This window comes from Diorhabda carinulata, chromosome 4, assembly GCF_026250575.1.
Source record: "Diorhabda carinulata isolate Delta chromosome 4, icDioCari1.1, whole genome shotgun sequence".
Lineage (NCBI taxonomy): Eukaryota > Metazoa > Arthropoda > Insecta > Coleoptera > Chrysomelidae > Diorhabda > Diorhabda carinulata.
In genome coordinates, this window is record NC_079463.1 from 14,292,132 (window position 1) to 14,436,310 (window position 144,179).

At 32.5% G+C, this 144,179-nt stretch overlaps 1 protein-coding gene across 3 annotated transcripts; it reads left to right on the forward strand.

Annotated features, from left to right (window-relative positions):
- The first annotated feature begins 61,107 nt into the window (after positions 1-61,107).
- Positions 61,108-95,386, forward strand: LOC130892823 (synaptic vesicle glycoprotein 2B-like). Of its 3 annotated transcripts, none has more exons than XM_057798477.1 (11): positions 61,108-61,378; positions 65,703-65,906; positions 68,799-68,961; positions 72,948-73,126; positions 79,104-79,288; positions 83,585-83,742; positions 87,229-87,376; positions 92,826-92,940; positions 94,852-95,011; positions 95,102-95,229; positions 95,285-95,386. In XM_057798477.1, the coding sequence occupies exons 1-11, from the start codon at positions 61,360-61,362 to the stop codon at positions 95,338-95,340; spliced, it is 1,515 nt and encodes a 504-aa protein (XP_057654460.1). In that variant the 5' UTR covers positions 61,108-61,359; the 3' UTR covers positions 95,341-95,386. The 3 variants fall into 3 exon arrangements, with proteins under 3 accessions (XP_057654460.1, XP_057654459.1, XP_057654461.1); XM_057798478.1 differs by having other exon boundaries at positions 61,126-61,378; positions 94,876-95,011; XM_057798476.1 differs by having other exon boundaries at positions 95,102-95,386.
- Positions 95,387-144,179: the final 48,793 nt, after the last annotated feature.

Below are 144,179 nucleotides of genomic sequence, written 5' to 3' on the forward strand. Positions count from 1 at the left end.
GTTGTGGGAGCCATCAATAATAAATAGCATCAATCACCGTCCACTTAACATTCAATTATCACCAACAATAATAATAACTGTACATAGATTTGGGCAACTCACGAATGGAATGTGTCTGCCATAAGCTGTTAAAAAAACGAGATCTGTTTTAGATAGAAATAAAAAATATATATACGAATTTGTACCGGATGTAGGCCTAGAAGATCGATATCGACAAGACAAGGTATATCTTCTTGATGTATGTTCCTAAGTAAAATTAAGAAAAAAATTGTTACACACCACATATCTCGATCAAAAAATATGTACGTTGTTCCATAAAGTTATCAGAGAAATTTCAATATAGTTATGAAAATATTTTTTGATTCGTAGTTACACTGAGTATAATTTAACAATATTTAATCCAGCTCTTTTAATATATATTACATCAATTCGTAAAAATGATTATAATTTTTGATGTAAAATGAAATTTTATTTCAAAAAAAAAATATGATACAACGTACCGTCTATCTTATTTTTGTGGTTATATGTTGAGCAGCCGAAAAGGCTTGTTCTGACTCCACACTTGTTGGAAGTATTCATAAACAAGCTTTAGATGCACCCCCCTAATTTCATGCTCATAAAGAAATTGTTATTCTGTTTATATTCTATTTCTAAAGTTTTGTTTTGATTCTTTGGGTTTGGAACATCCGTCATTGAAGTATTAATAGCAGAGACAGTTGTAACTGGTGTATCTTTATCTTCACTGTCTGGTTCATTACTCTTAACTCCTAGGCGTTTTATTGGAGGAACCAATTTTGTATAATAGAACCTTTCTTAAGTTTAGTACATAAGTCTGTATCCGTTTCGATTTCGTTTTGTGAAGCGTTGTATAAATATTGCAAAAAATTAAGATATGCTTCTTCACCTTTGCATTATTCTATATCTAAAGGCATTCATCAATTCATTACTTATTTCACTTTTTTGTGCAACATAAATTTAAACGTCGAGTCTACAAAAAGAAATTAGAACCTCTTCTGCATAGTGCTTCGACTGCTAATTTTATTGGTGAGAATGCATCAAAGATTTCAAAAATTGATAGAAACTCCTCATCGGAAAGGACTATGTTTCATTTTAAATCTATTGATGCTTTTTGGGCACAACATATCCAACATAATAAGTAAACTATTCCATCGTGTTATGATACACTATTGCAAATTCAATTCTTTTCCAAATTGTAATTTTACATATTTTTGAAAATATTAATCATTTCTTGTTGAAGACCTTCTAAAAATTTTTGTTATCAGCGGGTATAAATTAGCATAATTCAAATTTATTTCAATGTCTCTTCCATTCTTCTATCGTGGGCGTACCAGTATCTTTTTCTTTGGCTCCCCCATCTTGTACCCATGTCTTGTACCCCATAATGTTCCCTGATGTCAGTGTTCCTGATTCGATCTACTCTTCTTTTTCCCACTTTAGTCCTGAGCGTCCTTCACTGGGTCATGATAACCCGGTATTTAAATTGTGAGACTTGTTAGATGATTTTGTCCTGAACTACCAGCTTACATCGTACGGGCTCTTTAGCAAAGGTCATGTTTATCGCTTGACTGATCTGGCAGAATTTGTCTCTGTAGGTCGTCCTGCATTTCCGCGAAAATAGCTGCATCGTCGGTGTAGAATCCCATGCTGATTATTTTATTCTGTCCCATTCGGTATCCCATATTTAGTGATGATACTTCCTCTATAATTCTGTCCATTAAGAAAGAACAGAGTAGGGCTGAGGCTGTCACCCTGCCTGATGCCTTCTGGTGTTGGTATCTCTTCCGTATAAGTGTTTCCTGCCTTTACTTTGGTCATGTTGTTCGTATTGAGACTGCGGAAATGTATTAAGTTCGATCGATTTTTCTTTCATTTGTTTAATAATGAATATGGCGTTCTGAAGCGTTATGCCCCTGTAGTTGTTTGAGTGCGTTTTCTGTCCTTTCTCAAATATAGGATTAGTTATACTTTTGTGCTATTCCGTAGGTATTTCAGATGTCTCGAAACCAGCATATTTTATAAGTTCGGTTGGGGTGAGGTCTGTTCCGGGGGTTTTTCAGTTTTTCAGTTTTTTTTATTTTTACCATCACCTTCGTTAAGTGATATTTGATGATTTGCTGCGTAGTTTTCTATGCTTATGGCTATGTTATAAAGTTTCCTGAAGTATTTTTCCCATACGTCTTTGGTGACTCCTTTCGTTTGCACAAATTCGTTTGTTGGCTTTTTCCTGTTCTTGAGCATCTTCCATCTTATAAATGTTACCCAGTAATCTCGTTTTATGGCTTTGATTCTATTTCTCTTTTCTGTATATTTGGAGTGATTCTCTAGTGTTGGTAAGCTCCTGTAGATAGTGATTCAATTGGTTCAATTTCAGCATCAACAGTGACTAAATTGGAGTTGTTAAGTTGAGATCAAACTGTTGTGATTTTATTTTCAAAATCTCCAAAAATTTTTCCCTAGGCACTTTTCCATGTAAACGGGCTAGTCCAATGTTCCATATGTATCCTCCAGTAGAATGTACGTTTATGTTATCTATCTATCTATCTCCGATTGCGAACCTATGTCCATTCGTCGCTAAATCGGTTGCTTTTCGATTTTATTGTTGCAGCTGATTTTGGTAGATCATTATATCCTCTTGTATGTGGCTTTTTTCTTATACCTTCCTTCTTTTGATTTTGAAAATAATAATTTAATGTTTTGGTAGCTTTTGACTAGAATAAGACACATCGTTTTCATTATCTGCTGCTACGTCGCTTTTAATTTTTAAATTTATTTTATGTCGAGTTTTCAAGTGAGTGTGAAAGCTACTTGTGGATTCTCCCTTAAATTTGATTTCTTTTGTACATATCTTACATTTTGCTACTTGCCCTTGATTAGCAACTAAATTAGAATGCCAAACATTTCTTGTGTTCTTGAAATATATTGGATTCCGAATTCATACTTTTGCTCCTAAAATAATTATTTTAATTCATTAATAATTTTCAAAAAGTAAATATCTAAATTATTATGGAACCACAAAATAAATTTATTAAAAGGAAATTTATTTATATGCAGCATATTTGATAGTGATGATGTTTATGTATATAATATTTATTGGATATTGTATATGAATTTACAATCAAAATTAACACTAATATCGTTCATCAGTGCACGAAGATATTTTTGAAAACAAAACGTAAGTGCAAAATGTTGCACAAGTTTCACACTCAGTTTATGTCTACGTACTTAGAAAACATTCCGCACTTAACTAACACCTTTAGCTACAGCGAACGGGATCTCATTTGATTCGAAGTAAATGGGGGATTCCCCGAATCAAGCTTCCGTATAACGTGTATCAACTAGCGCTAATGATCCAATACCAAAATTACCGGTATTAATACCGGCGAAAATTTGGACGGTATCCCAAATTTCGGTATACCGGTATTGCATTCCTACTTGGGAAGTGAGATTCAGAACCTCCAAAAAAATAGCCTCCTTTGAGAGGAGTCTACGTATTTTAGAAGCAGAACAAAGATGTAGATGTAGAGTATTGTATAAAATATCTTCCTAAGTCATAGGTGCAGAGTGGCTGAAAAGCCAAAACTATTTCTATTTTCCTCTTCTCGTGCTGTCTTCTCATTGAATGTAGGCCACCACGTTTTTAAATGCGTCTCTGTTCCTCGCAACATAAAAGAACTATCCGACGCTGAGATTCGTCCATTCTCTTATGTTACTGTGCCGATGCCTTTCTTTCCCTCTACTCTGCCCTGCATTATGTTCTGCAGTATTAGGTATTTGTCGTTGCATAAGATGTGTCCTATGTAAGATGTTTTTCGTATCTTAATAATTGTCAACAGCTTTCTTTTGCGATTAATGCGTCTTAGTACTTCATCGTTGATGATTCTGTCAGTATCTTCAGGATACGTCTATAGAGCGACATCTCAAATACTTCAAGATTTTTGATCATTTGAGTTTCCAAGGTCAAGGTTTCTACTTTGTATAGCAGTACTGACGACACATAATATTTCATGAATCCTATTCTGACGTGGAGGTTTAGATTTCTGTTTGCGAACATTGAGGAGTACTTGACAAATGACTTTTGAACCATTTCAATTCTGATCTTGATTTCTTCGTCTGGATTTGAGCGACTGAACCAAGATACTTGTATTTTTGCACCTATTCTATTCGTTTTCGATTCAGTGTGAGAATAGGGTTGATATTAATATTTTGGTTTTTTCTTATAACCATGAATTTAGTTTTTTCAATATTTATAGTGAGTCCTACATTTTCACATTCTCGGTTGATTCTCTCTAATAGGATTTGAAGATATTCTCCACTCTCAGTAAGTATAGCAATAAAATCGGCGAATCTTAAGTTGTTTGAATGTTCCTCCGATGTTTACCCCCTCATGTTTCTCCTGCAGCACTTTCTGAAATACAAACTGAGAATATACATTGAATAGTTGTCGAGAAAGATTGATTGTGATAAATATTTTTGATTAATCGTACATCGCTTGGATCTAAGTTAGTAGTTGTTTAATTCTCTATTAGTTTATTGTGTTGGACTTTATCATAGGCGTTCTGGAAATCAAGTTATTCTTCAATTTTTCGATACATTCTCTGCTCGATTATTTTCAAGAGTACTTGTCCTTTTTAAGCAATGGAATGAATACTGATTTAAGCCAGTCTTTTGGAATTTCCCCTGTTTCACAGATTTTGTTGAACAATTTTGTAAAATGGGTCAAGTCCTATCGTCCAAAGCCTTCAAGCATTCTACTGGAATGTTCACAGGTCCGGCTGCTTTTCTGATAAAATAAATATTCACCAGTACACGTTTAATATTCTTTTGAGTTTCATAATGCAAAGTATAACTTTTTGTGACAAATGAACACTTAGGTAATACAAATAAAGCAAGTAATGAGTATCTCCATTAATACAAAAGATCAAAATTATTTTTATAAATATTGTCACTATGGTTATCTTGAAGATTCGTAATCTTTTAACTTATTCAACTGTTTTCAATTTGACCATTAATGAACATTCCACTTATTTCTGAGGAAAAACTAGCCCCAATATAGTTCCATTTGTTAACATGAACTGATTTCTGTCAATTATAAAGAAGACTTCAAGAGGGAGAGGTTCGTTCGGTTAATTTTAGCTGCGCCGAGGAAATTTAGAAGGGAATTTAACATTGGGTTGAGCCCTAATATAGGATTGAGCTCTAAACAGGTCTTGAATTGTGGTAGATTATAGAGTGATGTGTACTACTTTACTGGAAAAAAAAATAAACTAGAACGAGGAGCTAGAAAAAAGAATAAAAAAATTGGATACAAAAAAAAACGGTTCATCCTAGATAGTGTAGATATATTTTTTGTTTTTCCGGTATTGTTTGTTTTTATAGGTGTTTTGTGTTTTTCTGTTATTTTTTTTTGTTCATTATATCATAGGTAATCTGGGTTGATGGGCGGTTACAGTTGCCGCTGCATTGTTTCCTATCGTCGGCCATTTAACTGGTGAACTGATAACAGGAAAACCGCATAAAACCTGCAATCCCGATGACGAAGATCTCAATAGTTTCTGTGAAATATAGAGTTCTATGTTATAAATTTCAATGCAACTATGAATAATTTCATCGATTTAATTGTAGGTAATCCATTGATTCATATAATAGATGTATCTCAATAAGAATTGTCTCATTAATAACCAATAATGTGAATAATTTAAATTAACCGGAGGATCCCGTGTAAACTATGCATTTCTGCGAACATCTCTCATCTGGTCTTGGACGACTTAAACAACTATTTACTGTATTTTCCTAAAAATTTTACGTCTTGATTGTTTCTTATTTTCAGCTTGTCACCAACCGTCATACACTCTGCGAGATAAAAGTGTCCAAAAATCTTCAGTAGAATAGACCTAATGTAAATTAGGGGGGTTATCTTGTTTTGGTACGGAAGGTATGTTATTCAGACCTAGCCAATTTCAAGTTATATTTGCATAATGATAAGACGCTAGGTCCGGCAAAAACAATATATCATCTCCAATGTGATGTTGACATACAAAACCCAGTAATTAAGCTGTTAATATACCTAACACCTCCTCCCTTACTCCAACCTCGTAAGGTCAAGATATCTCTCTTGTAGAGATCGCACTGTTACATATTATCCATATGAAACCCCTCATTTCTAAAAATGTATTCGCCCTAGTTGACGACAACATCTTAGTATCCTTGCTAATTGGCTTGGTGTAGATCTAGGCCAATTTCTTCTTCCGTTATTTTTGATCATTTCTTACTAATTTTTGCTATACGTTACTCTGAAGTATGGTATTCACGTGTTACTTTCCTTAGGGAAATCCCGACTCTGTATTTTGCTCTTCTTACCAGTCTTTATGAACTTTCTTGGGTTTTCTACTAATTGGAAGATTCGGACATGTTCTTACTTCTTCACATTTGGCTATTGCACGGTAGATGCTTCCACGTGGAATATTTTGGTTTAAAAAAATGCATTGAGGAGATCTGTCGTTTCTCAAAAAGTATTCAGTAACTTTGGCAAACGCCATGCAAGCTTCTTCTTCATTTGAGGTGGAAATGAATGCTGGATCTGTAATTAATTCTTTGACATCGAGTCCAATTAATACACACACCTTCATTTTAGCTTCCGTTGAAAAAGGTAATTTTTGTTGTAAAATCACTTCATTCTTTGTCCATGGCTTTAACAAAATGTTTGATTAGTTCTAATTTGGCGTACAAATGTGATAATATTATCTTTTCGAGGTTACCTAAAGGTTCATTTTTCAAATTTTTTCAGAAACGTAAACAGTTCTTGGCAGCCATATTACTCTTACATGATAATCATTTTTCTCTCGACTGTTCCACTCACTAGCTTGTAGCCCCAAAATCTTTCAAATCTTCACAGATTATCCATTAGTATTTGTTGTATTCTAACACTAATTTTATGGTTACCTATGTGTCTAAGCTAAAAGTAGTGATTGAAATTAATTTCTCTTATGAAGCAGTACAACCTCTAGACTTAACTTTAAGGAATCAATGAGTCTCCATTCATCTGATCTATGTACATGACACAGTTATAATATCAAGTCTTCAATGCCATTACAGTACACAAGTTGTTCTTCCATTGTTTCAGTCTTGAACATAACAATTCATCTTTTTTCTTTAAGCAATTCGAAACATCTTATGGTTGAGGACTGTCGGGAGCTGTAAATTCTCTTTTAATTTCTTCGTATTAAGAACAGCTTGAACATAGGAACTTCTTTCGATGAGGGATTAGTTTTGTTACAAAAGTGACCTCCGCGTATTTCTCTAAAAGCCTTTAATACAGTTTGAGCGAAAACAGTCTGTTATGTGATTGGTAGATGTGTGCCATATCACTGTTTACCAAAATACATTGCTGAATAATGTCCATTCAACCAACCGGTCAAATTTCTGTGACGTGAGATGCAGCAGATATGTGATACCCAATATTTATCTTGGTTGCGAATATGCATATCGTATTTAAAAAGTGTAATAGCCTTTTTTGGCTTTTAGATGTATGATCATCATAAATATAACAAAATAAGTCGGGAGAATTAACACATTCGTTTGACATTTTACTCGATTCAGCTTTCAACTAACATCCAAAAGTGACATCGCGAAAATAATTGATAATAACTCTTAGATTTGATGAAAAAAAAATGGTTCGAGTAACTTTGAGTATTATTCAATACAAACCATACTATTATGGTAATTACAATAATGAAACTAATACTTGACTAATTCCATTGGTAAAACAAAAAGCGGTGGTTAAACTGAAATCCCTGTTTAAACGTATCGTCACGTCGTTACGAACCCGTTCAAACCGATATACAGCTAAATATTTTACTTTAAAATCGTAAATATATTCGAACAATACTATTTACATTTCAGACTTAAATATCACGTTCAGTTTACTGTCGACAACAATGGAATTTCTCTTGGTGGTCGGTCTTCACGTGTTCTTGCATCTGCAAATACTACTACAATGTCGAAGTTGTACTTTTTCTTATCTTCGTTTGTATCGATATCACCGATGACCCGCCGAGGTCAATTCTCATACACACTACGTTATAATATGTTCAATATTATGTACCTCATAGTTGGATCCAAAAATCCGCTTCAATAATGATAATTGAACTTAATTGTTTATTATTTTCGAGAAGAAAGTGGATTTATTATCATATCGACACTAAAAAGTGATATGTGGTATCCATCGTATTCTGAATAAACTGGTTCTCTGGAATGACACCAGGGTGCTTTTTTCAGATATATTGTTGCAAAAACTCAAAAAATCCCTAAATGTCTGGGCCCTTAGTATTATATTACTATATAATTTGTTGTCGACATCTCAGTTCATTCGAGAAGTTCAATCAAATCTTGTTGTCGATTATAAAACGTCTTCTATCTACAAAGCCTACTACGGCTTTCCATAGCCGGGATGGTTATCTTATCTTTAATATATACAGGGTGATTGATTATTGTGATAAAGTTCAGTACCTCCTTTTTTGAGATATGGCTTGAACATTTTAAAATTATCTACAATCTTACAAGGTCTTCCAGAATACAGTGCCATAACAAAACTAATTTCTTTTAAATGCAACACCCTACAAGTTCAATACCCTGTACAAAGTAAGAAACATTGGAGAATGGAGATCTGTCGCTCTCAAATCATTCGAATAGTAGTAAACGTTCTAGGAAATCATTTATATCGTCAATATTCATTGATACAAGGTGAATCAAAATAATAAAACATTTTCTGGTTTTTTTTTTCAAACAAATCACCCTGTATTTTATGTGAGATTCGAAAAGTACTACATACTTCTTCTCTATCTAATTATCAGCTCTTGTGATAATTTGATATGATGAACTTTAGCGTCAAGCTAAACAAAAATAGAATAATGAAACATGAATGGTGTTAGTTGTCTTTTATAACAGAATCCCGTAAAATATACAGTTTGTTTCCAGAATCCCTAGCAACAGCTTCAATTTCAACACTTTCCATTGCCTTTTATCGAGCTCTCTTCAATAAAAAAATCACAGTTTTGTGTATTTTGTTTAACTGCATTTTACCAATCTTATTTCTGACTGTATGCAAAATGGAAAATCTGTAAAAAAATATTATTCTTTGTTCTTTTAAGCCCGTAGTTGCAATTTGGCACATTATTCATGAATTTCTATAGGTTAGTAGTATGTTATAGTATTGCTTCGACCATGGACGGGTTTTCCTCAGAATTGAATGCTCTACAAAAGTGTCCATTGCGGCTAAACCGTAACTGACGAGGTAGTACAGGTCTCTAAACTTGATTTTTCCATGAAAGTCGCGTTTTTCGCATTTATCTCGTGAATGATGAGAGCTACAAAAAAGTATATGAAAAACAAACTTAGGAAACTCAATTTTCTACAAAAAAGTCCACAGCACCAATTCGCCTAAATAAATATGTCCGGAAATATTCAATGATAAAGTTTTTGTAATTTCAAATTATTATTGAAAATCATGTCACATTACTTACATTTCTTATTATACATGAAGAGGCTCCAAAAATGCTAAAAGCAGAGATAATGAAATCACTTAAACTCAGTAAAAACGGAAAAGCAACGGGTCCGAATGAAATCTACATAGAAATGATGAAACTAATAGAAGAAGAAAATTTGTTGCCACTGTTCCAGTTACTACAGGAAGTTCTGCAACAGGTAATATCAAGAAATCAAAAGCCAAGAAATGTGATGAGTTCAGACTGATAAGCTTGATGAGCAAAGTGCATAAAATCCTACTAAAAATTATAGAAGCCAGAATCTACCATAAATGTGAGGCTGATCAAAGAGATACCCAAATTGGATTTCTCGAAGTTCTAGCAACATGGGAAGCACTAGCCAGCTTATTAATACTCATCCAGAAATGTCGAGACATGAGGAAAAATGTCTGTGTATGTTTCATAGAGTACGAGAAAGCCTTCGATCGAATTAATTATACCAACCTTCTAATATTACTACAGAAACAAGAGTTAGAGAAACAAAACATCGAATTTATTAGAAATCTCAATTGGAACCAAGAAGTAGCGATTAGATAAGGACAAGAGACCGGGTGTGTAGAGAAGGGGGTAGGACAAGGTTATGTTTTGTCGCGGATGGCATGAAAATTAACGGCATTGACATTAAACAACATACATTATGGACACGGCATGAAAATTAATGTAACAAAAACAAAAGTAATGGCCATAACAAGACGTCCAAACCCACAACTGAACATAAACATCTTTGACACCGCAATAAAGAAATTTAAATATCTTGGCAGCTGCATAACGACAAATGTAGACCCTGACGTCGAAGTAATATCACGTATAGAACAAGCTAGAGCCATATTCCTGTAGGTGAAAAATCTATTATGTAAGGCAACCTTGAACTTAAACTTTAAGATACAGTTTTGTAAAAGCGTACGTGCACTCAGTTATCTTGTTTGGAGCAGAAACATGGACATTAAAAGTGGATGCCATGAACAGACTCGAGGTATTTGAAATGTGTATTTTCCGCAGACTACTGAAAATATCATGGACTCAACATATACCTAACGATCAAGTGCTTAGATGTATGGGAAAAGAAAGAGAGTTACTTGCAACAATAAAGAGAAGAAAAGCCGCATCATCTAGGCCACATATACCGTAACAACAAGTATGATATACTGAAATTAATAATAGAAGAAAAAATCGAAGGAAAACGTGGACCTGGTCTCAGACAACATTCATGGTTAAAAAACATAGGCGAATGGACTGGTATGAACACATCATCTTTAAGTCGTACTATTCAGGACCAAACCTTTATTAAAAGGAGATGGCACCTGAAGAAGAATTATCCATCACTACTTCCCCAACCAATTATTTTTTTAAGGAACGGAAAAAAATATATCGGAAATGTATTAGTATCTCTTCAAATAAGAGATGACAGAAAGCGGGAACTTTATTATGAAAAAAGTCCAGTTCTATCTAACCTATCTATGCAAACTTTTGCAGTCTTTTTGAAGAGAGCTCCTATCTACCAATATAAGAGTTATAATTTCGAAGCAACCCAATGAGTAACGGATATGCTAGAGGGAGCTATTTTTTTATTTTTTTAAATCTACCTATCCTTAAAAAAATTTGAATGGAAACATGCAGTTTTAATTAAGGAAAATCAAAGTGGACCAAATTAGCAACAGAATAGCGAAAACCGCATGTCGATATCTTTTTCGTATTACGAGATATCCTAAGAAATGTGTAAATTTTAACCATTTTCCTTTAAACATAAATTAGTCCGGGTTGACTGAACGGATTTTAACATTTTTTTGACTCATCAAAATTGTCTTTCCTAGTTTTATTAATTAGTTCCAATTATTATGTCAATATTACTTATGCTGTCACTGGGAAACTGTGTTATGGAAGTTAAAATGGAAATATATAAAAACAAGTAGTGGGCTTTGAAAAAAACAAAACATTGCGATTTGTGTGCATGAAATTCGATATAAAATTTACTTAAAAGTTATATCTAAGATGATTCTTAAAAACGAAGAAGCATTTGATATGCAATGCAACTGTTGTGGCTAGGGTATATGCCATACAATATCCCCAAAGACGTCATCCTGGTAGTAAAGTTTTTCGTCGACTCATACACCGTTTAAAAACGGCAGGAAATGTAAATCTTCCTGTATTTAGAAGACGCGGCAGAGGTCATATAGGAAAAAACACAATAAATCTTTTGGAATATGTGCAATTTAACCCGCATTTAAGTATTAGAGCAATAAGTAGAGACTAGGAAATAAGCAGAGCCACCGTTCAACGTATTTTGACAGGACACAGGTAAATTATGATGTAAAAGACATGTTTCTTAAACAAAATATACCCGCATAAGATTATTCTTCCTTATTCATCTTTGAATCCGTTTTCTCATTTTGATTTTCTTCTGTATATTGAAATTTCATATTATTTGTATCTTTATTAAGTTATTTTTATGTTTGTTTTACAGTTTTTAGTAGTGCTACATGTTACTCTTCTACCGAAACTATGGTGTCATTACTTGTTCATTTTATTTTTGTGTAGCTTGATGCTAGAGTTCATTATATCAAAATATCGAAAGAACTAATAATTTTATAAAAAATAAGTATGTTGGTAGTACTTTTGGAAACTTACATAAAATGATTGGTTTGAAAAAACCGAGAAAATACTGTTTCAGTATTATGATTCACCCTGTTTCCGATTGAATGGATATTAACGAAATAAATGATTTCACAGAATTTATACGAGTTTTCGAATGATTTGACCGCAACAGATCTCCATTCTTGAATTTCTTTTACCTTATACAGGATATTAAATTTGTTACGATTTTTATGGAAAGTTGGTTACACCTTACTAAATTCCCTATAGAACATATTACAACTCTGTATTATTGTAATGGGGAAGTCAAGCTGATTGCAAATATGTATTGAAATATAGGGTGTCGCATTTCAAAAAAAAGAGATATGGCATCTCTTTATGGAAGACCTTGTAAGATTGTACATAATTTTAAAATGTTCAAGCCATATCTCAAACAAAGGACACAACTTTATCACGATAATCAATCACCCTGTATATATTAAAGATAAGAACTTGCACATATCTATGGAAATCCGGGATGGTTACTAACCCCAACTGAGTTCCAAGTTGATGGAATAGATTTTGATGTGATTGTGGTGCTTGATTGCAGCCAAACTCCAACATGGCGGCTGTAGAATAACGAATATAAAGAATAGTCTCATCAAAAATTCCCAACTTCTCCAACGAACTGGGAGATCGAAAACAATTAATTTCTTCAGAACTTGAGTAAAATAAGAAAACAGAAGTGAATCACCATAAGTAAACAACGAAATATGGAAAATAATGAAAAGATAAACGGAACATGCCAAATGGAATGTTACAATATGTGATGTTAAAAATTTTACTAATGTTATGGAAGATTTTTTCAATGTAAAATTGTTTTTAAAAAAGTCAAAATATGTAAATTGGCGTTATTGTTATAAGAGAGACAATACAAGAGTTATTTTTATTCAATCTAACATATTCTCAATCAAATATTTGCAATAATGTAGGCATAAAATAATTGAGTTTTACATAAATTCGTGATCAAAGTAATAACCCCTTGAAATATTTCTGTTGTTAAGCTAATCCTCCGTACTATATAATGTTCAGTTCGGGGTCAACTTTTCCAATTAACACTAACGGAAAGACATGATTGATTTGTAAACTCAACAGGCGTCTTACTGAAGACTTTCAATTTGTTATTCGTTTTGTGTATAAAGAACCAGGCGGGAGCAACCCCAAGACTTATTTTCTTTTCTTGACGGGCTTCAGTATACTTGAAAAGTTGTAGGTTGTGTGAGGATTATCTTGTTAGCGATCGACTCTTCTACCAACTTCAGGGAAAAATTAAAAACCTCGTACAAATTGAATTGATCTATAGTAATGATATTCGTAGAATCTTTTCAAATCGAAAAATGGAATGCTGAATATATGAAGATTTCTTAATTCTAATGAGAACTTTATAACAGCCAATCAAACGTTACATCGTATTTCCTCAAACATCATTTATTTCATACTAGATACGCTTATTGCGTGGTATATGTGGATTATATTCGATTATTTTGACGTATTTTATGATGCGAAACAAACTAAAATATCTTTTTATGTACAACATTTACAATTTCCGGTGGTTCACCAGTACAAAATAACATTAAAATGGTGCCTCAACAAAACGTCGATGTAATAAACGCGCTTAAGTTTATTTTAAGGCACAAAAATTTTTTACCTGAGTTATTAATTAACATTTTATGGTGTAGAAAATTATAATTTTATGCATGAAATATTTGAATTTTCAAGTTGTCAAGGATTAATACTGAGGTATCTATAGCTATCCAATTATTGGAATATCAGTGACCAATTTTCTTATGGATTTGAAAAAGTAACGTACCGACAATTCTCGGATCTATGGATATATAGTTCGATAGAGCAAGACAAAATTCTGTAATTGGTCAAGTGTATTTTGAAAAAAGAATAAAATCTGGAATAATCAAACATGAAGGCGCCCCAGGAATCAGTCCTCGAACTAATTTTATAGAAAGTTCTATATGATGGCGTCCTTAGATTCAATTCGAAGGAATCACATGTATATGCTAATGACTTGATATTTCTGGTAGAAGGGATGTTGACGGAAGACAATAAAATCAGTGTGGAAAGAATTGTAGAGTGGCAGATTTAGAACTAGCAACATTTAAAACAGAGCTTCTAATAATATAGGGAACTAAAAAACATTGTTCTAAGCTGCAAAACTGGTTGAACACCTTGATAGCAGTACACAGGGAAGTTGTGCTTACAATAGCGTTGATATGTAATAAGTATTTGAGGAAGCAGACGAAATGATAGTAGGATACCTACCAATTGATCTGATGGCAGCTAAAAGACGTTTTTTATAATAAAACATATTTTGATCCCTAGATAAAATGAAGTAAATCCAGTGTATGATCAATCTTATTTTTATTTACAATAAATATGTTACTAATGCTACTACTTTTTTCTATTGTGCGAATCTTACTTCGATAGCAGGCGATGTTACCCCTATCCGCACAACATGCTTCATTTGCACGCGCCTATAAAATCAGTAATACGCGTTTCTTAACGTCTCTTTTCTAATAATTGACGTTAATGGTGAACAATTTGAATATTCAATTTTATATTACTGTTAGAATTATACTTGTATTGAATTTTTCAATAGAATGGAAAGTTTTATGATATATAAAATGCTGAGAAAATGTTATCAATTGATATTCAATAAAAAATACGATTACTTAAAAAAATTTCAGATTCATAACCGAAGATTATATTTATTGTTGCCTTGAAATAGTTTTTTATGTAAATAATCATTTTGCATTTATTGTTGAATTTTGATTTTTTTTTCAAACAAAATTTTATGGACAATGAGTTAATTGTAGGTAACCGATACCTGTTTCTCGTTAATTAGTTGTTAATTTCTATAAAGTTATTAACAGCTGATATCAAAATGCCACGTAATTATAAGCGTATGACTGATAGTCAAAGTGAGGAATCAATGCGTAAGGCTATAGAAGCAGTTAACAGTAATAAAAAGGGTTGCAAAGGGTCTAGGATGTTGGAAAGCTACTTTTACACCCAAGGTGGAAAAAAAATAGTTGTACATTTGAAATTATTTGAATCTCGTTTGTTTGGACTGACACGAACGTCTGTTCAAGAATTTTAGCTTCTAAGTTGGCTGAAAAAAACGATTTTGCTCACAAATTTAACCCATAAAAACGAAAAGCTGGACAAGAATGGTTAGAAGAATTTGTAAGAAGAAATAACGCAAACCAGAAGCTACTTCAGTTGCTCGTGCTCAGGCTTTTAATCGACCTCAAGTCAAAAAGTTTTTAGAGATTTACGGACATCTGCTGGAATCTCAGAAAATCGGGCCACACAGAATTTATAATACTGACGATCAAGCCTGTCTACTGTAAAAAAACTCCAAAAGATATTGGCTACTCCTGGAGGGAAGCAATTTGGCTTAATAACTAGAGCAGAACATGTAACTAACACCAATGTTGTTTTTTGTGTTATTGCTATTGGTACCGTTGTTCCGCCGATGATGCTCAACCATCAGGATGGATGACAACGGATTAACTTTTGAAATGGCTCAAACACTTCCAAAGTTTTGTTATATCATCTATTGACGATAAAGTTATATTGATTGTTGACGGACATGTAAGCCACAAAGGGGTTGAAATTTTAGAATATGCGAAACAAAACGGCATTATTATCGGCATCGTCCCCAGCCTTTGGATGTCTTGCGCGGAAGTTTCTAAACGAACCAAGCGGGTCATTTGCGAGTTTTGCTTTTAATTTTATAACTTTTGCCGTGTATGTCATTTAGTCCGTATGTGGTATGCCATTTTTTCCATAGCATATGGACAAAATGGATTTCGTTGATCTCTGTTAAATTTAAAATTATTATTTTTCCTAGTTTGTTTATCACTTAAGTATCTATTATAATTCAAAGATATGAAACCTAAGGTTAATTTTGTGCAATATGAATGCGCTCTGATTTACCATTAAAGAGTTATGACCCAAAACCAAAAATATATGTCATTTTGTACGTGCTTACCTTACTATAAAATATAGAGAAATCAGAAGAATAATTGTTTTCCTCAACATATAATAAGCTACGAATACAGAGCGTTTATTCCCCTATTAATTTCTCAAAAACGTATCCATACATCTTAAATAATGTTAAAAACCTTATACCAAAAGCTTAAAAAATATGAGCACTTCGAATTCGTGCATAATAGGCGACTGCGCATATTCCCCGCTCAAAAGCTTTGTCACTAGCGATTCCAACAGGTCATTTCCGGTTGAGTGGCGGTCACATGAACGGGGCTGTCAGTATTAGTTCTTTATGAGTAATGGCGTTGATCGAAAAGATGACCGAACTGATGTTTGAAATTTCACCATAAGTGAATTATCTATGGAATTTCCGGAACTTTATAGATGCAGCAAAATTGTCCAACGAGATCCACAAAATTCAAACCAGCCTTCCAACAGCAATTTCAATGGGACATTTTTAAACACCCACCATACAGTCCCAACCTACAACCAGTTATTTTCATCTTTTCCCTGAGCTGAAGCAGTAGATTGGAGAGTGGTGCTTTAAAACTTATGTGGGGCTCAAAGAAACCGTCACAAAACACTTTCAATCATTGGTGGTTACATTTTATGGAGAGGATATCGCAAAGTTTGTTCATAGATATGACATATGCCTTAATCATCCAGATGACTATGTAGAGAAGTAAGCTGCATTGTATTTTCTGTTTTATTAAACTGACGTTAAAAGTGACATTTTTAATTCATGCTGACCTGATTAAAAATTGAATTTTATAACAAAACATGCGTATAAATACTTTTAACACTAATTAAAAAAAGATTTTCAACACTAATGTTGAAAGTAATAATTTTATAAAAAACTAGTTTTTTTGAATTAGCCATTTCTTCATTCACAGTGAAATATGTATAAAAAAGTTTATTTGTGAAAGTTTCTAAGTACTAAGTTTTTGATAATATTACCAATCTTCTCTTATTTGTCTATAGCAATATTGAGAATGCAATTGCTTATGCAGACTCTTTGGGAAAATAACGGATTTCTTATGACATCTTGACATATATTGTTGCTACTTGTAGATGGTACTATTTCCGAAGGGTGTTTATCGCTATGATGTAACAGTATACTCATCGAGCGGATTGGAAACTAGAAGAATGCTGTCAGAAATTTTATTCTCATTTCCAATGTAGTCCTCAATGTTTCCTTTAGCGACAATTGAGGACCTCCATCCTCCGCCTCGTTTGATCGTCGTCAGACTCGCTCCTGAATTCGCAAATAAAGACGATGAGGATCTTTGAAAGCATTGACCAGTGAAGAGCTTCTGATAGGATAATTTCAAATACATAGCAATCGTACCAAACGTGATTATTCCAACAACTCTACACAAAATTGTCGATGAGAAGTGCTAGAAGAGAGTAATGCAGCATTACGTTGGACATTGGACGTTGATTTTCGATCCGGAATTTTTCTATTTCATTTAATTTGAAACTGTATAGCTCTTCACGGCGACATGCATCAAATAGACTAACAATGCCGCTCTGTTCGCTGCCTGTTCGATATACAACGGCAGAGTCGGCTTAGGTTATTTTTTGTTTTCTTTGTTATAAGAGTTTTATGAAAAAGTATGTATGATACTGGTTAAAAGTGATTTTATTTTTTTATCATCTCTTCTCACAAAATATAATCTTACTTTTAAAACTTGTAACCTAAATAACTATTTTGTATATTCACTCAACCTTTCGTAACAGTCCATGTGATGTTGAGAAAACAACAACCTTCGTATCTCTTGAAATAACTCATTTACTGAAATGAACTCTAAGATTTTTACATCCTGTATGTAATATTACGATTTAGAATCTATTAGTTCGATAATCCTATCTATGTTATTTTTTTCCAATAGATTCTCAATATGTCCTGGACTTTTATTAATTGCATATGTTTGTTAATAAAATATGAGTGACGTTCTTTTCACAGCCACTAGGAAATCCCACATTGATCAATATCAATCTAATCACATAATTTCAACTCCTTGTTATTCATAAGCTGTAAATATTCCGGATGGCATCTTTAGATCTGGAATGTTTTATGTCTTCGGTTAATATTTAACAGTAATTACTTCATATATGTACAAGTATCTTTGGCCGTTTTCACAGTTCCAATCTAAATTCAATCTTAGGCAACAATTCTCTGCTATTCGCAGCAGATTCAAAGTTCGATTTCTTACGATAAGTAACAATATGTATGCAAATTGCAGAGGTATTTATTACCATTTTATGGTCAACTGTGATTGGTACCAACAACTTATATTTCATGTGTAATGGGACACTGAGTTGTATATGATTGTGTGGGTGGATGTTTGTAGTACCTCAGATGGCGATCGTACGTTATAGGGAATAGGGAATAGAATACATCAATTTGATTCATTTACAAGGGTTGCTTGGAAAGTTTCCTCTAGTTTGAACATGTCATCACTTATCAATATAAGTTGGAAAATATATTAGCGCATGCGTTGAGAGATTCTCTCTAGAATTTCAGCCATTTTAGACGTTTAATTTTTTTGAAAATCGTATAAGTTAGACGTTATGATGTTTTTTCTGAGAACGGAAAAATATTAGTATCTAGCTGTCATAAAATATATCATTTTGAAAGGCAATCTTCTTCTTCAAATACCATACACATTATTATCTGAAGGCACCCCTCTTGCCACACCAGTCTCTTATATTCCGTAGCCAGGCATGTTGTTCACCCCCTTGTCCTTTCCTTCCGTCGATGTTTCCCGTCAGTATGAGCTTGAGAGTTGAATATCTCGCTCCTCGCAAGTTCCCCAAATAAGATACTTTATGTTCTCTCTGCAGACCTGCTCTCCTCAGTACTTCATTCCTCATATGCTCGGACCATGAGATCCGTAAAAGTCTGCGTAACAGCCATATTTCCATTCCTTCTATTCTATTTAAGGACCTCACTTTCAGGGACCACGTCTCTATAACATACAAAAGGATTGGCAAAATATAACATTTTATCACCCTCAATCTAAGGCTTAGGGGGACTTCTCGGCAGGATAGGAACTTATTAAACTTCATAAAAGCTGTTTTTGTAATTGATATCCGCGTTTTCACTTCCTCGTAGCAATCCCATCTTTCATTTAATATACATCCAAGGTATTTAAATTTATTGACTCTATGTTATTTCCATTGACAAGTAATTGAGCTTCGCCGTATTTTTGTCTGCTTACGACCATTAGTTTGATTTTATACGCGTTTATAGTTTTATTGAAAGGCAATACACCTACGAAAATACACACTGGCACCATAATTTACAACCGTATATTTTCGGCAGCTAAATTCAAATTTGGAAGACAAGCGGTCGAGAGTGTCTAAAGTGCGACAAATAAATACATCATGGAAAAAGTTCGCCAAAGTTGAAGATTATTATGAAAATAAAATGTCTCGTTTCTACGTAAACAATTTTACGGACAATTCTTGGATGATAATTTGTTCAGTATTTTATGTTTGTTGCTGTTAGGTGATATAATGATTTTTTGATTTGAATATGAGCAGAAGTTTTGACGTGTTGGTCTATTTAGAAATTTTTATCGTATGAGTATGAGTATGAGAGTTGCTACTTTAGCGTTGTCATACGAGTACGATTTGAATTGTTTTCATATACTTGGAACGTTTATCCTGGTCAAAAAATGGAATTTAATCGCGAACATTTTCATGCGACGCTTTTCTATGACTTGGACGTGGATTAAACTAACACCAGTATGCCGATAAACTTCGATTTTTGGTGATGAAGCACTATCTCGAGACACCGGTTTTTTTTGTTTTCCGAATTCGTTCGCTACATGATGAGCTTGTTGAATGTTTTCAAAAATCGGATGTTGTGCTAGAAAACATCGATGATGTGCGTAAAATGATTCTGCAAAAACGTTAGTGACATACAAAAAAAATCAGATCGATTGACGCCGGGAAATGGTTGAAAAATTCAATCGTGATGCTTCAAAAGACGTCTATAAAATCGGGATAGGCCAAGAATCATGGATTTTCAAAGACGAGCCAAATCAAAAAAAAAGTTATTTGTGCAGGAAGCACTTCGAATCAAATGTTCGCTTGCTTTTGTGGAATAACTGGACAATCGGCACCGTTCCATTAGATTAGATTCCATTAAATTAGAGAAAAAGATGAATTCTGAATAGCACCTCAGCATTTGTTTTTCAGAAGTCAGACTCATGAGACGAAGAAGATACTGATCCAAATCATTTGAGAAGCCGGCAACTCCAAGCAGAAAGATAGCTTATATATAGTAGCGTATTTTATTTAGTATCGAAGACGATATAGAGGAATATCCAAAAGATAATTTGCTTGAAATTTTGAGCGAAACAAAATAAATTTAGATCCGATAATAATCAATCTAGTAGTAAACACGTTCAACCTGTTAAAAAAGGCTGAGGTAACGTTTCAAAGAGAGAAAGGTGACTTAAAAACGACGATTCCAAAAACCTCAATACCATTCAATGGTACCTCCTTCAATATTGAGCATATTGAGCTATTTATGAGCCAGTCACTTATCGAATACCTCGTTAAATATACTATTGCGTACGCAAATCAAAAAAATATTCTCGGATCTGAACTCTCAAGCAGAGAGATGTATGTGTTTATTAGAATTCTTTTGGTTAGTGGTTATGTTCCCTTTCCAAGCAAGAGAATGTTTTGGGAAGGAACTGAAGATGTGCATAATGCATAATTACGGGGACGAAATGGCTAAACCAATTATTGATGTTTTAAGTAAGAAATCTTACAATATACACCTTTACAGCCCAACTTATCCATGTACTCGTATGTATGTTTGTATGTATTTGGAGCCAAAGGATCTATCCATTGATAAATCGATGACTCCCTATTATGAAAAACATGACTGCAAGCAATTCATACGTGGTAAGCCCATGCGATTTGGCTATAATGGTTGGGTTATCAGTACTATGCCTACTAACGTTATTGCCATAGAAGTTGCCAATAGAACTAGGCTAGATCTTGGAGAATCAGTAGTGCTAACTTTGCTGATGTTTTACAAAAAGAATACAATGGTTTACTTTTTCCATTTTATTTTGATGACTTCTTCACTTCAGCAAAACTAATACATTAACTTACTGACATAAATATCGGAGTCAATGGATAAAAACATATCCAATTACAGGATTGCCATGAGAGACAAAAAATGGTACAAGCCAATATTGCATTGGATGATCTACTTATGCGTAGCTAATGCCAGTCAATTGGCACTCGCTTATGAATACGACAAAGACAATCTTCATTTTAGGAGAGAAATTTCGCAGTACCTTTTAAAAAATTTGGAACTAAGTCAAAAATGCCTGGACCCAAGAGAGCTTCTATGTATTATACCTCTTCAAAAGGGCGACACCTAATACTTTGTCAACAAACAAGACGAATATGTAAAAATGAAACAACTAAAGCATGCGAGAGTTGTCAAGTTCCTCTACATCACAAGTGTTTTGATGAATTCCATACCAGTGAATAATAACATAGAAATTTTAATAATGCATTTCTTTTATTTTGTTGGATAAAAAAATATATTAGACTTTTTCTATTAATTTTCCAAAATGCCCAAAGGGTCACTAACGACCCACTCTCAAAATCAAAAACTATAAGTCTATAAAATTTTAATTTCCTTACTTATGGCATATTTTAGTTCACCTCTAACAAAAAACACTTATATTAATCATCGCAGAAAGAGTTCATGATTCTGAACATTAATGGGTTAATACCTCACAATATATAATATAGTCTAGTTAGTATAGGGGATTGACCTCGGAATATCGACATACCCAGTATATTATTGTAATATGTAGTATATATTATTGTAGAGAATTCAATTTTCTACAACTATTGTATTTGATATTTTTTATACCTCGAACTGTTTTCAAGAGAGGGCGTAGAGCGTGCGTTTAGAGAAATATCTGAGGTCAATTGGTAGTCCCGATCTAGAACTCGTAACATTAAGGTTATAATTTATTGCTAAATATATAATTATTATTATTTATTACCTTTTAGATTTGATCCAATCTTTTCTAAAATTTATCAATTCGGTAACACTCATAATCTTTTTAGATAATTGAAAAATTACATTTAAGTGCATTGTAATTATATTCTTTTTTACACTAATTGTACTCGAAGTAGAAAATAATTAAGTACGTCTTATTTAGAGTCCGTAAACTCTTAAATTCTTTCATAACTTGAACAATTATACTTAGGAATCGGACTCCTATTATATGCACTAAGTCGAATAAGTCTGTACAGTTATCAAATATCCCACCAACGAGTGGAGCAGCTCAATCGCATTAATTATCAAATTCAAACTTGTCTAGAGCATGATTTGGAACCCCAGGAATTAAGTTTGACAATGCGTAACAAACTCCTCGAACCTATCATCATGACTATTTTACCACCTGCACTAGATGAATTACTCGATACAAAATTCTGTAACTGCAAAAGCCTCAAGATGTAGATGCAGGGAAGCGGGGTTCCAATGCTCTTTAGTTTGCGACCAGTGTAATGGAGCTTGTCTCAATGCTGTACCATATCAGACCGATATTAATGATAATAGAACCTTTGACTTAGAAATCATGAATGTATTGGAGACAAACGTCGTTGAAGACGGTAATAAAGAGGAACTTGAAATTCTGCAGCAGACGGACGATGACGACGATGATGAAGAAGAAAAAGAAGAAAATTGAAATTAGAACTAGTTGTCGAATTGTAGCAAGTCATTAATATGAATTATATTAGACCTAAAAAAAATTTAGTCGTAAGTCTTTTCCTTAACAATTTCCTAATTACATGGCCACGTAAGTGTTATTAAATAAATTGACACTTAATTAAAAATAGATAATTTACCAAGAAGAAATGTTAATGAAAAATGATAACTCATTGACCGCGCGCTTTACGCCCTCTATCTCTTCAACTTCTCACTTCTTGGAGTTAATCATATGTTTCTGTTGATAAATTGTCTTGATTTTCAATTCTCTTTGAATTAGAATATTGTTTTTAAAACCTAAATAAATATTAATGTTTCGGCATTCATCAAAATATGATTTGATATTGACAATTTACATAATTATATTAATCAATAGATAACATACAAAAAAATACGAAAATAAAAATTTGTTTTAATTACAATAAATAAATTTTTATTTCATTAGTTACCATATCTCAAAAATAAGTAAATATCAATTGAAATATTAATAGTAGCATCGAAATTTTTAAAATATATTTTACTTAAATCGGTCTTTTTTAAAAGTGAAAGCTTTCTTACATACAAAAAAGGGAATTTTCAAAAATGATTCCCGAGATTATGCTTCTCCTTTCCAGAAATCACATTATTTTGTCACTTACAATGAACATTCACCTACAGCTTTCGAAATCATAGAAAAAAATTTCATTCTCGAAATTGTTGTTATTGCCTGCGAAATTCATTGTATTAAATACAAATATATTATGTTAATCAAGTTAGTGTGTAGGTATAAATAGAATATTTGATAATAACGAAATCCATGAAATCTGCATTTTATATCGGGACATGCTAATTTTCATGCACGACTGTGTTGGAATATCTGGGCATGTCTCTTTAATATACGATCTCATAAAAGTTGCCTTACTGGAATATTCTAAATTAACAAAGATTTTATGTATACCACGGTAACGTTCGACACTAATGAGCACCTGGTATTGTTTATTGAAAGTTGAAGATAAAGAAACACAACCCTTTTTCAACAGAAAATCACAGGTCTTATACAATTTATTTAAAAATATTTGATGGTAGAATGGAAGGTACATTCATTGGTTTTTCATATGTTCGGATTTAAAACGAACTGAAATTAGTATTTTCTATCAGTTCATTCTACAGCCTAATTTCGAACGAACGCTAGTACTTATAGTCTATTTTCGCTGTAGTTGATTGTCAATCCCTATACTTTGTACAAGGTTCGAAGAATATAAGCCCTGCAAAGGATTTTAAGTGATGAATTGATTACTTTCATGATTGCTGCATAAAACATTAGATACCCCACAAATCCTGCTTTGGTAAATGAAACTAACAGATACGAGGGTTGCTTTTTAAGTTTTGATATACGACAACACTGATATGAATATGTCAAATCTGACATTGCTATCATAAAGTTTGACATTTTTTATGGCAAACGTAGTTAGAAGTGTTGTCATACGAGTGCTACAGATACTTGAAACATTCATATTTGTTAGATGAAATTAAAACCCGAACATTTTCGTGCTATGATTTTCTATGACGGATTAATCTAACAGCAGTGTGCCGATCAACTCGCTTCGACTTTTGGTGACTAAGCACTGTGTTGAGTCACCGTGTTTCGTTGGTTTCCCGAATAAATCGTGGCGACACTTCGCTACAAGGTAAATTTATCTAAAATCGGATGTTGTGTCAGAAAACATATGATATGTGACATAACATGAGATTGAGGCATATTTGGGCATTAGTTCAACTTGTATACGTTTATTATTGCATAAATATATCTGAATAAAACAACTCACCACACCTGGAGAGAACCTTTTTTAGACTTTTTTCTTCCTTCTTTGAATCCTATTTGATCGTTCGTTTTTTCAACCTAAATCACTTCAATCAGAAACAAATAACCACAACCCCAGTCCTGCAGGGAAGCGAGTCCTATAACAGGGCCAATCCCAATGAACCTTTTTTCCTATCAAAAATTTCCTCGTCTCACTGAAAATATACCCAACGAATCTCTTTTTCTTTCTCTCAGTATCTAATTTCGAACTCTGTCAAATTAAAATCTTTTAACGAAATATGCGAAATATTGAGAAAATATCAACATTTTCAGGCCATTTCTTTCTAATACATAAAACTGCTTATTTCTAAATTCAAATAATTATCTTCAGTTTCCAATAAGAAATAGATATAGAATCCACAAGTGTGACATGGCATCGTTGTAATACACGAAAATCGGAAGAGGAACGTCATTACTTTCATAGAAAAAATACTAATGCCCTTTCTTGATCATACAAAGCGAGTTATATAAGTTGGAAGTTATGAAACAAATTTTGAAATTTCAAAGGGGGTACTCTTATTCTTTGAAAATAGAAAACCAAATTGTTTCGAACTCTGCTCAACTTCATATTTTTTATACTAAGAATTGATGTGCTGAATAAATTACATCGTTGTCAAGTTTAATTCGGAATTTATCACACTTACACTAACACTTTTCCCGCTTCCCTTAATCGGTAAATATCACACGTTTGTAAAGGTCCAACATGTCTACCATCCCTACACATAGTTTCGAAAATTTGAAATTCCAACAAAAGGGCTATTGCAATCAAGTCTTAATCTGCTATTTTCTACGTATTCAATGTTATTATTATACTCTAATAGGGTTTCCGCACACCACCTCAGCCTATTTGCTGCAAATTTCGGTATTCTCCCGTGCTTCATAAGAAAGTATTAAGGTTTTTGATTTGTTATGGATTGAAATTTTCTCAATTATAGGTACTGATAAACTGAAAACTGAAATTATTGCTAGTATCTCTTTTTTGATCTGATACTCTCCGTCTCCGTCTTCGACTGCATAAGGTGGCTAGCTCAGTTCCTATGCCTGGTGGTAAAGCATCCACAGACAATCTAAGTTCCAAATCAAGATAGGAGAGCGATAATAAAACTTATTTCTTCAAAATCTTGTTCTTGCCTTGAGCCCATTCTCGTTTGACGTTTTACTTTAGGTCAACGTTGACCTGCTTTACTGCTTCCAGTATACCATGCTTTTTATCAATTGTTAATAAGAAATAATATTTCTGTGGAGCAGTGTTGGCTCCATTTATTTTAGAATAAGTTTTATCGAAAGCTTTGGATGAATCGAATAACTGCATTGAATTGAATTGCTTTCTTTCGTTTCCTTGTTTGTTTCTGGATAATTTTTACTGATAACTAACACTTTGATTGATAATAAATATTCTACACATTCCATATTTGTTTATATGTGACATATATATGTATATATATATATATATATATATATATATATATATATATATATATTTATCAGTGAAATGTCTCTATATCTCACTTTATGAACGTCATATTTGATGGAGATTCATATATAAAATGAAAAATTTTAACAATATAATGAATGTCTAAATGAAATCGACATGAACTAAGGTTTCCAAATTAATAAATATTTATTTGGTGATATGAAAACGAAATCAATTTATGTTAATTATGTTCCTAGTTTAACAGAGTTTTTGTACCGTCTCGTATCGTTTACGATCAGGTAAAGCGATATCTCTCTAAAAGGTTCCCAAAAAAATTAAATGAACAAAATGGACGAAGCTGTATATATAGAAAAACACATTAGATGTTCATCTAAACGATTTATCTTACTAAGATTTAAAACAATTTTGATAAGTGGAATTTTAAACTAACAAGTCTGGCAGCTTATCAGATTGTTATAGCTGTGGAGACAGCTATTTTTAATATTCTGGTTTTAAGCAAGAACCACTCGAAGTTCCTTTTTCTAAAAAACCAGTTGATTCACTAAGATTTGAAGGTGAATAGAGAGTTATTTAAATTAATATCAAGTAAACTCGAATCTGAGTGCTAAAATACTGATTTTGATTGTCTGATTAAAAAAACACAGATTATCTGATATAGAAATTGTCAGGTTTGGTTTCAATATTACAAAAGCAAAAAATCTTATGATCATAGATAAATGTAGAAAAAACTTTGAAAGTTTTTTTCGTACTTAGTCATTCATTATGTTGTCATCATGAAATTCAAAGTTGATCTCATCTTGGTGATTTGTCTTTAACTGATCAAAATGAGTATGTAATGTAGTATAAGTAATTTGAGGGACATTCTGCAGCCCATTAACGCGAAATTTTCAAGCATTATAGAAATGAGCTTTTCATATGATGCAGTCCTACTTTGAGTCTGTACCAGGATTATTTTATATACCAGGAAACAACCTTCACAGATTGTTTTATTAGGTCTAATTATATGAGTAGCCTTCGTCTTTCTTCACCAGGTGATCTTGTTCGCAACGAACTGTGCATATAAGAATAGCGAATTTTACTGCCTGGAAAATGAAAGATTCTGATACCATTGGAATAACAAACGAGATTTCTGGGACATATACTCCTGCCCCTACTTGTGCAATTTCGAGCCTTCAGTGATCTCTATGTCTGTTTATTGATATCGACTTGTTATTTTGATTTTATAATTTTTAATACAGCATAGATTTGAAACTCGGCATCCATGATCATACCTTCCTTCATATTGCTAGATACCTATACTTCATTCGGAAAGAGTGTAGAGTAATAAATCAATCCCTCACTTAAGAACAATTTATTATTTTATTGTATTAAACCTTAGCAAATGAATCCAACATTTATTTTCTAAGAAATTTATTGCATCAAGTTCAAATTTCCAACTATGTTTACTTATCAGCCAAAACAATTCCTTTGGGGTATTTTAAGAAAGGAATGATGTTGACAGGTAAATATTTCACCGCCTTCATAGTATATACCCATACCAGACAGGTTAATTTGAAAACGATTTGTAAAAAAAATGATAATTAGGTACATTTTGCAAGAGGGTAATAAAAGATTGAAATATGAGGTATACTTAAATGGTTATTGACAAGTTTCAGTTTAAGAAAAAGTCCTATAAAAGAAAATTCCCAAAATACAACTGCATTTCTAGCACAGTGTTTGTCACAGAAACTTTTACAAAACTTTAGTGAATATTCAATATGTCGACATTTGAAAACTATACTCCAATTCATAAAGCCATGGCTTTAAATGTATATGGTGCATTAAAATATCAGTACCCTTCAGTGAGTGTGGTTGATCAAACAAGTATGTGTTCGAAGATGACAGGTCTAGGAAAATCAACGGTCTGCAAACTTCAAGGAAAGGAAAACAAATGGATGCTTAAGTGGCCCAAAGTCTCGGTCAGGAAGGCCAAAGGTTTACATCGATGAAGATTACAAATATGCAATCCGCAGGAAAGTCCACTCATTTTACTTTAAAAAGAAAATTTCTACCAGGCGTCCTTTTTGGGAGACGGATAGCCACCAATCAGCAAAAATTAGCTTTGGCAGATTCTACATGAACTAAGTTTTTGTTGGGAAAACAACGTAGAAATTCATATTCCATATTTAAAATATTTCGAAGAAATCGTGTGTTGGAGACGGACGATTAAGAAACTCCGGGAGGAAGGAAAAACTGTATTTTATTTGGAGGAGACTTGGGGCACACTGTAGTAGAAATATGGCAAGATAAGATGGTTAACAATTTCGGACAAGCTTTCTTGGAGGCACTATCAACAGGATTAAGTAACACATATTGGCAATTACAGTGGTTTTGTTGATGGTGGCCTACTGTTATTTGAATTAAAAAGACCGGTGACTATCACGAGGATATGAATGCAAATGTGTTCGAGAAATACTCTATAAAAACGCTAGATCTTATTCCAGCCGGTCTGTAGTAACGCCAGTTACCACTAGAGACAAGTGGAAAGTCTACCTACGACGTCATGGAGAAACCAAGACATTATTAACTGGTTAATAAAAAAAATATTACATTCAATAGAGGCTCAATTGTCAAAATAAATGAAAATCCCCACAAGAAATATAATATTGATGAAGTGGCAAGAACTCGCCAAATTACTATTATTCGTCTTCCTCCCTATCACTGTGAACTTAATCCGATCGAATTGATACGGGCCTAAGTTGAAGGCGAAGTAGCTAGGAAAAACGCAACATTTAAATTAAAGGACGTTAGAATATTACTAAAGAAAGCTGTTGAAAACTGGCAAAAATGCATTCAGCATGTTATCAAAGAGGAAGAAATATGTGGGAATTAGACAACATTATTGATCAAACTGTTCCAGTTCTTCGGAATAAAATACATATATTGCAAATATGTATATCCTTTAAATATGTTACAGGAAATATTTGTAGACTGTTGTATATAATATAGTAATGTGTAGAATATAAGTATGTAAGATGGTAAGGATCCTCTTACTTTCGAGGAGATTCAGAGGTTGGTGTGCTAGTATTAAATAACTCAATTCACCAACTTGCTTTTTAAAAAAAAATTTATTTAGTAAACTGGGAATTTAATAATTCAAAGTTACAAATAGTTACACTAATCTGACTAAAGTACTAGACGAATATCAAATTAAATGAAGTCAGAATTTAGAGTTATAATTGGTTACACCAATCTGACTGGCACACTAGACGAATATCAGTTTAATGAACAAAATATTAGTTTCACAGATTTCTTTATATATTAGTTCTTATCTTATACCATAATAATTATAAAATCATCATCATCATCATTATCATCGTATAGTTCAGTTTCGGTTTCTCTTCTTCTTCTGCAGTAGTTCCCATGAGGTTGATTGCCAACTGTCCCGTCATTGTTTTGGTGGTCGTCCAACAGTCATTCTTCCGTGTGGGATGCCGTCAGTTTCGCATTTTTCCCTTTCTTTGTCTGTCATTCAATGTGTAACCCGTTATAGTTCTTAGCGTTTTCATTTCTGTTGTTCTTAGTATCTTCTTTGTTACCGACGTTTCTGCTCTTGTTTCTGCCCCGTATGTCATAATTGGTCGCTCACATGTTTTTGTAGATTCTGGATATGCTTCTTATACAGAGGTGTTTATATATCCAAATTGCTTGCTTAAGATGTCCCGATACTGTATCTGCTTTGTTCACTTGTCTCCTCACTTCATCTTCCAGGAATCCTGTCCTTGTTATTTTGCATCCTAAGTATTCGAAATACATGATTTGGTCTATAGTAGTGTTGTCTATTGTTAACTTGCAGCGCAGAGGTTCCTTAGCTATGGTCATGCATTTTGTCTTGCTTGTTGAAATTTCCATATTTAAATTTTCTGCGTGTTTGCTAAAGGCGTGTAACATTCTTTGTAGGTCGTCTTCTGATTCTGCAATGAGTACGGCATACCATAAGATGTTAATTTTGTAGGTTCCCATGCGGTATTGTAGTCCCAAGTTTTTACCAGTTGGTCCATAACAGTATTAAATAGTAGAGGATGGCCAACGTTGTTCCGAAATGCTGTGTTAGGGTGTGGTTTGTTTGTATTTGCGTTGTTGTATTAGTGATCAGATCTTTTATAAGTCTCATTTATTTTTTGGGTACCTCTTTGTTTTCCAATATCTTAATTACATCCTTCAGTTGTACTCTGTCGAAGGAATTATAAAATTAGATAAATATATTTATGGTTCATTATTGTCACATTAATAATAATTAACTGAAGACGATACTTCAATGGGGTTGAAGTGGAAACTATAAAACTTACAGACAGACTAAACATATTCAAAATTTATAGCAAGATGAGTTAAATAGGTTAGAGTTCATAATAATAAATAAGTAATTGATGATGATGGACCGCTGTGAAGAGGGTTGTTTTGGATTATTTAACTATAGTGTTAAAATAGAGAGAGAAATAGAGATATCCTTCAATTTTGGAAAGAAAAGGATGGCCATTCGGATTATCTAGGTAACTGCTTTCAATTTAGTACGGTCAATTATGAGGAAAATATATCTCTGTCCAGTTACTTCTTTATCATTGGCATATTTGAATATTCCAAATTCTTTTGGACGTAAAGTACCGTATTAATAATTTCAGGGTTTTGCATTTATGATGAGCATTTATTACTCTACGCTCTTTCCAAATAGAGTATAGTTAGTTTGCCGGGCTTAATGTTACGTTCCTTATATGCCTTCATTGTCCAATTCATTGCTCACTCCCTCACAAATTAATAATGTAAAATTGTTAAAAAATGTATACAATAATAAAATGTTGGATGCATTTGAAATTGCTAAATCTGAGAAAAACTTAAATAGAGACAAAGGGCCAATTCTATAGGGCCCACTCGATAGTTTAGTAGTTAAGAAATAAATGTTTCCGCCAAGGAAATTTCGCCGTTGGAATTAATTTTCGTGGGAGGAGGTTTATTGGTGGGAAAATTTAGTATAAAACAGGTAAGATTTTAGTTTACCTTTAGTCTCTGAGGACGATAACTTGGTTATCGAAACTCGCGTCAAATAGAAATTCCAAGTTAGTTAATAGGATAGTTTCGTGTCGCACCTGTTATTGCAAGGTAAGTTGCCCTTTGCAGCTTATCTAGAGTTATTTTCCCACTTTTGGCTTTTGTTCTTGACCACAATATGAAAACTGCAGAGCTTATGATAGGTCGCACAACGGACTTTTACATTTAGTTTATCATTTTGAATCTCAAGCCCCATATTGCTCTAGCTCTAGACAAGAAAAATAAATTTACCCCACAATAGGAGCAAAACCAATTATTGGGACAACCTACAGACTGGCATAAACTTTCTTGGGAAAAACTATAACAGTGAAGATCTGCTGAATGTATCAACCTAAGTAATAACAATCTACTAATACTAACAGGAGCCCTATCGAGGAAATATCGCAAACACCTGAAGACGCTGGACTTAACAGGTAATGCGGCGTGTAGATTTTGTTGCACAGAGGACGAAGCCTCTATCCACATGTGTAAAACACTACCGAACTCCAGAGCACGACACTTGGAAGCGTTGAAAAAAAAAAGACGTAGATCTCTGGCAACTACAGCTATCCCTCATTTTGTATTGTTTAAGATAAGTGGGATTAGCATATCAACTATAAACACTGGGTAATTTCTGCTCATTCCATATAAGAAAATTATTTTCTAAAATCTAAAATACCAAACATCCTTTTATTCTTTTATATTATATAAACAAAGTTCTTCTAGAAAAAGAAATTTGAAAAAGCTTAGTGTGTGTGTATATATGTTGAATTGATGTCTGAACTGTTCAACTAAGAAGGGCATTGGGTGTTATCTTGAGTAGTTTCAAAGAATTTTACTTTATAACTTTCCCTATCTCTGTAATAAAATATTGGACTGTGCCTTAAGTTCTTCAACGGTGAATTCCATCTCTTGAAAATCTACTTTTGTTTATTCAATTTACAACTATTATCATTTGTTCTTATTCAACAGATATTCCAGACACAATTCATATTCACAACAACATACAAATACGTTACATATTAACTACTTTTATGCATAACAATACACAATTTCACAAAATCTCTCGATTACAACGCTGACCTCACGGCCACAGAGTGAGGTAATTTAACCCCCGTGAAATAAGCCCACCCCGCTACCCTTATTCAAATTTGGAAAAAATTTGTGGTAAAACAAATTTTGATAGACGATTAGGTTAAGTGAAAGTTTCAGGTGCCTATTTTTTGGACCAAAGCTCAAAAATGTCGACATTATTGAACTTTAAAATAACTATGGCCAACTTTTTAGCGATACCATTGAATTCCAGAGTCGAAACAACGACTTCGATGTATATTTCTTCAGGGAGACTATTTTTGAAGAGAGAACTTGGTTTTTGAGAAAAAATAGAAGATTTAATAAATGTCTCATTAATTTTTTATACACCTTATATAATATAATATAATATAATATGTTCTGTATCCATATAAAAACTAAGTAATTTGAAAAATGTTTAGCGTCAAACAAAGACATTCTTTGGTTGTGAACAACGTCCAAATTTAAAATAAACCAGTTCATTCATGTGTAATTAAGACTTTGGTATAATATTTACAGAGATTGTTTTTGTTGTGGTGTTAACTTGTTTGATACTTGTAGTGTCTCTTTCAACCGGATTTATTTATGCTACGATATAAGACATATAAAAAAACGCCTAGTCATTATTAACAAAAGATAATGTCATTATTAAAGCATAAATGACAACGTCTTCTAACGAGATCATTTTTAAAAATCCTTTTGAAAGAAAATATTATTATACGATGATGATGAATGATGACATAAATAAATTATTCTTGAAAAAATGAAAACAATTGTTAGCCATTTTGAAAAGTAGAAAATAGTTATTAATTAGATTGATAGACTGACGATAAATTTAATTCCACTGTTCTAGAATAGTCGGTGAGACTTCAATATGCAACCATTCATTGTAGAAATAAAAAGGGGCGAAGTCATGAAAAAGTGTTTCTGCAGTTGTAATTGGACAAAAAAGGTATTGAAACCAGAAAATTATATAAATAATATATAATTTGAAAATTAAATTGTTTGAGATAACTTTGAGAGTTTGATACGACACGAGCCTAATTTGACCTAATCTAATCTAACTTGAACTAACTAACCAACTTATTTTCAGAGAGGCTTAGGAAATCTGCTATCAGACTCCCTCGTAAGATGTTCGAGTAGCAAAGGGTGTGAGAGCGTCGGCCGACTGACACTTTTCCCCTCGTTATAACGCTTATCCTATCTTGAACCTCTCTCGTATTACTTCAGATGGGGACTATTCGTTGCTTTTTTGTCCATTGATGTTGATCTGCAGTTTCTTGTTTCTTTTCGGTTCCATAATCTTTTTTATCACTTTGTCTATTGCTTCCCATTTTTTCATATCTCCAATCACCTGTGTTATGATATTTTCCTCTGTAGGTCTGATATTGATCCTTGGTCTCTCTCTCTTTTTTTCAATTTGAACAGTAAAAGATTGAATGTTGTGCAATATCCACTTCTCATCATCATCATTCGTTTTAGCAAGTTTTTATGTAAAAGATCGATAGCTGCCATGGCATGTGAGGAATTGGGTGATATAAAAATCAACGTTTCCATGACTAACCTCACTTAACGTAACCTAACCCAACCTAACCGAATTTTTTTTTCTTTTTAGATTTGAACGCAAAACCGCAGGTTATGTAAGATCAAGCACCTTTATAAATTTGGCTATAAATGTCCAGAGTACATTATAATTGTCAAAAAATCACATTGGCATAGCTTAACCCCCAACTGCTTTCGCATTTTTATATTCTAAACCATCAGTTATTGGTATTCTACGGAAGTCTAGCCAAATAGTCCAACCACTGAATCAATTCCTAAAAATTTGGTTATAGTTTCTATTTCAAAGTCTACAGGGGTTGCTTTTTCGCTTGGGGTGGATCTCACCCCTTTTCGATGTTAAGCAAGTTATCATCAAAAATGAGTAAGAAAATAAATAAACTGACTAATTCTAAGCTAATTTTGTTTTTTTCCTAAAAGTCAATATTTATTCGCTAGTGAAATTGTCGACATTCAAGCAAAAAACTACGAGTCAGACGTTTTTGTGAAAATATGCATTGAATTGAAAAATCTTCAGAAAGCAAAATCATAGCTTATGACAAAACAAAAAAAATCGTGATTTACGATATGAATTTTTCAATAGTGTCTACATTTCAGACTTGCAACGGCACGTACTAAAATTTAAAATATAGCTTAATAATGTTGTTTATTTAGATATATTAGAAGGACTGTGTAATACTCATGGTAACAAATTTGTGTATTCACATAATAAAAGCAAAAATTATTGCTGGTGAAAAATCCGGCGAAGCCGTCCAAGCTTCTGGTCAAATCAGGATTGCCCAAGTCGATTTGCTCCTTTCTTTGCTGATTCAAGGTTTGTTTAGCAATATTCCAAAGATGGACGAATATGGGCCTTGTAGAGGATCCGAAGCTATTGCGGAGAATAAAGCTATTCAGTCTTAAAGTTTTGTGATATAGCTAATTCAGCCAAGTGACTATGGAGGGATATATTGCTTCAAACCTTATACTCAACAAGCGAAAGGACGACCGAATCTTGAACTGCAATGCGAGCCGCATATGTAAAAATAACAGTTTGATTCTTTCCTACATTGAAAGTTATTAGTTTGTTCCACCCTACTACACAGTGCTTCTAAGATCAGTATTGATGGTGGTTACCTGTTGCTGCCTGCAGATTTTGGTGCTAACCGAGTTTATTTAGGCAGTGCTATACCAGTGTGCTATAAATCGGGTTTCCAGTTCTGTTGAGTATATTGAAGATCTAGGTGATCCCTGCAGAACTCCGGAAATGACTTCAAACCTTTCTGAGAAAGCTATTAAGCCAGTCGATAAGTGAGGATAACAAACCGTACGATTTTGATTTATTTAAAAGTTTGGCATGTCAAACTTAGTCAAAAGCCTTCGATATGTCTAGTGCGTTGCTCTGGATTTCCCATATTTCTCTATAACTTCAGCCCATACGTTGGTGACATGTAAGGGGATCCCCGATTTATTTATATTTAAGGAAGCCGTGTTAATGGTGGCTGATGATGTTAGTAGGTTAAAGATATCTCAAGATTTGCTTGTTTACGACTTTCTCCATGTCATTAGCAACGATTGGGACTATAGCAATCGGACGGTAGTTGATAGGAATATTTTTTTGCTTAGGGGACTTTTTAGTTTAGCTGTGCATTTCTTCAATGTGATATTCCATGTGGTTCAGTGGATTCTTTGATGTCCAAGCTTAGAAGTTTGCAACATTTTGGTGTCGAATTTGTATTTCTGTCATCAAGATGCCAACTCTAGTTAAACTGGGTGGTAGTTTTCCTCACGAATCAAGAGTTGGCGTTGAAGAAAACATGCAACCTAACAAACAAGTCCGCATTGCCCGTCACTGTGATTGATCCGTCTTTTTCAACCAAAGGTGGAATTTTTTACTTAAAAAAGCCTTTATTATAAGCTCATATACAAAGTGCGCAATTCTTCATGACTTACACCTTGAATAAGTTTGAATTATGTATTTTTTCTGAAATTCGACATGTTAGTTATTTAAATATACCTAGAACATAATTTTGATTTGAATTTATCTTGGATATTATGGTTCATCGTATATTTGACTCTTCTCTTACTTATAAATATAATAAAATATAAATTATGGTTGAGTTCATACTTAAGTGGAAAGGCAATGGAAGAATGTAAAATTCATATTAATTGAAAGCTAGCATGTACGTTAGAGTGAGTTGAAGTATCATAACGTCTAAACTACAAATCGATTACTGCATGACAAACTCATTATTGCTCATATAACATAGTTTACTTCATAAAAAATATTATTGCCTGTTGTTAACTGACTGAATATATAATTGCATCGCATTGATTTTTTTCTTAATGGAATTAATATACCGTATCACGGATGTTTATTGTTAATCTCAATTAGGTGCGAAATAATAATATTGTACCAATACTGATTTCTGAGATTTTTATTTGATTTTAATTTAATCGCCATTTTGTTCGATTTGCTCCACTTCAGAAGCTCATTATATTTACTGTGGCGTATCTACGGAACATTTAAAATTCAACTAAATGTTAATAGTTGTCACGATTACAATGAAATTCTCATTATTTGAACAACAAAATTATTCGGTTTACTGTTAGATTAATTGTGGGGCTCGTACGCAATACTCGTCCCCGATGCCAAGCTTGTGGAAAGTGGCAATAAATAAATAAAATATTTTCAAAATTTTCAACTAACGTTTGTCTAGAGCAAGCGGTAAAGTAAAATGTTCCTTCGGTATTTTAAGTAACAAGTGAATTTATGTTTTTTTGATCTTTCGTGGTTCGTTAATGCAGTTTTATTTTTTTTATCGTATTGATAACCTTTTAGTCAATTTTCTAGATACTGAAATGTCTGCCCTATGTAGACATCGTCACAATTAGTACAAGGCACTTAATATACAATATCACTTCTTTTGTTTTTTGGTGTCTTATATTTTAATTCAGTGAAATATTCAGTTAATATATTGTGTCCTTTAGGACTTATACTAATATCATATTTATTAGAATATTTCACCGAGCCAAGGATTTATCTGAGGAAAACGCAGTAGCAATCATAAAAGCATGTTGCGCGTAACACAATTCTGTTCGTATAAGAGATGGCTTCAAATTTGAGGATACTTTAACAATAACAGGTTTATCTGATAATCAAAAGAACCAACAAGATAACCGTGGACATAAGTCTGCTTACAAATATAGAGATGCTTTCGCCGACCATTTTAGTAGCCCTGCAGGAGCTGTTTCATGGCAGTACAACAAAATATAATTATATGTATATACTTTTATATTGTACTAATAGATGATACTGCTGATAAATGAATATATATATATATATATATATATATATATATATATATATATATATATATATAGAATGTGTTGTTAAAATACAACCCTAGCGAATAGACTAATAAAATACAATGTTTTTCTTTTTTAACGCGCTTTTTTCAATTGGCTGTTTTTGTAATCTTCTGATGATGAATCCCACAGACATGTTTTTTTACTATTGCGTCAATAAAAAATTCAACGTCCAGATTTTCCATGGTACCTCTACACACATCAACACAACACTGGAAACTGACTGTTCAAAATGACAACGACAAACGATAAAAAACGAGCTGCATAAAAGCACCAATTGAAATCGATGTACTTTTGAAACGCCTATCGCGACGCGTTTTGTAATTCCACGCGACAAAATTTCAGTACGCCGCGACACAGGCGGGGTGCGGCGGCCGGCTGATTTAAGTCGATGTATAAAACCGTACTTTTAACAACGTGCGACAATAAACGCGTGCATAAAAGAGGCCTACAAGTTTTGTGTCAAATATTAGAATAATTAGCATGTATTATTTTGCCAAAAAAACGAGGAATTTCTTCAATTTTACTAATAAAAAAAATGAGTGCTACATCGCAAAAACGTCACTTGAAATACGCTAAAGCAATCGCAAGGTTTATAAGTCTCTTCTTCCATATTGTGGCATATTTAGAAGATCTTATACCAAGCCAACACGTAACAATTCAATAACTGTTCAAAGTTGTAGAACATACCAATGAAGCATTTTCCCTAAACATTGGCTAGGCTTTTGACAAAGTCTGGTATAATGCCTATTATGTGAACTAAAATCTTGAAATCCTATATTAAACATACACCCAATAAATTTTGGCAAGACTGTTAACAGTCGAAGATCGGGTTCATGGAAAAATTTATTCATTGGTTTATATAAACCAATAGGAAAGGGGCAGAGACTGATAATAGTACACATAGACAGCTCAAACTGTTTTTTTAGAGGTGGTTTAAAGCCTTTTGAATCTACTCTAATATTATTCTCTTTTTTCGTATTATATTTTCTAAATTATGGTTTAGGTTTACGATCCTGAGTTTCGCTTTATTCAGTTTAGAGTGTGGAATTTTTTAAACAGTGAAGCCATTTCTTTTCATTAATAGATCTCCGTCATCTTCTAAACCAGATTTATTCCTCTTATGTCAAATAGGTACTAGATATATAAAGTGGCGGAAATTTTTATTGTTATCCAAGCTTAATGAGGATACAATATTCCTGCTTAATCGGTTGAATAAATCAGCTTCGAAAGTGGGCTCCAAATCCTACCCAAACATGGGTATACTAAACGTTTTAACCAAGTTAACACTATTATACTCACCTATAGTTATTGAAGATGTACAAATAATTGGTACTTACAGTTTTTGTCCTAGTGAAAATGCGATATTTTTGACGCATTCTTTGATCATAAATTTTTTGTTCTTTTCATCTTCATAATCAAGAATTCAAGAATCTAACAGCAAATATTTAGAATTGGATATAGGTTAACTGCTATCCAACATATTCTCCATTATCAATACACTTTGTCATACGTTTGAACAAATTGTCGAAGCATATCATCCATTCCGATTAAGGTACCTACAAACAACTACTGTACGGCATATGAAGTTTTTTTTTTAAACCTATGTGTGAGAGCTCGAGTTGTCGTGGTAGAGAATGACTCGTCTTCTGCGATTGGTTTCCCTGACCTAATGGAACGGTGGCGACATATCCATGAAAAATCTGGCGACCATTTGCTTCGAAGTAGATTCAACTTCAACCCCATTAAGGTATCGTCTTCAATTATTTATTATTTGATTATTATTAATGTGATTATAATGAACCACTAATATATTTATCTAATTTTATTCTTATTATTGTATAAGAAAAGAACTAATATATAAAGAAGCCTGTAAAATTAATACTGGATTTATTCAATTTGATATTTGTCTAGTACGCCAGTCAGATCAGTTTGCTAAATAAATTGTTTTTAAAAAACAATTTGGTGCTTTGAGTTATTTAATTATATTGTAAGATGAAACATTGAGATCCTTTTCAAATGAGGTGTTATACGATATCCAATAGTATTTTCTCACTAGATCGGTACATCATAGCTGATTACGTGATTATTGCCGAATGTAATCTAAGACATACTACGTGATTTTCACAAAAATGATTCCGTTTCTTGAATATCCATTACATTCTTCACATCAACCGTTCACTGTATAATCCGCAGGAACTTGTTTGTCAGTAATAACAGAGAATACCGTGGACTTGAAGTCTGAATAATAAGAAGCAATAAATTTTTATTATTATCTCATTTTACTTTTTTCGTTAACGTTTAAAATATCCTCACGACGTATATATCCAATATGTATAGCTAGTATTTGCGTGTGACTTATGGCCAAATGTTCGGTACTTTACAGACTCTTCATCTAGCGTACTGGCACTGGCAGGAATTAAAAATGAACATGGGTGCAGTACCGACGTACCACTGTACCATCGATTTATTAGATTAAGTGCGGAATGAATCTTAGCGTAATAGTCATGTTCGAGTAAGGAAACGACAACAATTTCTGATATATACAAATTGCCTACAAAACTGAGAGTGGATTTCTGGTGAGAGAAGATTATGTTGTGATGACATTCAATTGATAAAATATACAGAGTGAGTCATGAGGACCTTTACATACTTCGCCATATGTAGATCTCCTAAGGGAGGATATCATGAGGCTACTAAAAAATGCCAATTCATCTTCTTTATTAATTTATAGGGTGAATTGTGAAATTGACAATTTTAATTGGCTATAATGTTTACACAGATTATTTGATTTTTGAATTTTTTCATGATGTAGTAGTACACTACTATCAAGCATTCGACTGGTATTATCTAAACCAAGAAATTACAATACTGTATAATATATTTTTCAATGTAATAAGTGATTTTCAAACTAAATAAATGAATAATGAAAACTACATATGCGACAAATTTGTCGCATTTTGATTAATTTTTTCTACGCTCATCTGTGTAAACGTCAAAAATCGCACTGTCAACATTCCTTGTAATTGACATTTAACTATAACATGCACATAATGAGATCTCAGAACACGTACGTTTCGAGAAGAAAGCTTAAACTTCTTGGTTTAATTAAATTACAATCAAAGTTTTATTTACGTAAGACTTTATTTGGTCTATTTACACAAATTCTGTCAATTAAAAAACATAAAAACTTTTAGCATTTGCGAGATATATTGAGTATTGAAAGATTGATGCCACTAAACGTAGGCAGCAAACTATGCAATTTCTTTAAAAATAGGACATGTTTTTTTAAGTAGCATGCTATAAACATAAATGTCATGTCGTTTATATTATCAATTTATTGAACAAAATATGATTGTATCCAAAAATTTTCTCAACTTTATCTAAGAATATGTCTGATAGTAGTGGAAGTGATGAAATTATGAGAACTCCACCGGAGATTTTAGAAAAAGCTGAAGCTGCTACACATAATTTGTTACCGCTAAAATTCAGGTACGAAATTACCTATCAAAAATTTATGGATTGGCGACACAAGCATAACGTTAAATCCTTTTTGTAGAATGTTTTACTTGCGTATTTTAAAGAAATATCAAAAACTATGAAGCCATCCTCTCTATGAGCCATTTATTCGATGCTAGGAACTACACTAAACATTAATAATAACATTAACATAGCAAATTATCCAAAACTAATCGCACTACTGCAGCGCTAATCGGATGGTTTAAAAGTGAAAAATCGAAAGGCCTTTCTACAGAACAAATTAATAAGTTTCTTAAAGATGCCCCAGACGATATACATTTGTTGTCAAAGGTAAACAATTAAAATGTTATATAATTATCATTACATAAAAATGATTTTTTGTTTTTTGTTTTCAGGTTATCCCATTATTGATTGAGCGGGGCTGGCCGTAAACAAAAACTAGAAATATATATAAATGAACGCATTCAGGACAAAGGAAAATCATTGATAATTGATACTCCAGATTCTAAAACTAAAACGAGACGTTCATTTGTAGTACCAAAAAGATTTTATATCATATTTCAAAAATACATGAATTTGCGTGCTGCTGAAATGGAATTTCTGGATATTTCTTAATTATAGAAATGGGCAATGCATAAAACAGGTTGTGGGGATAAACACAATCGGTTATATATCACGTAAAATTTTTAGTTTATGCAGGAAGTGATTTGACATCATTAAAACCACTTGGTGACTGGCAATCTTCTACAGTAGCGGAAGGCTGTGTGAATCAATCTCTTAAAAATAAAAATGACAACGCATTGCAAATATCGGAAGCAATTATCAATCTTCGTCTTCTGATGTACCCAGCAGTACTACAATTATAAATAACCGTTCATCACCATTAAATAATAAGGCACAATCGGTTTACAATAATTGTTCTATTGTTATTAACAACTATTATAATGAGTTTAAATAATTGCGATGTATTTAATGGAAAAAATGAATGAGCTTAGAAAAAGCATAGTATCTTACACGAATTGTAAGCCCATTACGCGGTTTCGTGCCTAAAATTTCTCACTTTGTGCGTAATGCGTTACTTACAACTCTTGTTACGAAATATACTATTTAGTGAACGGTCAAATCTTATCAGACATAGAACAATTGTAATGATGATGAAGTATCAAACAAAAATGTTTAATTTACACAAATGTTATAAATTTTGAGTATTTCAAATGAAACGAGTACTTATAACATAATCAAATATGTATGTATGTATTGAATTATTGATGAATTGAATCACACTTTGGCAAATACAGGAATGAATGTGAAATAGCCACGCTCGGCAACGCGCGTTACTAGATGATGGTAGTAGGGATTAGTACGGTCCCTCAAGCAGGCATACTCTATTGTCAGTTCTATTGTATCTGTTAAATAGTGAAGAGCACTACCTTCATTATTTACCGTACTAATTTGCCAAACTGTACATCTTTACTATCACTTTGTATTATCTCTAAAGCAAAATCATTAGTTTCGAGTTTTTAGACAAAAATCAAATTGAAGCGTACCTCATGACTCACCCTATATACTCTCGATCAGAGTTATTAAATATTGAAATTAGATTCCATTATACAAGGTATTCCAAAGAAAGTTGAATTGGCCTCTACGAAACGTAACTCAAAAGGGGTTTGATCCGTAGAAAAATTTCGAAACACTATATGTATTCAAGATAAGTGCGATTTATTCTTTCATATTCCTTTTATTTCATACACTTCCTTTTTATAGATAATACTCACTCATCTACGTTCGAATCTTCTTCATAGGAGGAAAGCATTCTAATTTCGTGTACTTTGTGTTAAAATCATATTGTATGCACATAAACCAATTCGCGGTTATTCAAAAATGGGGAGGACCACCCGCTCTTTCTATAGAAGCAACGTTCAGTATTGATATTCCTCTTGTTACTTTTACTATGACTCCTAAATCGAAGGTTGATTGTAAACTATAGACCAGTTTGTTTTAAGTCCAGCAATCATGATTATCATTATCATCAGCATTCGATGGTTATGGAATAATATCATTAATTATAAGAGAACCCGTACTGCTACGTATAATTGAGTATGTGGATAATTACAGCGTCGTCTCAAAATCAATCAATACCAATGTCGTCAAAGGGATACAAAAAAGTATCAAGGCACAGTAAAAAAATCAATCATCTTGTTTGATGTTCGCGCTTAACTCTCCTCAGACTCAAACACTTCACTTATACTATATCTCAAATAAAAGGGCTTGATTTTTGAGTATTCTTTAGACCAAAACGAACATTCAACCTCAATTAAAACTCGAAATATGCAGCAAAAATCTCAGAAAAATTTAAATGTGAAGTGGAATGTCCGCGCTCAACTCTCCTCGTACTAAACAAATTCACTTATATCTCAAATGATCTACTTAGAGTTCTTAGTTCAAAACGAACAACTTACTTCGATTAACTTAAGATACGGAAAAAGAGTTTAAGTATAACTTAAGGAGGGTATAAGTTGAGTGGTTCCAAATTCTTGATGACAAATGTAAGCATAAATATGTTAATAAGTTTTCTTAATATATAGATAATATACAGTTCGATAGAGACCGACCGGTCAATACGTCATCAATTCACCTTCTCCTTATTCTTCCTTTTTTTTCCGTAAATGGTCTAACGTCTGTTCCTTCTTCGATATCTTTCCTTATTCTGGCTCTAGATTGTTCATCTCTTTCGTGGTCGACCTCTACTTTATTTGTGACAAGTATTCTAACAGTGGTAAGTATCCAAGTGTCAAAATCTTATGAATTTTAGACCGCTAGGTCAAAAAACAATTGCTATCAGACGGCAGTACCGCCATCTACATTTTCTTTTTTAAACTAAGTCTATATATCGGTTTAATACAGTTATAGTTACATTGGCGAGATGGATGCGAAAGTAGAGTTTAACAGCCTCACGTTAATAAAAAATAATTTTAATATGAAAAATCACCAGTACAAGTATAACTACTTCTTACAAATACAAATCAGAATCGGAAGATAAACTGTCGCAACCAACGTATTATTAACTGCCTTTTTCCAGTTTTCTGGCTTCACTTATTTGCAGCGTCCAAAAATAACTGTTTAACATCACCCATTCCAAAAGAATTATTTATTCTTCTTCTTCCTTGATCTGTGCCGGTTGCAGTTGAATCGGGTTTAGTTCGCAATGATGTGGTGGATATCTAACCACCGTCATTCCACTATTTTCTGCAATTTCATCAAATAAATAGTTTTTGAATTTATTTTTATGAAGGGAACACAAAGAATACATTTATGTTTTCTCAGAGCCGAGATGAAACTCAATATTGTTTGAATTGAGGTGATTCTGTAAATTTTTTTCAACCACTTGGTTATGGACAAGTGAGTAATCGTTCACATTATCAATTGCTATTATAAAGTTCGAACCTCTCTTTGAAAATATCAGCATTTTTTTCTCTGGAACGAGTAGATTCAAAAGTCAATAAATCATCTCTAACTAAACCGTTTGATATACCGATGTAGGATACTATTTTCCCTGTACGTGGAATTAAACTAGTGGATTATGTTATTTACGTAACTAGTTATGAAAAGAGCAATATTGTTCAACAAGATTAATATTTGCCAAAACGAGCGTCAGTGTCATAACGTGTTTATGTACAACGTTCGCGCTTTTATAACGTTTGATAGAATCTTCAAATACAATGAAAATATCAATGTGGTATTAAATGGTGCTAGAAGTATTGTTACTATGGAAGTAGGTCTTTTCAAAATAAGTTAAATTGAGTAATTACTCCAAATGTCTTCAGATAGCGAATCAGATGTTCCATTTGAAGTAAGCATACTGCAGAAAAATTAGGAAATAGATATTCCCTACCTAAAAATTGAAAAATATGGAAAAAATAAAAAAAAAGTACCACTTGCTTATTTTGAAAAATTAAAGACATTAAAGGCGTTGATTTTGTCGACTATATATTCATTGTTGGGATCTGAACTCACCGTGCGCAAAAATGTACAATATGCTTTTGGCTCGACCGAAGAGCCGATTAGCAGGATACCATGCAAAAAAAATCGGAGATTTTGACGGAGGGGAATGTAGAAAGATTTATAAAAGATACTGAAGACGATATCTATTTACAAAAGTACGATTTAATTTACGATATGTTAATAATTTACTAGGATGTATTGATATCTAGTTAGCCTAGACCAGTTCCAAACATAAACAAAATATTGCGTTACCATAGCAACGAATAATAACTTATTAGAAGTGTAAGTGTAAAGTTTGACGTCAAAAAAGTAAACCAGAGTTACGCAATAAATTAAAAGAAAAAAGATGTCCACCGAAATTGTGAAAATCGAAAAATTGGAGTATCGAGTCATCATCAAGTACCTGTATTTAAAAGAGTCAAGAGATTTAGGAAGATATGCTTAATACCATTGGTGATCAATGTCCTTCGTATGTGATCGTGAAAAATTGGACTACAAGCTTCAAAATAGGTAAATTTTCCCTTTTCCACTATACGAGAAAAAATTAAAGAGAAAGACGTGAAAAGCTATCCAAAGGTGTTTTGTTTTTGCAGAACAACGCCCTTGCACACAAATCTCATGTTGCCATGCAAAAATTCGTGATTTAGGGTTTGAATTACTAGAACACGTCCTTATTGACTATCATCCGTCCGACCGTCCGACTATCATCTCTTTCCTCAAGTGAAAAAAAGTTCAAAAGGTCGTAAGTTTTCTTCCAACGAGGACGTAATAAAAGCTGTGGAGGTTTGGTTTGCAACATTTTTTTTGAAATATCTAGAGACGTTGCAGGTTCGCTGTAATAAATGTATCCAATTAAGAGGAGAATATGTTTAGTAATAAAATATTTTGACATTGGAATTTTGTTTGGTTCTATAGTAGGTTAATAATTTTCCAATATATCCTCGTAGTATTAAATAAATTTGTTCCCTAGGTTGCAATAATGAAAGGGGTTGCGGGAACCTGCAGGAATACTGAACTGATGTTCCTACAAGAGGGAGACATATTTGATGATGGCATCTTTTTTAAAATCACAACACCAGAAAAATTTTAATTTGTTGACACTGCCTGAAATATTGCTAGTGTCAATACTATTGATCTCAAAAAGTATAGAAATATTAGACCTCTTGCTGTAAAGCACAACATATTTTTTGCGCGATATTACAATGGAAAATGTGGCATGCAGTCCGTGAATACAAATACCATTGGAAAATTACCAGCAAAGACTGCTCAGTAACTGGTTTTACCTAATGTTAAAGGATACTCAAGATATTATTTCATATGCTCGTCAGCGTCTTTTCTGGCAGACTCAGGAGCAGACATTCTAAAAAACAACTCAGAGGATAGATATCCATTCTGGGCCAAGCCCTTGGCATATACTTGTATTAGTCAAGAAGTTCAAGAGAATATTTATCTAAAAAATGAACCTATTTCAAATAACTGTGTCTTCAGTAATGTGGTTTTCAATGTTTATATATCTTAAAATACTATTGAAACAAAATAATAAGTTAATTGTCAGTATACATAATGAAATAATTGTCAGTAATTAATAAATTATTCTTTGAAACTTATACAGTTAAGTAAAATTTTTCCATAACTACTTTTCATAATTAATATATGACGATTATGAAAAATTTGACGTTTCGTAATGTCAAGGAGTGACTTTTGATAGCGGAATTAAATAAATTATATAAAAAAAGCCTGTTGTTCGACTTGTAACAGTTTTATCTTGCCAATATGGAATACTTTTTCAGGCGAAAGCCTATTACTTTTAAAAGCTTCCATAGTGTATTTCACCTCAGTCCAGACCAACAAAAGCTTGTATTAGCTCAGATACATTCCTGACAAATTTAGGAAATATTCAGATTATTCTGTGATAAAATTTGAAAGTTTTGGAATAGTAAGTAGGTTTTATTTCTCTCTCGAACATTAAAATAGACTATAGTAACAGAGACTTGAACATGAAAACGGTTGATAGTCATTAAGAGTTTGCAGGGAGCTAAGAACTGTTACTAACTTACTTTATCAACATGAACGTGATCCAAGACCATATGGATTTGACTATCATATTCAAAAGTACCAAACCCTTTGACTAAGTAAATTAATTAGAAAGAAAGCGGAACCAAGTGCAGCTGGTTCACGAGTTTGAATTGTTATAATTATTCTTAGAGACTAACTTGTTGTTAGAAAATATGTTAAATTAATGGATACTATACAAAACTTGTCTGTTCACTTATATCCTTTAGAAAGGTAAAATCTTTTAGAAGTAACTATCGAAAAATAATCATCGATTACGAGTGTTACTCCTTATAGTGTTGTTCTAAATAACCATTTAATAATTTTATTTTTTTATTATTAATTTATAAATATTTTTTCTAAATGTATCTGTGTCATTGTTATTTCTGTCAGATAGTCGTTGAGAATTATAAGATAAAAATTGAAATTCAAACATAAAAATACCGTTAAAAAATTGTAAATCAGAAAACTCAAAAACTGGCTCAAGTAATACCGATTCCGGTTGAAATTTATTACGTTAGCAGTTTTTCGGACAAGAAACAAAAACGATAACGTCTGCCGCTACCAAATCACAGCTGAGATGATTCGGTTGAGCAAAAACTTAGCAAAGCCACTTAGTGTCAGATATAAAACATCGAGGAGAGTAAAAACATTACAGATTTCAAAAATTATAACGCTCAGTGCGCGCGAAGTTCATTGTACTCGAATGAACACGGATGAAAGCAACGGGAATATCATTCAGAATCTTTTGTTTCTAATTTTCAGCATTGTGGAATAAAAATATATAGTAATAATTACTAAAGTATTAAATTGGTTTGTATATAATTGTTTATTCTTGTTAATTATTTCTAATCTGATTAATATGGGTCTATGCCTTTTCAATTTCTAAATTTAATTGTATGAATTAAAATAAATGAAACGTAGCTCGTGAAAGTTATGATCGAATACGGGTTAAACGGAAATTAAATACGGAAACAGGAAGCAAGCTGCAACCCTCCAATTTCCTCTTTAGCTTTCATCCTAACCCGAATATAATTTAAAAACCTAGTTTTTTATTCATTTTTATCGTGCTCGGCTACTATGGCCCCTTCCACAGGTGCGATTACAATTACAATAGGTAATATTATATACATATATACATTAACGCATTACCAATATACAATTGTTCTATATTTTATGGTAAAGTTTCTCTAAGGAATGTGTACGGAAGGAAGTACGAAAGAGATTTGCCCCGAGTCATTTGCTGGGATGTTTTTTATTGGTGGAGTAGTTGATCTATGGTATAAATTTTTAGCGGTAGTCATAAATAGAAGGTAGACAAGGCTGAAAGGTTTATATGGTTCAGAGACAGCATGGGAAAGAAGAAATTGCTGTCGTCAAATTAAAAATGTAAATTAACGATAGAGTACCATTAACAGAGACTTTGAAAAATCCGATAGTTATGCAAATTCTGGAGTAAATGAAATATGTGACTGTAGATATTGAGTGATGTTAGTTTATTTAAAAAAGCACCAACAATATCGAATGCTGCTGCAATGACTTCTTGTTTTTTGTTTAGTGTCGCACATAGATGGGATTATAGAACAACTAGATTTTCTTGGGGTGATCTGGTTCGTCGAAATCCGGATTACTTTTTTGATTAAATTATATTTTTCAAGAAACCAGAGAAGACGTGGATTTGCCACTTTTGCAATAATTTGCAGATGGTACAAGTGAGTGATATAGGGTGGAATGATTTGGGAGAAGTTGCAGCTAGGTCTGGCTTTTTAATAGGAATTATCGTAGATGTCAGGTTTTGGTTGATGTTCCATATTAAATTGTATAATTCTAAAAGCTTTTAAAAAATTACTAAGGGATATCATCAGGTCCAAAGGCAGTATTTTTGCAGATTGATAGAGCTGAGGAGAGTTCTAGTTCAAAATAGGAGAAAGAGCCAGTCAAGAGATGTAATATCTTGCAATTTTGTCAAAAGGTGTGAACAGCGAGAATCATTACAGGCAAGAGAGGTTAGGTAGGCTTTATTTTTGAGCTTGTTCTTTATACATAATACATACTTCTCCATATGTAAAGCTCCTCAGGGAGGATATCATGTGGCTACTAAGATGTGTCAACTTCTCTTCTCTATCAATTTATAGGGTGATTTGGGAAATAGTGTTTATTCATTTGATTTTTTTTTCAGGATTTAGAGACGTAGAGAATGAAGAAAGAGAGCAAACAACTAACGCCTTAAGAATAGCAGCATGTTTGAACGAAACCATATGGAGAAATAAACATATTGAAATAGTAGCCAAATTCAGAATATACAAGGCCACGGTAAGACCCATAATGACCTTCACCGCAGAGACACGGCCAGAAATGGCGAAAACGAAAAGAATGATGGAAACAGCAGAGATGAAAGTGCTACGCAGGATAGCCGGAAAAACCCTACTGGACAGGGAAAGAAGTGAGAACATCAAAAGATTGTGCAATATAGATGACTTCAACGAATGGGTTCTATCAATAAAGAAAGAATGGAGCAGGATGGGAGGCAAGGATGTTAAAGATGAAGCAGGTGACTAGACCTAATACACGGAAGAAGAAGGAGATAAACCACAAATAATATCCAATATGATTTTTGTATTGTAACACTTTCGTATTAATCCTTTATCTATTATGCAATTATAATATTTTTTTCACTGTCCAACCAGATCTGTCGAGCCAAGTTAAACTAGAATAAAAAAAATCTTTTATATTATCTCTTATTAGTACTGGTTTTGAAATTGCACTGTTTCTTAGTGTATTTCTACAGCTATTCAATAAAATTTTTAAAAGAAAAGTTGGAAATTCATTACAAACAACTCCAAACAGTTGTCTGGCATTTGAAGAAATGGCATTTATGGTAGTTCCCATCAACTCGAAACATTATAGAATAGATCTATATCTTATGGAATTCTAAATCGGTTTTAACTGAATTGGAGACCATTTTAGAATTTCATGGGTCTTCTATACGACGCAGCCAGTTAATTAATAATCCCTATCTGTCAAGAGTCAAACATGATACAAGGCAATTGAATTAATATGTCTTTCATTGGATACATTTAGTTTCAAATTCTTTTTAGTTTATTCTTATTCAAGTAATATGAATGCGTGGAGTGAAATAGAAACAAAATGAACACAAGTTATACAAACAACTTCTGTAACGGAAAAGATCTTATTATCATATATTTATTCAATTCACTTGCAAATTCTGTGACTGTAAGTTTGGCTTTGTTAAATATGCAGCGGTTTTCGATGAGAACAGTTATTATTCCTCTTTATTAGAATCCAATTTGACAATATCAATAAAATAAACAATTTACGTTCTCATTTTTTTCTGCTTGAATAGAATGGAAGTCACGCTGGGTCTTATAAATCATTTATTGCTCACTTAAAAGATTGACATATTTGTTTCAAAGCAGATCTAATACTTCTCTTCAATTACACACTTCTCCTAGAGAGTATTCATCTAAAAATGTTATTTTTTGAGCGAATCTTTAAACTACAAAAGAGAGCTGTTAGATATTTACTCGGACAAAACAGCAGGGCTCACTGCAGGAACCTCTTTAAAAAATCAAAAATTCTAACTCTTCCTCCGTTATCCGTTTGTTTTATTCGTAAGCACCCTTCACCAATTTCAGAAAGATCGTTGCACGGCTATCTACTTAGGAAATCAGAGAACGACTTTTACCTACCTACTCCACGTTTACAATTAGTTAAGCGCTCAATATTTTACCTCGCAAAAAAATGTACAATCACTTGCCAATTGAAATTAAATCGATATCCTCTTTTCCCGCATTCCGCAATAGTTTGAGGGCATATTAACTGGAAAGTGCCTTCTAGTCTGGAAACGACTTCTTTCCTGATAATAATATTTAATTCCGGACATGCCACATACTGGTTTAATTTTTACTATTATATACTAATTATCAACTAATAATATGACCAATAATTATGTTACTCATTGTAGTTTTATTTTGTATATTGAAATTTTATTGTATTAGTATATATATTTAGTTATTTTTATGTTAGTTTCTAATTTTGACAAGCTTTTGTCCACAAATTGTAACAATTTTTTGAGAATAATGCATTTCTCTTCCTCTCTCTATTTTCTGTGAGAAGGGAAAACCTATCAAAGATACCACGCTCTAGAAAGGCTGATCGGTATTGTAAAATTTTACAATTTTATTAAAAAACATCCTTTGTTCCGTACGAATATACGGGAATAATTGGATCGGACTATGTTAGCATTACAGTTCATGTGGCGTCTATCATCTGCTCTTTTTTCAGTGATCCCTCTCTTAAATTTTGTTATTCAGAATAATTCAGTATAATCTCTAGTCTTGCCCATGGTTGTTTTGGTGGTGGTTCTATGATTCTTCCACAGTTTGCATTCGAAAGCAAAGTAATAATTGGACATTAATATCTTGTATAGGATCATCGACGTTTGGGGTAAGCCCAGTTTTGATGTTCATTGTCCGGGAATTTCTCCATCTACTCTTGACGCAGTTCTTTAATATGTCTTTCCAAACATACTTTATTTGACTTTGAGGTTGCATAGTTTCTCCCTTAAATTACTAGGATGTCTATAAGTGGAGAACTATCTACAACAAATGTAGCTACTTCCGACACTTGGTACTTCCGCAATATTAACTCAATAGGTTTATTTCCTCAAAGTATCTCCTCATACTTCCGCTCCATTGACAAGGATTACGAGAAATACTTTCAAAAGAACTGATATTCTCTTTCGAGGTTAAAAGGCCCATCGTGTTAGTCAAGATTCCAGATAGATTTTCTATTTTCTAGCTTCAGTGCATAAATTTCCAAGGTGAATTAGAAAGGTCAGAACCCTCTGTACGCTATCCACAGCTAAGGTGGTTGCGATGTTCTATAAGTGTGTACCTATCACCCATCTGGTACTTTGCATATTACAAAACTATTCAAATACCGCCTTTTCTGATAGACAAATTGGTTGTGAAGTCAATTTAATTGGATACTACGCTGTCTAGAATTTAACTCGCTTATATCGGTTAAAGGAACAAATGAAGATCTAGCTTGAAAAAAACTTATATATAAATTTTTCTCATTTAGGAAAGAATTTCCGACAGTATAAAAAGTTCTTACCACGGTTCAAGATTATAAGGATTACCCTGAACTTAGTCAAAGCACACTATGGAATCTTTTAAAAGAATTAGGTTTTTGCTAGAAAAACCATTCCAGAAAGTCTAGCTTGATACAAAAAAGTAATATTGTAGTATGGAGTAGAAATTACCTGAGGACTATAAAAAAGAAGAAATATATTTTATTAAGAGGAAAGATGGATTAATGAGGAACTTACACAAAATAAATTTAATACAAGTCGAAGAATGGCAGTGATGACAGACCAAAACATCCTAGCATAAGCCTACCCACTGAAAACTTATCCGGCTCTCCCATTATCCTATTATAAGTGAGGTAGAACACTTCATAAAAGTATCAAAGGTGGGTAAAGCTACTGGAGCAGATGACATTCCCACCGAGGCTTTAAAGCTGTTCGAAGACGATAACATTGACATGTTAGTAAACCTTTTCAACGATATCTATAGCACAGGTCACATTCCAAACGATTGGCTCTACTCAACTTTTATAATAACTCCTAAGATATCAAAAGCGGTAGAATTCAAAGATCATCGACTGATTAGTTTAATGCTCAAGCTATTCCTCCGTATCCTCCACAGAAGGGTGTTCCGAAAGTTATAAGATCTAAGTGGAGAGACCCAGTTTGGTTTCAAAAGTGGTATGGGTACACGCTAAGCAGTTTTCTGCCTAAATTCCTAAATACCCTCGTTTATAACTGCATTGACCAACGAAAAAAAAAAGCAAGCAAGACAAGCATGACACTATGATCAACAAAGTTTTAAGATGGGTACGCCATGGGTGTATTTTGTCTCCTATGCTGTTCAACCTCTATGTAGAGAATGTCTTTGCTGAGGTTCTTGAGTACTCTGATTATGGCCTTAAAGTTAATGGATACCCGCTGAATAATATTCGCTATGCAGACGATACGGCAATACTCACAGACAACATAATCGAGATACAATTATTACTGGATAAAATGAATAATATTGGGAAATCATATGGCTTGAAAATAAATGCAACAAAAACCAGGTGCATGGCAATAAGTGGATATGCAAATGCCCTACTGCATATAGATAACACGCCTATCGAGCAAGTGAAGACGTTTAAATATCTGGGGATAACTATAAAAGAGAAATGGGCCCCTCAGCAGGAAATTGAATGCCGCATTGAACACACTAGACAGGCATTCATTAAATTTAAACCGATGTTGTGTAACCGTACTCCCTCCTTTGACCTTTGGTATAGAATGGTCAAATGTTATGTGTGGTCAATTTTACTGTACATTTACATGGACATTAAAGATACCGTCCATCAATAAACTAGAAGCCTTCGAAATGTGGAACCTTTGAAGAATGTTGCGTATACCATGAACAGATAGAGTGAGAAACGAGGAACAAATGTCATGGCTTAGCTATATAAAACACTGGACTGGCATAAATAACACCGATGAGCTGTGTCTTGCCGCTCTAAATAGATGTCTGACTATAAGATAATCGCCAACGCACTGTAGGTGCAAGGCAGTAGGAGAAGAAGATGAAGAATGGCTTTTTCAATTAATTTTTATACTGGTTCACTTCCATCAACAGGAAAGGGGCGCAGACTGATAATAGTACGCATCGGCACTTCAAACAGTTTTGTTAAAGGTAGTTTATTGGCGTTTAAGTCTGCCTGGACATAATGCTGATATTTTTTCGATTAAATGTATTTATCATAATTATTGTACTAACTTAAAGGGTTTAATACTGTTAGGTCTTCTGGTCATGTTTGTGTTGTCTAGGAGCTGGATTGCTTACACGTTCACATGATGAAGCAACCGTTGTTCACGGCTACAATTTGGTTGTGATTTGGTTAACAGTCACTATTTCGGCAGTACCAGGGCGCATCGATGATGTTCCATGGTCTTATTATAGAATTCTTGAATAATTTCAATGTCACAATCCCAGAGTTGTATGCTATAACTCGAAATAGATCACAATATTAGCTTTTGTTATACGTGGTTAACCGGAATTTTGTCCTAGTAGCCAAAATGAGTTATGTAAATGTGCGGAGCTTGAAAACTGGAAAAAGGCAGTTAATCGTACAATTAAAGAAGAAGTGAAAGAGAAGAAGAGAAAAAGTGCAAGTTTAACCATATACTGATGAAATGATCGATCCACTCAAGTGAATATTGTTTTCAATATATATGGCTTTACATATACTAGTGAGTTTTTTAAATTAAAATTATTTTTTAAGAAATTCAGGTTGTTTAAAAATCAAAGTTTAAGCGTTTGTACCTATATAACCAGTATCACATAATGTTCTTCATACCATGTGAAGAAATGGAACATTTTATTAAAAAATGCACTTTTTCATATTCAGCTTTTTGGAAATTATACTGAAAGTATAACTTGAGAAAATATTCTAACTGTCCACTAAGAGAAGTGAAACGCCTATGAATTACTCTCTTATTCATAAAAGTAGACTATAATACTCGCTATTTGCTTAATTTAAGAAGAGGGTCTATTTCAAGTTAATAAAAGGTAAATAGAGTGTTAAAATGCTCACATGTGAGCTCGGACACGCCAATAATAGGCGTTATAGAAGTTATACAAGAACGAAGTTTTTTGTTAAACATATAAAATTCGATACTTTCCAAAGAGGAGCTATCGGAGAACTCTTCCAATCAATCCATATATTTCCGTCTAGTTTATTTTTCGTAGTACATAAATATTTGATATTCATTTGCATGTAATTTTTTTCTGTCTTAGAGTTCTTCTCGACATTTTCCTTTCTATTATTCTCAGTTTTTCTTCATCTTTCTCTGTTTAACTCATTACTTCAGCTGCATAAGTTATTGCTGTTCTCATTATTGTCTTACTGAGATTTCTATCGTTCAATTTCTGATATTTCCAGTACACTGCTCTCACATATCTTTATACTTCTCTTGTTTTTTCCGTTAACCAATTACTGCAAGGTATTTTATTGTACTTTAATTTCTGTCTTATTTGCTATATTCTATCTTGTACTCAACTATATTTTGTTTTGATTTGTCTTCATATTCATTTGCCCAGTTGATAATATTAAGTAATTGTTTCCAGTACCAGGTTTGATAAGTACTGTTGACAATTGTCTTACTCAACTTTCTAGGTTGAGTACTCCTTTTATTTGTTCTTATTACCGCTGTTGATTTTGCAATAATCATTTTAGTCATATCAATTAATTTTCCTGGAATTTGATTTTTCCCCATTTCTTTTACCGTGGATGCTGTCGAAAGTAACAGGCGCTCATATCATTATCTCCAGATGATAATGTGTGAATATACCATTTGTTAATCGCTATCCACCCACCTTTCTATGGTATTATTGTAACATATTATAAATTCAACGTGAGGTTATGAATTCATTCATTAACATATTATAAAAAATTTGTGTGATTTCATCCACAATTATTTCCACCAAAACAAAATAATATATTGATGGACATAAATGATCTTTAAGCCTTGAGCAATATTGTAAGTATAAATGATTAGATAATATTAATTAACCATATCTCACTGACGTAAGAATGTTATTTAAATATGGTGCCTTATTTTATTTAACAATGTTAAATAGAATGTATTGTCTAAATTAATTAAATGTATATTATGGTTATATAAACAAATATAATATAATGTTATTCTTATACATATAATGGCTTCTCTATATCTTTCAATTCGTTGAATAGCTACGTCATAGAGTGATTGTTTGATAAATGAAGATAATATCCTTGGATTTTATTCACAGACTGACAATTGCAATGGTTCTATAAATGAGTTTGTTAATTTTAGTAACATTATGTGTTAATCAATTCATTGTGGATGGTATGAATCACTTTTTTGTGATAATAGAAACTTCTCAGTAAATAGAAATTTTTTAAATACGAGAGAGATTCAGAAAATGAGGAACATTTTGGGATGAAAGGAAAACTAAATACAAAAAAAATCTATGTGTTGAAAATAACACATTTCTCTTTAGCACAGATGTTCTTTGCTGATGTAGAAATATATCATTTTTTCACGTGTCGTATACTTGTACTTTTGCTACAGATGAGCTGTTGTGTTGTCTTGTGTGCAAAACGAGTTCAGAATTAAAATGAATGAATAATTTTTGAAATTAATTTTCTGGTCAGTCCAGACCAAGTTAGTTCTGGTTTTGGTCTTGCGTATGTGATCTTGGACTTGATATACCAGTGTAATAAGGGATCTTGGACTTTATTTTGGTCTTATGGCCTTGCAAGTTCACAATTTTTTGACCACCCCATAGTTCATTGATTGAATTTTAAGATGACACATCGTAACAAATTTCTCTTTTATATTGTCAAGCGAAGGTCGTTAAGGTGTCTTGCAAACCAAAAATAATAAACAAATTAAAACATATCGGTTGAACCGATTGTGGTCTTACATCCATGTGTAATCTCGACTGTAAATCACAGCGGAGGCTCTGTGATGGTTTGTGGAGGCTTTCAGCATGATAACCAAGCATTCCTTGAAGCTGTGTAAAGAGTATTTCAAAAAATTGGAAAAAAAGAATGTGTTGAAAGTAATGATTTAGCCCTACCTCAATCCGATTAAGTTGTGTGGAAAATTGGACAGGGAAATCATACAGCAGTTTCCTACTTCAACTTCACATCTTTGGAATATTTTGAAAAACGAATGGAACCAAATAGCCAATAATTATTTTTCGAAATTGTTACAGAAAATATCCGAATTGTGCTCCGAAATAATAAAATAGAAAGGGGGTTATATCGATGAATCAAAATTGAAATACGAGGATGCTCCCAGAAATACCTGACCTGATCTAGAGATGGTGGTAGTTGCTTGAAGTCTATAAGAAAGTATACAATCTATAATAATATACAGCATATGTTTCAAGTTTGAAGACGTCACGTTGCTGGCAGACATCAATAGTGAATGTTTTCAGTGAATTTCTAAACATGGAATAAATTGCTAATCGTTTTGTGATACAATACTTTGTTCGACCAAATGGGGTGACGAAATGTTGATAAAAATTCACAAAGCGGTACTGGACAAAACAATGAACTGAAAACGGGGAACAGGCTCTAAAGAAGGCGAAGACCGTTCCATCTGCAGGCAAGGACATGGCGTCGGTTTTTTGGATTACACGAGGGATGATTTGACTATCTTGAAAAAGAAAAAACTATTAACGGCGAGTATTATAAGAACTTATTATGATGTTTGAGCGAAGAAATCAAGCAAAAACGATCGCATATGGCTAAGAAAAATGTGTTATTGCAATGGCCAAAATTAATAATTTGAAGTTTAAATTGCTCACATCTAGTTTTTTCAACAACGGTAAACGTAGCTTCACAAATAGAAATGTAGATTAGCGAACAGATAACAGAAAATAAAATTCGTGAATTAACAATTTGAACCGTTTCCTCAAAAGATAAACCTTTTCGCAGCATGCCAAATTGTGGTGGTTTTTTTATCACTCACTCCATCACTATTAAGCAGAATTATAAATGAAAATACAAGAATTTATTCTTCTGGAACCGAGGTTTGGTTTATTTGCAAAAACAGTGATATCAATTATAATAGCGGGCTACCTAGCGCTTTGGGTATCTAAGCGGTGTGCGATGGTTTTAAAATAAACATGATTCTATGAGTACCAAAAATATGCTAATTTGAGTAGAGCGAAGCTGAACGTATTAATCTATCTGAGTATAGAGAACCAAAGTGGCGAATAATTGAGGATTAAAGGTGAGAGCTTCCAAATGGGAGCGCTTGGCCTAATTAATCCAAATAAATTTGTCTACATCAGTCTTGCGATTCATTTGTTCAAAATAGTATAGCAAAACGCAACTAACAGCTAGACGTTATGTTAATTATCTATGGTTAAGGATAATCGAAAATTTCATAATCTCAAGAATTTTGAAGTTGACCGATGGATTTGTTAGTTTCTAGTTTCTATTACCTTATCGTGCCGATATTATGATTATCAATGGCTCCGATCAAAACACTTAATTATTCGGATATGCTTGGCTTCTCAGAACGCTGGGTTGGGTACGTAGTAATTATGCTTCAAAACTTAAACTAATCAAAACTATTCGGAACGCGTTAGGTACTAGGTAAATTGTTGAACAACGTAATTTATGTGACGATACTCGAATAAAAATGCGAAACTGAAGAAGTTCTCGTTCCGAGGATTTCGATGATCCCAGACGTTTGAGTTTAAACAACTTCAATTCCAGATATGATTTGCTTTCACCATTACTATGAAAAAATCTAATCTTTTAAAATTTGTGGTCTGAATCTAGAAAATCGATATTTTCCCCATTATTAATTATATATAATATATTATTGATAGTATATATATATATATATATATATATATATATATATATATATATATATATATATATATATATATTACTTCTAAGGCGAAACAAAGGTTACCTCCTCCACGGTGCAAGGGAATGCATTTAAATGTGTTTTACAGTTTATTTGGACCGTCCTGGGTCCTTGAAATACTTTACAATTGGTCCATCTAATTTTTTTCCTTTATTTTCAACTTGTAAAACAAAAACTTAAATTTTCCCTTTTTTGCTTTTTTCAGCTTAATTCAAAAAATAATTTGATCAAATTTTCATTTTTTGCTACCTCCACATTTCCTCTATATATTTTTGGTAAATCTTGTTTTTAAAAGTATAAAAATAACAAGTAAAAAAAGCGTAGCTTGTATTATAAAATATTGGTAAATATGAAAACAACAAAAAATTGTTGTTACAACCACATTTATCTATGTTTTTCCACAAAACACTAACTTCAATGATGAGCTTCTCTAAACCACAAAGTAATCATTTCTTTAACTTTGGATCTTACAATAATTTTTTCACCTTGTTAGTTGGGTCTTCTTTCTTCACCAGGCAATGGTTTTTTTTTGTTTTGGCGTCAATTGATCAGCCACACTCGTGGTTTCTTGCTACACTAACACCTTCGCTACACTGATTTGGTAATTTTTTATTGTTATTTTATGAAGAATATGGAATTTACCATTGGTGTATGGTATATGGTATAACAGCTCAATAGCAATTTCTCTATACCACTTCAATGTCGTTCAAGTGTTCTAGCTTGCCATTTGACTAGACAGATCTATAGATGTTATAGCCGACCACGGTTTGAGGCATGCTTTGTAGCATGCCTCAAAGCATAAGCATGCTTTGTAGAAAGCATCAACACGTCGCGCTTATCTTCAGTTTCAGCATTATTAATAGTTAAGTGAATATGACCTCAACCAAAAGCATTATTTTTGATCTCATATAATACATCGTAAATTTTTGTACCCTTTTCCACACTGCACAAAAGAATAAAATAAAAAGATTTTTTTCGAATAAGGAGTCCAAAAATCATATTTTTTGTATGTGATCTATAGGAAGGGCATAAAGAAAGCTTTAGCTGAACTGTTCCTCGGGCCTCCCGTACAAAAAAAACTTTTTATTTCAAATACATTTTTTCTCCACATTTCATATCGAGAGTAAAAGCACACAAAAATTTTTTGAGCCAACGGAAAAGCTTATTTTTGGTTTTGGTTGGGGTTCAACGTATTAACTATTTTTTTTTCTCTTACTTTGTGATGACCTAAATACCTACATTTCTATTCTTTCAAGAATTTTTTGTGCAAAGAACCCAGGCCAGGATGGTGCTCCCATTCATAAATTTTTAAAAAACGTTAAATAAAATTCCTCTATTGTTCGATTCAGAATGTAGAGCAATATTTGAACGTATGAAAATTGTGAAAAAACGCAAGACCATAAGAATTTTGAAATCAAACTTTATTACTGAAATGATAGAGATCCAACTTAACTGTTAGCTAGTATTGAAATATACTGAGAGAATTTGTTAGACCTGCAATTGAATAATATATATAGGGTTTTGATAAAGTTATGCCCAAAATTCATAAAAGGTTTGTAAAAATGTGAAAGCCCCTCAAACAGTTCATTTTATTCTACGTTTTTTGTAGTACATCCAAAAGTCATATTCTACGTTTATTTTTTATTATATTTTATATATAATATATTACGTTTATATTTTATTTTTTGAATTGTGAAAAAAAATTTTAGACAAAAGAAGAGAAAAATACAGCCCAGTAAAACCAAAACTATACCACACAGGAATTGTTCAAACCTTGTTTTTCTAATGTCCCCAAAACAAATTCGTGGGAGATAACATGAGGTCGCAAATTGGTTATTGAGAAACCTTTGTACATCAAATGCATAATGTGGTGGGGCACCAATTGTTGGAACCAAATTAGGTTCGGATTCACAGTTATACGAATAAGTTTCACAAATGGTTCAGCTGTTGAATTCCTCAAAAGAAATAACAACCAATAAATCTTCCCCTGACAATTCTGGTTCAACCGTACATTTTTTGAGGGCGCTGAGTGTGTTTGATCTGAATCTATAGGGGTTTATCTGGGCCAAATAGCGACCATTTTGTCCATTCGCTGTACCATTTGAATATCACCTCGTCCAAATATACCACACTAATAAGAAAACTCGAATTTTCAACATAATGCTTCATGGATATTTCCTGAAACTCCAGCTTATTTGAATCATCTCATGACAGTTCATGATCAAGACGAAATTTGTATGGGTACAGATTTTCTTTCATTATAACTTCAAGCAATTCTTCATCAACTACTCCAAAAGACTGACTAACATTTTATAGGCAACTTATGTTGTAGTTCCTTGAAATGTTTAGACACTTATTACTGATCTTTGAAAGTTAGGAAATATGAAACAGGAAAATGTGTAGTTAACTAAGGCACATATTTCTTCATGACCTCGAAGTACTCCGTCCTAACCTAGCATGATTAGAATTTCTATCCTCCTTTTTAAGCATCATATTGACAATAAGTTGTTTTATTAAAACAATTGAAAAAAATTTATAAAAACAATAACAGTTTTCAGAATTTTCTGTTTTTTTTGTCACGTGTTTTTCAATTTCTTTTCTCGAAAATAAACCTTGTACGTTTGAAAAATTTTGTGCACCACTCTATTCTGTATAAAAATAATGGATCGTTCATTCTCCAAACATATTAATTCAACCGTTAGCTCAGCTCTGACGAAAACATTTATTGAGCTGTCCTCGTACAAGCTGTAGCTTGATTTATAAAATACATCGTAGTACACGATAATTTTATAGAGACTGGAAGGTTTTTAACATATTTTAATACCAACGTGTTGTAATTGTGCTTCTGTAAACATTAGAACGCTTAGTTAATTTAAATTTAACAGTTCATTTCAATGAATTGCCGTTACATAAACGATTAGGTTAATTTATTTTAATATTAAGCAGAAAAAAATAAAATTCCCCAGATGATATGAAAAATAATTGAGTTTAAATTATTGTGAACGTAGATAGAGTTGGTTATTATATAATATGGAGCTCCAAAGAAAAGGTAAGTAGCACATGTTTTCTCACTCACATTTATTCATATTATCTTAATTCAACACTTGGTAGCAACTCCATATTTTTAATTTATCATCGAGTTATCATGTTTATACATTAACAAACAGAATGATTCACAGGTATAGTCAGTTTTTATTTTCATGAAACAAACTTTAACAATATCTGATTCTTCTATTCCGCTTCCGCAAATATATCGTATATTGTTCATTCTGAGAAAGGGTTTATTTTTTATATACAAAGCTTCTTCCACTTGCTTAAGTAGATTGTGTTTTTTATTTCCTTCTAGCGCTGTATCAACTTCCTACATCCATGTCTTCATCAGCTTTCCTTTACTTTTCCAGTAATCAAAATGTATGAGAAGATTTTACATTGTGGCAAATACATTCATTTGATATTTTGAACTAAGCTGAAAACAGCTACGTTTGAATTGAGTTACCCTGTATTTTACGGTCTCAAGTTATGGTGCAGAATCTTCGATAGGTCTAACGCCTGTCCCATCTTCGATTATCACATGATCTCTTTCGTGGTCGACCTCTACTCCGTGTTCCAATTGGGGATCTGTTATTTTTACCAATCTATTGGACTCATAATTGTCTGATGTTTTCGCTTTTTCCTCGGTCTAATAGTGCTTTTCACGAAATCCGTCTAAGAATTTTAATTTCTCCAACGTTTTGTTTCGTTGACACTTATCCTCTTACCTCGTCATATGACGTATTTGATTCTCTCTTCACATTATTTGATTTTCTAGCTCTAATTAGCATAAAATGAGCTTTTTTGATCTTATCATGCATATGGTTTTTTCATTCGAGATAGTCATATTACACTGTTTTCCTATCAGATTGAAGGTAATTAATAATCTTTGAAGATCATCTTGATTGTCGGCACTTATGGCGTCATCGGCATAGCGCAGGATTTTGATCACCCATTCCGTAACCTTGGCCTAAAAAAATGTTGAACACAAACTAAGAGGCCAAGATGGCTGAGCTTTTAGTGAGAATTTTCTAAAATACAAAATAATTCTCAATTTGATCAATATGTGCTGACATCTTCGAATTGAGTTCGGAAACATTTCAGAAGAGCCTCGTATATATTCTACGTTCATTCATCTACCACTAACGCCGGATATGAACAAAGATAACCCCTCAAAAACAACCTTACAGAAGAAACTCTTCATGCCATTTTAAACAAAAGCATATCTCACATTAGATATTCGTCATATAACCAAAATATTAAGCAAACGATTTCTATCTCCCGTTTTTGTGTCAAACAACACATTCCTTGGAGAATTATGACTATACAAGCCAAAACAAAGTATTAATAAGTCAAAGAGTCCTTCCAGATAAGTCAATGGTCGCATTCAACTTTCGAAACCGTTGAGCAGCTGTTATAATACTTTTGTGGAATCATTCGGTCGCGCATACGTTACAAACTCAGCACGTTCTGCAGCGGAAGCCATGTTTGGAGCAAGTACAATTTATGCTAGGTAGTAGTAGCGGAGGTGAAACATAAAAATAATGAACAAAAACTGAAACTGAGCGAGACATTTAACAAATGTGTTCTGCTATGAAACAGTTAAGTTGTAGCCTTTCTTATGAAAAGAATGATCGAACTTGTTATGTTGTTATGAGGTAGAGGGAAATGTTAATATTTTTTATATATTCGTACCACTTCATAATGTAACACTTGTTAAGTAAAATAAAAGTAATTTCGTTTGAATCAACTAAATACAACAAAACGCAACCAAAATAGCGTTTAAGTTCCAAATCCTCCTGACGAAAACTAAGAATGGACAGAAAACAAAAATGGCTGCTGCGTTTTCGACATCAGTTTCTTCTCCTCAAACTTGATGGACATTAAATATTAGTGAGTTTGGCATCATATTAACCTTGATTTGCTGATCCTAGTCGAAACATATTATATCTTCACCTAGTGCTGCTATTTTTCGGCATATTTTTCCATACTATTTACCTAAATATTTATGTAATCATACTTGAACTTACGAGAGTTTCTTCTGTAGCTTATTCTGCATTTACCTATTTCATTTCAGCATTGGTCGCCTGAATATTGAATATTCTACATTAAAACCAATACACTATTACATGCGTTTGAACCAATTGTTCAAGCGTTTTTTTCATTCCGAAGAATGATTCGTCATCTGTGATTTGTTTTTCTGATTCTTTCAAACACTTCTGGCAAACAAATGCTGCTGTATCATTCTGACTTGACCATTCTCGTTACTCTAATGGATCGGTGGCAATATATCCAGTTATTCCGACCAAACAGGCGACCATTTGTTTCGAAATGCTTCGTGCGCGAACAACTTTTGTTGGATTTGGCTTGTCTCTAAAGATCCATACAGTCGATAGTTTTTCAGTTTTGGGTTCATATGCATAGATCCATCATTCGTCATCTGTCATGATCTTATTGGCGTCTTTTGAAGTACTACGAGTGAATTTTTTTAACAATTATATGCATCAACCGACGCGAGCACCTGTCAAGGTATGCAACATCAATCGCTAACAAATATTTTTGACAGTCAAATGTCTGTACAATATTGATTGTATGATGATCACATTACGATTTTGGACAACAACCGAACTTCACGGAATTCATTCTGTAGCGGAGTGAGACCACGAGTGGATTCCAACAACCTGCGAAGCACGTTGACTTGCTTTGGTGCTTCATCGCCAAAAGTCGAAGCAAGCTAATAGGCGCACTGCTGTTCGTTTAATCCACGTCTTAAGTCATAGAAAATCATCGGCCAAAAATGTTGACGATTTATTTCCTTTTTTGACCAAGATAAATGTTTCAAGTATGTGTAAACAAATCAAATTGCACTTGTATGATAACACTTGAGCTGAGCATTAAAAATGTATTTGTAAATTCTGATGGCAAATTTGACATATTCACATCAATGTTGCCATTTTTAAACCAAAGTAGCAAGCCTCGTAGGAAACATAGTCAATATGAGCCAAATTATCGTAAATGTCAAGTTTATATTGGTACACTTTTTCTTCTTCATTTTTTACTTTGATCATTGAAATACGTAGCTCCCATAATGACTTACATCTTCTTTTATGTGAAGGCCGATTCGTTTACTGTTACGTCGTACATATATTCTAACAAACGTTATTACTAAGAAAACGTTAATTTTACGTACAGGAATATGAATAGGACAAATCCAAAGGGAGACTAATTATTGCCGTATTTTACATTCCTATCAATTCTATAGAATTTTATATGGGTTATTATTCCACGTTAATATAGCATTTTTAGTCATTTTTAAGATATCCAAGAATTTTCATATTATGATTGCGGTTTCGATCGCTTAATTTTAAAATGAATATCCTATCATTAATGTTGTAAGCGAATATTTCTTGGGCATGTAATAATGTACTTTTATAGCAAATAACGCTTGTTCACATATAACAGTAATAATTAAAGGGGAAAAATAAAGCTATTTTCAGAGAAAAATCAAAGAATATAGTATGACGTAGCCAACACAACGGATGTTTCTATAGATTGTTTTAGAAATTTCTATGAAAAAATCAAAATCCGGTTTGTCCTATTCCATCATTCCACTTTCTTATGTAGTCGGCATACACCGCTATGTAAATCAGACTCATTTGTATCTTATGTGTGTTTCCTTCAATTCATTGCTAAATTGATTGGATTTCCTCCATGATTCATAAGAATTATACCGAGTTTTAAAAGCTTCCTTGTTGCACTCCTCTGGCAATTACAAAACTAATTGTCATCTTCCAGCTAACTCATACTACAGTCCATGTTTTCATATATTCCCAACCATGTTTATCAATTGTTAACTATTTTATCTATTTTCTATTATTTTCCATATTTCTTGTGTTTATACTCCTCAAGGCTTTCTTCAAATATTTAAATCATCTATTGTACATATTCTTGTTCTATCTTCGATTACTTTGAAGTATCTATATGGTCCAAGTGTGTCATTTAATAAATTGTCTTTCTCTTGTCTTACTATATCATCAATTCTACGTTCATATAACTTGTTAAAATCTATAATTTTTGCAATAGGTTGGAAGGATGCGTGCCATTATTGTTATTTTTCACTCCTCTGGACTCCATTCCATATTCAATTTGAATTCCACATCCTTACTTTCTAAGTAATCTAGTATTTACTTCTTCATTTTAGTTATTTTCAGTATTTTCTATCGCTTTAATAACTTCGTTTATTTTTATTTCTGCTACTGGTTCTACTGAAGCAGAACAAGAAATATTTCGTTTATTTGCTGATTATCCTCAGTTCATCTTATTATTTTACTATTTTATTTCAGGTAAACCTGGAACTACTTTTGAGGATAGTATCACAGCTACCGAGTTCGGTAAATATAATTTTGTATTGATACTTATGATAGCAGGTCCTTGTATAGCACAGATGTTGAATACTGTCGATCTCTCGTATGTACTACCAATTGCGGAATGTGATTTGGGGCTAACATTAGAAGACAAAGGAATACTAAATGTTGTAACTTTTGCCGGTGAGTTAAAATATGTTAATCTATTGTAATTTTTGTCTATAGCGTAAGGTGCATAGAATATTGTAATTCAAACATCACAGGGAACTTGCTGGAGGCAGCCGTCATATAATTTTGTAATTGAGAAAAAGTGGAGCTGGTACAGGATTCGGCAGTGTGTCCACTCTGGAAACACACTAGTCTGTAGGTAGAAATAAATATACGGTAGTGAGTGTTTTCGTGGGTAATTAGGAGTGAGGCTTTTATAAAGTTGTCGTTATCCTGAATAACGTAAGTAATTGTGCGGAAACTCATAACATGGGCATATTCATTCCCATGAGCATCACATGCTACAAATAGAATCTTCTATAGCTTTGATGTAATCATATAGAACGGTATTTGGAATGGAATGCATGACAATTGCTTGCTCACATTTTGGAAATTTAAAGGCAGGGGGCTTTGTTAGAGTTGCATCAACATACGATTTTGTGTTATGGAGTGGGTTTTGTTGTGATAAGGATGTTGGAGTTTGGTTGTTTATAGTAGTCATTTTTGTGCGTAGTTCTGGATGCCAAGACTACAATGCTGAAAGTGTGGGAAGGATCAGGAGTCCTGAAGACTCTGCGAATTATATTGTAGGAAAGGAAGTTACCTGATGTGTTGCTACGGCACTGCAGGGTTTCTTATTTCTGCTGGTGTGTAATTTCAACTCACATATAAATTTTTAATGGTCACATACAGTTATTTACACGTAGATAACATTAATTACCCAGATAGACAAAATGCGTGGGCACTCGTTGGCTACCTGACTAGGAATCCTGAATTTACTTGTTATCAGAAAATTTATATTCTGTTCATTACTTTCTGACTGACCTTATAGATAAGTATCCTCCTTTTCCCGTTTTAAGAATCCAGAATCTGGGACAAAAATACAATGTATCCTTCGTCGGAATTTTTCTTTGAGGTTATTTAAATAACAAAAAATTGAAAGGTCCGTTGGATTATTATTTTAATTGAGTGAATAAGAAAAGCCTGTACACAATAATTTTGAATAGGTTTGGTAATAAAGAAGCATTTAGTTCCAACACTTGCTGAAAGAAACTGATTCCATTGGTAAAAGATCTTGAATTTGTTGCAAGTTATAAATTCTTCCAGATCTTCCTCAAGTTTTAACTTTAGGCCGCTGGCGACTATATCCAATATTTCAGTCACTTTCCAAATATAGAAAAATATAGAACACTTTTTATAGCAAAGTAACATTTTTTTGCTGTCAAAGTATCGTGTCGTGATAATCATGCATTGAATTAATCTCACTAGGTTGTAATTTTTCAGTAATAAATAGATTTTGCAATAAAATAGTAAAATAAAATTTTACAATAAATAGAAGATTAGTTTCAATCCTACAACCATAACGTAGAATAACTGGAACAAGAACCGTAACATGGGGTCACTGGTGACTAATTACCAAGTATCAAGTCACTTTTCTCAAGAGGATAAAAATAAAGTAACCATTTCAAATAGGCTTTTAAATTCAGTTAAACTTTTATATAAAGATGAACGATGAGATACAAATATTCATGAACAACAATATAAGAAACAAATTTTTCTAAATAAAAAGTCAATTTTTGGATAAAAACTTAAAATTAAGCTTCATTAAGCTGTACAAAAAATGTTGAATCGATGCTCTGAACACATATTTCTTGAACGAAATCGTGGGCAAAAGTTACAACGGGTTTCAGGGTTGTTGTGGTAGAGCATTTTCTGAATATCCAGGCTAGTCACGAAGATATTGCTGCAATTGCTTGGGAAAACGTTGAGATTTTCTGCTCGTCTCTCCATTTGACTCTACCAAATCATCAGCTAATTTTTTTAAGAAGTTTGTTCGAGTATCATCATTGTGCGATGTTTGAAATCCACGCAGTACAAAAAAAATGATACCATCAGCTTCTAGCATATCGTAGAAAATTCAACTGTTCCTGTATACAAATTAATAATAGACAATGATATAAAAGTAATAGTGTTTTGTTGATAAATTATTTTTTTTCAATTGAAATTTGTTTTAAAAGCATATAATATTGACGTTTCGACCTACTTTAGACGAAATTTTAATTGAAACGAGAGATTTAAGAAGTGAGAAATTGAAGATATTTATTGTATACATGTTAGATGAAGAACATAAAATGATATCAGTGCAAGCTTATTCTTTTGAAACTGAATAAACTGAATTAAGTAATGTGAGTTGCCTCCTTGACCTGTAATCATATTACGATAACGCCCTGACATATTTTCGATCAAGTCCTCCAAGTAATTTTTACCCAAATTTTCCCAATTATTCATTAATGCCTCTTGCAATTGTTGAAGGTTTCCTGGTATCAAATCTATGGTTCGCACATTTCTCCCAATTTTGTCTTACGAATACTCAATAAGGTTTAAGTCCAAGCTACGCGCAGGTAAGTCTAAAGCTACAATATTTAAGTCTTCAAGTTATTTGTTATCTTCCCTTCTATAAGTGATATATCCATGGCATCAGAACCATCAGCTTTCTCACTGTTTGCTATTTCAATGTAATTTGATCAGGCACTAAATTTTTGTCTTCATCTTCGCTATCCTCTCCACCCAAAGTCTATTTTTACTATGTATTTTCATTCTCGGTGAAATAGTTTGATGATACCGTGAAAAAAATTAGACGTAAACCGCAACGCGGGGTCAAAATCTATCACCCAAGGAATATCTGGAGCAAGTACAGCCTTGTACTTTTCACGCACTTAAGTGTATTGCAAAAATCAGTACGAATGGGTCATGTGGTGACTCCACGTTGTGGTTCTAGGCTTTTGAAATAATTATGGAAAAGTTTTGGAAGTTAGAAACTCATATAAATATATAGTAATATGGACAATTTATTTTTACAACTTTTAGGGATGATCACTACTGGCATATACTGGGGTTATTTATGTGACGCCTTAGGTAGGAGGACTATTATTGTTTATGGTTACCTAGCTTCAGGTTTATTTGCTTTAATTGCTGCTTTATCTACTAATAAATTTGTGATGATAACTGCCAGATTTTTAGCCGGTGCCATGTAAGTACCTTTTTGATATTTTTTCATTCATTTACTGAAAGAATAATAAATTTCCATACAGAGGACTTGTTACCATAATTTCATAAGCATTAAGAAAGAAAACACTAGTTTTTATATATGCTGATCATCAACCATGTTTCACTTCAATTCTTTCTTTATCTTCTGCTGTCCTTTTTAGAACTTATTCGTGATATTTTTATCTTAATCTTTTTTAGTTCCTTGAATGTATTCTAAAAGAAATCTGTTTCTGAATTTGTGAATACGACGTACTTAACTCCTTTGCCTCTCTTCTTTCATTTTTTTTATCGTCTCAACTATCAATTGTGTTATAATCACATCATTTTTAGATCAGTCTCTTTATCTTTCAACAATTCTCGCTTACCAAAAATATGTCGTGAGATTAACTATTTCCATTTGCATTCCTTGTTTACTTTCCAAAATATGTGAACCTTCTAAATTCTACATGAAAATTGAATTACATTCTGAAAGATAAAGCAGTTGAAATTAACCTCAACTGCCAACGTTCTCGCATGCATATAAAAACATTTAAGTAATAAAAAAATTATTAAGGACTATAATCGAGCCACTATTGAAGAAGATGCTGATACTATTCCACAAGCTTCCGTTGAATAAAAATCCATATATCACATAGAGGACTATTACTTGTGATAGAGTACAAGGCCCACTCCATATATTTTGAGATCCTACGCAACTAGGGAAGCTAGAGCTAGCAACACTTCATTATCAAATACCAAGTAGTAGGCTTTGATTGCATTTGAGTCGCCGATGTAGTTTAATGATGAGAAACGTACTGGTAAGCTTTGTTCCTCGGTGATTGCTGAGAACATTGAGAGAATTGGGCCAAAATCCAAGAAGATACAAGATACATCTATCAAACGATTAAAGCAATTCTTGGTGTTAAATCGACTTTAGAAAATTGGATTTTACATCAACATCTTCATGTGAAAAAATTGTTACTTGTTCGCACCACATACTCTTAACAAATTCCAAATGGCGTAGTAATTAAGCATTACGCGAATAACGATATTCTGAAATAGTGATAGGTGATAAAAGATAAAAACCATTCTATGAAATTCCTACCCGCCACTACAGTCTTCTGTGGATCTACAGATTCGTCAATACTAACAATGGGTAAAAATAAAATTTTATGAAGAAAGTTACAATTTTCTTCCGTAATACACATTGGAAAATAAATAAGCTTGAAGATGAATGCAAAGTTACAGCAAACTGGTACACAACAAAATGTTTTCTTGACTTAATCGTGAGTTGTTGTTGTATCACAATAATGCATCATCACATCATGCACAGCAGACAGTTGAATTTTTAGGTGAAAATAACAGTCATAGAAGCTTCGCCGTTTTCGCCTGAATTAGTTATGTGTGACTTGTGTAGTTATTGTTTATTCTATTGAAATATTGACGTAGTCAACGTTTCATGCCAAAGGATAAGTTAACTAAGTTGTAATTTATGGAACCGTTGGTGATATTCATACTGAATACACTGTTACATCAACACTCACAATTATATTATCTGACGCGATGAACCTTCAATCTTTGAAGACGATAACTTATCGAAACGCGCTTCAGTGATAGTGTGAACAGGGTATTCAGAGAATAAGATAGACGAAGAAATTCATTTTTGGACTTTTTAGAAGAAGACTTCATACTGTAGAAACGGTTTTGTAGAAACATGAATAAAAATCATGTGTTTGAATAGCTCCAGCCTAATATTAAAATAGAACAAAAATAAATCTGCATAAATCGTTATTGTATCAAGATTTTAGTTTCCCCATTTTAGACAATACTCTTGTCTTTATTTCAATACCGTAAATGGTATTTCTGTTTCGAGTTACACCTTTCTGTTTTTCCGGAATTAATTTAAGGCATGTTTTTGAAGATTCCATACTGTTCTTTTGTAATTTTCCGTTACTACAATTTGTTTGGAACAAGTACCATCTTCTCACCACACTTTATTAAACTCACACTGTCTGATTGGATGATACAATATTTGAGTAATTTTCCTTTGAACAATAAACTTTAAATTTCACTCTCTATTACAATACATGAATCAATTAGAAGATCCATGAATTAATAAACCAATTGGTGGAAATTGAAGTCATATTTCATATGAAGAAATTTGTTCATTATTTCACCAATAGATGGTAATAATATAATTTCTATATAAATTGCAATATATGGCGCTATTAATAAGAATTAAAATACAAATTCTCAATAATTCCTTTTGATACAAGGTCTTCTTCTTCCTTCTTGTATGGTAGGTTTAAAACCTGTTTCGTTTTAGTACCCAGTCAATTACATTTTCTACCTTGCACGTATTTCTTATGTTTCCACTTCTTTCTCCGTCTTAAAGTGTTTTCCCTGGTATTTTCCTGAGTACTTTCATTGCCGTTGTCTCTAGTAGTCTTTTAGTTTTAGTTGTATTGGGTCTTGTCTCTGCTATGTATGTCATTATAGGTCTCATTGTTGTTTTTTATATTCCGCTTTTTGTTTCTTTTGTGAGATTATTTTTCCAAATAGTGCTGTTGAGGCATCCTGCTACTTTATTTGTTTTGACGACCTGCTGTCGCACCTTATTCTCGACATCTTCATAGCTCGTTATGTCTATTCCTAAATATCTAAATTTTAGTACTTGTCAATTTCTATTTTGCAGCGTAGATGTTCCTTAGACGTGGTCATGTCGTCCTTTTTTTATAACTTCGTCCATTATTATATTGAATAAAAGGGGGTTTAATGAGTTATCTTGTCTGATGCCGGTATTTACAGGTATAGAATTTGTCAACTTGTTATTAATTCTGGCTTGGACTTGGTTATGGAAATAGATGTGCTCGATGGTCTGAGCTATATTTATCGGAATGTCTTTATTATATAGCAGGTGTATAACATCTTCAAGTTGAATGCGGTCAAACGCTTTCTGGAGGTCTATGAAACACATATATGCTGGTTTGTTATATTCTATAGATTTCTACTTGTCTGAATACAGCGTCCACGCATGACCCTCCGGATCTAAAGCCTTGTTGTTCTTCCGACAAAGATGTAATTGCGTTAATTTTGTTTGTTATTACGATTGTGACTAGTTCCAAAGTTGTGTCTAGTAAGTTTATGCCCCTATAGTTATTTGGGCACTTTCATTTTTTAAACATTGGAATCATTGTACTAGTTTCTCCACCTGTCAGGTATCTTGCAGTACAGTATAATTTTTTTGGTCAGATTGGTAAGTGCTGTTGTTAAACTGTCTCCTTCATATCTTAGTAGCTCGTTTGGTATACCGTCTTGCCCGGGTGACTTCCTAGTTTTCAAAGCTTCAAGGGGATTCTGTACTTCTTGCTCCCTGATATATAATTCTTTTTTTATTTGTGGTATATTAGTAAGTTTATGGTTGTCAATTCCTTTAAATAATTCTGTCAGATATCTTTCTCATTCTTCTTGAGGTATTCTGTTAGTTTCTGCAAATTCTGTTATTTCTTTTCCAAACAACAAGGCGCAGACAAATGGCACTTTTATCTGAGGATTTGCGAGGATTGGGCGCGAATGAACGCGGGATTTTCAGTTTGATAGGAAATGCCATATGTACGATACTGATGGCGTTAAGGCATTGAAAGGTGGAATGCTATTTGATATTGTAGAAGTTCGCTATTAATTTTCTTTCAAGATAATATGATAGCCAGCGACATATGTAGCGTAGTCGAGCTACTCTTTACTCTGGATACAAAGATTGTCCGATCTATCTGCATTTAAACATGTTGGGTCGCAGGTTGCTCAAGAATTCGCAGCATCCTCCACAGACTTCAACAGCAATTTCTTAGGTGGGTTCGGATTAAAGACCCCAAGAAGTTATCAACTACCCTATAAGAAGTGTCATAACACATTATTAATCTAACTCTTCTAAATGGAAACTACTTGTTAAAATCATCCATTTCTTCTCTTAGTAACTTAAATAATTTTTAGCATTAACGGTCCATTTGCTGCTGCAACCTCTCATATTACAGAATTTCATTCCAACAAATACAGAGGGAGAGTAAATATAATAAGAGGAATATTTCTGAGTGGAGGGAGCTTGTTATTGCCCATATTAGCATGGGCTATTTTACCAAGAAACTGGGACATTAACGTATTTGGATTATTTGGTAACGTATAATAATTGTTATATGATTACAATTCATATTTCATTACATTAGCGAATACCTGAATTATTAATAAAAAGTGAGTTCCGTTCGGTTATTTAAAAAGAACTTGTACGAATAGAGAAATAATATTCATTGTACAAAAATCTACGACTGTTGAATAAATTTTCTACATAGCTTTGGAATTTTTGTAGGTACTTATCGTAGTGTGATACACGTTTTGTATGCCTTTTTCTGTTGCCGTCTGTGTTTTCAAATATGTAGTAACATGTTCTTTTAACTCGTAATCATCGTTGAAGTTTTGACCTCCTAAGAAAGATTTTAAATGTAAGAAGAGATTAAAGTCGCTAGGAGCAAGGTCTGGGCTGTGCGGAGAATAATCAAAAACCTCCCAGTCAAAGGAATATTGTTTATCTCATTCGCATTGTGAAAGAGCGCATTATCGCGAAACAAATATCACATGTCCGCTCTTCTTCTATATTGTTCTTGAAGTGAGCATGCGTGGTGAGAAATTGATAGAAAAATAATGTTTTTTCTGTCCCAAAAACCTAGAACCTATGAGTTTCAGAAGTTTCAAGATTTGCTTAGACTTTATTTTCGTTCGGGACGAAGTGAGCCTTAATTCCATCGATTGCCATTTATTTTCTGAATTTTGTAACTACCCATCCACTTGTTTTTGTGTTGCTCAGTAAGAACTTTACTTTCGGTATTGCTTAAGCATTTCTTCAATTGTTAGAACCAGTTCATCAATAACGAAAGACGGACGTCTCTATCGTGGAGCACTTGCTCAAGTCCTTGTTTGTAACATGTGACCCATTTGCTAATTGTTGGATCACACGCAGATTTCACAATCCGCAGCATTTTCAATAAATGATGACTTCATAACGAAGTACTGTATTACTTCTGTATGCTGCGCATGCTCGGAATGCGATCGTACAACTGACACTGATAGAAATAGAAACGGAAATTATATTGTGGATATAATTCCTAAGAACTTAGTTATAATGTGAAGATAGATGTGTATTTATACTTAATAGTCAATAGTGTCTTGGAAATTCCCACTACGGCATATAATAAAAGTATTAATTATTTCCAGCCCACAATAAATTGATAGTTAGAAACACTGGAAAAATTTGACATTGGGAATTGATCTTCATTTTCCAGCTGATTATTTTTAATGAGGAACTATTACTTTCCTACTATATATACTGCTAAAGCCCTACATGTCATTCAAATGTAAATATACTGAGCTTCAAGAATGCCTAACATTTTTCTTGTCGGCAATAAGGAAATCGATGAATTATGTCACATTTTCAAATTAAACATTAGTATTTTCAAGATACAAAAGTCAATAAACGTTTCCACAAGATAACAATTTTGAGCCTACAAGTCTTTCAGGCACGTTTTGTTTTAACTTTATAATTGATTTGTCCACCAAATATGGAAGATGACATAAATGAAATTAGAAAGAAAAAAAAAGATCTCAGAGCTGAGACAAAAACGAAGAAATTGAAAAACAGTGCCAGCATCTGCAAAAGAAAAATAATGTTATAAAAACATAAATAAATAGTGTCAAAAAACAAATGTAATGGTTAGAGAAGGAGAGAAAAAAAATAACATAACCATGAACTAACGACACGGGAAAGAGAAATGAAAAAGAAAATTAAACAAAGGGCAGAGGAAGAAAGAAGCAAATGAGAGATGGTAAAAATTAAATTCAGCAAGCTTATAATAGAAGACGAGGAATGGAAATGGAATGAAAACAACGGAATGTTGTAGAAAGCAAAAAACTAATGACGTATTTAAGCATGGACGAAAATATAAGATGCGACCTGGCAACGAAAACGGAAAAGGCAAAAAACAATGAATATAATACAAATTTTGAAAGTAACATGAAAAAAAAACAAAAACTATGAAATAAAAGCAAAAGCCAAAAACATGTTTAATGTGGCCACATGGAATGTAAGAGGTACTTTCTACGAAGGAGGTACAAAGATACTGATGAAAGAAGTAAAAAGATATAACGTATAATAGGTAAACACAGCAAGCACCATGAAACAAATGTCAAGGGAGGAAAAAGTAAAATCCATAATAGCAGAGTAAAAAAAAACAACAACAAACCGGGGAAAAATGAAATTACAGCTGAAATGTAAAAATACGGAGGAAAAAAATGCAGAAAGCAGAGAGTTATACGAATTAATTCAAATTATATAGGAAGAAGAGAGCATTGCCAAAAATGGAGGAAAGTACTAATATGTCCGATTCCAAAAAAGGTGATAAACTGCTTCGAAAATTATTGGGGAATTGCATTGTTAGGTACCTGTTATAGAGTGCTAACGAAAATAATAATGAGCAGACTAGAAAAATATGCCGAGAAAATACTAACGGAATATCAAGCGGGCTTTAAAGCTAATAGGTCAATAACGGACCAGATTTTCTCCATAAAAGAATTACAAATCACCTGCTATGAATACAAGATATCACTTTATTCCTTGTTTATAGATTTTAAGCAGGCATATGACAAAATAAATAGGAACAATATCTACGCAGCACTAAGCAAATTAGAACTACCGACAAAAATAATCAGATTAGCTAGACTAACCTTAGATAAAACAAAAAATGAAGTGATATGGAAAGAGTATAAGTCTGAAAAATTTCATGTCAAATAGAGGACTTGGACAAGGTGACCCTCTCTCCACTGTATCATTTAATATTGTTTTAGAAGTAATTATCCAAAATTCTAAATAACGAATGCCAATGTCTAACTTTCTCAGATGACGTAGCGTTGATAGCAAAATCCAAGGAGCACTTACAGAAAGCAGTAAAAAAATTGAAAGGGGAAGCCAAAAGTTTTGGACTTGAAATAAATCAAGAGAAGACAAAATATATGATCATGGGACATACACAGAGAGAAACAGAAGATTACTTGTCCTTTAGGACAACCAGACACAAAGAGTACAATTTCGAAAGAGTTTCCAACTTTGTGTATGTAGGAGCAGTAATAAAAGACAAGGGAGTAGAATAATTAGAATTGAAAGCCAGAATAACTAAAGGAACACAAAAATTCAGAAGTATTAGATCAGTGATGAAGTCAAAATACGTATCAAGAAAAACAAAAATAAGAATATATGAAAAGGTAATAAGACCCACCGCAACATATGCATGTGAGACATGGATATTAAAAAAGGCAGATGAAGCCACGTTAAAAAGATGGTAGAGGAAAATACTGAGAGGAATCTATGGAGGAGTACCCATAGAAGAGGGCTGGAGGAGAAGAACTAATAAAGAATAGGAGGAACTTTATGGAGAAGCTACAATAAGCTCGTTTATTAGAGACAGAGAGTGAGATGGTTGGAGCATGTTGAGAGATTATATAGAGAACTGATGCCAAAATTAGTACTGCAAAGAAGACCAATAGGGAAAAAGAGAAAGGTGCAACCAAGTTGGTATGACTGTAATGGAAGACTTAAAAAATAATAATGTGAAAGCTATGAACAGGAAGGAATGGAGAAATATTATGTGGAATGTGCAAAATAGAGGAATTTGTTATATAATATATAAAACTATGTAATATTACCATTCTTGCCCTAGGTCTACATGGCCTGTAGAGCATATTAAAATATATACTTGATTTAACTCTTAAGATGTCGTGATCAACGTTTGTTTAGAAAGCCATTTTGGTATTGTACTATTATAACCTATTTTAAAACTCTTAAATTTTGTTCCAAAACTATTGCGACACATGTGACTCGGAGCTATGGCTCTTTCTTTAATCACTAGATAGTAAACCAGATATTTGTAAGCTAGTTGTTTTTTATTACATCTATTGTCACCCTATTTGACACCGTGTGTGACTTGTAGAGTTGGGGCCTCATAAATGATTATATATATATATATATATATATATATATATATATATATATATATATATACAGTGCGGTATGGAATAAATTCAATAATTGCTAATCCAAGAGATATTTTCAAAAACCCTCGGACACGTCAATTTTATTTTTCGACGAGGATTTTTTTGAAGAAAAAATTAATATACAGGGTGTTCTCAAAAAAGCTGGGCAGGTAGCAAATTTGTTTTTTTAAATAGACACCCCCAATTTTTTTTAAACATTTTCGGATACCTTGTAAAATTCTAAGCATTTTTCATGTAACACTTCCTATACCTAACTTTAACCGTTTTGAAATTAGAGGAATGAACAATTTACTATTAAATTATAAGTAGGCTATAACTTTTTGACACAAAACAGCACTTTATTTCATTTTGCTTTTAATTCGATATTGCCTAAAGTGTCTTTCAATTTCTAAATATCTATCAAAGTATCTTTTTGCATGGTCGCAATAGTTTTTTCTTTTTGAAAAAACATTTTTATAATTAATTTTATTATCAAGATGCGGCTTACTGAGACGCAAAGGATAGAAGTTTTAATCATGATTGGCTATGGGAATAGAACCAGAACGCAACAGGAAGTATGCGAGTTATTTAACCAAAAATATCCCGATCGGACTCCAATTTCGCAATCAACAGTAAGTAAGATTGAAAAAAAATTTCGAGAAATTGGTCATGCTCCAAAGTCTGGTAGACCATCTGTTTCAGAATAAACACAATTGGATGTTTTATTAAGTGTCCAAGAACGGCCGCATGTTACAACTAGAGAACTGGCCTCAGAATTAAATGTTAGTAAAACAGCAGTGATCAAAACATTACATAAAAGCAAATACCACCCTTACAAAATGCAAGTCCTTCAAGAACTTTATGAAGACGATTATGACAGACGTCTCGAGTTCTGCGAACGTTTACAAGCTATGTGCCTTGAGAATGAAAACTTTGTGAAAAATATTGTGTTTTCGGACGAGGCTACATTTAATTTAAATGGAGAAGTAAACACGCAAAACTACCGTTATTGGTCGGACGTAAATCCGCATTGGATGCGCGAAGGCCATACTCAGTATAGGGAAAAAATTAACGTATGGGCGGGTATTGTAGGAAACAGTATTGTAGGGCCTTTTCCCATTGAAGAAAGTTTAACTAGTGAAAGATATTTGCAGCTTTTACATAACGATGTTCTACCAGCCCTAGCAACGTTATAACCGGGAGAGAATTCACCTAATGTAAACATTTGGTTCCAACAGGATGGCGCCCCGCCACATTATCATGCACAAGTTCGCGCATATTTAGATCAAATTTTGCCGAATAGGTGGATTGGAAGAATGGGGGCGATCGAATGGGCTCCAAGGTTCCCGGACTTAACCCCTTTAGACTTTTTTCTGTGGGGTTACATAAAAGGAAAAGTTTTTAAAACAAAACCTGCAGATATGGAAGAATTAAAAAATCGTATTACTCAAGAAATGCGACGTATCACACCACAAGTCATTAATAGTGTCCAGAATGAATTTATTAATCGGTTAGGTTGCCAGTTAACAAATGGAAGACATTTTCAACATTTGTTAAAATCAAATTATATAAACTATATATATATCTATATATATATATATATATATATATATATATATATATATATATATATATATATATATATATATATGTGTGTGTGTGTGTGTGTGTGTTTGTGTGTGTAAGTGTGTGTCTCCACTAACAGCTGACTCTCCGAACTAAGCATAACACATATAGTCTTGATAGGTGTGAGAAATGGTGCTCACATTGAACTCTTATTGGCTTTTATGTGAATCCGATTGAGCTGCTCTTTCGTTTTATGTGTGATAAATATCACGAAACGTTGAAAAGTACTATTAATTCTAAAACTGGTACCCAATCCTACAAGTTTTAATAAAGTTATTTCCAATGTGGCAGAATCATTTATCTAATAATCGTGAGCTTTTGAAGAAATAAACTCAAGACAATCTTATGTCACAATATGCTCATTTTAATACGCGTTTTTAAAATTCGGATACATAATATTTTTCACTTAATACAAATACAAATACTCAGTAGCGCTTACTTATATTACAGATCTCCATTCTTGGAACATGTTTCTGGTGTTATGTTCAATATCGACTATATTCAGCGGAATTGTATATATTTTTATACCAGAGAGTCCTAAGTATCTTATGTCTACAGGACGAAACAGGGAAGCTCTAAGAATAATGGAAACTATGTACTCTGTTAATACAGGTAAAAGAAAGGAAGATTTTCCGGTGAGTGCAGCTTGACATATTAAACGAAGGTGTTTCAGTAAATGTATTCACTCTAATCATTCACTCATCTTTCTAATTATTGAATTCATGATAGATGGATAGCTGGAATTTACGGAGTTCGCACATGTACGGTGATCTAAAATATAGATTGTGTCCCTCCTTACCTAGAGTTAGAGAAATTTTTACCACATCACTTCATTTAGTCTTTTCAGATAACCTAAGGCAAATACACGCTAGTCTCTTCACCCTGCTCAACTGTCAAGTTTCTCTATTAGGTGATTTCCTTATTGGTAAAATTATTCTGAAGTGAACAAAGAGGTATGCGTGTATCAACTTGCCCGTCTAGGTATTCCTTAAGCTTCAGTCTACACATAGATTTCTTAACGTTAGCACTTATTTACCCAGTTAGTTTTTCGGCGAATTACCCTTTTAGGTCTTTCAGACCGAGGTTACAGTTTGTGCGTGATTTTTAGGTAAGACCAAAAAATTTATAAATTCTGAATAGGTTATAATTAGTAGTATTTTTCGATATAATTTGCGAAAATGACATACGAGGAAACCCATGCATGGCACCAGAAATTCGTAGATGAAATGTTGATGGAAGAAGATGATGAAACAGTCCCCTTAGATGGCGATGAGAGTTTATCTGACTTGAAAATACAGATTCAGAGCAAGACATCGATAATGAAGATGTCGAAAATTTGGCGAATGAGTGACAGGAACCATACAGAATTCCGTATTTTATTTCTAAAGACGGCTCAAAGTGGCGAAAACATGTTGTCTACAAAACAAATGTGAAAACAGGCTCGATGAACATAGGGCGAAATTAAATTGGAAAAAAAGCACTATGTTAAAAAAAATAGTTTCTTACACGAATGAGTACATCTGATCTAAATCATATGACACTAAGGACTTAAGGACTTATAACACTACCGATCCAATAGAACTGAAAGCCTTTATTGGTCTACTATACATTTATTTAGAGGCAATGAGATGGTGATGGAAATATTTAGATTAACAAGATTTCAGTTTCACTTGGCCCACATCTGTTTTGACCAAAAAAACACTGAAAGAAAAAGTTTTGACAAATTTGCTGCATTTCGTGAGATTTTTGACGAGTTTGTATCAAATTTACCCAAGAAATATAATCCTTTAGCTTGTCTAATTATAGATGAACTATTAGCTTCATTTAGAGGTTGTTGTGCATTCAAGATATACATACCAAGCAAGCCAAATCGGTATGGTATAAAAACTTATGCCTTAGTTGATGCTAAATTATTTTATGTAATCAAGTTGGAAGTATACTTGGGAAAACAACCACAAGGACCTTTTGCTGTTGACAATACCAATCTTGCACTAGTTTGTCGGTTATGTGAACCTGTCCGTGGAAGCAATTGAAATATAACAATGGACAATTTTTTACTAGTAAAATTGTTGCCGGCACACTTTTGCTTGATTATCATCTGACAATAGTAGATACAATGCGCAAGAATAAGCCACAGATACCTTGAGAACTTATTATGACCCGAAGACCAGAGAAGAGTTTAATATTAGCCTCTGTTTGCCTTTGACGAAACGTCCACGTAAGAACAAATGTGTCATAGTTTTGTCGACGATGCACCGTGATGAAAAATTGGATACAATAACAGGAGAGCCTGAAATAATCGTAGATTAGAATCTCACAAAAGGTGGTGTCGATGTAGTGGACCAAATGTCTAAAGCTTACAACTGTGCACGAGCAACTCGTAGATGGCCACTTGTTGTTTTTTATGAACTTTTGAATGTGGCAGGTATTAATGCATGCCTAGTATTCAAGAGCAACAACCTAACATCAATTCTACGCCGAAAATTTTTAGAGCAGCTAGGATATGAGCTTGTTCAGGATCATATTTCAAGAATATGAGACTTCCACGTACAATTCGACTGTGCCTTCAGGAAATATGTGGAAAAGAAGCTGAAAATGTTCTTGCAAACCAAAATCAAATTTAAGGCCGATGTCTGCTATATCGTCCAAGAAAAATAGAAAAAGCAGGTACAAATGTAACCGGTTCCTTTGCTTAGAACACCTCAATGGAATTTGTCATGACTATTATACAGGGGAACTGGAACTAGAGTAGTTCCAATTATAAATGTTAGTATAAATGTACTTATATGAATAAAACATATTTTCTGTTTGGTTTGTAAATTAAATTAATCCTCCTAGAAGCTTTTCAACTGAAAAATATTATTTTGTTTTATGCATGCCCATTATCAAATATATTGCTGTTCTATGGTATGTATGATTACATATGGTTATTGTGTACAACAAAAGTATAATAGAATGTATCAAAAACTTAGCGAGGCTTAATAAAAGCTGTATAACGGACTTATTACCGCAAAAAAAATAACAACTGACAATATTATTTGACTTTTTTAGATATCGGCCTCTCAGACCGACGTTGCAAGAATTTTACTTCTACAACACGTTGCAGGTGGAGGGTTAAACAAAATGAGACACTACAAAATGTTTACATGCAGCTCTTGTAATTATTCTTTATTCTAATGAAATATTCATGTAGTCAACATTTCACGACGTTTCTAAGAAAATATACCGTACCAAGAAGTTGAAATGTGTTACACCTTTCTGTTTTTTGGGAAATAAATTAAAGAATGTTTTTGAAGATTCTATACTGTACTTTTGTATTGGTCTTACAATAATAGTGTACGTTAATCGCAGTACGTAGAGGCTACATCCGCAACTTTTGTCTGCGTCAGCTCATTATTATGAATGATGTAGCTTTGATGTTCCATAAAAGTCTACTGTTCATGATATGTCCCCAACGTTTGACTTCCTTATTTGAAATACCACCAGCGTGGTATACCACAATCAACTTTCGTTGGATCTTAGTCCGTCGAAGAGTTATGGAATTTGCTGCTTTCATCATGGCATGTTACTTCTGCCACATCTTTCACTCTTGGGGTAGTTGAATGTATGAGTCAACCGCTGCTACATTAAGTGCGTCCAAGTACCATTTTACCTTCGAGTGGTGTTTATAATGTCGCATACGGTACCTTGAAGATTACCCTCGGCATAATATCCACAATGTGTATCTAAATTTTTTTATTAGCTCATATACTACTCGGCTCAACGGTATTGAAAATGTTATACCGAATTGTGGGATACCTCTTTTGGTGGTTTCATTGCTAATCTGATTTTGTAGGGTTTTTATTGATAGCATCATCAGAAGTAACGAATTTTAGTTCCATTAGCAATTCTCATCTCCAATCTCCTATATTTTAGCAAACACGTCTGAGAATTTCAACAAAGCCCAGATGAAATGTAGCTCTTTCTGTGGGACTATATGTAAGCTAACCGTTAGATAGATGTCTTCAATATGATTTTTCGGAATATTTTGCTCTCTATAGAGATGATGTGAATCTGAAATTACTTCGCTGATGTATCAAATGTTCAGAATTCCATTATAAGTGTATGGGGGGTTCTAGCTATGAATATGTTATTTTTACATTATCGGCCACTTTCTAATGCTCTCTATGGAGATGATGTGAATCTGAAATTACTTCACATGTTTCTTTCGATACATTACCTGTAAATTGTGGAGTGAGTAGAGGAGTGTTTCCTCCTTCATCTCTACGTGAAGGTTCCATCATATCTTTTAGATGACATGATTGAGATCAGGCAATCGTTTTGTATTTGGCTGTTTGTTAAAGCAGGGTGCTAATGTTACAGAAAGATCGAAAGTCCGACCTTCTCCCTCTGTTTGTCTTTGTATCGTACTCTGCTAGTTCCCATGGTATACCACCATTAGTTTCCGGTGGATTTTGCTTCCATCAAGACATGTCACTTTTTCCACGGCCTTTACTCCTGAGACAGCTGAATGTTTGAGCTCATCATTTGCTAAATTGATTGCGTCCACCTCCCAATTGAGCTCCAAGGGGCATTGTATGAATTTCCAATTCATATTCCGTATGGTAATTACCTTGAAGATTGGTTATTCAAATATATTTTTACAAATGACTGAATGTTGGTGCCATCTTTAATTATAAATTAGGTATTTAAGGTGCAACAGCAAATTATTATTTCACTATCTATCACTGCCCTATTTGATCATATGCTTCACAGTATTCTCATTGTGTTAATTGTTTTTCTATACGGACTCTATAAAAAAAGAAACTGCTCTAAGAAATATATTTCCCAAGATACTTCATTAATTTTCTTACTGAAAGTGTGAGATTCTTAGTGATAATCTACAGGTAGGATTATATTCACTCGGAAAATAAGACACTTTTCCATTTTAGATAAAAGAACTAATAGAAGAAGTGGATAATAAACAAGTAGTAGGAAACGTTGGAGGAGCCTTAAAAAAAACTTTCATTGAAATAAAATATCTTCTGCGCCAACCTCATAATACGAATTTATTACTAGCCTGTTTCAACGTTTTTTCATTGTTAATAAGGTAAATAAATTATCTTCAATAGAACTCGGTATTAACAGGATATCTAGGATGTCACATATACATGGTATTTAAGCTATATGGGTGATTCCGTTCTAACTGTGATTTTTTGTATTCAAAATTTCAAGATTTTAAAATTTAACTTTTCTAACTTTTTTATGCATATTATTCATCTATTTTACTGTAAAAATAAAACTCTAAGAGGAATTTACTACAACTTCAAAGTATCACGAGCAAGACACAAATGTCGGATTTTGAGTTCCACGGTACTGACTCATTTATCCACGGTACTGACATGGTAACTTAAGATATTAAACAACAAGTGCATCAATTTTCCTCAGTTTGATCATAAACATTAGAATTTATAAGGTAATTAGTTTAAATCATTTGTTACGACAAAAAAAATTAATAATTTATCGGTAAATTCTAGGAATGGACATGACACGGTACTGACATGGTAACTTAAGATATTAAACAACAAGTGCATCAATTTTCCTCAGTTTGATCATAAACATTAGAATTTATAAGGTAATTAGTTTAAATCATTTGTTACGACAAAAAAAATTAATAATTTATCGGTAAATTCTAGGAATGGACATGACACGGTACTGACATTCATGTGATGTAGTATAAGTTTTCTTTAAGTGGCAAGTTATATTGTATAAAAATAATGTTTAAATATCTTAAGAATTATTCAATTAACACAAAATTTTTATTAATTGATTATTAATTAATGACTAGTACAAAAAAACAATACAGGACATTGAATATCACAGTTAGAACGGAATCACCCATATGTCAAAGTATGAAACTAAATACTAAACACACTGTTCACACCACCACTAAGTTAGGTGTAAGGAATATGCCCATGCTGTTAATATGCCCATCCGCTGCCATTCTGAATAGTTTAGCTTGTCTGCTAATAGTCTGCCGAGAGGCTATAAGTGATTCACATGTAATTTGCTTACTATAATTGTAAATACAACATCCTAAAATAGTTCTTTTTACCATTATTTTAGTAATAGACTCAAATAAAAATATGTTGAAAATAACCCAAAAAGTATTAACTCTCTATGTTGTTAATATGCCCACTGTCTATTAGAGCCAATATGCCAATATGGGCATGTTATCTCCGGTTATTAATTAAATGTTTATTTCTATACCAGCTTGTCTTGAAGATGTCACCTTATCAAACAAAAAAATTCGTTCTCAGTGGACAGAAGATGACCTTAAATTGGACTTAGTAGCAATAGAAAAAGGAGGGTCAAAAAACTGTGCTTCAAGACAATATAAAATACCTCGCAGAACTCTTAATTGTTATATTAATCAAAATATCATACATCTAAAATGTTACGAAGATTTGTATATAATTATTGTGAACGAAATGGTCTTTGTAACCTGTTCTCGCAAGTAAAACGTCTTGCTGGCCGTCACTGGTTGAAAGCATTCTTAAATAGACACCCAGAAATTTCTCCTAGACGAGCTCAAAATATGAATCCTGCTAGAGCACAGAAGCTCAATAAATATATTGTTTCTGATTATTTTGAAAAACTTAAAACAGTTCTTCTAGAACTTGACTGAATGGATAAATCTGAGAGAATATACAATATGGATGAAAAGGGGTGTAGGTTAACTCTACATAACCAACAAACGATTCTAGCTAAAAAAGGTCCAATTAGTGGCACCAGAACACGCCAAAAATTTCACTGTCGTTGCTTGTGGCAACGAAGAATTATTCCCCCAGCAATTTTATTTAAAGGTCAAAGAATGAAACAAGAGTGGCGTGACAACTCACCATCGGGAACTATGGTCACCATGAAGAAGAAAGCAAGCATGACCATTCAGACATTCAACGAATGGATAAAACACAAATTTAAGCTTCCAAGAAAATACGACATGGACAGGTTTTTTTGTATTGAACTCGTCACAAAGACCGATTTATAACTAAACAAAAGTTTGGGGAACTATTCTCTATCATTTGGGATAAAGCAGTAATCTCACAAAATATAATATCAGGTTTCTCTTCAATAGGTAACTATCCGTATAATCCAAATGCTATTGCAGAAGTAGCTTTTGCGCCTAGTGTTTTAACAGAAAGAAATCTAGAAGATTACAATAATATCGAAAAAAATTGCGGAGTAGAAGAAAATCAAGAGTTTGGAAGGGAGGCCTAGACATTCCAGTTGTCAACCGAAGAAAAACATATCGCAGATTTCTGGTTGCTATAAATTTGAATCGAAGCGTCACAGTAATGGTCGTCATCATGTAGCTCTTCATCGGCAGAAACTTTAACAGGAAGCTTTTCTTCGAAAAAGGAAGCAAAACACAAAATCGATAAGAGAACATCGGATGAAAATAAGATGAAGATAAATCTCAGAATTCCAACTTGGAATAGAAAACAATAAGAGGAAGACAAGTAGTCATAAAGATGAAAGCTTCCTGGACGTTAGTTTTACCGAACTGTTGGAGACACCCTTTAAGGATAACCCAAAACCAATCAGAAAAAAAAAGTTGAAAACAGTAAAGCCCTTATTGTGAAGAAAGCAGTTTTTTCTACTGAAAGAATTGTAAAAGTTACCAAAGCGCCAGTAAAAGTCACCAAAATAGAAAAAATCGTTTCAAATATCTAGGAGAAAAAAATAGGCACAAAGAATCATGGTACTACAAAGCTTGCCAAGAAGATGTTAAAAAAGTTGATGCGATTGTGGTCGGTGTGTTCAGTGTACTTTTACGAAGAATGCGTAAGACTCACCAAGAATGATAAAATAAATTTTGTCTGTTTAGATTGCTGCTAATTTTGTCAGTGTACAGGTATATTTGTTGTTTTGTTGTGATACATTCTACTTATTTTTTCAGAGCGTGTTTACGCACGAATGAAAATGTATATTCAGTTTTTCCGAAGTATTATTTAGTTTAGTTTATTAATTTGTTGTCATCATAAATCTGATTTTTGAAATAAATATATTCAATTAACGATAGATTTAGGTTTTTAACCAAATTTGACCATATTAACGACTGGGCTGGTAATACGCCCTGAATCATCAGTATCGAAAAAAAAAACAATATAATGAAAAAATAAAGAACAAATAATCGTGTTCATATCCATAAATTATATCTTCAAGAATGAGGGTACGCTTTCTATAAAATATCAATGTACATATTTACTTTTTTCTAATTTGTATCAAGGTTTCTGCTTAACATATGAATATTTACTGCATCTACCTTACACCAATAATACTCACAGTAACACAATTACTTTAGACTTTGAAGACGATAATTTGATTTTCGAAACTCACGTCATACAGTGTAATTGTGAGTGTTGGTGTCGTGTTACTGTGAACAGTGTGTTCAGTATTCATATTCGCAGTTATAATATTTTATTTAGGAAAAGTATTTTAAATATAGACATATAAGTTTTAATGTTTAATTTTCAAGTATATATAATATTTGCTATTATCAGGGATCAAATCATGATTTATAAATTTCCAGCGTGAACACTTTGAAATTATGGCTTCCGGGAATTTTTCAGTCCATAAGCGATTACCAAAATATCCATAATGGAAGTAGCACTCATTTATGTATCATGCTAGAACAAATGTCACCTAACGAAGAAACAACCGTGGAAAACTGTGATGTTGTATGTAAATTATTATTGACATTTTAACATAAGGGCTTTTCGGAAAATAAGATTTAAGGTCAGGTAAATAATCTATCAGCTGATTTTGTATCCTAACCCAGAACCAGATTTTTATCGTAGTTTCCGAATTTTGCATTCAGGTTTCCGTGGAAATTTCAAATTTCAAATTTTAAGCATCGCTTTTGATTTTTATAATTTTTGTGTACGTTAATTCTTCTATGATATTTATTTTAGTCGTAATATATTCTACATGTTCAATAATTCTTACTAAGCAGTTATTGAACACTGTTCACTATAGTTTGGTACTAATAAGTAGATATAGTAAGCTATCAATTACGCTGCTCATAAGAAGTAATACTATACAAGGAATAAATACTTTTCAAAATTCAAAAAACCATAGACAAATGGAACAATTAGTCATACTGGCCTACCAGGGTAAAAGGGTCATTTCTTATAACGACGACCCCATTAATTCGATTAGTTTTTGAATAGTCTAAGAGCTGGTCGCCACTTCGTCTAAGGTACTTTCACAAGACAAAACCTTTTTCTATATCTTATACAATATATTTAAAGTAGAAAAATCAACTTCTGGTAGGGTTAGCCCACTGTTTTTTGCAAATTGCAAATTATTTATTTAAAAAAATGTATCTCCACAAATCTGGCTTTTGAGTATATTTTTGCTCGGTTGCAAGTATCTGTAAAATAGATCGAAAGTTGCTAATTCCTGAAGAAAATATCTTGTGAACTATTTTGTAAAGTTAGGCATTTATAATAAAATATCATGATATAGGTAATTTCATATATATTTTTCTTCGATTAAAAAGGCTTCATTGTTTAATTGCAATACTTAAGAAATTTTTTTTCCAATAATTCATCATTCATGAAAAATAATCTTATTGAATTTTCAATTTGTTAATTTTTTATGTTCTTTTGCTTTATCTAGTTGGAACTCTCTTATTTTATAACAACAATTAATTTTAATATTCGATCAGAGAGATAAGTGGTTTTTTTTATTTTAAGGGATTGTAAATGAACAAATTTACTAATAGTATTTTATGACAAAATTTTTATTAAACATTAAATGAAGAACATTAAAATAAATAATACTTTTCAAATCAAAGCTTTTAGATAACAATTTTAAACATAATTTTTGGTTAAGAGGACCAGAAAGTGTTTCACACTTTAAATAAAATAAAATTTTTAGGACGCTAGGTGCCTGAGAACTACAAAAAAGAAAACAGTTTCAAGCTATTAATCAGACCTGTCATTTGTTAAAGTTGTTCCATTTTTTTAATTCAAAAACCAAAATAAATATAATTTCATAGCGTTTAATAAAATAGCATTAAGAAGATAAAAAATTATGGACAAGAAAAAATTGTTATTTAATTTGTCAACAATAAAATTCAGGTAGAAAGACTGACTCGTAAAGGTTCGGCGGTCGGCCGCCTCCCCGGAGCGAGAAGGGTCTGGCCGCGTAGGTAGGCGACCCGAAGTTAACATGGTTAAATGGTAACTGAGAAATCCTATGGCCGGTTTCTTCAGAAACATACTGTATATGGAGTCTGTAAAAGTTGCTGCTTTAATTCTGATTCACAGGGTGGTAAATTGGATGCATTATAATCGACATATTTTTTAATAAAAGGTTTGGAGCGCGTACGATTCCCGTGGCGCCTGTGGATGGTGGATGCGGCTTAATTAGGCCAAAATAAATCGAAAATGAAGAATGAGATTTTTTGATATCTCGCTTCGTTTTCGAGATATCGATACTTAAAGTTATAATCAAACGTTAGCTCAAAATTCGCTTTATTGAACAGATGGTGATCAATACTTCGTATCAAATGAATATTTCCTCACTTCACATTCAATATGAATCTTGTAATTCAATGAAAAAAAGATTTTTTGTCTTATTTTCATATTATTTACCCTGATACTCCAAAAACAGATTTTTATAGCAAAATGAGCCATTTTTGATAACTTTCATCAGTCTGTAATGAATATAACTCAACATACGATAAATACATGAATAATTTGATGTTTTTCATAAAGAATTGTCGGTTGTTTCCTATTATTTATAAAATAAAAAAATATATTTAATGGTAGTTTGAAGATTTAATTAGTAATTTAATGTAAAAATATCCTTTGTCGAGCAAAAGGTACGTTCCTGAATGCTTTTAAAAGTTATTTATTTTTGTTTATTTTATAACTGAAAAGCTAGACTATTGTAGTATTTCACAATTATCCTCAAAAAGTTCTCTAGCAATTATTTTTGCATCATTTATCCTATTTTTAACGACAAAATCAACCGAATAAAAAAATGACTGAAAAATCGTTCCAAATCTACCCGCTCCGAATGTATCTACCCCGAAAATCCCCTCTCCAAACTCACCCATTCCTCGCGGCCTGTGGTTTTTGGGCAGACCAGGGTCCGGGGTGCAGGGGCGGAGATAAAAATAGTAATAATAAAATAAAACTTAAATAATGCTCATATGAAGAAAATCTTTTTTAGACAATTTTGGCTGTAAAAAATTCACGATTTCCGCACTTTTTGCACAAAGTGCACCACGAGAAGGTTAGGTTAGGTTAGGTTGATATATAAAAATATTGAATACAAATAAATTTTTCCAAATTCACGTATCGATATCTAGAAAACGAAGCGAGATATCGAAAAATTTTGTTCTTCATTTTCAACTTATTTTGGATGGATTTACAAAATGGCATAGTCAAATACATGGCCATCCAGGCGTATGGAAATCGTACCGTTTCCAAGGTTCATTTTCATCATTTGCATTGTATGTTCAGATGAATTTGAAGTATCGGTCTTCCCTACCTAAGAATGTATTACCTGTATGTCAACGTTATATTCGAGTAAAAATAATTTAGCTGGAGGGTCGACAGGGTCGGTAGACTTTTGTGCTGAAAATACTGTACTATCTTTCTTAGCAACTTTCGATCCATTTTACCGATACTTGTAACCGAGCAAATCATCTGGCAATTTTTTTTGTACTCAATCTAGTCTAATAAAAAATATACTCGAAAGCCAGATTTGTGAAGATACATTTTTTTAAATAAGAAAATTTGCAACATGCAAAAAACAGTGGATGTTGTTGCAACCGCGCTAACCCTGCCAGAAGTTGAGTTTTTCACTTTAAATATATAAAAAAAACATATAGAAAAAGTTTGTGAACGTATCTTAGACGAAGTGGCGACCAGGTCTCTGACTAGATCTACAATGAACACCATCTGGTTTAGTTTCCGTACATTCAAAGCATGATCGAGTTATTCTGATTATAGTTTCCGAAAAGTCCGATTACATGTATAGGTATAATCCAATTATAATTAGACATTTAATTTTAATTCTTAATTCACTATTTCCTCCTTCTATGTCCAATCTCTGAACTGTAGATTCTAGACCTCAAAATATGATGATTCTGCTCAACATGCCTCATGCAAATATTGCTAGTTTCCGAGATATGGGGTGGAATCACCTTGTATAATATTTTATGATAAACGACAACACTTGTGCTCATTGTTGTGATATTGTGCAATATCGTTAGAATATAAAAGTTAATTGTTAAGATTTCACCGTACTTTAATTTACTCACGCCGGTACTAAACGATGCGTCCAACATTTGCGCCAATATTCACTTTCCAACGTTCGTTGACTATTAGTCGAAGGCTGTACCTTACTTAAACTTACCTAAAGAAATGAAAACGTGGCACAAACGTGATGAACAGCATACAATAGATATAAATTATTTAAAAATAAATTTTAAAATATAAAACAAGTAGCATTAACGCACAAGAGAACAAGAAGTGTGCTTAGTTGTACCACAAGTGTTGTTCCAACTTCGTTCCAATGTTGGGTACTCCTTTGATGCGGATGAAAACAATCACCAACATTGGAAGCAAAACTTTAATCGAAAGACGATTAAATTGTGTAGAAATTTTATCTTATCTACTTAAGCTGGAGCCACATGGAAAACGTGGTTTTATGAAAAAAAGTTATTCTTGTTCAAATGTTTTGCATGGTACGTAAGTTGAAAATAAGGTATCAATTTTTTAAGAAGTATTCAAGATTTGTCAAAAAATTTGAATTTTTGTGCAAGAGGAAAGTATCCTTATTTTTCACAATTCAGAAAAATGTTATAAAGTAGTTTTGAATTGAAAGTTATATTTAAATATGCAATTACAGCCATTCATTGTGATTATATACTAATCATTCCGTATTCATTTTTTTTAACAAAAACAATATTTTCCGATGAGGCAACATTTTCTTCAAACGGAACCATCTCATCACAAAATTGTTGCCGGTGGTCTAACATAATCCAAACTATGTAATAAAAACTCGGAACCAATATTCTTTTATAACGAACGTATAGTGTGGTGTGTACAAAAATAAATAAGTTGGACCTTTTTTTTTTCAATATTCCTGAAATGCCGCACAATACTTACAATTATTAGCAGCAGGTTTATCAGCGAGGACTATTTGATAATGTAGACCATTTCGAGAGGATTATTTCTAAAGATTGCCAAAAAATTACTCCAAATATGATACGGAATGTAATACAAGAATTTGACACAAGAATAATTAAATGTTCACAAAGAGAAGGTGGATATGTCGAAGCTGTAGGACATTGAATTAAAATTTAATTATGTTTGTTTCTAATTTAATTATGTTTGATTCTGTTTAATAAATATTCTTTGTATGGATTTTTCAATTTCTACAATAAATAATTATTCTGCAATCATTACGTATGTAAATTTCAAGGTTGTTGAAAAACAGTAATAAATAGAAATTTTTAACAGATAAGAGAAATTGTATCTAGCTGGAATAATTAATACTGAGTGATTAGTAAATAATCACAAAACCCAAATTTTCATGATATATAGCTATAATTGCATATTTAAATATATCTATTAATTCAAAACACATTCACCTCAAAACATTTTTCTGAATTGTGGAAAATAAAGATATTTTACTCTTGCACAAAATTCAAATTTTTTGACAAACCTCGTATACTGCATAAAAATATTGACATCTGATGGTTGCATTTTAACTTTTGGACCATGTAGAACTTTTTGTCAAGAATAATTTTTTTTATAAAACCACTAATAAAAAAGTTTTCCATATGGTTCCAGCAATAGAGGGTGGTATTAATAATAAAATGGAAGGCATATTAGCTCTTTCAGGACCCAGTAAATCGTCCCCTACACACATAAAACATTAAAAATACTATAAAATATCATATGACCATCGTACCAAGCCTGATAACGATAAACATTAAACAATAATTAATAAGATTCATTAAAATCTGAGCATTTATATTATATAACTGTTGCTACTTTGATTTCAGTTTTTGTTCAAATTCAATAATTGAATAACGAAACGTGGTTAAGCTCATGCAAAAAATTGTGGTCTATGTTATGCCTCTGATGTTTTTTTTTTCAGGACCTGGATAACCTATCAGTTTACGTCAATACATTTATAGTGTCAGTAACTCGAATTGTTGTGTTTGCATTTACTGGAATTTGCATAAGATTGTTAGGACTGAAGAGATTAACCAGTGAGTAAATATTATAATAAAACATATTTGTTCACGTATAATAATAATAATTCAATTTATGTATAAACAAAGGGATGAAACTAGTAGTCATCATAAATGTAAGAGTTGAAGAAATGTTAATGTCAAATAATTTACACCTTTTCTATATATAGATATTCATACTGAACACACTCATAATTGAACTGTCTGACAAGCGTTTCGATAACCACGTCATCCTCTTCAGGGACTGAGGGTAAATAATTTACTACTACACAAAACGGAATACTCCATTTAGCTATCAATGAGAGAAATATACTGGAGAGTAAACCTATATCTATGATGAATGGAATATAAATAGTGTTAATGACGAATGAAATGGACCTCCGAAGAAGACCAGCTGACAAGTCCAGAAAAGACAGGATAAGAAATTAGAGAATAAGGAAAATAACGAGAGTCACAAATACATTAATCGATGACATTGAAACCAAACAACTCATTTTGTATTGCCTTGTACAAAGAAAACAAGACAACAGAATACTTATATAAGTTCTAAAGTGGACATCACAGCTATTGTTACTTTTCGAACACAAAATATGCTGACATAATTTTTGTAATGGTAATGGTAAAGCGGCTGCTAGAGAATATTAGTGGAGATTTTGTGATCGAATTTCGTCGTCGTCGAATTTCCTTTCATCCAATATTTAGGTGAGTTTTTAATCATTTGTGAGAAAATGGCACAAGATAAGATTATTAACGCTGTTACTATGAACCCTTCAATAAGCACTAGACATTTTCTGTACCATATTCTATATCATATTCAGATGAGTCAACAACTACATCCTGGAGTTCAAATCCGCAGGCTGCAATTTTGTAGAAGAATTAATAATCATCGACCAACGTTATACACGACACTATTTATAAAAGAAACCTAATTTGAAAGATACGGGATGAATTCTTTCCGTAATTCATATGTATGAACAGAATGCTATTCGAGAATGTCATTACCACTTGAGGTTTTCTGTTAACGTGTAGATGGGTGTCAAAAATGATGAATTAATACGTCCCCTCACATTTTTTAATGATCCTATAAAAAGACAGGTCTGAACAAAATATTTTGCCGAATTTGCTTGATAATGAGAATTTTGTTTTCCAGTGTATGTATTTTCAGTATGAAGGGGCATTCTCCTACTTTTAACTGGCAGTGAGATAATATCTAAATAATTTTTATGGTAACAGGTGGATAAGACGTGAAGGTACTATATCATGGCCGTCAAGTACCCCGATTTCAATCCCGTTGATTACTATATTTGGGATTGAAACAACTAGTTTACACAGAGAATATAAATGACCGATAACAATTAATTGATTGAATTATACTTTAATACTATTAGAAACGATCCCCAGAGTATTCGTAATTCAATACGGCAATTAACAATTCGGCAATAAAAATGTCTGGTACTATTATTTTATTTCGGCCAGTTCTTACTTATGCGTCTTAACCACATAATTTCAGTTATTATTATTAAATTGCTGATCTTTATTGTTGTTAGTTACTGTTTGTTGTTGTTTGATGTCTCTTGGTATTATACGTAATTCAGTACAAGTTATAATTTTAGTTGAAATACTCGAAATTTATAGACTTTGTTTAAATAAAAACTCCGTTATGTGATACGTCATTATGGGTGTTCTATTTTTGATAGTAATGAAACAATTTCAAAAATCCAAAGAACTGTGTAAACACTATAGCTAAATGAAATTTATACTTAACTTCACAAATTAATAAAAAAGAGGAGTTGAAACTTTTATGTAGAGACATGATAATATCCCTGAGGAGTTCTACATATAGTAGAAGTATGTAAAGTTCCTCAAGACTCACCCTGTATTGATTTGACCCGTTAGACCAAACTAATTCAATTCAAATATTTATTACAGTTGTTTTATCTTTTTTGACGGCAGCTTTCATGTTTTGCATCTACTTCGCTAGAGATTCGACAACAGTTACAGTATTATCAGCAGCTGGTACATCGATTGGGAGTGTAGCAGAAAATTTATTAGTTTCTTTAACATTAGAGTTATTCCCAACTACTTTGAGGTAATATTAAAATATTGTACGAAACGAGAAAATCCTCGTTTGAAGACACCAAAAACGAAAGTTATATTCATACATAAATTCATTTTCCAGAACTATAGCTCTATCCATTCATTTGACGTCAGGACGTGCAGGCACTTTGATAGGTAATATCGTATTCCCGTATTTACTTCATTGGGGATGTTTACCACCGTTCCTTTTCATCGGATTATTTACATTTGGTAAGACTTGTAATTTGGTATGTTTATTATTGTACCAAAAAAATTTTTATTTCAGCATGTGGGTTATTCTCCTTTTGTTATCCTAATGTAGAGAATAGAGCCTTACAGTGATTTTTTTATATCTACAGACACTTGTGATAAACTTTTACGTATTGAACTTTAGTTTTATTTAACACTTACACTAAAGGTCAAACGGTTTGCATACCCCCATAAGCCATTCATTAAATTTCAATAAACATTAACAAATTTCTCTTTCATATTATCAAGCGAAGGTTGGAACGGTATCTAATAATAATAATAGTGTCCGTTATTTGTCAGATATCGAAGATATCAAAAAAAAATTCAATTATAAAGATGCAAAAATTCTTGGAACGGAATCTAATACACGGGAAAGAGAATTTTTAGAAATGGTTGACATTTATAAGATCGAAAAAGCTATAAATGATAAAAAGACCTAAATATATTAAGTAAAATTTATAGCTCTATTTTGTAAATTAGAATACAATACAGTAATTTAATTGATGACTGATACGTCTTTGAGTTGTAAAATTAAGGAAAAATCAATCTTTCTTTTTAAAATAAATTTCTACTTTGATATTCACGATGTAAGTGATCTATTTAATATAAATACGCTTCGTATACGAATTTTTTTCATTCTCTCAAATACATACTCGTCAGTTTAATATGGGTAAATTCAATAAACTATCCGTTGAAACTCCTGTATTAATCACAAGTCTTCATAATCTAGGTTAAAATAACCGTATCTTTGCCACTGAATTAAAAAGACATCCACATACAATGGACTATAACGTGAAAAAATAGGCATCCACCAGGAGCTTTGACGATAGAAAATGTTCAAGGCGGTTTCGAAAATCCACATCTGCTGAAAATAAACGTATTGTATCGATCAGTGAAAGTGATCAATGACTCAGAGGCCCATAGATAGCGGAACAGGCTTAGAAATTTTAACGATTTCGACTATTTACGTGAAGAATTCATAGGACCTTCTCAAACATATAATACGTACCAAAAATGGATGTCCTTTTTGTTTCTATCACTCTACTCCTAACTCACTTTAGCTATAATTGATTTAAAAAGATCTCATAATTTGTTCGTAAAATCAATATTTTTTGCACAAATAGATACTTTTTATTTGTTATTGAGACTTTTACGTGTAACATTCAATATATATCATATATTTAGAATTTATTTCACTCACAAACTTCTCCTTTTTTCTTTCAATAAATTTTTCAAGTTTTTCTTTGTCTGCGAAGGTATATTCAACAATAAATAATAATAGCGTACGGTAAAGCTTTTAAAAGGAAAGGTATTGATCAGCTGAGAACTCTGGGTTCTCCAGTATTGCAGCAAGAAAGGTGGACACAAGGGGGCTGTAAGAACAAAAAATCCATACAAACTGTTCTCCACAATGTCTGACCAAAACACAAAATTTCCTTCATTATGCTTTTTCTCTATCTACTGCATTAATTTAAATCTAACACACTTTTTTTCATATACTTTCGAGGTTACAGAGTTTTCAGAAGGGCTGAAGAAATAAATATTACTCGCCGTCGATAATGATTTTGAAACCTTTAGCGTGCAAAAACTCGTTTTCACTGACGTTGATTTTTGTTACAACTGTTTCTCAAAATATCTGAATACCGATTTTCTTGATTTGTGAACTAAATTCTGGTCATTTAGAATGTAGCTTACATATTTCTTATCTATTTTGAATTTTCTACCCAATTTTCCGTGAGCAGCTTCAACCTAAGCTTCCCTCTTCTTTTTTCAACATTTTTTGCTTTTCTGCTCATTGTAGTATGAATTTTTTGACCCTACACCCATAGGTACCTCAAATAATTTCAAGTCGTTATTGTCAAGATGAAATTTAATTCCTAATAAACAACAAATTATTCCGGATGTTCCTTTAAAATTTACGCTTTAAGGTGAAACTGAAATGCATTAAATCTGGAACCGTGTACATTCAGCTCGTAGTTTAATAGATAAGTGAAGGGGTGAATATAATTGTAGATTACTGAAAATTGACGAAAATTTGTGTAATTTGAATAATATACAATCATAAGTAAATTGTCTAACAGTATTAAAGGGAGATTTAATTTATTTAAGAGACGTATTCAGGTTGGATTGAGGAAGAATATTTTTAAGTTCATTTTTATTAAAGTGTTATTAGAGATATAACTGGAATATTCTAGCAATTTATGGGTTACTTTAACAAGTATTATGAAAAATTGAGAGAGACAACGTGTATAAATGTAATAAATAATATCCTGTCTGACTTTCCATCATAAAATTATGATACATACACGTTTTAAACATTCAATCGACATAAAACTAACTATTTTTTAACTTGTTCATGTATAACAAGTTCTAGTTATTGAAATATTCATTCCGATATTTGAATTAAACATGTCAAATGAGTAAGAGCTGTTAAATCATATCGAATTCTCGTTGAGCCGCTTTGATTAGAAATACATAATCCAGTTTCATTTTTCGTAATTGTTAAGCAAGCTACTGATCTTAGACAGTATCAATAAATAATTCAGAATTGATAGTTAGGAGTTCTGTAATACAAATACAGACAACTATAATCATATTTCTCGTGTCAGAATAATACGGCGTCACTGTATAAGGATCTATCCAGACGTATAAGGTAATAGTCATTCATTTATTTTAATCGAACCATTAGATTATGGATAATGTATTTGTTTACGATATTGAGAATCAAATATGAATTAATTGAACAGCGTCTATAATAATCCTCTCACTTCGATGTTATATAATAGTATATTATTCACGAGTGTATAATTAAAGTTATTATTCACGAGGTAAAATTCACTCTAACGAGTAGTAGCCAGTGGCATAAATCACTGAGTGAATAATAACTCATTATACGCGAACTCATATACTTTATATACGACTACTATATATTTTTGTTGAAGTTTTGTAATAGTTTCACAAATACTGGGTGTGTATTTAATAATATGTTAGTGCTCTACTTTACCGTTTGTCACGTGATACTGGTCACATTGATGTAACTTTAGAAGCAAGTAGTGCGTGAGTTTTATTGAAGCTAATAGTTGTGAAATATGTGAAGTTTGTGGTGCTGATTGCTTAACAGATCTCACTTGTCAGAATTGGTACAAAAAATTCCGTTGTGGAGATTTTTCCCTCAAAAATGAGCAACGTTTTGGTCGGCCTACATAAGTTGATGATGACCAAATCAAAGTCATAATTGGAGAGGATCGTCATATAACTGTTCGAAGATTGCGAAGAGGCTACATGTATTGCTCACAATAATTGAAAAATACTTAAAATGTCTTGGGCTAGTTAAGAATCTTGATGTTTGGGTACCTCATGAATTGACACAAATTCATTTAACACAAAGAATGCATTTTGGCATCATTACTTGTAACTTTTCAACTTAAAAATTGATAGATTTCACGTTTATCCATTAAATCCGTATATCCCTTTTTAGTTGGTATTGACATAGTATATTAAAGCACTGAGAAATCTAAACACACAATAATGTTAAGTTTGAGCTTAATTGTTTCAATTTATAAATTGTTCTAAAATCCTTGTCGCCGATAGCTCAGTGTTAATGCTCAGGCCTTATTACTGCTGGTCTCAGATTCGAATCTTGTCTAGAAAAATCTAGTTTTTCAATTGTTTTTCATGTCTACACAATTAAATTGGAAATACTGAATAGTGTTTTACTTGAAAAAATAATAATTTTTTTTTAGTAAAACCATATAATAGTGCTGAATCAAAAAAGTATTTAACTGTAGTGATAAATAGTTCATTAACCGTGTGCTTATTATTAAGGTCGAACAAGGAGATGTATAATGGGTAAATTATACAACAGTCCAACGAAAATTACGATTTTGGTGTATTAACTCATGCTCTGTATTGCATTATTTTTGACTCTTGAAATACGTTTCGTTTAATGTAATGATTTGATACAAGAAAACTTTATTATCGCCTTTCTTGAAGTGAATTTATATATACTGCATGGCATTCGAACTGGGTGCGATTGATGCAACTCGTTGGCGATTCCACCATAAAAATATTTGGCATAATTGGCAACTGGAAGTCAAGCACTCTTGAACCTTCTCAAAGAAAACATGTCTTCTGCCTCCTCACAAAAAATTTCCTTGTCAGCTGAATTGAAACGTACAGTTAGGAGCAACGCTATAGGACTACTTATTAAATTCAAAGTAACTACACCGTTATCTGACTACTTTTAATCAGTAATGTGGTTATTGTGTGGTTCTCGAAATACATGCACTTCTCGAAAATGCAAGATCAGAATGCACAGTTACAAATTGGAAATAACCACATTGAAAAAGTACAGAAATACAAATATCTAGGGACTTGGATTAATTCGAGAAATGACGGCACTGAGGATATAAAAGTAAAAATTGAAATTGCTTGCAATGAATAACTTCTTTCGATGTAAAAACTTGAATAACGAATTGAAAAAGGAAATGATAAAATGTTACATATACTCGATCCTTCTGAACGGAATGGAGAAAGCTACTTTAAACAAAGCACAAATGAAAAAACTGGAAGCCTTTGATATGTGGATATTGAGAAGAATACTACGAATATCATCAACAGATAGAATTGAAAATGAAGAAAATGACAACCCAAAGAGAATTATTGGCTAGTGTGAAAAATAACTACACACTCGTTTTAAAGCTAATATAAACAAAACCAACATTTAAAAGTGGGGTTTTGTGATTGACATTTGACATTTCTTATTTAAGAACTAGTAGCTTTCAATTGTTTTTCCGGTTACTTCTAGTTTCATATCGATAACGAAGGTTTCTATAAATTACTTTTTCCTAACTTATGAAGTATCACGAAAGAACCAAAAGTTTTGTTGTAATAATAGCATCGGTAACACATCGGTGAGTTTCAGAAGTTTTCAAGGTATTTATGATTACTTAATGTACACATCTCCAAAAGTCTTGGCCCCCTTGGTAATTTTTCGCAGGTATATTTTAATTTGAGGATTTTTTGTTTGCAAATACTTGTTCATCTTATCAAACAAATAAAAACAATTACAAAGCAAAAACTTGTATTCGTGTAAAAATAAGCAGAATTTTCTAAAATAAATCCGAAAAAAAAACAAAATAAAATCTTTTAAGAAAAAAATGCGAATACTGAAAATAACATAACTTAATAACTTGTGTTTCCACCTCTTCTTGTAATTAATTCTCCAACGCGTCTTGTCATGCCACGAATTAGCTCACCAATAACATAATTAGGCATATTGTTCCACTCTTCTTGAACAGCTGCTGTTAGGTCCCGGAGAGTTAAAGGGGGGTTTTCTCTATTGGATATTGCTCTGCCAAGATAATCCCATATATATTCGATGGGATTCATGTCTGGCGAGTTTGCTGGCCAGTTTAATCTTTGGATATTTCCCTCTTGTAGCATATTCTGTACCTTTGTTACGAGATGTGGTCTGGCATTATAATCTTGGAAAATGAAGTTTGCTCCATATTCATTGCGCAAAGGTTGCACGATTGCTTGGATAATGTTTTGAGCGTATATGGCACCGATCATTATTCGCTCAATAAGAATAAGTGGAGTGAGATGACTATACATTATACCCCCCCAAAATTAGTCGCTCTCGTCTACTTGGGCCTCTCCAAATACTTTCCCGGCGACTATCACTCTGTAGGCCAAATCGTGACTCGTCAGAAAATAAACGTTGCGCCATTGGAGTAAAGCCAATTCTGATGCTCTTCGGTCCATTGGCGACGTTCAACTCTATGTTGATGTTGAAGCATAGGTACCCTTGAAGGTCTTCTTGCCCTGAGATTTAAAGGATGTAACCTGCTTCTTATGGTACTTCTCGAAATTACTCACTACTTTGAAATAAATAGAGAGTAAAAATTTTATATAGCTATGAATTTAGTTATTATTACCTTTATAGGATTATCCATTTAGTGCTATGGGGTTTTTTATAAAAGTAATGAAAACGTTTCGTGAGCAATTGATAGGTTTTTAGGTTTGATAAAATAAGTTATTGAAATGTAACTGAAGGGGATTGTAAAATACTATTCATATCATGTTTGTCTGAATTGATAGATTCTAACTGGAAACTCACCCATTTTGGACGCTCAGTTTCTATTTTACAATCATATATATTTTCACTAAATATTTGTTTTTGGAAAAAATATCCTTATGCAAAAGAGGAATAAAGGAGATTGTATAAAGACCATTATTTACGACCGAAAAATTTTGGGCAGCTGAGTTCAAACGTCGCCGTATTATTTTGACTCACGACGAGCTTTCGATTGAGCCAAAAATTGCGACAACTGATATCAAAAGTTCACCAAATAGTACACAAGACGGCCATCGGATCAAGGTTAGATCGATAAAAAGGCATATCAAAGAATATATTTGCATATACCAACTGAAGAATTATTTATGCGTGAGCTATCCGCACTTTGTATGTTGACTCAAAGTAATTAGAGCGGGGCGACTAAACATACTTTTTATTAAAAAAACATTACAGCTTTATCGAGCATTCCTGAAAGTACAGTTTGGAAAATTGTGAATAATTCGAAAGCTCCTAAAAAACCCGAAATCACAATGGTGTACCAGAGTGCTTTGATTTCTTTCAAGAAGACACAATTTGTAGCAAACTTTATGAAGTGTATGCAAAACGAAAAGTGACAACATTTTTTTCACTTTAACGGTGACTGTTCCAGAAAACTGGTAGTGAGAATAATTGTTCTACTACAACTTTGTGGCGTATATCACGTCATTTGGGATTTTTATTCAAAATAATCGACAACAGGGAAATTTTAATGGAGTCAAAGCGCTTGCAAAAACTCCGACGACACTCAAGATACACCCACTAAAGGTTGTGTTGATGTCTCAAACAAATAATATACGAATGCTTCGTCTAATGAAGCTAAAAGAATATATATTCTACATGCGGGATCAGAAGGAGGATGGATACCAGAGTGTCTGTTTTTAGCTGGCAAGAATATTTCGGATTTCAACCTGGATTACTGCGCTACAACCGCGATAGTTTTCGAAGATTAGTTTTAAAATAAATTAATGTCAAATACAATACCTTTTGTGCGAAAGTGATATTTATATTTCCACGAAAAATATAATGTTCAGTAATTGTTAGAAAAGTTATAATTTTTGAAAGGGATAGGTTTGTGGCAAAGGAAGCGGTTCACGATGTAAAGCGGCTTCCATCATATTATTATATTTTTTAACAGTTGATAGTTGATAAAGCATAAATTAAAAGTTCACAATGAATCACCTACTTTAAACAGTAGTATAGTCGAGTTGATACAGACGGAACTTGAAAATGTTACCGCTGGAACCTGGAGAAACCGTAATCAACACGTGAAAAAAGTTCTCATATATGTAAGCACATATAAAATATAAATAGTTTAGAATCCATAAAAAAACTTATTATTGGCTCGCAAGATAATAACGATAGCGAAATTGAACTGGATAATATCTATTAATAAATAAATTAATGCATCTAAATGTTCTTGATTTTAGGTCTCTTCTGTTTTAAAATTAGTTTGAGTTTAAATATCTTGAGGACCAAGTTGGTTTCGTATACCGTTCTTATGTTATTGTTAATTTTATATAATCTTTTTCTTTACTCTTTTGTAGTTGCAGTTCTATTTCTTTTCTGTTCTCTACCTCTCTTGTTTTCAGTTTCTGCACATTCCATTTTCTACTTTTTATCGCCTTGTTCACTATATTTACCATTTTCAATTTCATTTTGATTATTACTAAGTGATGATCAGTCTCCACACCTGTCCCTTTGTATGATCTTACATCTTGTATCATTTTTGATCTTCTTTTTGATATCAAAACCTGATCTATTTGGTTTCCCTTGGTACTTCCTGGTATGATCCACTTAATTTTATGTTCTTTCTTATGTTTAGAGCTAGTGCTACTGATATACATATTGAATTCCTCGGCTTGACTACATATTCGCCCTCTAATATTATTAGTTGCTTCTTGTAGGGTGCGTTTTCCTGCCACACTCCTTAAGAAAAGTCTTTTTTTCCTATGTTTGCATTCATATCTCCAATAATTAATAATGTATGTCTTGTAACGTCCTCGCATACCTTAACCAGGTTTTCATAGAATTCATCTTTGTCTTCGTCTTTTGCTTCTTCTTTTGGTGCGTAAATATTAATTATGGTGATGTTTCCTATACTATTTTTTATTCTTAGCTTTTATATTCTTCCACTTAAGACTTCATATTCTAGCACATTTCATTTCATTCTTTTGCTGATTATAAAACCTGTACCGTTCCAACATATCTTTTGCAATTTCTTCACCTTTAGCCATTATCCATTTCATTGCGTTGTCGCCTTCCAATATATTATTGTTCTTTTCTTTAATTACTAGTTTTCTGACTTCTTCTCTTTCTTTCCCCTTTCATTTTCTGAGTAAAGGTCGATGGCTGCACGTTTTTTGTCATAATTTTCCCACGTCTTTTCCTCTATATATGTCTCTGCTCCATATATTTCGTTATTTACAATTAATTTCTTATATTTGAACCTTGCGTTGTGTCCTTGTTCACTGGCTAATTTCAATTTAGGTAACTTTTTCCTTTCTATTTGCACTTTCTTTGAGTAGTCTTCATCAATCCATATATTGGTACCTTTGAGTTTTTTAGCTTGGTTCATAATTACTAATTTATTTTTCGATTTTAACCATAATTGGACTCTTTTTGTTTATTTTAAATGCTCCTATTCTGTAGCATTCTACTAAATCAGTTTCCAGGTCGACTTCTACCAATATTTTCCCCATTATGAATTGGATCTTTTCTTTTATTTTTTGTTCCTCCATTTTCCCCGATTCCTTGAATTATTATATTATTGCGCCTCATTTCTCTTTCTACATTTTCCAGTCTTTCTTCTTGTTCGGCTATTATTTGATTTGTCCTTTGATTTTCTTGTTTTAATACTTCTATAATATATGCATTTCTGTCTATTTTTTCTTTCATGCTCTTGAGACAACCTTTTATCTCTAAGAACATTCCTTTAATTGTTTTCATATCGTCCTTTTCATTTTTATCATTAATTTTCTAGTATTTTGTTTAACGCACCTTAACGAGTTCCACGTTCCATTCAGTTTCGCTAGGCATCTACTCAATTCAGCTCCCAACTTCCCCGAGCTGGCAAAACTTGTCTAGCTACATAATTGTGGTTTAATTTTGCTATTCTATTTGGATTCAGTCCGTGTCTGTATTTTTATCAATTTGGATTTTTATTTTTATTGGTTTTAAAACGATATTTATTTATGGCGTTTTTTGTTGGTATTTAACAATAGTTTTTCTCTTATATTAATGTTTCGGAATTACTCACCAGTAATATATAACTTGCACTTACACAAGATATTTCTGAATTTGGTAATTGTAGATTATTACCTTATTCACAATTTCTTTTTATCACTCCCATGATTTAACTGTACACTTCTTACATTAGATGAAGGACCGTATCACCAAAGAAGAAGCCTTTATTGTTCAGTAATCATTAAAGCTAAAAGAGTGAAATAAATTTTAGAAAAACAAATTAATATGTTAAATGAAATAAAATAACAGATTATGAATTTGTGAAAGAATGTAATATTTTTTTATTGATTGTTGTGTTTAGAATGTAAAATATATTTTACTAAAATACATTGTAAATATGTATATATATATATATATATATATATATATATATATATATATATATATATATATATATCGATATATATATATTTGTTTTTCACTACATAATTAAAACACTCCAGCTGCATAATATCCCGTCACGAGTTGTTTAATCTTCATGACAACCACGATCACGAGTTGGTATATTATAACAGAAGTTAAAAATTTTGTGGCAGGTACTGAAATGTAAAGAAACAGCTTATCTTATTCTTTAACACATAAAAGTGTCCCACTAAAAATATAGATTCAATTAAAAACTAAGATTTTTTGTTCAAAGAATTTAACAACTACTAACAAACAATATCATTTGTTCAATCTGAATTCGATACAACCTGAAGCTTCTGTAAAAAATACTATCTACGTCTTTGTAGACAGTGCTCTCCGATTATCATAAAGCGCTAAACAAAAACCGACAATAATTGATGATGTGTTAAATGGTACCTCCTTTGATGTCAAACCAGAGCAGCCGCATCGAGGACTTTTTCATCACTGAAAACTAGAATGAACCGATTTAGTTTTGTAGTCACGCATTACTCCGTAGGTGGCGCGGATGTATTACCGTTATTTTTACTTTAGAGGCAGCGTTAAGAAGCGTCGAAAATGGTAAACGGTAGTAAATTCCTTTTACAACTTTTATTTTTACGTATGTGAAATGATACTTCCACTGGTAAAGTAGATCGTTAAGAAGATTTGTTGACCGCGGACGGTAGGAGCACTTATAGCGATCATTACTTTTTAGAATGGATTTTATTCTACGCAAGTCAATAAAAACCCAATGTAAATAATAAGGTGGTTAAAGTTTATGAAGTGCCTTAAAGAATACCAATTCATATGAATGCGGTGGCAGCAAATGTAGAACATATTTCTTCACTAGAAGAAGTTTATTAAAAAGGTATCCAATGAATTTTTACTCTAATTGTTAAGTTCATATACGACTACAATGCAGAGAAGCACAACTGACAGGGTAGTTTTTCAAGAAGAAGAAGAGAGATAATTGGCGTAAAAAGTGAAGATTGTTATGAGAAGAATTACTGGAGGTAAGCCAATGTTAAAACTTTCCATGAAGAATCAATTTTCGTTTGAGTGAACCAGCTTAATAGACATTTGAAGAATAATTCTCGCCGCTTACATTTTTAAATATAAAATATATGAAATAACGCCATTTAGCATTCACGTTATTAATTAAATTGCTTAAAATTGATATACAGAATCGGACTTACTTGTTTTTCATAACAAGGCTCCCACTCTTTCCCATCCCTTTTTTGAAGAGATATACCAAACCTTGTCAAATAAAAAATATTTTTGTTGATTTTTTTGAAGAATTCGATTATCGTATATAAATTGCCTCTGAACTGAGTGTATTCCGAAAAAATTTGCGTTGTTTATATTAGTTTCTCTTATATTTTCAAATACGCCCCCTAGTGGTGGACTTGGATATTATTTTTACATGTTTCTCAGGGCCACTTTTGTTATAATTTGTATTCCTCCGAAGCTGTAATATAGTCTGTTCCCGAGATATTGACGGCCGACTGTTTGTTCTCAAATGCCTACCTGATGTAACAAAGACTGATAACATATTGTCTTAATATAAGAGAAACTGAACGTCTTCACATAGAATGAAAAAGCCCTTAATAGTCAGTTTCGACTAAATACAAGATGCGTTAGTAGTTCTATAACGTAGATCTTAGTCCGTGTAACTTTCACAGAAGATATATTGTTTAGTATCGTTTTGTTGTATGAGATTCTACTTTCGAACAACAAAACCTTGATATTACCCAGATACAATTTCATACATTTGTATCAGTTGTCCTGTATACCTTGGTATCAATAGCTCGACCATCAGGAACTATTTCGAAGTACATCAAATCTTCATAATTCCACCAGACACAAACCAGCCTCTTCGCTCAATTTCACCTCTCTTTTCAACAGGTGTCGGTAATTGTCCTTTGTATAACCACCTAGTTGTTTGGAAAAATCCATTTTTCATCGCAAGTAACAATGAACCTTATGAAACGATCATATTTCGGTAGGACAAGGGGCTGTTTACACATCTACTAGACGTTTCGCTAGGATCTCGGTTATTTTGTATCACACTATTCAACAACTATTGATCATAGCTAATGATTTTAAAAGGATATGTTTCTAGAGCTAATAAAGCAAGAAAGCCGAGACAAATCAATGGATCAAATGCTGGACAAAGATACCCCATTTGAAGTGGTAATTACCGAGCACCAATCATGGGTCAATAAAAATGTTGCAAGCGCAAGGATCTGAATTGAGGATTTCTGGACCAAAATGTAAGCTCAAGTTTCTGTATAGAAACCTCTCTAAATCGCACATCACATTCTCAGATAATCAAGCGGCCTTGAAGGTCTTCAAAGCTATTGAGTACATATCCAAACTAGTGTGGGACTGCAAACAAACTCTGAAAGCATTAGCCAACAAAAACAAAGTAACTCTAACTGGGCTTTCAGGCTACCTGAGTATGCAAGGAATTGAGGAAGCAGACAGACTTGCCAAAAAGGGACAACGACTCAATACCTTGGACCATAACCCTACTGTGGCCTCATGATGCCATATCACTAAAGAGCTGAACGGATTGCTAAAGAATCAAATGGAGTCTTGCTAGAGCAACAATCAAATCCTAAGATGAACTAAAAACTTCATAACCATATCAGATAAGAAGTGTTAAGAACTTTCACGATAACCAGAAACGAAATAAAATTGTTGGTCCATCTTCTGACAGGTTACTGCCCCGTCAAATACCACCTTAAGACGATAGGGATGGCAGAAGACTGCAGATTCTACGAGCAGGCCAGAGTATCAATTCTGCAAATTTCCAGCCCATTTCGCTAAAAGACTTGAGTACCTTGAAGTACAAACACAAGAACCCCCAAAAAATAGCCTTTTTTGGAAGGAGCTTATGTATGCTAGAAGAAGAACAATGAGATGTAGAGGCTTGTACAAAATATCTTTTATGTACAGGTGCAGAGTGGTTGTAAAGTCAAAACAATCCAAAAAAAATCTGCAATCTTTTACCATGGCTGCTTTGAACTTTTGTTTCCGATAAAGATAAAATTATATTGATCGGATCCCAAACTATTTTTTTAAACCGTATCGCGTTGTCAATTAACAAAAAAGGAATGTTTGAAAGAGAGTGCAGTCATTATCCTCCGTAGAATTAGAGGCTGGTATTAACAATTTACTATATGTTCCAATTGAGGCGTATACATTTTCACATATGAAAATCGACTCCTCATAAGTCTCCCTATGTAATTTAATGTTCATTTTGATTTTTATTATTTTTCTCGTTTTTCCTCTTGACGAAAAAACAAGCTTTATCATTTGACTTAACATTAAAAAAAATCTTGATGACATCATAACTTTGAAAAATTTGACGTTCTATTTTTTAGCTTATGTCAATAGACGCAGAATGAAATAATCTACTGGACATGTTTCTACACTTATCTTAAAAATAAACATGTCACATTTTATGATTATTGTGCTTCACTTCATCATAACTCTAATCCATAATCAACGTATTAACTCTGGAGTTGCCATAAACAATCTAGCTTTTAGCATCTAAAATTTATTTTCGTAATAAGTCTCTAAATTCAAAAGATTCAAATCACAAGCTTTGATTTCAAGTCTGTGAATAAATTCAAGACATTCTTTTTGCGAATTTGTTCTTATTTTGTTTCAAGTTTGGAAGGAAGATATTCTATAATTACATGGATGGTATTTTGAGCTCGTTATTGAATTTGAAACATTTCTAATTGAGTGTAAATTACCACTTTTCTTATACCAGCAGCCGGTCACGCTTCCAAAACTCATTATATTGGTAATAACATTTTGAGGACCCAGTGCAGTACACACATTTACCACATAATATCTTAATATTAATATTTTATTCAAAGATTCGTCATTGCTGGAGCAGCGAAAAACCATTTTATAAGTGAAGTTGTGGGGTTTCCTACCACTTTTATTACTGAAGTAGTTCCAATAATGTGAATATGTGAGGACAAAAATCCGTACATTTCTTAATTAAGATAGGCGGTGATTGAGAATGTTATCAATTTTTTCTCGAAATTTGGCAATTGTCAAATGTCCCAGGTATAAACATCACGTGTCTCTTCAAGATTTGTAGAAATCGTTCACTTTGTAGGAATGGAGATAGTCAGACAAACAATTCATAATAACTGTAGATGTATTGAGACAAATATTTCGATTAAAGGGATATCAGGAATGCCAAAAAAATAAGAGAAAAGCTGTGGTTGAGGCAGCTCATGGAAAACTGATGACTAATAACAAATATGTTGGGAAAACTCTACAGGAACAAAAATGGCAAAAATCCAGAAAATCTGCACTCAAATATTCTGAGAAGCAACAAAAGGAACAAAAATCTCATTTGAAGTTTCAGTGACAACGAGTTTTCGCCCGTTAAAAGTTTGGAGATCATTATGGAAGACGAATCATATTTTACTTTTGTCGTGGAGATTCTGTAACCGCCAAAATTTATGAAAGAGAGTGTGTTAGTATAGATAAATGCAGTTCATAAAGCAAAAGCATCCTGAAGGACATATTGTGCTTTGGTCAGATATGGTAACTAACTGCTCATTAACTAAAGGAGGTTGTGAGAGCTTTTGCAGAGTTGATTATTTCGCTTATTGATAAGTATAGGAAAGCTCCTAATGTTCCTGGACTGAAGCTAATTGAACGTTTTCGGAGAAATTTGAAACTAAATGTATAGTTTGATGGTTAAGGAGCAACTATTTATGAAGTAGGAAAGAGAACTTTAAGAAAACTCCGGCAAAACAAAAATTAAGAAAACCAGTCAATTGGATTCAGATTCAATTATATAAAATGTGAGTAATTATAGTGCAGTAACCATTGTTTCATAGAGTAAATTGAAAACAATTAAATTAAAACAGTTTGTCTCCAAACCCTCATTTAAATTGCGACAATTATTCCAAGAAACCAAAAGTGTTTTTCTATAATTTTTAGTTAATACACACAAAAAATGTTTACATTTTATACCTTAACAAGTTCTTGATGCAAACTCAAAATTATTAAAGGAATAATAATAATCTTATATATTAAAAAAATTGATGATTTCCGTTCCGAGTCCGTTCAGGCGTTCTACCCAACCGATTTGCTTAATTTTTTTTTTCAATGAAAGGTATTGATGCACAGATCAGCCATCAACCATCGGATTTCATCTAATTTTCACATTTCTCAAGTTATACTCAAATGCGATTTCCCCCTGTACATTACTTATGGGAGATTTTCACATACACACGTTCTATCCTCGATATCTCAGGTTCTATTCAAGATAGAGACTTCGTTTTGGTTTAAGAACACTCGCTGAAACACCCTCTTTCTTTTGAGTTTTTGAACACTTAAATCGGTTGAGTTGAATATATTGAACTATACAAAATAGGTTTAAATAGTTTTAAACATTTTATTCTTTAGGGAAACATCTGTCAAAACTATAGATGACGAGCTGGAAAATAAAGAAATACTTTCTACTAGAAGTACCTCATTATCAGTGTTATTAAAATATTGTTCCGAAACATGGTCATAAAGTCTAAATACTACCACACTACCATTGCGAATTTAATGTCTTTAAACTCATTTGTTGATAGTAGCTCAACAAACATACATCAGTTAGATTTTTCATATTGCAATGAAAAATTTTAGTAAGAAAAGCTTGAAACTATATTTTAATGTAATGATAAAAACGGAGGAAATAGATTTCTGATCATCTGATAACTACAAATTTTTTTACAAGAATTTTCTCAATTGTTTCCTCATAAAATATTTCTGTCGCGCCTTTGATGATAACCTCCTGATATTATGCGAGACATGCATTCAGACCCTCATTTCGGCTATAATTTGATCAACATTATTCATTATTCATGAAATTAAAATGAAATTAGTGAGTAACAATCTAACAATATGGTATTCTAAACCAACAATACTAAATTCTTGTTGAGCTACTTTTAAATTCAACGAGGCTTAAAAAACCAACACGAAATATGAACGTAGAAGTTGAAAATTGATTTTTTTCTTCACATTGTGCAAATGACCATAATGCAATTGAATACATAAAATTTATTCTTAATTCCCAAACGAACTATAGACTATGGGTAGCAGAAAAATAAAATAGAATGGTTGGACTACATTGTTGATGATTTCCATACCTTTTATTTTTCTTCAACTTTCTTCTTCGACACTATTGCATAAATTTACTGTATGCACAATCATATTGTTTTTTTTTTTATTTCTGAGGCAAGAGATCCAATGACTGCTGCCTGTTCAATGTCCAAGTGTTAACTTGGCGTCGACCTCGCTACACATACGATCAGTCTCAGTTTCGGTTTTCCCACTTTGTTGTTGCAGTTCAATACTAATTATTAATGGAAACACACAAAAAAAGCTTTTTAAACCAGTGTTTCCGAAAGTGGTTCAGTAGGTACTCGACTGGAGTCCACGTAAATTTTCTTCTCTAGAACTTATCTTCATATTGTTTGACGAATTTTGAAAATATGACAGAAATGTACCAGCCTCATGAAACCAGTAATATTTCGTAAAAAGGACCTACAGCAATATTGAATCGAAGTCCGTATTTTTCAATTGATTGATTTTAGACAATTATTAATTAAATGTCGAACATCAACGACTCCTAATCGATAAACCTCTTAACTACGTAGATTTTAATAAAGCTAATAATTTTTTGTTTTCTTTGTAAGAAGAGTTTTACAAAAAATTATGTATGATATACGTATTAAAAGTGATTTTATTTTATGAATGGAGACGATTTAGAAATGAGGGTATCATAAATAACTATTTTTTTGTAGGCTTTGGTTACCAATAGGTAGTACCTTTATTAATTTATTAATATGCTCTACAGGACATGTAGGCCTAGGGCAAGAATGGCAATATTACATAGTTTTATATACTATATATCAAAGTCCTCTATTTTGCATTTTCTACACAATATTTTTCTATTCCTTTCTGTTCACAGCTTTTTCTCTGAAATTCTGAACATTATTATTATTTGATTCTTTTATTACACAGTCATACCATCTCTATCTTGATCGCTCGTTTCTCTTTTTCCCTATCGGTCTTCTTTGCAGTAATAATTTTGGCATCAGTTCTCTATGTAATCTCTCAACATGTTCCAACCATCTCACTCTCTGCCTCTTAATAAACGAGCTTATTGTAGCTTCTCCATAGAGTTCCTCCTCTTCTTTATTAGTTCTTCTCCTCCAGCCTTGTTCTGTGTGTACTCCTTTATAGATTCCTCTCAGTATCTTCCTCTCCCCTCTTTCCAACATGGCTTCATCTGCCTTTTTTAATATCCATGTCTCACATACATATGGTGGGTCTTACTACCGTGTCATATATTCTTATTTTTGTTTTTCTTGATACATATTTCGACTTCATCAGTGACCTAATACTTCCGAATTTTTGTGTTCCTTCAGTTATTTTAGCTTCTAGTTCCAATTCTTCTACTCCTTTGTCTTCTATTACTACTCCTGCATACACAAAGTTGGAAACTCTTTCGAAATTTTACTCTTTATGTCTAGTTGTCCTAAAGAACAAGTAATCTTCTGTTTCTCTCCATGTATCTCCCATGATATATCTTGATTTATTTCAAGTCCAAAATTTTTGGCTTCCTCTTCCAATTTTGTTATTACTTTCTGTAAGTGCTTCGTCATCTGCGAAAGCTAGACATTGGCATTTATTATTGAACATTGTCCTATCGCTTTTTAATTTAGAATATTGGATAATTACTTTTAAAACCATATTAGTGTGTTCCGCGGAACCCTAGGGTTCCGCAAAACCTCTGTAGGGGTTCCGCAAGAATTTAGAACTCAGTCGCCACCCAGCACAGTAAAGTAATTTCATTCTAACTTGAAACAGTGCATTTGACGAGGAGAGTTTAACATCACGCCGCTCTTCAATAAAACTTTATGGCAAACCTATTGCAAGTTCTTTACTTACACCGATCCCTGTACTAAATACGAGAGTCAGAGAGGCTCACCTCTCTGCATGTTATGTAGTAAACTGCTTCCTAATAGTTCTATGGCACCTGCCAAGTTGCGCCGACATTTAAAAACTGTACACCCCGAGTCTAAAGACAAGAATAGAGAATTTTTTGTACGTAAAAAAGGACAGTTATTGGAAAGTCAAAAAACTATGATACAAGTAACCCAAACTATCAATGAAAAGGTCACAAAGGCATCATATTTAGTTAGCTATCGCATTGCACAAAAGGTGAAGCGCACACTATCGCTGAGATTTTAATAAAACCATGTGTGTTAGACATAACAAAATGTATGCTTGATGAAAAATCTGCAAAGCATCTTTCTACTGTGCCACTATCAAACGATACTGTTTCACGTCGAATTCATGATCTGGCAAGCTACGTCAAACAATAGCTAGTTACACGTCTACAAAAAACACGATTCGTCTTGCAAATGGATGAGTCTACTGATGTCGCTGATCTGGCTATATTGCTGGTTATCGTGAGAAATCCATATGAAAGTTCTTTTGAAGAAGACATGCTTATGTGTTCACCGTTGCCCACAAACACTACAGGAGAAGAAATTTTTACTAAAATAAATATATTTTTTGAAGAAAATAATCTCAGTTGGAATGATTGCATTGACATTTGTACAGATGGGGCCAAGGCGATGACGGGTAAAACAGCAGGAGTCGTGTCACGAATACAAAAAAAGCACCTAATTGTGGTTCCAGTCATTGTCTCCTGCATAGACAAACACTAGCAATGAAGCAAATGCCGTCAAACCTAAAATTAGTAATGGAAGCGGTAAAAATTATTAATTTTATCAAATCACGACCACTACAATCCCGATTGTTCTCATTATTGTGTGAAGATTATGGTAGCAAACATAAAACACTGCTGCTCCATACAGAAGTGCGATGGCTGTCTCGGGGTAAAACTTTAACAAGGCTATTTGAACTTAAAGCCGAGTTACAAATGTTTCTTCCAGATACTTCTTTTAATTTGAAAGACCGTTTGTATGATAAAACTTGGTTGTTCCGACTGTCTTTCATGGCGGATATCTTTCAAAAACTGAACGAATTAAATTTATCATTGCAAGGTAAACAGACAACAGTGTTCTAGGCCTGTAACAAAATAACTGCCTTTAAAAGAAAATTAGATTTTTGGATTATTTGCGTTAGTAAGAGAGAAATAGAAAGCTTTACGTTACTCAGTGAGTTTGTTAGCGATAACGACTCAGAAATGTTTCAAGATGATGTATTTGAAGAATTGGTCCAATATCTCACTTCGATGCGCGCATCTTTTGAGAAGTATTTTCCCGAAGAACAGAATACAAAATTGAAACTGAATTCATGGATTCATAATGCTTTTTTACTCACCTTGCAAAAGCCCGAAAGTATGTCAAATGAGATATATGAATCTCTTTTAGAAATGTCACCAAACACAAGTATGGAATCATTGTTCAAAACGACATCTCTCAACGATTATTGGTGCAGAATCCGTGATGAATACCTAATGCTTGCCAAAATGGCTCTGAATATTCTTCTTCCATTTCCAACAACATATTTGTGCGAAACAGGATTCTAAAACCTATGCAGCCACGAAAACAAAATACCGGAATAGACTGGACGCCGAACCTGATATGAGACTTCAACTGTCTTCTATCAAACCTGATATCAACCAATTAATGAAAAATAAAAAACAGTTTCATACCTCCCATTAGTTATTTTTTTTCTTTTTTAATATCTTCTATTTCTATTATTATACTTGTTATGTAAGTAAGTAATAAGTATATGTTACATTCTACGTTTATTTTGCTTATTAATAAAGAATATACTTTTAGAGACTATTGTTTTATTGTAGGGTTCCGTCAAGTATTTCACTTTCCAAAAGGATTTCGTCACTAAAAAAGTTTGAAAACCGCTGAATCGTGGATACAGCGGGTCACCTTGTCCGAGTCCTCTATTGACATGAAATTCTTCAAGCTTATACCATTTCCATATCACTTCATTTTTTGTTTTATCTAAGGTTAGTCTAGCTAATCTGATTATTTTTGCCGGTACTTCTAATTTGCTTAGTGCTGCGAACATGTTGTTCCTATTTATTTTGTCATATACCTGCTTAAAATCTATAAACAAGGAATAAAGTATTCATAGCAGGTGATTTGTAATTCTTTTGGGGAAAAAATCTGGTCCGTTGTTGACCTATTAGCTCTAAAGCCCGCTTAATATTCCCCTAGTATTTTCTTCTAGTCTGTTCTTTATTATTTTCTTAAGCACTTTATAACAGATATCTGTCAATGCAATTTCCCTATAGTTTTCGCAAAACAGTTTATCACCTTTTTTTGGAATCGCACATATTAGTACTTTCCTCCATTCTTGGGGCATGCACTCTTCTTTTTATGTTATTTGGATTAATTCGTATATTTCTATCTGCATTTCTTTCTCCTCCGTATTTCAACATTTCAGCTTTAATTTCACTTTTCCCCGGTTCGTTGTTGTTTTTTTACTCTGCTGTTAAGGATTTTACTTCTTCTTCACTTGGTACTTCTACTTTAATGCCGTCTTCTTCTAGATTACTTTGTTCTATTACCTTGCTTGTTCTGCTTTATTTCCCATTTCCGTTTAGTAATTTCTGAAAGTGCTCTTTCCATTTCTGCATTACTTCTTGTGGTTCATGCACCATTGTCCCTTCTTCTGTTTTAAGGTAGCTGGTTATTATTCGGTACCCTCTTTGCATTTTTTTCGTTTACTTAATAAAATAATATTATCTCTCTCTCTTGAAATTTTCCCTCAATTTGTTTTAATTTCTCTTCGTTTTATTGCATTTTTTTTTCTCCTACATAATCTTTTTATTTCTATTTTCGCTTGGTTATACTTCAAGTCAATACTTTCATCCCTATTTGTTAGCTTCAGGTTCCTTAATTTTCATTGCATTCTTTATCAAACCATTCCTTATTTTTCATTTCTTCGGTTTTTGTTCTTAGATATGTTTTGTTTGTCTTTGTTATTGCTTTTTTATTTTGTTCCATTTATTTTCGGTTTCTAAATTTTATTCTTATTGATCGAAGTAGTACATACGTATAGGAAATTAATTACTAATTAGAGATTTGTTGTTCCTTTTACGTCATCAAGAACCTCTGGTTCTTTTGTTAAATGTTGTAGTTCACTGAATGGTCATAAAAACATTGGGTTATACTCGTATGAAAAGTTTTTTTGTGTTCGTGTTAATACTTACTTCAATATATGCTAGAAAAAATTCGCTTTTAAAAAAGCTTGTGAAACAAGTATCTACTGGAAGACAAATATGCAAAGCATATATTTCACATATTGCTCATTTATTGATAGGTGCTCGAAGCGACGACATTTTACCAAAATCTTAACTTATTGCTTCTAAAGAATTAGAAAAAACAAATGCACCGATAGTGTCCAGATTTGTATAAGAGATTCTTTTAACATCTTTTTCTTTCTACGCCCGTTCCTAGAGATAATTTTCTGCTCGTTTGCAGATGCAGCACCGTACATGAAAAAGGTTGAGCAAAATCTTCTACTCCAACATGTCTTGCTCATGCTTTGAATAGGGTCGCTGAAGAGATTAGGAAACATTCTCCTGGTTCAGATAATTTAATTTTAGATATGGAAAAAATCTTCCTTAAGCACCTATTATTACAAGACTTTTTTGAAGTTGCTTTTCTATTGAGAGAATTTTTTCGACTAGAAGAATTAATTTCAAATTTAGTCTGACGAACTTTCCCTATCCCCTACTTATGTTGAGCCATTATTCAAAAACACAGAAATACAAAAACAACGAAAGTTTGTTCCTTTCTAGAACAATAACACCGTTAACTCTAAGTGTAAAACTAATAAAACAATCTGAGATAGACAAAACGAAAATCATAATTGCTCAAATTTAAAAATGTGATTGAGAAAAATTTTCGATTTCATGTTTTAAGACAAGTAGCTAATATTTTAGATGGACAATTTATATTTAGAGAGGAGACAGAAGAGCTTGCTTTGCGTATTGAAGTAAAATAATTATAATGTATATTAATTGAAGTATGAGAATTTTTTTGAATATTTTCAACATATTTGTGCATATATTGATTAAATGGTTTGCGAACTTTTGTTTATAATTCTATCCAGAAAAAATTTCAAATAATTTATGATACTTTGTCAAACATGTAATATAATTCATAGGAAAAGTAATTTATTCTTGGCGGTGAGAAATAGTCAGTAACGTAGAGGCGCGCCTAAAGTAGTTTGCCGCTTAGATATTATTTATTTCCATCGTGTTGTGTACAAATAGGAAGGTATAAAATCTTTGTATATGGTCTGTTGCAATTCGTTGCCTCCTGGATATTTGTCTTGACTGGTTTATTTATTCACTGATTCAGAAGTGACACCAACTTGAAATGTTTTCCCTTTAGGTCTAATAATAGACAATACAAGATCAGGAAAATTTTCTATTGCTTCATACCATACTATAATGCTTCGATTTTCGAATATTGAATGTTACGAATAAAAGATAAATTACCCCAGTATCCAGCTAATAAGTATTGGGAGAAAAATAATTTGATACTTATATTAGACTGATTAAGAGATTGCAATACTTTTATGAAAGAAACTCATATTTTGTGCATATTATTAAATTGAGAATCATTCTAGAAAATTGTATTCTGTCTCAAAGGAAAAAAGCAGATGAACATCAATTTAGATACAAAGTTTGATTTTTTTGGATTAACAACTCAATGCAACTTAAAAAAAATTGCTGACATTACGGGTGGTCCTTCTTTTTAGTTTTATTTAGTAAAAACGACAAATTTATATCACATCTCAAAATATTGTTTTTCTTATTCATTTACATAATTTCTATTCGTGGGATTAATTAATAAATACACTCTCTTACGTTCTTAATTTATTGAAAACGGAATTTTAGAATTTTAGAATTTCAATACATTTTACTCTATTTTCTTGCCACGATATTTATTACAGGGTAGTTGTGAAAGATAATAACAATAATGTTAGGATAAATCAACACAGATGAAAATGAATACAGATAACCTATGAAGGTGGAACTTGGGAGGAAATATGAGTTAATAGAATTAAATATAAAACAAAGAATAAAATCATTACAGCATCTAGAGGCCAGGCAGAAGCACAGTAGCTTTGTCAATGCTATACTCGGTTTCGGAAGGTCAAATAAAAAGAAGAATGCTAAGATAAAAGTGGTTGGAAAAGTAGAGAAAGATCTGAGCACAATTGGAATCGAGAAATGGAAAATTGGAATCCCACAAAGTCTATATATCAGATGTCTAGGTGAATTTGATGTTTTGACTCATATTTTTAGACCGAAATAGATCGAAAAGTCAAATTATCGTGGAAAAAACTTGTTGAGACCTGAAACTGAAAACAAAAGAGACCTGCACAGCACAGACCTGCTTTTCCAAAGCAAGTGTTCTAAGGATCCTATATGAGCCTTTAAATATAACAAAAATTAATGCGGTGGGTACTTCGACTTCGCACTGCAGTCCAAAAGCAATAATTTAATTAAATTAAAACCCTATTTCATTATTTGAGATCCCCTTTTGTTTGATGTTTTTCCAAAAAAAAAATAATTCGATAACAACATAGACCAATCATTATAAAACTAAGACTAAAGCTTTGATATGCTAAAATCTATTGACCGCGAGCGTGCGACTTAAGTCAATTTATGTTCCCATTTCTCTATTCTTCATTTCATGTTTTGTAAATCATTTTAGTATCTTTAAAAAAAAGAAATCATCAAACTAGGTATATTGTATAGAACCTCTGCGAATGAATAAATAAATATACACTTTTCTCATGATAACAGTAGTACGTCAAATTTTTTTTCTCATAGTTACATAACACGTCTTTCAATTAACAACTAATCAAATAACTGTTAATAAATTTTACAGTACAGTATGAATTTCATGAATAAGATTTTTTTTAGCTTTTGAGTAATCCGAAAATATTTGCTTAACGTATTTTATGGATTATTTCTTTAATTAGCCTTCCGTTTTTACTACTAATCAACCGTCATTGTCAATTTTATATTCCCGCACATGACTAGATTTTATCCAAAATAGTTGGAATATCGTTCAATCGACTGAATTTTCCATTAACCCCGAATAATTTCTTTGCGAGGAGACTGATTTATTATTAATTAATTGAACGATAACGCGAGCAGTTCACTTTTTGATTAATTAGTGGATGCAATAAGCATTACAGAATTAATCCATCTCAGTCATTATACATTAACTGCTTTTTTCTTGGTATATAATTACAAGAGATTAGCTGTTATGTCGGCAATTATTTCGACGATCTCGTATTTTTATCAATCCACTTCAGACGTTGTGGAGATTATGTACTTCCATATCTTCGCAAAACCGATTCGAAACTTTCTGTTGAAAAGATATTAAACATTGTAAAGAATAAAACAGCAATACTTCTGTGAGAAATTCTAAATTATTCGGAGCCAACAGCACGAGCAGAAAAAATATCCAGTAGTTCATTGAAAATTACAAAAATATACCCTAACCTTATCAAAGTCAGCAATTTTTTCGTGCATACGGTATGGGAAATTTAATGCTCCAATAATTTCCTTTTTCAATAACAAAGTTATTAAAAAAACACAAAAATCGAGGGAGCAAATTGCTTTTTTTTCAAAACAGATCCGGATCAGTTCGAGAAAAATAAATTCCACTCCCGATTTCATCAATTAAGTTTATTTTTATGGATTTTACAGAGCCTCGTAGTTAATATCACTTCAATTCAATAGTGAACTTAAGCTTTTAGGACCTCCCCCTCTATGCATCGGAAAAAAATTGCTGACTTTGATAAATGCAGATGTCTATGTAAGTTTTCAATGAACTAAGGTATTAATGATTATCTTCGACAAGTGCAAAAAGTAAGAGTTTATTACACGCAACATGAATTTGTCTAATAAGGCCGTTAGTGAAATGAACACTTTTTGCACCAATTGCTTACAATATTTTTCCTACGTTCATGGAATAAAAATATGTTAATTGGGTGTAAAAAAATAGAAAGCCTAATTTAATAGCGAAATACTCGTATTTAATAATTAATTACGTTAAAAACGTTGAGAAAGTAGGGAAATAGTATTTAGGAATAATTTAACTTGAACATTATTTGTACCATTAATATTAGAAGTTTCAATTTTAATATTTCGTAGTGAAATATTTTGTAATTTCGTGTATTTACAGTGTATATTGTTCAAATTTAATTCTTCTTCAACCTCACCTCTAATATCAAAACCTCGTTCCTTGTCAGTATTTAAACGTGTGGCACTTTTACAATTAATATTTAGCCTACTTCTTCTATATTTGTCTTCAATACTCAATTTTTGGAGCTAATCTCTACGACATATCTCTGCAATGCCTATTATTGCAGAAACCTACAACAAGTAATTTTAAAATGTCTTACAAACACTGAACAATAATTACTGACTCACTTTTTTCATCAAATACAGGGAATTTCTTTTAGAAATTGATAAATATGTCACCTGTTAAATACTTTTGACTTTTTTGACCGAAATCCTGCAAAATTTTTCTTCATAAATACCATTAGTTTTTTATAATATTTAATATTCCTCATCTTCTTTTGTAGAAAAGTAATCTCTCACCATTTAGTAGTCAGACCAAAGTGATAAGGATTAATATCTTTCGATCTTTTTGAAAAATATGCAAAAAGCACATTTTTTTGTATATCGAAACACCACTATAAAACTATAAAACGATTATAACGAATTTCGAAAAGATTAATTTAATAGGTAACAAGTTTAATGACGCTGTATTTGCTATTACACTAACTTCTGATAGGGTCCCAGCAAATTCTTCATCACTATCATCTATTTTTCCAATAATATCACACATTTTTAAACTTTGATTAATTGCGATCGCGAATGTTTGAGGCATCAAAGTGAAAGCCTCTCTTACATTTCTCCTAGATCTTATGTCATTTCGCAATTCAACCAGACTTGTTGACGTACCGAAAAATTTCCTATAGCTTGATTGATTATTAGGTATAATGCTAGACGAGTAGACGAATTTGCTTGTTCGTTCGTTGTATATGTGGCTTTCTAGGGTTCGTCCAAAGTCTTTTTATTAACAATTGAAGATTACAAAATGAAAAATAATACGTGGAAAAAAATTTTTTACACATCTTGAATGAAGATACTTTATTACACTATTTTTCAATTTTTCACTACTATTGTTCAAAATAATGTAATAAACAAATATATTGTTTATGAGCGAATCTAAAAACTTTTTTGTATTACATTAACTGATAAATATGGTTTTCTTTTAAAATTTCATAAATTATATAACTTTTAAAAGATAGAAATAAAATAAGGTAATAGCCAAGGGAAATAAAGCCTTTACATACGGAAGTGAAACATATGTTTTAAGAGAGGCTAAAGAAACGAAACTGTTTATAAGGGAAAGGAAGGTATCGAGGAAGATTTTTGAGGGAATAGAAACAAAGAATTAACTAAGAACTGAATGATTTCAATGAATACCTATCAATTACAAGATACATAAAGGCCCGAAGAGTAAGATGAATAAGTCATACTAATAGGATACCGGAAAATATATTTTCAAAAAGGGTCAACCAAGAAGGTTGTGCAAGACAGAATTAGGGCAAATGAAGAATTGTTGGATGCAGTTTTGAAGGATATTAGAAGTAGAATGGAACTGAAACGCAAAAGTACAGAATCGCAACTTGTGCCTAAAGGTATGTAGTACTGTGAATATATGTAAGAAGAAAGTGGTGAATGGTCAGTTTCTATTTAGCCTTTTAAGAATAACTTCACCAGGGGGAAAAATATTAAAGTGAAGTGAATTTTTTTATTCCTCATTATTCATTCTGAATATGTTCAAATGAATGTTTTTTGTTGTTGTATCAGAGTGACACCAGACTACCCAGTTATAGCTCTATTTTCAGGGCTTGGTAAAAATTATAAATTATAAACTACAGCTTAGGAAGTCGAAAATTTTTTAGTAGTATTTTTTATCTTTTTGGATATTTTTCCAAAATATTTAAAAACAACCAAATCTTATCAAACCTACATAGTATATAAAATCGTATTTTATCGCACTGTCCCCGTAGATATTATTTGTCTATCTTCTCTCTTATCAAATATTGTGATCTGCGTATCTATTCATGATACATTTTAACATTCTACGCTTACACGAAATTGGCGTAGGTTACCGCCTCTGGTGGTGCTACAGTAAATCTGTCATGTTGAATATTAACGTCAAAGTTTATATCCCATCGCTAAAGCAGCACAATTATTTATTCCCATTAAAATAAATCTACACACGAATGTTCTCAAATCACGACAGACACCAACCAAATGATTGATCTCACGCAATCAGCACGGCATCAACTGAAACGGCAAATTTCAAATAAATGATTACAATCCAAACACGCTCAGAGACGGACTTTTTATCATTATTTTACGATAACGAGAGGTTTCAAATTTGTAGGTGATGTGATATTTTTTTATGTCGGAAAGTATTGTTTCCCATAGTTCAATGAGCTCGAAAAAAGGTGTATAATTTCCACAGTTTACGGTAGAATATTAGTGTTTTGAGGTCTTAAGAAGCATTAATCAATTGTGTGGAGAAAAATTGATAATTAGGTGTAGTAATTGAATTTTTGTATTTTCTGATTCATATTATTTTTTATCATCAAATCATCTTTCATATTTCACTTGGTATAGTTGTTATCATTATTAGTGATTTTGATAAATGGCATCATGTTAGTTCTTAAATTACTGAGATTAAGTCTCATTAAGATTTGTTATAGTGAATTCACACTTAAAAAGTAAGATGCAAATGATGAAGATAACATGAGATGATACAAAATAGAAAAATAGGGCGTTGAAACAACGAAATAATATAATAATAACAAAGATTTGCATATGCGAATGTATGTTTCTCGTCAACAATTTGGAATATTCCATCTTAAAAAGTTTTAATTTGCAATATTGATTCAATATTTCTATCAACGTCAATTTGGATATTGAACTTTGAATTCTATGAGTTTAAAATTTTTTACAAGCTTTAATAACAAAATCAGCGGAAATCTTCATTAATTATTTCCCAGACGATGAATATATAAGTATTCGAAAGCTCGGAAAATATATTGAAGTTAGTTTACTTTGGTGTTTCCTTGCCACGTTCCCAATAAAAAACTACTTGTACCGTTTTAGAATTATAAAAAGGAGTGCAAATATATCGCAATAATTTTATTTTTACATGAAAGCCTGTACGTTAATATACTTTTCTACATAATTTCCTTGAATATTGAGGCACTTGTCATAACGTGGCACCAGTTTGTGAATACCCTCCTCATAAAATTCTGCCGCCTGACTTGTTAACCACTGTATCACAACTATTTTGACTTCGTTATCGTCTTAAAGACGCTGACCGCCCAGGTGTTTCTTCAAGTGCAGGAACAAATGGTAGTAGATTAGGGCTGTAGGGAGGATGATCTAGAGTTTGCCATTGAAAAGATTTGATGAGATCTTTGGTCCGATTAGCCACATTTGGACGAGCATTGTCATGCAGCAAAACGATACCCTTACTCAACTCGCCACGTCTTTTGTTCTGGATTGCACGACGCAAATTGTTCAATTTCTCACAATAAGACGCTGCATTGATTGTCTCATTACGAGGCCGAAACTCCACTAGCAATACTCCTTTTCTGTTCCAAAAAACTGTGCACATAATTTTCAGGGCAGAAATTGTTTGCTTAAACTTTTTTGGGTGATAATGAATGTCGCCATTCCATGAATTGTTGTTTCTTCTTCTTCACAGATCTCACGATGAATATTGAACGGTTTTACACCTTAAGCACCAAGAAATCGCATAACAGCCTGTACTTCACAATCGGCGCTACTCACGATTATCAGAGGCATCTTAAACACTCAGTAAACAACGTACACAATGCAGAATCAGACTGTAATGGCGTCAGTGCGTAGACAAGAGATGTAGGTAACCAGCGCGCATGTGCAGAACGCCGACCTTCGGATTGCGGCGGCGATATCGCAAAACGGTACTTACTTAAAAAATATGCCTCGTATATATATATATATATATATATATATATATATATATAAATTAAATTTTCCATTACAAGTACAAGAACTCATTTGAAATAAATAATTAAAAATATCTGTATGTGATACACTTCAGTAGAATGTATTTATTTATCATCCTTATACTTCTTATAGAAATATTAAGTACGTTTATGGAACAGGTAATTTCCAAATGGTATAAAAATATGAGTATTTTCGATAGACGTCATTTCAGTACTTAGCAATCAGGTATAAAAATAGTTTAATCATTGTACCATTTACACAATTTTTCATTAAACATTATTTATAACCGAACAAAAAATCCGATCCTATTTGTAACAATAAAAAGATGCACATTGGAAACACCTTCGTTACGATAGTTTACAACGTGAGCGGCGAGTATTTCAATATTAACGTCCTTAAGGTACAAAATGTATATTTTAAATTTATTTTATCAGAAAAGTGATGGAAAAATCTAATTAATTATGCAAAAGTGTATAGAAATCAAGGGAAAATTCTACAATTCTACAAGTAAGAATGAAATTGATGATGAGAAAAGGGTCTAAAAATATGGGAAATAAACACACACATATATATATATATATATATATATATATATATATATATATATATATATATATATATATATATACAGTATATGAAAACTACTAATTAAATTGTCTATTAATTATTAACTCAAGGAACGCTAACTAAAATTATGAAGTTATAAATAATTATTCATCGAGAGTCTGCCTCATTGTCATAACTAGAGAAAGAAACGAGTATCGGTTCTATAAAATCATCCACAATCCTATCTAACTTGAACTTCTTATTTACGACATAAGCACTACAATTTTTGCCACATTTTTCAAGGCTTTCCCAAAAAGATCCTTTACATCTTTTAGTTTGAAAGTAGTATTTTTGACTGCCATTTCATTTTTTACCTAAGCCTGATATGGTGGCAGCCTAAGTACAATTCTATTATTTTGTTTTTTTTTTCATCGGTAACAGAGGAATTGAACTTATCTTCATACTGTTTCATGATATATTATATTCATTTCAAATTGTATATTCTTAGATTAAAACCATTTTTGCATATCTTTTTTCAATTTTGATGTTGTTGAAACCTTTTTTACCCCACGATAGTGATAAGATACATTTTTCACTACAATTTCAGCTCCGTTTGGAAATTTTCAGTCAATTCAGTCAATTTCATACAAAAGTGCTATTTTCGATAAATTACCCAACGTTCTAACAAATAAACAAAATTACATTCACCTTGTCTTTGGGTCATCATCTGAGATTTGTTTATACAAATTCCTGTAGACGATAAGTTGCTCAAAATTACAAAGTTCTTTTTTGGGAGAGGTTTAGCGAATGATATCTTATAGTACTTGGAAATATCTTATAGCACTTGGAATATCATCTGTGTACATTTTCAAATTAGTCCTGACAATTGTTGAATTGTCCACAACGCATCACATGTTCCTTTGATACTATAGGGAAATGTCCTTTTCGTACATAATTATTCCATGCAGATTTTTGCATATCTATAGTGCCAAGTGAAAATAAAATGGTAAAAATAATATGGTAAGCGACAAAAAATAGAAAACTATGAAAAATATAGACTACTGAGAAAGAGAAGTACAAAGTTAAACGTAAATAAGAGTGAACTTTGGATCTATAAAATAATGGAAGAACTAAACGAGGACAACAGAAACAATTCAAAAATCTACGAATACCTCAAAACAGGAAAAAAACTACAGTATTGGCAGACAGCAGAGCTTGGTAAAAACACTTCGACAATATAATAGAAGAATTGAACAGGGAAGAGGTTTTTAAAGACGCAATAAACGTAGAAGAACAAACACCAACGCTCAATGAAGTAGAAGATACAACAAAAAAATTGAACCTAGCAATGCAGAAGGAACAGATATGATCATTGAGAGAGAGAGAGAGAGAAATGTTTTATTGTCAAAAAACTGTTACAATTTTTAGAGAAAACCTTGTCACAACTAAAAAACAAACAAAAATAACTAAATAAAGATACAAATAAAATTTCAATATACAGAAGAAAACCAGAATGAGTAACAAAATTATAGGTAATAATAATAGGTAACAATTAGAATATAAGTCCATAGCAAAAATTAAACCAATATGCATCATGTCCGGAATTGAATATTATTATTAGAATAGAAGTTGTTCACAGAGTAGAAGGCACGTTCCAGTAAATATGTCCTCAAATTATTGCGGAATGGAGTGAAAGATGGTATTGATTTGATTTCAATCAGCAAGTGATTGTACATTTTTTTACATTGTAAAATATTGAGCCCTTAACTAATTCGTGCTTACGAATTAGGCAAACGGATTCAAAGATGAATAAGGAAGTAAGAGCCAGAATTGTTAATCTTTTAAATAAGTCTTTGCAGTGAGTCATACTGTTTAGTCCGCTCTCTTTCGTAGTTTAAAGATTTGCTCAAATTGAGTAGAAGCACACGTACCCCAGAAGGGAAAGGCATATCGGAAATGCGACTCAATAAGGACATATTAGACTGTTAAGGAGGTGGATAAGTTCATTTCTTTGGAAACTGATCTCTAGATAGGCGATGTTGTTTATAAACAGAAGAAACAAAATAGGGCCTAGTGCTGAGCCTTGGGGTACTCCACATTGACTTGAAGAAGACAGCGTTGTGTCAACCCTTACAAGCTGACTTCCGTTAGTAAGGTATGATTTAAACCATGCGAGAGATGTTCCCCTGAAACCGTAGTACTGCAATTTGTTGATTAAAATATGATTAACACAATCGAAAGCATTCGAAAAATCACAAAAAGTTATTGTAGTGGAGTGATGGCTGTTTGGGCTAGAGTAGATATTATTTAGGAGGGAGAATATAGTATCATTTGTGCATTTGTTACTTAAAAACCCAAACTGATGGGTAGTAAGTATTTTATATTTGAACAGAAATGTTAAAAGCCTCTTTTTGACCAATCTTTCTATTATTTCATTTAACTTGGGAAGCAATTGGAACAAGTGCCATTTTGAAATGAAACTTTCATTAAACTGGTGAGGTGATTTAATGTGCAATTGGGCAGACTCGAAAACATATTCCAGATGAGTTCTAGATGAGTATTTATTTCTTACGTCATTAATTATATAGCATTAGCATCAGGGAGATATGGAAGCGGATCATGAGAAGAAGTTATAGAATTTGAGAAATTTTTGCTACAATTATTGAGGTTATCAGGTGAAGTAGACATTATGCTCTATGACGAAGGCTTATTTCTTAGATGATTCACAATGAACCATGTTTCTTTACAAACACTACGAGAATTGACGAGTCTCCTATCATAATAAATATGTTTGGCAGCTTTTATTGTATTATGATACATTTTTCTGTTTCTGTTTCACATAATTTTTGAAGAAAGCACTATCCGGGAATTTTCTTAGGTGAGATAAAGATCGCATGTTCTTTAAAGATATACGTAAACCTTTAGTGGACCAGGATTTATTTTGCTCAATGAGATGGTGAAATTTGGTAAAAATGAACTACTGAATAGATTACACCAATTTATAGAGTGAGTCTGGAAAAATAAACAAATGTTAGACGGATGGAATTGTGGAGCTTCTTCAAAAAAGGAACCAAAAGAATGTGCTCTTATTACAGTCCTGCTACCTTACTAAATACAATCTACAAGAGTTTTACTCCCGTCGTTAAAACGAAAGTAAAAAGTATACGGTCACTTATCATGGAAAATGTCTATATAGATATAGACCCGAGAGTTCCAAAATGCTATTCATATTTTAAATAAAATGAAAGAAAAATGTTACAATTGAGACATTCTTTTTATAAACTAAAAACAAGTTTGTACTTGTTACTAAAAGCCATGTCAAAATTGCATGTCCCAAAAACAATGATAGAGCTCACCAGAATAATGATGACTGAGTAAAAATAATATGTAGAAACCGAAAGAATACAGCCCTAGTCGAAGTAATAAAAGACTGCGAGATGACAGGTACAATTATTACTAAAGGCGTCCAAGTATTGGCATACGCAGATGATCTGGAGGTAATAACGAGAAGTGTAAAGAGTCTAAAGGAAACATTCTTGAATACAGAGCAAGAAGCTTTTAAAAGAGGACTAGAACTAAATGAAGGGAAGACTAAGTATATGGAATTTAAAATAGAAGAGAGAGAAAGAGAAAGAAGGCAACAGCACCTCTGATGATGAATAAGAATGTTTTTGTTATGGCCAACACGATAATAAGTTCAACCTCTCCAGCCAAAGATTCCCGAATTGATACCATTCTCTCTAAAAAAAGCCTCGCTTTGCCCCTACCTCTTTTTTTTTCAGAATAGTACTGCTTTTGTTGTACACTTCAACAATAATCAGGAAGCGTTATATTATAAAGGAACTCTTATTTTTCCTTGTGAAGGAATACCAATAGAATCGCCTTCCAAATACAAAAATTCGGTTTAGGGTACGAAAAAAAACTTTGAATATTACAAACGAATCAATGGAAAGTAGATATGGAGTTTGTGATAAACTTCAAACGGTATTATATTTTTTCAAGCAAGAAGACACAATTACACTTGTATGCATGCTGGTCACCGAATGTAGAGGTCTAAATAGATAGAATGAATTGAATAAATTTAGAGCTGTAAATTATTTCTTTCTACATTTTTAAGTATATATTTTAAGCTTTCCATATTTTTTAGTGGTTTTTTTCCAATAAAATGAAAGATTGCTGTTTTTCAAACAAGGCTTCTACTTTTATATTTTTGAATATTTTTGTCAAATTGGTATTTGGTAGAATAACAAAATTAGAATGTTTTTTGAGAAATCTTGAATATTAAGTTTTTTACAAAAAATAACACAGTCGAACCTCGATATATCGAACCTCGATATAGCGAATTCCATGATAAATCGAAATTTTTCTATTCCCCTTGAATCTGCCTATCTTTACCTCTACATATCGAAGGATTGGTTTAGAAGACCTTGATATATCGAATTTTCCAAGATTCCTTAGCTTACACCGCACGACGTTTTTGTAGGAAAACCTCTATATATCGAAGCCCAGTCGAAAAAATATGAAGCGTTTAACCTGAACAGAACGTCCTGAGAAGCATTGAGCATTCTGAGAAGCATTCCCTTTTTCAGAACGGTCTTTTTTCTCAAGTAAGCCTGTAACTACCCCACTCACATTTGCTTCCAGTTTGGTTCAGTTTCTGTTGTGCAATAGATTTCGTCCCGTGAGGTACTACGTTACAGTTTGATGTTCAAAACATGGCAAGGTATAAAACCCTTTCCTATGAAGAAAAACTGAAAGTCGTTGAAGCCGTAAATGCCAGGGTTGAAAAAAGTTCGATATCACGAATCGGTTTGGAATACCCGCGAACACTCTATCTACAATTCTGAACAATAGGAAAAAATATGAAAATCAAACTTGTTCGTCATAAAAGAGGATTAAAGGGCCGAGTTCCAAGACATCGACGTGTGTTGTGAAGTGGTTGAAGCAGTGTCGCGACAAAAGCTTATCGATAAGCGATCCAACCTTACAGGAAAAAGCAACAGAATTCACTGAAGAACTCGGTAAACCAAATTTCCGTTCTAGTAATGGTTGGCTTCAGAACTTTAAGAAAAGGAAGTGTGGACGATAATGTGTGTATACAGTGGAGTGAAAAACTTTTTGAACTAACAGGGTACAATCTTGAAGATATATTCAACACTGACGAAACTGTACTTTATTAACAGTGTTTACCGGACAAAATCTTAGCATTCAAAGGGGACATGTGTCTACCAATGGACTACACATCAAACCAAAGATCTTGGATGAAATCTGACATTTTTGGCAAATAGTTTACGGACCTAGGCAAGGAGATACGAAGAAAAATAAGAGAATTTTTATGTTTATAGACAATTGTACAAGCACATGGGGATCTTCCCAAACTCAAAAATATAAAAATTGAGCTCCTAACTTCGAACATCACATCCAAACTAAAGCCTCTTCATCAAAGTATAATAAAAAACTTCTTTACAGGAAAGAAGTGGTGCGCCAGTTTCTTCTTGACATCGACGAGAAAAATCCGACAAAAATTAACTTGATGCCATGTGGATGGCTTCAAAGGCGTGGACAAATGTGACAGAAAAACCATTGAGTATTGTTTCAAGAAATACTAGTTTAAACGGAAAGATCGTAAAAGAACAGTTGAAGAGGATTGTATTGCTTTTGATGCACCACTTAATGTAGATGAAACTCCTGCACGATGGAGCGAAATTACAAAGAGCTTAAGAACTGAAGAGCTCATTTTCAAGGAATTTGTAAGTTTTGACGATGATCTGCCTATATGCGGAGAGTTAAGCGATGTATCCGTTTCCACAAACGCAGAAGAAAATGACAGCGAGGACAATGTGGACAGCCAGGTCGAGGAACCGAATTCAGACGCCACACTTCGTGATGCTCAATGTGCTATTATCATCTTGCGGAAATTCTTGCAAAAGAAAAATGTAATGACTGATCGGGCAATCCAATCTATTGCAATATTGGATGATGCATTTCAGGTAGACAAACTACAATTTCCGATTTTTTTCAAAGCTCAGCTTAATTTTTTTCACATATTCAATATGTATCTGATTTTCAAGTCAATTGTTTTATTGTGAAATGATGACCAAGGATTGTTCTTATTCTAATTACGTAATTATTTTATTTCTAACTGTTTTTTTTATGTTTGTCATTAAAATTCCTCATTTAAGTATTCAAAAAATAGCAATCTTATCAATGTTAATTGGCGTAAATTGTATTGTTGTATATGTACAATATTTTAATAATACAGGCACATTTTTTCTATATTACATTGAGTATATTCATATTTATCATGAACCTCTATCTCTATATATCGAAGTCAGAAATCACCTCAATAAATCAAACCTCGCTATATTGAAATCCTCGATAATTCGAATTTTTTCTGGTCCCCCTGAGCTTCGATATACCGCAGTTCGACTGTATATAAATATGGAGTATACTATAACCCAGTATATCAGTTTTATTATCATTATTTTTTTTTTTCGGTGTACCAGTACATGATTAATTTCTAGTTTTCGTGAAAATTCAATACTATCTGAAATAATTATTTTATTCTATCATTCAGTGGTTCATTGTACTACACCTATGAAAATCCATATATCGATCTCCTAAATTATAATTAACGTTCTGAATTATAACGTCGCAACGTATAATTTTCTATAAACGCTGCCAATCTAGTTACTTATTTGATGAGTTTAACAGGTTTGAGTTTTTTTTTAAATGTTCACGATTCTCTCCGCCTAGATTATAGTCAGGTCATAGTTTCTCGAGCTAAAAATATAAACTCCGTCCCTGCACACAATAACAAGTCATCTAATAAATAATCATCGTACCACGACAACTACAACACGTCTATGTAGGATATTATGCAACTTTTTCACGCAAAGTCTACCTCGTCGGTATCTATTGCTCATTTCAAGCCGCTTCGCTACATCGTCGTGTCAGATTTACGTTAGAGAAATACTCTAACCACGGTAAAATAGTAAATATACCCAACAACGATGGTACCAAATAAACATTGTGGTGCTAAGATAAGCTCACTTTCTAATTAACAGTTGACACAATCACAGGGGTACTCGACACGGAAGCTAGACCTGGCTATAAATCCGCTAGATGGTATCGAAAACACCAATTGTACCTCCCCTGTGCTCATGCAGACACGTAGGCACCCTACAAGCTGAATCGTTATGTTGTTGATAATTACTGTACGTTGTTGTATCTCGATTCATAAGCTTGTTATTTGTAAAGAAAATAGGCCCGTACCGTATATTTTTTAGTAAACAAATTAAATTATATTGTATTTTTTTCAAAGAGTAAGAGATGATGAAATAGTTTAAAATGTAGGTATATAAGGGAGCTCATATATCGTACAAACAACGGCCCTCAAGAGGACACCCCCAACACGGTAACTCCGCATTTCATAAGCAAGTGCAGAGTTATACATCGGGGACAGCTGTAGAAAAGGCGGAGGACCACTCAGATTAGATATTTTCTTGCCGAACAAGGTTGCAAGAGGTTTACCCGAGGCAGCGAAACTCACACACACACATTAAGACGTCCAGAACAAGAAGCCAAGAGTGTATAGTCAACAGGCTAATCTCTTAACAAAAAGATAAGACATCCCAGAATCTCCCATAGAACTCAGGGGACAGGAAGGAGTCTAAGCGCGAAACTGCGACGCGAATGAGGATGAGGACCTGTCGAAAAGACAGGGGGTGGTACAAATGTCCTTCTTCGCACCCACTCGTGGATTTATCCGGGAGTCGATGCTTAGAGGGACGGGATTTCTCACGCGTTCGTATGTGTGTACAAACAAAGGAGATCTTCCATCACATCAAATCAAAAACTCAGTACCCACAAATAATCGTTATGACTAATATTCCAAAGGTCGGCTTTTTACGTATTGGTGAGTAAAAAAACTCAATAACTCAACTTATTTAATTGTTTGTATCCAATTTATATGGTTAAGATCAATATATATTTAGCAGAACTCTTTTGATAAAAATATCAATATACTGGGTAAATAAATTACTAGGTCTATTAATATTATTGTGCTATCAAGAATTAAATTTGTTTCAGCTGCAAATATAATTTGTCTTCATATTTTCGAAAGAAACATGCTCTTTGGCTTGCAATATTTTTTCGATCCCTTAATGCTTTTCTGTTGTCTTTTCAAATTTAAATCCCAAATGTTCCATCAACACCAATAAAGACGTACTTCTAATAGAAATAATTTTTTTATTTTCCAGTTCATCATTTATGGTTTTGACAGTAACATGTTTCTGTAAAAAATAAAAAGTTTGAAACTGTCTAACCTGTATAAATAAGTATATTCTATTTTCAATACGTAACGGTTGAAGTAACACGGTAACCAATTTTTGCTATCGATCTAGACATAATTTACTACTCCATTAAAACAACATCATGAAATGACAAGACTCAGAACCTATATGATCAAACTTACATTAAATTACTTGTTTTTTAAAAACTTCAGATACCACACTATAAGCAATTGATGACACCAAATGTAGATGTCACAAAAAGTAGAAGTATTTTAAACGTCACATTCAGTGTTTACTTGTTAAAAAGGTGAATATTTTTAAACCATAAACTAAAAATGCAATTTTCTTAAAATCATTCAATTTTAGAGTATACTTTATTAGACATAATTTGAAGGGATAAAATAGTTTTATAAGATGGTAAAATATACACTGAATGTTCTATTTAAAAAACTGAAATCCTACGTAGTTACCAAACAAGTTTAGTTACTTCTCACTGATAACGTTCACTAGGCAGCATTTGAAGTGCACCAATTTTCGTCAAATCTTCATATTTTTCGCTCCAACTTGGCGACATCACAATTTGTGGGAAAAGAAAAGACAGAGCTATATGCAGAATTTTGCGCTAAATTCGATGGTAAACAAATATACAGGGTTTCTCATTTAAAAGAACTTTACTTCATGTTGTCACGCTTACGCCTGTATACCTCAATAAAAATTTTGTTTGTATATTTTATCTTAAGTAAGTTATTGCACTTCTACACAGTAATAGGCCACCGTGTATAAGATTCCATACTGTCAGTTTGGTGAGCTCAGGTACATTCAGCGTTTTTAGTTTTAGTCGAGTGGTATTGGAAAATATATAATATATAATGCGGTCCATAAGTATGGAATAATTTCAATTTTAGCTTACTATGTACTATGTGAAAAAACCTGAAACAGGTCTATTTTATTCTTGAATTGACAATTTACAGTATGAAAATATTATCCCCCTCCAACACCCCCTCTGAGTTATTAGCTTCCCACACGCTAATTTTAAATAAGAAAGGGGGTCATGGGGCACCTTGTCGGAAAGTTTTTTAAATTTGGTGCAATCATAACTGACAAAATTAATTTTTAATTTGTAAAATTTTGTAAATGTCTCTATTTCAAAACTTTAAGTAGAATGGAGTTAATAATGTCGCATAGTATTTAGAATCAGTTTTTCAATGTACTTTACAATCAATTAAATGTTCAAAAGGACCACCATTCACTTTTTGACAATTTTGGAATTCTCGTACATTTGATTTTGTTAATTTCTTCCGTTATCCTAACTTTTAAATCAGCTATAGTGTCTGGTCTATTGAAATAATCAGGTATTTTCAAAATCTGTTCTGCTTCCTAGATAATTACTTCCGAATATATATTATTAGTGATAATATGCAACCCTGTCTTACTCCACATTTTATATGTATTTGATCTGTAAGTTTAGGTATCAATTTTTCTTTCAGTATCTATATCAATTCTTCCTGTCGGACTCTATCAAAAGCCTACCATTAATCAATGAAGCTCGTATGAACTTCTCTGTTAACAACAAGGCAGCGTTAAATTAATACATTAAAACTGAAAAGGGCATCCCGAGTATCAAGTACACTTCCAAAAACAAATTCAGTGTCACTCATACCCAGTTTTCGTTAAATTCTATTCTATGAATGTCTTGAGCGCGTGACTCGTCGGTGATATAGTCGGGTATTTGTCTTTTTGGGGATTGTTATGAAAACAGATGTTAACCAATATGATGCCATTATTTTTAATTGGTTCTCATTAAACAGCTTGAGTAGTCCTAAAAAAGATAACGTTTTAGCTGGTATCATTAAAAATAAAATTATCGATCCTTATTTTTTTGAGGGCACAGTTAATGGTGAGGTTTATCTAGATATTTTGATCAACTTCTCAGTGCCCATATTTCGAAGACTTTTTCCTGATGTTAATACTCCAAATGAGATAGATCGATTCATTTATGAAGTATATTTTAATAGACCAGCCGATATAACTGATTTAAAAGTTAAAACAGATGGAAGAAATTTACAAAATAATCCCTAAGTCATACAAAATGTTGTACGAAAATTCCAAAGTTGCCTCGGTTGCCTCGGCATTGTATAATATAAATATAAATGTCCTTGAATAGATGTTAACTGAACAGATGAAAGAGGTTGAAAAGCTCCGCTGTTGATTTTTTCCATGTCAAAATATTCAATTACGTCTGCCAGAGATTTACAAATTGTACAAAATCATAAACACTATTTACCACTAACAAATAGTAATATAAGCATTGTAATCTTTCCGTCTGACGGCATTTTAAGTATTATATTATGTCAAAAGTTGATGATCTATTATATTTGTATTTACCGATATAAAATTGAATAGAAAGTTGTTAAGAGAACTGATTTTAACAATAAATACCTACACGTGTAATCTAAAAACTCACTTAAAACACCACAGTAAACAAAGCCCACGTCTCTCTCAACTTTTAGTATAATCAGTTATTCAAGTTATTTCAATTATATAGTTGTCTCTTTTGAGGTTACTACTGTCATTTTAAAAAAACTATTACGTAGGTCTTCTAGTTGATTTTGTGAAGAAGACAATCGATCTTATGTTGTTATGTTTAATTTCTATTGATAGAAGAATAATATATGAGGAAAATATATGTTTGATAAATCGTAGATTAACTCACGTGATAAAAGACTTCCACCGATTCTACTATAATATATAACAAAGCAAACAGGCCGCGTAAACCCATAGCTTCAAATTTTTTTTATAATGTTTTGAATCTTCTTTATTAAATTTCACAATTAAATACAGTCATATGCCTCTTCTGCCTTTTTTCCTATACCAAAATTTTGCATACCTACCTTTACCTCTTTTATACATTTCTTTTTTGGACTGATTCCAGTCAGAATGTTTCAATGCTATTAAAAATAATAAAATATGAAGAATATCTATGACAGTGGCTCTTTGGTTTCTTATTGGGTTTACAAGACGGTAATACTCATGTTTCCTTTGTCTGTGGAATAGCAAGGCCAGAGAGCATCATCATTATGTAAAAAAAATAAAGGTCTATTCGAAGCGAGCATATCCCGGACAAAATGATCAAAAATTAGTCGTTGATAGAAACCTACTCCACATATTAAATTGGGAAAAAGTAATGATGTATACCGGTATTTACAAATCTTACAGGAGAAACTTGTTAAAACACAGATCCATAAAGTTATGAAAGATATTCAGTCTTTCATCTTTCAATGGAAAAGCTGCTTGAAATCCATCCAAAGAAATTTTTAATTAGATATTAGCTTTATAGGGATAGAAAAATATAGTCACTCAATTATATTTTTCTTTATTCAATATTCTCTCAAGCTGTTATTCATAATTATTCAAAATTTACCTACTATTTCTTTAGATTGCATGAGATAAATTTAATAATTTCGTTACTATAGACAATTATTAACATAATATATATGAAGGTTGGCAGGCTTCAAATAAACTTATAAATACAGGACAAGATCATGCTATACTGAGAATTTACGCATCACGCATCACTATATGAACCTTAGGAGGTGTGGATTTTATTACTACAGCATGCCACTTTCTATTAGAATCGAAATTTTATTAAAAATCAAATCATATCTTTCAAATTAAAAACATGAATATTCGAAATATGGTAAATAGATAAAACGATGACGAAACTGATACGATTGACTTAGTATTTGATATGCTTCATGAAATCATAAAGCCTATCAAAATCTATAGCTCAATAAGATGGTGTGTATCTATGAGCAAAGAAGTAAATAAAAGGAATCTTACGAAAGTGTAGGGGTTAGCGGTAGCATTGGAACTCACCGAAACCTTGAAAAGTAACTACATAAGCTGCAAAACATAAATTATCAGTCAAAAACTCACTTATATTAACCACAACTGTTACAAGAAATTCAAAAGTATACTCAGTTAATAATATAATAAAAATTATCTCAAAGTCAAACTAATTTGTACAATTTTGGTTTGACTAATTTCTATAAAAAATATTGATGACTAAGCATCGAAAGTTCCATCGATCGTTCTTTGATCCTTATGCAGTCCGATGCAAGTAAGTTCAATGTACTGTAAGCACTAGACGGCAATCCTGATCCTGCAGCCTATAGAATTTTTCACGAAAAATGTAAACTCAAGTCTCCAGAAGAATGAGTAACCTTTAAAGGTAAAAAGTTATGAGCATACAACTATCCTACGAATAGTTGTATGAAATAATGAAGAATCTTCCATAAATTTTCGATGGAATCAAACACCAGAAGTCTAAATGTGATATCCTTAAAGTAAGCGCAATAGAGAAGGTTATTGAACTGTTGAGGGAAAGTAGTGAATAAAGTAGAAGCACAACAATCTAAGCAGTCCAACAACAGTATAAAAAATAGTGAATAAAGAAGTAGACTTCTAAAATCACTTTGAAATGTAATGGAGCTCTAAAGCGAATACTTGCAATAATTAGGACGAGAAGAAGATGTCGAGGAGACAGTTAAGGCGCTACTATATTAGGATATATTGTTTTGTATTATTTCTGCTACTTGTTCTTCAGTTGATCCTAATATTTTTCCTCGTTGTGTGGCGTTATATTTGCGATATGTTGTATTTTTTTTCAGTATTGCAACTTTTCAGAATATTTATGTTGCTTTGTTTGCTTTTGATGACAATTGCTTTTATTGCCCTATCCCTCTATTCCTTGTTAATTTTTGATAAAAGTTATTTATTTCTTCATTCAAAAATCTATCTTCAATGCATTTGATCCTGTCTTCTATTTCCTGTCTTTTTTTGCTCGCTCGCTCGCTCTTTTTCGTGACTTTTCTTTGAGTTTCGTACTGTCTCTCATCCCCATCAGTATTTTTGGATCAACACGTTCTCTCTTCTCCATCTCTTTTTCACATTCTTTGTCGAAGTATTCCTTCTACTTTTTTGCCATCTTTAGTATTAGTTTATCAGACGCTTTCTTTATGGTTTATTGTTTTTATTAAGGCTGTCTATTTGGGTTAGTGTTTTATCAATTTCCTCTCCATATCTGCCTTTCATTGTTTAATTGTTTATAAATTTCTCTATTTGAAACTTTTTGTTGGGATTGTTATTTGATTTTCTCTACCTCTGTTGTTTTTTCAGGAGGTTGTTATAAATAATCTGCAGAAAGGAAAATATGAGAGATTGATTAGACAGTTTCCAAATTGTGAGAAATAAAATAACTAAATAGTTTATTAAGTGGAACAAGGCCAGGAAACACTGAGAATGTATTTTGTGAGTTAAGACTTGAAACTACAGCTTGGACGTAGTTATTTTCCAAAAAAGACAGCAGTTGTTTCTATCTGAAAATCAACCTTGTTGGATAGTATATTCGATTTCCGCAAACAGAAATACATTTATTTTTATAGTTCGAGTTTTAAGATAAGTTGTATATCTGCTACATCACATCACAAAAAGAATTATATGCTAGAAAAAAGATTCATAAACAAAATCAAATATTCACTACAGGAAATGACAACTTCCAAAATTTGAACTTAAAGGAAAAGACGAATAGAAAGTAAAGAAAAATTGTGTCTAAATATGCATATAATTTGAATATCTCACCCTGTTCTGAGTATATATAAAGCTGAGTAGGACGGGGAATTTTAAAAATTATATAAAGCCATAGATAATTGTTCGTTATACGAAAGGTGAAATAGTAATTACCATTTCCTAGTTTTTTATAATCTCTAATGGTGTTGAATGTTTATCGAAAAGTTTTAAAAGACAAAATTGAAAACAAAAAGTTTCAATATCTCCAAGAAGGTTCCATTCGATCAAATATTGTTTTTATTGTTTTGTAGGAAATGTGTGTAAAGATCTAAGAATCAATAATCTTATTATTGTGAATGAATTTATCTCAAAGGAGTTAAAAGAATGAGTATTTATAACAAATAGGAGCTTCCTTATAAGCAATTTAACCGCTGAGATAATCACGAAAATCGCATTAACTTTCACTGTATCAAACAAAAGTTTAGGGTATTGATTAAATATGATTTTAAGATCTGAAACAAAATAATTTATTGATATTTTTTAAAACGATATAGATTTTCTGAGTGTTGAATGCCAAAAACAAATCATAATTTCTTCGATTATCTCAGAATACTGAAAATTAAATAGGGTACTAATATGGAATAGTGAAACAAAAGAAATTATCAAGGAATTCAATGAACCAAATTTTTTAAACAACCCCCATTTGCTTTTAATTAAATTGATCAATAAATTTTGTGCTCATAGCTGTGGAAAATTTCTAAGCTCCTGTATAGTTTCTGTTCACGGATTGTAGTGTTCAATGGCTTTTTTAAACTGATTTAAAGCATGCTTTATGGAATTCAGATCAGGCGATCGTGGTGGGAGAGGTAGATGATGAAAGCCTTAATTTTCTATTTCTTCTAAATCTACTGCAGCTTGATGTGATCAATATCATGAACAAAAATGAACTAAGGGCCTATATGGCATAAAATTGTGGCAGTTTGCCACCACTTATAACCCCCTCAGTACAGACAATGGAATAAATTCTCGTTCAGACCATAATTATACCTACTAGAAAGGAGTAAATTTTTTAGACAAGCCGTTGCTTCAAGGGTGTTAATGGATTAATCCATTTTCGTTTTAATCCATTGTGTAAAAACAATCCATAACGAGAATCATATGAGAAGATCGCTTTCCTCAATCCATTATGTCCGTGTTGGTATTCCAATGCTAAAGTTAATCTTTCTTGCTTACACACAGGTGTCAATGGTACTTGGTACTGATATCTTGAAAGCTGCCTGGATCCGAAATTAGTATAAAAGATTCTTCTACTTATTATTGACATATATACAGAAACATCTCCAGTATTCTTGCCAGGATTTTGTAGGTAAAACTAGGATTTCTATGAGCCGTAAAACAAGATAACGATGATCAATATATAGCCTCACAATATTTTTATACAAGTATAATTGAACAACTTTGAATTCAAACTGATTATCACAAATCCAAAAACTGAAATGAAAACTTCCCAAATAGCTATACCAAAATAAAAATAATTCCATTTTTTGCAAATGATAAAAAACTTCAAAATGATCTATTTAATTCATATTTAGATATATCTCTAATTTTTGAATAGGTGTACGAGGGTTGCTACGTAAATTATGAGATAGACAAATAAAGCAAATAAGAAATTAATAAAACAAATATTTATAATTGGATATAATTCATATTACTGCTTTTCAAAATATTCTCCATTCTCTTTTTCATTCGTTTGAACCAATCGTTTCATTCCGATTGAGGTACCTCCAAAACATGATTTGAACGCATGAACCGCTTCTTCAGGTGTAGAAAAACGTTGACATCGCAATTTATTTTCAATCTGCGGTAATAAGAAAAAATCATTGGTTGCGAAACAAGTACTGTACGGGGAACGATCCATTAATTCAATGTTTTGACTGTTCAAAAACGTTTTTCTTTGACCTGTTGTGTGAGAGCTCGTATTGTCGTCAGGAAATCAATGACTGTAATTGGTTTCCTCATTTTTTCGAACACTTCTGGAAAACAAAGGGCGTTGTACCATTTAGAATTGACTGTTCTTCGTTGCTCCATGGTCCATTTGCGACCATTTGCTTCGTGTGCGAACAACCAGCGAAGCATGATAGCTCGAGATGGTGCTTCATCACCAGTTGAAGTTGAAACGAGTTGATCGGTACACTGTTGTTGGTTTAATCCACATCTAAAGTAACAGATTATCACTATTATCGTGATTTAATTCCATTTTTTAACCAAGATGAATGTTTCAAGAACTCGTATGAGTATGTTCATCATTGAAAATGTCAAAATTCATAATAACAATGTTAGATTTGACATATTCACATCAGTGTTGCCATCTCTCAAAACCTAAGTAGCAGCCCTCGTATATATTCTTGATACATAATATAAAGTTTAGAATATTAATTCATAATATTAAAGCTTCTACAATTTTATCAACATATACTAAAAGAAAAATTCATCAAAGCTTTAGCTGAAGATATAAAATTGACATGAATTATGAACTCTTCATACTTGCCAACGTTTAACGAATGAAGTGAGCTAATTAAGGAATTCAATGACCCACCTTCGAGTTCACGGCTACTTTACCACAGGAAAATAGGTGTGTCTTGCGCCATTTATTGGTTATATTTATTACAATGTTACGATAACGTCGGTTTCAACCAATCCTTAGCTTCTGTTTATCCTAGAAGGGGAGGACGACGGACGGAGCCTTGTATAATAATAAAGAGTTATTTATAATAAAAGGTACGTGAAGTATAGCGTATTGCTATAAGTCTTAAAGGGAGATCATTATTTTTAGATGAAACAGCTTTATAGAAATATTCGATACATTTTTCTAAACTTTATTTATTACTTTGTTTCAATGTATATTTTCTATAATGAGCTCATCACCTATTTTTACAGAATACGAGCAATTAGAATTTGTCATTTAAACAATTAAATCGATAATAATCAAACAATGACAATTATTCATAACACGAATGAGGTTTCTCTACGAGAGTTATTTGAAAAGAGACATACACCAAATAAATTTTGGCAATATGGAACAGTTACAAATTGAAAACGGACTTCTTCAAATACTTTATCCACTAACAAGAAATAGTGTTTTTAATAGTATGTATCGGTAGTTCAAATGGTTTTGTTAAAAGTGGTTTATTGACTTTTGAATCTACTCGTTCGAGTGACTACCATGAGGATATGAACGCTAATGTTTCCAAAGAATGGTTAGAACCAATAATAGATCTGCTAGTAATGCATAAAAAGTTATCACTTTTAGAAAAATTATCCACATTCAAGTGGTTAAGAAAGGATTTACCGAATTGGCTCAATTCAAAGAATATTAATTCCATCCTGGTTCTCTGAGGAAAGGATTCTTCATGTTCCCCCACAAAGAGAAATAAAAAAATATGAATTGATGAAATTGCAGAAAATCGCTGTATATCATTGAGAACTAAACCTGATTGAACTGGTATAGGGGCATAGATAACAGTTGTCTTTGGAAGCTGGGAATACTGTGAAGCAGGAAAACTGGAAAAAGCAGTTAATCATGCAATTAGATTCTAATTTGGAACCCAGTCCAGTCACTTGGTAGTTCTACCTGAAAAATTTTCCAAGAGTTTTGAAACTAAGTGAATCAACTGATTTTGGGCTCTAAGTGAATCAATAGATTTCCGAATTTTTACTTTGTCATCTCATATCTTTGCGTAATGCGTCAAAATCTACTTTTTTTCACAATAACTCCTTTCCAATTCATTTTACGTTGAAAATGTAATTGAAGTAGAGAAAATTTCCTACAATTTATGTAGTTACCTGTTATTGTACAATCAATAGTTTTAGAGCCACAAATTTCACTCCAGCACATGTTTTGACCAAATAACTCATTTCATAACACACCACCATGAGTTAGAGTAAGTAGCGCGTTCTCTTGTGGTATCCTCAGTAAGCATTATCCACTTGTGATGCATTATTACAAAATTTACAGCATTCTCTTTCGTTCCACTATTATTGATGGACCAGGTTTTGCAAGTTCTTCGTCTTCAGCATGCAGCGAAATATCACAACAGAAGCGTTATAGGCATTGAAGGCAATCAGAATATCGTCACTATATTTTGGAAAAGTTGTTCTTTCCCTGTTTTCGTGTGCGGGCTGGCTGTAAACACCTTCAATTTTGGCCATCAGTTTATCCATATAAAATTGACACTTCAGAATTCTCCAAAAGTTTGTCCCTGTCAATTTTTCATTAAAACTTATCAAAAGAAAGGTCTCTAAACCTTTGTCCATGGCTCTAAAAATGTGAACGACACTCTATAACGATTAACTTGATGATTTAGGTAGAATATTTGATCTCTGTCAGCAGATGCTCGCATAATGGATAGGGAGGCGACACGTATCTTTATATCTGCGATGTCACGTACAGGCAGGACGCAGGTAGTTTGGTTTGCGGCTCTTGTATGCTGAAATGATTGATTTACAAAAAAAATCAATACATAAAGTGTATTTTCTTCAGTTTAATTAATTTAGTAACTATTTCCATCGTAAAATGAGCTGGAACCCAGTTATTTTCAAAAAACTGGTTTTGGGCCCCATTTTCCAATATGGCGTCGTGAGAGGCAAAGATACGAGTTGAAAAAAATGAAAATTTAAAAAGAGGACCATGAAATCTACTAATTCACTAAAATTCAAAACTCCTGGAAATCTTTCCAGGTAACCCACTTCTTGAACACCAAATGACTGTACTATTTGTAAGATTATTCTAGGTTATTGAAATGTCAAAGTTTTAGCCCTTATACTTATATAACCAATGTGACACAATGTTCTCCATACCTTGTAGAAAAATGGAGCATTTAAGAAAAAATCCCACTTTTCTACATTCAACGCTTCATAAGTTATCAGCAGGTTAATTAGGTGAAAATAGTTTACAGTCGATATATTCATTATACTCGTATTCATATTAATTTTATTTCATATGGAAATAGTCGAGGAAAAACTCAAAAAAATATTTTAACTGTCTACTAAAACAAGTGATACGCCTATATATTAAGAGTTCTTCATCATTTCATTACTCCCACACTCATAAAAATAGACTATAGCTCTACTTTTGAGATTATCGGTGGATAACTCATGCCAGTATCTCGTAATTTACTAATTTCTTTCAAGAATAAAATATGTTTTTGAAACTCAGTATGCAAATAAGATCATTCTTCAGCAATTCCAATTATTATTTCCCATCACATCTTTAAAAATAGATAAATGCCATACAATTTAAATGTGGAAAAAATCGTTATGCAACAAATTATAATTATTATCTTAACCCCAACACAATAATAATTTCATTTGGTTACGTCTATGTACCTTGTTAGCATTGGCGGGTGTAACAAAATATTGTATATCGTTGGTTGTTACTAGCAAGTTGTGGTCAGTTGGTATTCTCATGACGTTCGTGTGTTTGTTTATACTATAATCAGAGGAGTAGACATTGTAATTACCTGGAGCTCCAATTAAAATAATGGAGAGATGCCACGAACCATTAACATTTCATCGAGAACCTGTAGGGGCGGCTTCGCATTTCTGTTATTAGTACATTTTTGTA

Excerpts from the sequence above, each read along its gene's own strand:
- LOC130892823 (XM_057798476.1), top strand. Across the intron at positions 83,743-87,228 it reads GTTTTTTCATTGTTAATAAG|CGTGAACACTTTGAAATTAT; the intron begins GTAAATAAATTA and ends ATAAATTTCCAG. Across the intron at positions 87,377-92,825 it reads CCGTGGAAAACTGTGATGTT|GACCTGGATAACCTATCAGT; the intron begins GTATGTAAATTA and ends TTTTTTTTTCAG.